This window comes from Meriones unguiculatus, chromosome 20 (genome assembly GCF_030254825.1).
Source record: "Meriones unguiculatus strain TT.TT164.6M chromosome 20, Bangor_MerUng_6.1, whole genome shotgun sequence".
NCBI lineage: Eukaryota > Metazoa > Chordata > Mammalia > Rodentia > Muridae > Meriones > Meriones unguiculatus.
Window position 1 is genome coordinate 25,036,038 of NC_083367.1, and position 144,179 is coordinate 25,180,216.

The 144,179-nt window shown below is 42.3% G+C and overlaps 1 protein-coding gene and 2 long non-coding RNA genes across 13 annotated transcripts; all 3 read right to left on the reverse strand.

Annotated features, from left to right (window-relative positions):
• Positions 1-24,230: 24,230 nt before the first annotated feature.
• Positions 24,231-32,174, reverse strand: LOC132649537 (uncharacterized). Of its 10 annotated transcripts, none has more exons than XR_009588032.1 (5): positions 32,059-32,156; positions 27,254-27,327; positions 26,836-26,972; positions 25,155-25,468; positions 24,231-24,499 (listed from the first exon to the last, which is right to left on the reverse strand). It is a non-coding gene; the product is annotated as an uncharacterized LOC132649537 (long non-coding RNA). The 10 variants fall into 10 exon arrangements; XR_009588028.1 differs by having other exon boundaries at positions 26,836-26,989; XR_009588030.1 differs by having other exon boundaries at positions 31,978-32,124.
• Positions 32,175-34,472: 2,298 nt separating this feature from the next.
• Enpp1 (ectonucleotide pyrophosphatase/phosphodiesterase 1) lies at positions 34,473-96,096 on the reverse strand. 2 transcript variants are annotated; one of them, XM_060373472.1, is made up of 25 exons: positions 95,896-96,096; positions 70,964-71,036; positions 69,574-69,690; positions 68,273-68,398; positions 67,018-67,078; positions 64,711-64,808; positions 61,468-61,547; positions 61,207-61,326; positions 60,496-60,605; positions 58,345-58,410; positions 57,977-58,049; positions 55,307-55,415; positions 53,876-54,007; positions 51,430-51,461; positions 50,817-50,944; positions 49,573-49,642; positions 48,807-48,894; positions 46,992-47,158; positions 46,139-46,190; positions 43,926-44,077; positions 42,291-42,420; positions 41,094-41,174; positions 40,196-40,328; positions 38,436-38,598; positions 34,473-35,789 (listed from the first exon to the last, which is right to left on the reverse strand). In XM_060373472.1, exons 1-25 carry the CDS (start codon positions 96,079-96,081, stop codon positions 35,619-35,621), a joined length of 2,718 nt encoding a protein of 905 aa, XP_060229455.1. In that variant the 5' UTR covers positions 96,082-96,096; the 3' UTR covers positions 34,473-35,618. The 2 variants fall into 2 exon arrangements, with proteins under 2 accessions (XP_060229455.1, XP_060229454.1); XM_060373471.1 differs by having other exon boundaries at positions 43,926-44,080.
• Positions 96,097-110,145: 14,049 nt separating this feature from the next.
• LOC132649480 (uncharacterized) lies at positions 110,146-136,095 on the reverse strand. Its single transcript, XR_009587934.1, has 2 exons — positions 135,974-136,095; positions 110,146-112,098 (listed from the first exon to the last, which is right to left on the reverse strand). It is a non-coding gene; the product is annotated as an uncharacterized LOC132649480 (long non-coding RNA).
• Positions 136,096-144,179: the final 8,084 nt, after the last annotated feature.

Here is a 144,179-nt window from a genome sequence, read left to right on the forward strand (position 1 = left end):
AGCTCCAAATCGACATATAGAGCTCAAGGCAAAAGACACACAGATCCTTCTTCTGCATTAGATGTTTAAAAAATAGCCAAAGAAAACCAATCATTCACTGAGGGTTACATCTCAAGAATGCAAACTTGAGGGCTAGAGAGATGGCTCGGTGGTTAAGAGACCTCATTGCATTTGCAAAAGACCCGGGTTCAGTTCCCAGCACCTATGAGGCAACTCACAGCCACCTGTAACCCCAGTGCCAGGGATCTGATGCCTGCTTCTGGCCTCTTTACGTACCAGGCACATACAGGAAGGAAACACTCATACATGTAACATAGTATAAATAAACCTTCCAAACTCACCAATCTGGTAGCAAATGTGATTTCAATAAATAAGTGCAAAAGTTATTAAGACCTTCATTAGTTAACAAATATTATCACATAAGTTTTATCATCAAAGTTAACATAAATAATTTATATAAATATAATAACTGGAAAATAGTTCAAATATTTAGTAAAAGCTAACCATATATCTATGACACTATGCAAGTTTATTCTTTAATATTTTTATCAGAGAAATGAAAAGACATTTATGAACATTTCAAAGAAATTTTATTCATCCACAAACTGAGGAATATATAAATGTCCCTTAACAAGAGAACAGGTAAAATAAAGGACATTGATTCTGTGGTTTGCTACACAATGACACAAAAAGAACTATGTTATTCCAGAAAAACAAAACAAAAAGGCTGACCACAAAATCATATGAACTGAACAACTCCATCTATATGAGACTAAAGAGGCAAAATTAATCAACAATGATGTAAGTTAGAATTGTAGCTACTTAGGAGACAGAACATAAAAGAGCTTGACCCAAATTGGAAGGGTATACATTCTATTTAAAAGCTTAACATTGATAAATTGATACATTTTATTAGCACTGATAAATGAATTAAAGAACGTTTAGCAATTTTTCTATAACAGTCAAACAAATTATCATTTTTTGTATTTGTATTTTGTATTTTCTGAGTTATCTAAAAAAAAAACCCTACTATTACATTTTAGCCAAAAAAGAAGCTATTTTTAATATTCCATCTGATTTCTTGAAAGATAACATCCAGTACACATACTAAGCTTTGTAGCATAATTAACTACCGTGTTATATGTATGGAAAATCAAACATATTATTTAACAAGGGTAAGACCTCACACTTTAAAAACATTCTTGAGAAAGTTCCCAAGATGCAATGCCCTAACAGATGAGTTACATCTGTTTAAATATCTGAGGGACTCAGGCCAACATTTATTTAAGTCTTACAGAACATGTCGACCTCTTCAGTATCTATTTTTGTTTTTGCTTATCAGCCAGCCTTATTCCTTAAAATGTTAATTCAAAGATGAAGTGATGGATGGAAGCTACACAATTATACATCTGGTTTATACTTAAAGGGACTTGAAGGACTTCATTTGATTATAGACTACAACAAGGTTCTAAGGTTTCTGGAGTCCCATGTGGAAAATAATGTCTTGTGTGTGGTCCATGTTAGAAATAGGAATTATCAACATATTCTGCATCTGTGAATGTATTCCATCAGAATCCTGGAAGGAAAATTGATAGAAGCTATCACTTTTATGAAAAACAAAACAAAAAAAAAAAAAAACGATTCTTATCTACTTTGCCTTTATCTAAGTTTTTAAAAGTATCGAAAACTAACAACAACAAAAGCTAGACCTATCCTTCAGGAGGAGTCAAACAAATTGGTGTTTTCAATTATCTGTACTCACATGTATATAAATAAAAATTATTTTAAAATATTCTGCATAAACGTACTTTTATACAAGAATACAGACTTGAATGACTCACAGAGCATCTAAGTCCTTCCTATACAAAGGTTTGGTGATAAAGGAACACTATAATGCTTCCATTTTTCATCCAAGAAGGTTATAAAGACAAAGTTAGGAAACTAAGGCTCCTGAAGAAAATTGGTTGAGGGCTAACTTCATTCTTTATCCTGTATTTTCAAGTAGGTTTAGATGTACCATCCTCTCTACGTAAGAAACCCACAAAGCGCTCCAATATAACTGCCATTGTGTTGGGCACTACACAAAGTAATTTGAACTTGGGAAACAAAGATAAATCTAATACAAACCATGTGTAACCCAAGAATCTAAAACACAGTTTGTATTGGGAAATTTTGATCCACATTTCAAACCTATAAATTTTTATCCTCTTTCAGCAATGTTGACTTGTGTTTATTTTTAAAATCAAATGCTTACTTACTTACTCTATGCTTGTGACTGAAGTCCTCTAAAACCAAAACATCCACCATAAAAGAAATTAAAGATAAACTTCTATTGTTTTCATATTTTAAAAAATATTCTTTTATGTCATTCCAGAGGGATTTTTTTTATGTGAACAGACAAAACTCCTTTTTTTTTTTTTTCACAATCTGAATTCCTTCTTAGCTAAATTCTTTCCAGTATGTGTCAGCTTTGCTCAGTGTTTGTTATACCCTCTGCAGAGAGGGCCATGGAACCCTGAAAATGACTCTCAATCCAAGATCTCAGGAAGAGCTCTCAACAAGCTTTTTATTTTACTCAATTGTATTTTGAAAGTGCTAAGTTTGATTTGATCATCATCATCATTATTGTGTGTACATTATGAGAATGTGTGTATGGATTTGTGAAGGCTGTGGCATGTGTGTGGAGGTCAAAGAATAGATTTTAAAAGTCAGTTCTCTCTTTCCACAGTGGGTTCCTGGGATTGAACTCAGGTCATTGGGTGCTTTTACCCTGTGAGCCATCTGACCAGCCCTTTGTTTGCGTTTTTTAAACTTAACCCATCATTTGGGCTGATGAATCTCGGTGCAGAAATTATTTCATGTCATTCATAATTTCTAAGCTAGGGTTATTGGGCAAGTTTACATGTTTATATTAAGGGGCTCCGGGAGGTCTGAGGCGTTTCCCAGAAGACTATTGACGTGGATGCCACTATGTCAGGATGTGGTGAGAGAGAGAGCCGTGCAGGGGACTTGGCCAACACCACAGTTCCCTAAACTGGGATATTTGGGGAAAAGAATGACCACCTTGCTCATGTGACCTTAGGAGCTTGGTGTGTGGCATTGGCTTTGACCTTGGTGTCTTAGACAGCAACTAGAAATGTGACCATGAATAATATCACATAGGTCTATTCATGATTCATGTACACAATTCTAAGTGACTTTCTAACTCTTTGTTTTCTGTTTATTGTAATATTTTTTCCTTTGCACTGTTCTAGACATGATTGTTTGGTGACCTCTCAGATACAAATTGCTCTGCTAGCCAAGTACATAGAGCAGCGGTGGTTCTCAACCTTCCTGTTAATACAGATTTTCATATTGTGGTGACCCCCCAACCACAAAATTATTTTTGTTACTACTTCAAAACTGTAATTTTGCTACTGTTGTAAACTGTGGTGTAAATACCTGTGTTTCCTGATGGTCTTAGGTGACCTCTGTGAAAGGGTCGTTAGACAGCCCGAAGAGGTTGAGAACAACTGACATAAAATACCTTTTCAGTCTTTCAAACAAAAAGCCTAGCATCTCAGGTAAGCAAGTTCTCTGCCCAAGTAATGGAGAGGATCCATAAGTCAAGCCTTTCAGAATCCACTGATATTCCAAGGGCACAGGGGTCAGGAGCACATGATGACCTTTCAGAGAAGCATCCTTGTTGAGAGCTGCTGGAAGGTGCTTTTGGGAAAGATGTAGGCCAAAAGGAGTGGCCCCTGGAAGCTACTGCTATGGCAACACACGGTTACCACTGATGGAAAGAAACTCCTGGAAGCTGCAATTGCCAGACGCTACAGCCAAAAGGTTCTACTGGGAACCCATTGACTGGAAGGGCCATTGGGTGTATCTAGCAAGAAAACTAGGTCTGTGGACCAGCTATGGGAAGAGTGATTTGGGGGTGGAGGGTGTTTTTCTTTTAGTCTAGGTGACTCACCCTTGATTTGAGAGAAAAACGAGAGAAAACTGTTAGTCTCACTACCACTGACACTAACCATCATAATTTCCTTCAAAACCAGGGTGCCCATGTGACCCTGTCTGTCTATTAATAACAGTATTAATCTACTTGCTGCCCAGGTGGAAACTCTCCATTATTCTCAATGCTTCTGCTTCCCTCTCACCCACACACAGATATTTTTAACTTTGCTTTGGAAACTCATCTACATAAACAGTGGTCCCAGAGCCAGGAATCCCCTGACCTTCCTGAGCCACCTTAGGGAGTTTTACCCACAGGAGCTCTACCATTTCTTCACAGTGAAACTAGAAATAAAAAATTACCCCTCGGTCCAGGAAGAGAGCAATGGAAAGCAGTCATGTTAAAATAAACAGCACAGTGCTGTGTTTTTCTTAACAAAGCTGTGTGCAGAAGAAAACACTTTATCTAACAGGGCTTCATCTGTTAAGGCACCTCGTTCCTCCTATTTCTCTGTTGTCTTGTTGCCATCATTCATTTTGCTCACATATAAACATTCTTTAAGGTAGTTTATCAACTCAAAAATGTGGTCCTTAGGCTGACGAGAGAAACAGCCAAATACCTCTGGATGGAAATGTACTTAACCCACTCACCCCAGGCTTGTGACCATAGCCCACCTTCTCCTATGGCTAGTCCGCAGGGCTGAAGAGGCAGCAGAAACTCTCACATTATACCTTTGGCCCTGTGCCAGTATGAAGGGTGATTGATCCTTTTGCTTTCCCTCTGGTCACCTGGCTGCTGTTGGTGGCTGCAGCTAAAACTATGTCTAAATGGTGACCTTGGTTTCGTTAGATGACCTCCAGCCTTAGTGTCCTCTTCCATCATTGAGCTACTCTTCATAGTGGGACAGCTGTGCTTCTTTTCCCTGCCGTTTGCCATCTACACTTCTTCCGTGTGGTTTCCCAGAGTTCTAAGCAGCCTCTGGATCTCTCTCTCACTTCCATGTGCCTACATCCTCTCACGTGCCTCAGAGAGCAAAGAAAGCAAAAGGGTTTCCCTCCCATTTATTCAGATGGCTCCAGAAGACTGAGCTTGGATTTATGGCTTGCCCAAATGACCCCCAGGTGCCTAAGTCTTTTCTCCCTCTAGTGGTGGAAGATGCTGTAGCAAACCATCCTGTGTGCAGACATTTCCAGAGAAGAAGCAAGTTCACATTCACACATGCACATGCCTTTAAATCAAAATCCCTTCTCAACCAGCTTAGTGTTCCTATAATGTATGCCTCATCATGTTTTTTTATGTTTTGTCTTTGTTTTTGTTTGTTTTGGTTTTGGTTTTCCAAGACAGGGTTTCTTTGCGTAGCCTTGGCTGTCCTGCACTCACTTTGTAGACCAGGCTGGCCTCTAACTCACAGAGATGTGCCTGCCTTTGCCTCCCTGAGTGCCAGGATTGCAGGTGTACACCACCATGCCCAGCATTTCATCATGTTGTACTGCAATGTTTGAATAATTCTACTAATTACCTTTCCTATTCTACTCCAACAAATGTTGTGGTCACCGAGTACTAGCAGTACTCTGCTCTTCAGCGTGGTATTCAAGGCAGCCCCAAAGGATTCACACTGTTACCTCACACTGCTCTTATGCATACATTTTACGGAAAAAGAAAAAAAAAAACCCTTACAAAGTTCCCACATTTTACTTTTACTCACTGTAGTCCTTTTGTCTGGAAACATTCTCTAATGCTCCCACTATTTGTGTGTGTGTGTGTGTGTGTGTGTGTGTGTGTGTGTGTGTGTAGACACACACACACCATCCTAATCCATCCTTTGTACTCCTACCAGATGTGTCTCTTCTGGATCTTCTGTCACACCAGCAATTCTCTTCCTTTTAAAATTCTCTAACAAATACCTTCTTCTCTCACGTATCCTATTTGTATCACTTTGGCCAGCTTTACTCATGTGCTAGTGGTTTTGTAACCATACTGGCCAACAAGCAAATATGGGCAGTAAAAGGTCAATGAATTTAAAAGGCACTCAGTGTAAAATTGAGCTTCTCTGTCACATGCAGCTAGTGGTTCAGGACAGGCTAGCACAGGAAGAGAACATTTTTACCACCACAGAATGTCACCCTTGAAAGCCCTGTTCTGATGCTCCATGAATTTGTCTTCTTCCTTCCTATCAGCTCAAAAGTTCTAAAGCACAGAAACTCAGTTCACCTGTGGAAGGTTTTCATAAACACCTGTTAAAACAAATGGCTGATTCAAGTGTACTTATATCACATGAATACAGAGGTGGTCTTTTTTTTTAATTATCTCATAGAGCTAATGTTATCAGTAAATCACCTAAAGAATTAAAATCTCTTAAATAACTGATTTACTGGACTTAAATTCCAAAGTCACGTATGTAAGAAATCTGATGAGGCACAGAGCAGTATGTACCTTATGAAGTGAACTGAAATTGGTAATACAGAGAGCAAGGATACCATTTATTTCCCACTCATATCCAACTCCAAAGACATTAAGCATGTTTGGTAGATACTCAAATTCCATTTCTTGAAACATCTGGGGCACAGCCCATGGCTTTCCAGTTAGTTTTGGTCAATACACTATTTTCATTTCAGATGTTTTTAAAAACAACCTAATCTAAGTCAAAATTTGGTCTTACACACACAAGGTATTTTTCTCTGCTTTCACATCACGGACATGAAAAAGACAGTGGTGAAGACATGAAAAAGAGGAAGTCTTTCCTTTCACCCTCTTTGCCCAGCTAGTCCTTTTGGCTAGTCTTCAGTCAGCTTCAAAGTGGCCCTTCTGGAGACACAGTCCTTTGCTGACCGTCGCTTTAATAGTTACTGTGGTGCGTTGATGCCCTGTGCTAGAGACCGGAAACAATGCAAGGGCGAGTTGAGTCTCTGCTCTTAGAGGCTCGCGATGTGCAAGGCAAAAGTACATGTCTCTAACCAGCGTGCTATCAGGTAGAATGTGTTAAACATCTTGATTGCTGTAGAGGAAAAAAAGTCCAGTAGGAAGATGAGTGAGACCTTAAGAAAAGGAACCACTTGAGGCTGGGATGTATCAAAAGGCATTTATTTCCTTCCTTCATTTCTACATTAAATAATTTAACGTCGTGTATATAAACATGTGGTTCCTCTTAAAAATGATAGCAAGTTGATCTAACTGGCCCAAACAAGAAGATATTAATGCAGGGAAAGTTATTTAATGGGGAAGTCATGGAGGCTGTCTTCAACAGAGAATAGAGAAGAGAGAAAAGCTTAAAACATCCCGAATTTCTTTCTGCGCCTCTGTAGACTTGTGGTAACTTCAGTCTAGAAGCTAAGTGAGGTTTTTCATCCTAAGAAGACATTCACCATGACCATCAAGGCATTAGTCTAAACTTGGAACATGCATGAAAATCTAGGATTTTATCCCAGAATTTCAAACAAAATTCCTGAGTTTTCATGGATGATGCAAGTTTGGATGCATAAGTACCCTGAACTAATAAATCCCAGTTGAGGGGCTAGAGAAGAATTTCTCACAAGTGAACTTTGATGCTCTCGCATGGAGTCAGCTTTGAAAGTTGGAGTGTGTTGCTTCCAGTAGAGCGAGGATTGGCACTCTTTTCATAAATAGGCCCCGTAGTGCATACATTAGTCATTTGGAGATATGACCTTCCTCTTTGACCCTGCCATTGGAGCTTAGACGCTGCCATGGGTAATGTATCAATAAAAAGGCATGGCTATATGTCAGGAAATTTCTTCTACAAAATCTAGAGGAAGGTCAGATTTAGCCAGCAGGCCATATCTTGCTTACTCCTACACTAGAGAGAAATCGGTGCATTTGCTAGGATGAGCATCAAGCAACAAAAATGTGAATAATATGTGTTCACTATGTACACTGTACATGCAGATATGCCTGCTCCTGTGTGTCTTTATCTTTCTACTTTTTACAATGATTATCATAGCAGAAGTCATTTGGGGTCGTCTTTTTCTTTCTAAAGTTTAGTTGGCCTCCAGCTGAAATGGCCTACAGGGTTCATATGGCTATGGCAGATGTACACAGCCCAAGAGAAAAGGTGATAGCTTTCACTGCAGCAAGCCTGTGGCTGGTGGCAGCCTCAGCTACAAATATTTGCCTCTAGAATATTTCCACATGCTAAGGCATGTAATCTCCCTCCTCATGCCCAAAGTAATCTACTTCTTTACTAGCCCTCACCGTGCCAGCCAACAGCATGTGGAAAACACACAGTTTTTCCAGCGATTCAAGCCAAATGGTGAGGTGACAGCCCGGTTATTCTTGGGGCTCTCAGCCAACAACCAGCCTGGCATCAAGTCCTATGTCCCAGGTGCATCCTGAATGTCACTATTTCTCCTTCGTACAATGCAGCCCAGGTCATCCTGTCCCTTTCCAGGACCCTCCCCCCCTAGATCGTTCTTCTCCTCCTTGCTCCTCTCCTTTCCCTTCCCCCACAACTGGGATTACTGTTCTAAAACATAAATCCTTTCTAAGTTTCATATTATGTTTAGAGAAAACTCTACATTTCTGAGCGTATTGATGGTTGAATAAGAATGCCCCCCATAGGCTCATATATTTGAATGCTTAGTTACCAGGGAGTAACTAATGAGAAAGAATGAGCAGATGTGGCTGTGTAAGAGCAGTGTAGCCTTGATGGAGGAGGTATGTCACTGTGGCTGGGCTTTGAGGTTTCAAAAGCACATACCAGGCCCAGGCTGTCTGTCTATCATCTGTCTGTCTACCTGCCTGCCCCTGTCTCTCTTTCTCTCTCTCTGCCTCTCTCTGTCTCCCTCTGCCTATCTGTCTCTGTCTGTCTGTCTCTCTCTGCCTCTCTCTATATGTCTGTCTCTCTGTTTGTCTCTATCTCTGTCTGTCTGTCTGTCTCTTGGGCTGTGTACATCTGCCATAGCCACATGTAGATTACTATGTAGCTCACAGCTACTGCTCCTGTGCAATCTTTACTGCCATGCTCCCGTTATGATGATAACAGACTGCCCCTCTGAAGCTGTACACAAGTCCCCAGGTCAATGCTTCCTTTTTAAGAGCTGCCTTGATCATGGTGTCTCTTCACAGCACTGGAACACTGGCTAAGATGGTACAGCCACAGGTACTTGATCTATACTCCATTCCCTGGGCCATAGCTCCCAACACTCTGTTTTGGATTCAACCTTTGTTCTAAGCTCAGTCTTGCCTCACAGCCTTAGGGCTTCCCAGTCACACTTCCCAGTCAGATGCTTTCCTACAAATTTGTAAGAACGTTAAATCCTGGAGAACAAGATATGCTTTTTCTTATTCTCCCTTATATACGAATGGCAAAAATGCATGGCAAATAATAAAAAAAAAATAAAAAAATACAATGGCAAAAATACATCTTTGCTCAATGAAATGAAAGATATAGGGTGAGACAAATTAGGGAACAAATGCATATAATGTGGCAATGCAGACATACTCATGATCAGTATGTTTTTCTGAGTCAATGTGCGTTCTTTATTAATAGTTCAGAGAAGAGCGGCATCACACCATGTAGGAATAAATATCACCCTAAACTAGGCCACTGGGAAATGAGCTGATTTATTTAACACTGATTTTCTATAAAGTGCAGATAGTATCTTGTAAAGAATCCCTAACTCTAGCAAAATTGGCACAAAGGAAAATGTCACATTTGTAATTGAAAGTGTAAAACGCCTACATCAGTAAATTCCAGAAGGTGTCATTAGGGACCAATAAGTAACTTTATTGGCCTCTCAATAAAGTGAGGCCTCCATGACCTCACTCCCAGCATCCTGACGTGAGACCCGTGGCACTGTGACACATAATAATTGTCCTTTTGTTAAAACTCGAATTTTGTTCAAGCAGTGCTTTGTAATATGAAGCTTACAGGACATTATTCTGGAAAGAGCTGGCATGCTGGTTGTCTCAGTTGCCGCTTGATATGAAACTGTTTTTCAAATTACATCAGTAAAAAACTATGAGAATGGTCTCAGCGAGGTGAGTTTTCCTCATGGAAATCAGTATTACTCAGCTTTCCTTTGGCTACGCCTACATTTCAGTGACTTGAAAAACATTTATTTTTCACACATTTGCTTATTAGTTGGGGTTCCATTACCACTGCTTTGTTCCACGTATCTTCTCATTCCAGAAACCAGTGTAAGTACCATTTGAGAGACAACATTCTTCTGAGGCAGCGAAATGATACCAAGAATACCATTGTCCACCTCACTAATACTTGGATATGGGCGTCATTGCATTCCCATTGGCAGAAACAAGTCACATGGCCAAGCAGGCATGGAGCAGGAAGCAGAGTTTGCAGAAACAGACCTCTGCAAGTCACATGGTAATGCGTGGTAGTGTATGATGCTCTCATAGAGAAGGGTATGAAGTGTTGGGAGTAGTAATTTAATCTACCAACTAGTGAAACACATCTAGCATCATCCAAAGGTCAAAGACTGTGTGAGATAGCTGGGTGAAAGCAAACAAACTGTATTGGCTGGTATTTGTGTCAACTTAACACAAGTTAAGAGTCATCAGAGAGGAAGGAGCCTTAGCTGAGGAAATGCCTCCATGAGATCCAGGTCTAATGCATTTTCTCAATTAGTGATCCATGAGCGAGGGCCCAGCCCATGGTGGGTGGTGCCATTCCTGGGCTGGTGGTCCTGGGTTCTACAAGAAAGCAGGTTGGGCAAGTCATGTGAAACAGGTCAGTAAGCAGCACCCCTCCATAGCCTCTGCATGAGTTCCTGTCTCCAGGTTCCTGCCAGGCTTGAGTTCCTGTCCTGACTTCTTTCAGTGATGAACAGCAATGTGGAAGTGTAAATCAAATAAACCCTTTCCTCCCCGATTTGCTTTTTGTTCCTGGTGTTTTGTCACAGGAATAGAAGCCCTGACTAAGACGGAACTCTAGTGTTAACTGAGGAATAAGAAGAGGGAATGGTGTGTGTGGGAAGGTTAGCTTGTGAGGTGGATGTTGTGAGGGGACTGGTCAAAAGCGCCCTGGTGAGGCCTCCTGGAGGGGGGAAGGCGCTGTTGAAGAACAGGTTTATTTCTTGATGCTATAGGACCCAACTCCTGCACTACCACCTCAACTCACTCTCTTATATTCTCCAAAATGCCTCTGTTGGGGTTTGGTCTGGTGCCATCTATTCTTTGTTAATCACTCTCCTCCCCTCCCCCACACTGAGGCCTGCTTGATACATTGGGGTTGGGAGGACAGAGAGGATCTTGGGGGAGAGAGAGGAAGAGAGAAAAAAGGAGGAAGCCAAGATGGGTTAGGGGAAAAGGGACCACATGGGTTGAGAGGGAGAACTCTGAAAATGGTATGGCAAGGAACGATCTAGATAAAGGGTAAGCGAGTATTTTTGGATTATGGATGCGGGGTAGCCCAATTAGGAATGATTAAAGCAGATGGGATGGGATGGGGGCTGGGAGATAGAAGATAGTGTAGGTGATATTATCTGCCCAGCCCAAGGTGATACAAGGCAAATGTAAAATCTACCAGGTGTCTGCATCTTATTGACTATGATAGCAGTTTAGAAAGCACCGCCGTAATAATTGTAGGCTAGTAATAAACATTATTAGACCTTACCACTAAATTTACCACAACAGGCCTCTGTGGTTCCCATTCCAGCTCTTTGCTCAAGCCTCTCTTCAGGGAGTGGCCCCAAGGTTTCCGCCTCAGACATCTGACCAAATTCCTAGTATTAATTATTTTAAAACACATAAAAATATCAGTAAGTTCATGCTGACTATACGTTGTTATAATAATAGTGAAGTGAATTAAATAGAATCTATCACTAACATGGTTATAGCACTAACATATTAAAAAACATTGTTAGTGGTAGACTTTATATTTAAATATGAACAAAAACAATTATAAATATATTTAAGTTCATATATAAAATAACACAACAGTAAATCATTGTGATTAATTTTACCTGTTTCTTTTAATGATATTACTAAAAGTTTTAACTTTTACATAAGACTCATATTTCAGTTGGCCAACACTACTTTGTTTCATGTTGGTATGTATATCTACATAGATTGTTTAGTGTGTTATTTATAACGTTTAGATGGTGTGTAGAATATTTGATAACCTTTTTTTTTTCACTTCCCACTACCTCAAGAACACCTTGCTGCATCTGAGGATATCTACTGGAGTCCTCATAAGTAGTGGAAAATGGGAGTCCTTATTTGCAAGGGCACCTCAGTAAATAGAACGTTTTTAGATCATCCTAATTAGCTTTTATCCTTGGATCCTGAATAGGACATGGATAAAGGATCATGGCTAGAACTTGGATGAAAGGACTGTTTAGGGACTCCCTGGTCCTAATGTGTTCACCCAAGATGAGGTAACAATAACAGATGATCAAATGCCAATAGTATCCGTGGGTTAATCTGTCATGTGGGCTTACGATCAAGCAATAAATAGTATTTTTAGTAGGCGTCTGTATAGTTGAGAAGTCATGCCCTGCCCATAGACTGCTCCCAAACAATGGGGCCAAACAGATTGGTAGGGCTCACTGCACTTGAAGTCTTACAAGAGAACAGGGATTAATAAAATCCCAAAATAGACTTTCTTATATGAAAACTTTCCCCATAAATGTCAGCTTCTGAAGTTTAGCTCAAATACAGCAAATCTGGGCTTCTCATATCCCAGGTATACTTGTATCGAGTGTGCCTGCCCGGGCTGGCAGGGAGGCTGACTCCTTGCACACATTTCCAGACCTTCAAAGCGTAGCCATGGGCACCGATATGCTTCGTACGGGGAAAGCTGCCCCAAGACAACCGTCGCATCAGTGCTGCTTCTCAGAGAGGCAGTGGAGCACTATGGGAAAAGTCCCTAGTTCCTAGTTGGCAATGACTTGTGTTTAAATGGTGGCTCCACAGTATGTGAGAATAGAAACATTGCTTGCTCACCTTCAGTTTACCCCTAAAGTTTATAGATAGATAGCTTATCTGGAGAGAAAAACAGCAATAAACATCTTAGGGATCAACATGTCAAATTCAGTATTATATGCGCCGCTTTAAGCATTTTATTATGTGCAAGGCACAAAGATAGGAGCTAACACAGCACTTGGTTAATGCTCTCTCTCTCTCTCTCATGGCTGCTGTTACTTTCCACTTTATGTTCCTGAAACATTTAAGCCTGCTATTATATTAGCAAACATGTAGGGAGGGGAACAGGAACAAGAAAATAGGGGGCTGGAAAGGTGGCTCAGTGGTGAAGAGCACTTGTTTCTCTTGCATAGGACCTAGGTTTGATATGAGTACCTACATCATGGGTCACAGTTATCTGTCACACCGGTTACATATCTGGCACTGTCTTTTGACTCCTGTGGGCATTTGGTACACACACACATGCAGGCACAACACTAGATACACATTAGATAGATAGATAGATAGATAGATAGATAGATAGATAGATAGATAGATAAAAAAGAAAGAAAGAAAGATATGTTAAATAAAGAAATAGAAATAAAACACAGCCCTGTCATAAAAGACAGATAGATTCACGGATCATTTGGGAGGTGCTTCTCTCATTTTATGTAGAGTCTTAGTTATAAAGGCTTCTCACCAGAAGTCCGATGCAATGACATCATTCCCTCTTTCCTTCAGATTTCACTGGCAGCTAACGGTCATCCGAAGGTGGCCCTGGTATGTCCTGCGTTGTGGTCCCCACATTTCAAGCCTGCCTCTGCAGAGTTGCCCCTCAGAGAAGATGAAGAGCTGTGTACCAAGAGCCAAGTGCAAACTTACTTTCAAAGGCTTTACTTCAGGCAATTACCTGCAGGCAATTTCAAGGATGTAAATTATTTGAATAACCGACATATTGTTTTGTGCTCCACGTAAAAAGACAACAGTGTTGATTCTACTGACCATTTTTATTTCTTACAGAATTAACTATATTTCTCAAGTTGCAAAAAAAATTCTATAGACCTCAAAAACAATCTAATATCCATGAGTACCGTATGTAGGGAAGATCATAGATAAGAGGCTGTACGTATTGGAAGGGCTTATCAGACTTAAATGTCCTTCTGACCCCCTTGTTAAAAGAACAGTGAGTGTCCACCACATCCTCACAGAGGTCCACGGGTCTGTGGTAGGAGCTGAGCTTCTGTATTCCTTGCTGATGTGGTCAGTACTTTGGTGGGGTCTAGAGAGCACACTAGGAAACCACTGGTGTGTTGGCTACTGCTGACGCCCTCAAGGCCAACAGTGATCAGTTCAGAGCTGCAGAGCGTCTGTGGAAAACCACACTTGAACGGGCTGACACACAGGAGAAATTGGGATTTTTAGACCCACCTGCTCACTGTGTGGCAGGGCCTGGCAGGCATGGTGGTAAGCCAACCAGCCAAGCGTCCTTTATCAGCTTGTAGAATTCTTTGGGGGCTGTCATTTTCCTTCTGGGCTCCATTGATGCCCATGTGGGCAGCCACTGCAGACTGGCAATGTACTGTATTCATGAACGTTTAAAATTAAGGTTAAGAAAGAAGCCGGAAGGATGGGTAGACTCCATAGTCACAGAAAGACTTGAAATCTGAACTCTTGGTTGGATGAGGCCGAAAGGCAGCTGATCCCAGATTCAATTGCTGGAAATCTGGATTGAACTAAGGAAGAGTAATCTTGCTACCTGATGGAGGCTACTTCTAAAGGATGAAAGGGAGCGGACTGCCAAAAGCTTTCTGTTGAACCCGGCAGGACCTCTGTGAAACAGTGACACCAAGTGGCAGAGACTGGCATAGCTGCCCTGAAGGAATTTCAGGCTGGGCCTGGGAGAGGGATTGATGCCCTCTGTAAGGGACAATTTGGCCATATTCTTGAATGATTTGCAGGAGAGAGCAAGGCCTCCAATAGGAGGTGCTGGAGTAGCTTAAAACATGCAAGCAGACTAAAGTGATTATACAGAAAAGCAAGCAAAGTGACTGTATTTGCACAATAAAAACTTGGGATACGGGGCCTGCCTAAAAGAGATTATTTGCTTCCGACACTCAGAAACTCAGGCGGGACTCCACTTCGTGTGTCTGAATTTCTGAAAGGTCCGACAACTAGAGAAGAGCAGACGTCCCCACTCTGTCGCTGGGTGGCTAGAATTAAGGACCACTTTAGCATTATAAGCCTCTGGCTGGACGCCCTTCTCAGTGATTTAGATGACTTGAATAGGGCTCATGCTTCCAGCCTAGATATTCCAGGTAAAATATAATAAATATTCTTTTAAAAAATGCATTGTTGAGCTCTCAAGAATAACGGGCATTTCTACGGCACCTTCAAATAATGAAAAATGAAAACCTACAGCGGCGGAGTGTCAAGTAACACTAGGGCTTCCGTGGGAGGGCAGGAGTCTGGGGTCTGAGTATCCCTGTGAGCAGAGCATAGGAAACTTAAAGCCTAACAGGTAAAGGTGAAACTCTGGCCGCCACAGCATGGTCATTCTTCCAGTAAAGCCAGGACTCCTGGTTTACCACAACCTCACAGGAAGAATGAGCTAGCATATCTACTCCGCAAGAACAAGGAGGAATATCACTCAGTCTGGATCAGGGGCAAGGGGAGACTGTAATCACAGTGTTTCCACAAAGCAGTTTGGAGTTCGAAATAGTATTCTCTGTGTAGGCTGAGCAGCCCGAGGCAAGGGATTAAGAGAAAAGTTATTCTTAAAATGCCATCATCTCCAGGCCTCTTGGCTTAAAGCAACACTGGAAGGTGGTTTTTTGTTTGTTTGATTTATTGTCTTTGTTTTGTTTTTGGTTTGGGTTTTTGGTTTGTTTGTTGTTTGTTTGTTTGTTTGTTTGTTTGTTTTGGAGAAGTATATCTCCAAGGCAGGCTGAGGAGAATTCCGGTGGACAAGGCCTAAGATGTGTTCACAACTTGAAATTACAAAACATGTCATAAGACTGTAGAGAGATGGCTTGGCAGGTGAAAGCACTTGTTTCTGACCAGAGGTGCCCAGGTAGATTCCCAGCACCCACACAGCATCCCACATCCGTCCCTCCAGTCCTGTGGAACTCCGTGCCCTCTACGGGCCTCTCTGAACACTACATGCATGTACATCCAGGCAAAACATTCATACCCATAAAATAAAAATAAATAAATCCATTTCAAAAACACATATTAAACAATCCTGGATGAGACACTCTGAAAGGGACAGAAGGAGGACTACAGTACCCAGCAAGATTAACAGAAGGAGGAACAGGACACCTGTGTGAGATGAGCATGGATGAGAAACAGGTCTGTGTTCTACACAAATGCCAAACAAATGGCCGTGGCCCCCCTGAACAATATGCTTAGTGTTCTGAAGTCATGTGGAGGCTCAGTGGCTCAGTGCCTCAGTGACCATGGCTTTATAGTGCTCCTTTCCTGCTGGAGAAGAATTCGCTCACTCGCCTTAAATCTGTCTGAATTCTCAAGCAAACGAAACTTATCCGTATAACGCAAAATAACAACAACATCAAGTCAGAGCATGTATGCTTATCTCTAAATTCACCCCCACACTGCGTCTCAAATCTGCCACTTTCCCTGGTCCATAAGAGGAGTTCAACGGATTTATGAAGTGATTGTGAGGTCAGCTTCCCCAAAACAAAACTCCCTCGCTCCTCCTGGGATTTGTATGCTAAGAGTAACAGCAGCTGGAGAGAACCACCGAAGACCGAAGACCGAAGACCGCAGCCCAGCCTCGGAGGACCAACCCAGCAGGACACCTGCAGGCAGCTAACGGAAGGGTTTGCAGCCAGGCACCTCAGATGCCATGCCAAGACCCACTGTTTTTACTCACAAGACATGCCCCTCCAAGATTCACTGCCCTCCCCAACTTGACTTATCTCACTTCCAATTAAGCTTCACGCCTCCTCTCTTCCAGTTTTGAACCAAAATTCCCCTGTAAGAGATATGTTTCCAGACATTGTTTTATAAGGGAAGCTAACAAACCGGACTGTAGATGTCAAAGGTACCTTTGATAGGGACCAGAGCACAAACAGTCCACTAGGCTCCAGGGAGCGCGGCCAAAGAGACAACCACTTTAAATAGAAAGAACCAGGCCTCCACAAACTTGCCTGGCCTTCGTCAGCATGTCCTACATCCGAACTCTCTATCCATCAATCATGATCCTGTTTGGTTTGAACAGCAAGGAACTTTGGCAAGACTTGGAATATTCCACAAGAAGCCCAGCTTTCCTCTTTGTGGTCTTGGGGGCCACTGTGGACTAGTTCACTTTTGCCCTTTTTTAATGGAACCATAGAAGCTGATTGTCAAAGTTAAAGGCTCATAATGTGGCAAAAGCAGGTTACTAGAGTGGCAGCATTGGAAAGCTACAGAGAAAATAGTTCTATAGAGAAAGAAAATGTGACTGCAGCCAGATCTTGAAGAAAATGGAAGACTGCAAGGGAGCAAGGGTGGAAAAGATGTGAAGAAGACAAAGAGCACACACACCAAGTTCACGGCGTACAGTAAAATGCATCAGTTATAACAAGATGGTTGTAAATGAACAATAATATTAATAAGTTGGTTGGATTCAGATGGTAGGATACACCAGAACTGGGAAGTTATTCTGCAGCAATAAACCAAAGCCACAGGCATTTAATGAGCATCTGATAAATGCTAAGGTCTACAATGGCCTCTAAAGTCACACACTGTCCCAGACATGGGGCTCACAGCCCTCCAAGAACACACAGCACTGTCTACAGTCACTCAGCCTTTGAGAAATACACACTATGAAATAAGAGTGTTTAGCCTCATGCTATATAAGAAAAAGACTTGGGAAGCCAGAGGTAAGGAAAGAAGCAGTGGTTGTGGCAAAGTGATAGAATTCAGCATCACTGGAGTGAGGCAGGTGGATTTGCACTGGACTTTGTAGAATGAGTTAATGGGAGGTTTGCACAATTGTGGGAAGGGGGCATTCTTAAGGGAGAGCGGAAGCATGTCTGCATAAACGGAGGATTGCTAAGTATTTCGTTGCCATTCTCAGTGATAAAATGTATCCATTGCAAGTGCTCCCACTGCAGGCAGTTTCAAACCAGAGCTGAAGTCAGTCAAAGCTTGCAACATCTGGAGGTTTATCTGTTGGCTCAGTTTACCACACTGACCCTACCACAACCCTCTGTGGGTTGGATGTGTTAATCTGTGGTAAGTTCCACGGATCTAAGTGGAGGTAAATAGCAAGAACTGTAGACTCGTTCCTCCAATAAGACGATAATCCAAAACAGAGACTGTATTCAACGTGCCCAAATGTGACTATGCCGGGGGGGGGGGGAGGGGGAGCGGGGAGGTGATTAGGAAGTCTGGCTCCAGTCAGCAAGGCCAGATTCATCTCTAGTATACATTTGTTTATGCCTAAATAGAGTGTGAGGCCTCACTAACTTAGTATGCCATTCAGGAGAGCACTTAGCTCGCTCTACAAACCAAAATCTCTATCCAGATGCCCAGAGAATTCAACACACTCTGGGAATTGTTAGCTTCAGGAAACACCCCTCTTAAACTCCAGGCATGCTGTTATGCTGTTACTGTATTTCTCATGATCACATACCGCCACCTGCTGGGTGCAAACTTGTAGCAGAGAAGGACTGCGGAAGTTTCCAGAAAATCAACGGAACCCTAAGCAGCTAAAGCCTCCAGTCCTTTGTCCTCTCTTGGGTCACTATTAATACAAGGTCTGACATATTAGCAAATGTCTCTGGCTGCTGAATCCATTGAAGGTCCTACCAAAAGCTTTCCCCGACATGTAGGCAAGTCTGGACAAACCCAGACATTATTGACCCTCGAGATACAGAGAAAGCCAATTTTACCAAAAAAAAAAAAAAAAAAAGAATCATTTTAATTCTCTATGAACACTTTGAAACAAGCATTTAAAACACAAGTCTTCTTACAATCACTAAAAGAAAAAAAATTACTTAGATATGTATTAAAGATAAGTATGCCAAAAACTACAGAACACTCATGAAAGAAAGACTGCCTCAAAAGTAATCACAGCCTGACCGGCGGAGTAAAGATTTCATCTCTCCCTAAGCTTACACAGGAGTTCCCTGCAGCAGTAGAATCTTTTAACCTGAAATCTATAACTCTTCCTGCGTCTCTAGAGCAGCGGTTCTCAACCTTCCTAATGCTGCAAACCTTTAACACAGTTCCCATGTTGGGCTGGACCCCAAACATAAAGTTATTTTGTTGCTGTTTCGTAGCAATCTGCTACTGTTAAGAATTGTAAAATACCAGTTTACATTCCCACCAACAGTGGAGGAGGGTTCCCCTTTCTCCACAACCTCTCCAGCATGTGTTGTCACTTGAGTTTTTCATCTTGGCCATTCTGTTGGGTGTAAAGTGGTATCTCAGGGTTGTTTTGATTTGCATTTCCCTGATGGCTAATGAGGTTGAGCATTTCTTTAAGTGTTTCTCTGCCATTCGATATTCCTCTGTCGAGAATTCTCTGTTTAGCTCTGTTCCCCATTTTTTAATTGGATTACTTGGTTTGCTGCTTTTCAGCTTCTTTAGTTCTTTGTATATACTGGATATTAGTCCTCTGTCAGATAAAGGGTTAGTGAAGATTCTTTCCCAATCTGTAGGCAGTCGTTTTGTTTTGATGACGGTGTCCTTTGCTTTACAGAAGCTTTTCAGTTTCATGAGGTCCCATTTATTGATTGTTGCTCTTAGAGCCTGTGCTGTTGGTGTTCTGTTCAGGAAGTTGTCTCCTGTGCCAATGAGTTATCTATCTGGCACTTTCTAAGACAATTAGGAATAGTGCTTCCTCAAGACCCAGCTATACCACTCCTAGGTATATACCCAAAGTTTGTTCAAGTACACAAAAGGGATACTTGCTTAACCATGTTTATAGCAGCTTTATTTGTAATAGCCAGAACCTGGAAACAACCCAGATGTCCACCAATGGAGGAATGGGTACAGAAATTGTGGTATTTTTACACAATGGAATACTACTCAGCAATCAAAAAGGAGGAAATCATGAAATTTGCAGGCAAATGGTGGGATCTAGAAAAGATCATTCTGAGTGAAATATCTCAGAAGGAGAAAGAAATACACGGTATATACTCACTTATATAGACCTAAAAGATATGATAAACATAATAAAATCTATACACCTAAAAAGGATAATCAATTGAGCGGACATGGGGTAAGATGATCAATCCTCGTTTAGAAAGACAGATGGGATGTGCATTGAACGTATGACAGGAGTCTACTGAGCGCATCTGAAAGACTCTAACTAGCAGTGTTTTCAAAGCAAAGATTCATGACCAAACCTTTGGCAGAGTACAGGGAATCATAAGAAAGAAGGGGAGTTAGTCTGATGGGGAAAGGATAGGAGCTCCACAAGGACCAAATATATCTGGGCACAGGGTCTTTTCTGAGACTGACATTCAACCAAGGACCATGTATGGATATAACCTAGAACCTCCGCTCAGATGTAGCCTGTGGTAGCTCAGTAACCAATTGGTTTCCCAAAGTGAGGGGAACAAGGACTATTTCTAACAGGAACTCAATGACTGGCTCTTTGGCCTCCCCACTCCTCAAGGGAGGAGCAGTCCTGTTAGGCCACAGAGGAGGGCTTTGCAGCCAGTCCTGATGATACCTGATAAAACAGGATCAGATGAATGGGGAGGAGGTCCCCCCCATCAGTGGACTTGGAAAGGGGCACGGTGGAGATGAGGGAGGGAAAGAGGGACTGGGAGGGAATGAGGGATGGGGACACCGCTGGGATACAGAGTTAATAAAATGTAACTAATAAGAAAAAATAAAATTAAAAAAAAAGGATGACCATTTTAAGAAACCCTGACAAGAAAAAAAAAAAAAAGAATTGTAAGATAAATGTGTGATATGCCACCCTCCTGTAGAAAGTTGCAACCCACAGGCTGAGAACTGCTTCTCTACCGGCTTGTTTTTTGTTTGCTTGTAGGTTCTCTGGGGTCTGTGCACACAAACAATTGTTACATCTATAAACCTAGTCTCATTTCTCATTTCCTGATCTACATGTCTTGTGTGTCCTCATCGCTTGTTGCACCGGCTGGGACACAGAGCACCAGGTTTAAACCCCTGCTGCTCATCAGTTCGGAAGCTGTTGCACCTGATTTGAGAAACCTCAAAAGACCACTAGGAGTCGAGTCCGTTATAAATTACTTGAGGATCTTTATTCAAGCTTAATCTTGGGCTGCCAATCTTCCCTGACATAGCAGGCTAAAAAGGGAGGCCCCCAGTCTCAGAGAGGCAGAGTATTTAAAGGGAAAAATGGCAAGGGGGAAATTCCAAGCTGTGGAGTTACAGAGAAGGTAAGTTTTCGGTGGGGGAGGGGGGTTCAGCAATTGAGATGACCTTTAAGCTAATTGTTTCAAGCCACCTGGCCAAACCGATAGATATCAAAGATATCTGTACAATAGCCTGCTGGGTGGAGTGGATGACTTACTAACACATTCTGTGGCATTTATAACAACCTGTGGGGTGGAGGCCTGATTATAGTTATCTGTTTACACATTCTGTAGTATCCACAACAGGGCGGAGGGCCATGGGGCCCTTCTTGGAACCCAAAGGTGGGGGTCAAGTCACTCCAAGGTCAGTCAAGATAGAGTCAGCGTCTGAGAAACAAAATGGAACCACCGCTGCCATCCTCAGTTCCTTCAACGCCAATGAGCAGACCAGATCAGGCATCCCTCAGAGGCCTGGCAACGTGGCTCAGAAGCGTGACTTCCTCCAGCCATCTCCCAGCAGCGTGTCTGGTCAGAAACTAGAACAAAGCTTAGTCTTGCCCCTCTGGTCAGGTGGTTCGCCTCGTCTTTGGGAGTCGACAGGCCGGTGTGCTTCTCCTTACTTCCTCTTACACTCTCCTCTTGGCACCGTCCCTCCCTGCGCAGGGAGTTTTACACACGTCAGGCTGGCCCCTGAATCTTGATTCCTCCCACCGGTTCTCCAGGTGACCTTCAGGTTAAAGAGTAACTCCAGGCTGGTCAGTTAATAACGTTCACTAGCTGGACGGCTTCACTAGCTGGACGGCTTCACTAGCTGGGCAACTTCCAATGTCCACCTAGATCCCTTCACACTGTGGGAAGTACAAATGCGCTCTCATGCCTCAGAGAACCGAGAGCCCACATTCCTTCCAACAGCATGAAGTTCAAGTGTGCGCCTAGAGCATAAAGTGGCCCTGTCTGCCCCGGCCCCTGTCACTGTCAAGTCTCAGCATGATGTGTGTGTCGGTAAAGACATGAGCATCTTGGAGCTCGTGGAGCTCAACAAAATAACTAAAGCACTCAGAGCAAATATAATAAATATTATATATATATATATATATATATATATACATAAGAGAGAGGATTCACCCTACTTGATTTTCAGGGGACGGTATTCATAGCAGGAGAGACACACAGGCTGACGGAGCAGAAGAGGCAACCCAAAATGAGCACACAGAAACGCACCCAACTAAGCCTTGACAGGGGCCTGCAAGCAAGCCACTGGAAGGAGAAAGCCTTTTCAACAGGTAGTGGTAGAATTATTAAATACTCACAGCAAGAAGTCTGAACCTCAATCTAAACTTTACATGCGGTTGAAAAATTGACCCCAAACTGTAAATGTTTTAGAAATAAAATGATAGAGAAAAATCTTCAGGATCTAGAACTTGGTGAAAAATTGTTTGACTGACTTAATACTATAATTCATAAGAGAAAAAATATAAAAAAAAGTTAGAATTAACCAAAATTTAAAATACTTGTGCCGAAAAAGATCCTAGTATAAGAGTTTGAAAGAAAAGACAGCACATATGCGAATATGTTTGCAGGTTGAGGCGGTACCTATATCTAGAATTTGGAAAAAAAAATTGAGGGTGTAACAGAAAAAAAATTAAGCCACTCTCAGAAACCATGCAAAAGATATTATTTTTAAAAGAAGAATATACAGATAGTAAGTAAGGTCATGAAAATATAGCCAAACATCCTTAGCAAATTGTGCAAATTTTGTCTGCTACGAGATATCACTAAATACAAAATATAAATATATAAATACATAAAAATATATAAAATATAAAAAACAAAAAAATAAATGAATATCGAATGGTGTGACCATGTACAACGTTAGGCTGCCGTGGAGAGCGGTTGGCTTCTAAAACAAAGACCTGACCGTATGCTTACTGTGTAACAAAGCAGTTTTCCTGGTGGTCATTAAACACACGGGAATAAAAACAGTATGATCACACACGTTACGTTCTCTATGTCTCAGCTTGCAAACCAGAACCCACACGATGTCTGTCAGAGGCGACTGAGGGATCTGTGTGGTACACCCACACCAAGGACACTATTTGGTAATAAAAAGCGACACAACTGGACTGATCACAGGAAGCCGAGTAGGGAAACAACTTCGAAAGGTCACGCCGCGTGTGTTTATGTAACGGTCTTGACATCGTAACTAAACTCTCGGCGCTGGCGTGAAGTTTTCACATCTGTCTCTTCCTCAGAGGTCGTTTGCGGGTGGAGCATCATCTCCTAACAGACTGGTTGTTACCTACCATGTTTCCTCTGAGATCAAACCTTCCCACCTTGGAGGGAGGCACAGTTAAGATGCGGGATGTTGGAAAGCTGAGGCAACGGGGAAGAGGAAATGTCCCATCTTTCAAGGATGCTCACTAACTTAGTAAAAACTCAGAGGCCTGAACTGACCAGATGCATCAGGCCCCTTCTTTCTTAAACGCTCATGAGCAGCAAGGCTAGCCGAGAGACACCGAGACGGAGCAGCTGAGCCTCCCGGAAGAAGCAGAGACCATCAGAACTGCGTAGAAGAGATTTGGACCACCCAGCCGCCCCGAAGAGCCAGCCTCCAGCCTCTTTCCCAAGCGCTTCAGATCCCCAGCCTTCGTGAGCTGTCGCCCACGCGGGGGTGGGCTTTGGAGACCCCGCCGTTGCTGAGTCATTTCTGCTCCTGCAAGTAGCCCCAGTGAAACTCATGGGTTCGCCAAGTTGGACTTTGCAGGTACCCGTACTTAGTCTCTTGCCGGTTCTCTTTCTGGAGTGAGTAGATATTTGGTCACATGTCCCCAGAAATGTGCCACATAATACTGACGGTTTGGAGGATTTAGGAATGGTGGGAGAAGGAGGTGGGCTTGAATAGGGGATAGCCTATTCAGAAGCCCCAGAAGACATGGGGGGGGATGGGCTAATTCTCCATCCTGACTCTACTAGTGTTTATCAGACCTACACATATAACAGAAACATAAGTGCTTTTTTTTATTTAAAATCATTTATTTTTATATTAATCACAGGTTATTTACTTTGTATCACAGCCGTAGCCCCTTCCCTCATTCCCTCCCAATCCCACCCTCCCTCCCTCATCTCCTCCCTGCCCCTTTCCAAGTCCACTAATAGGGGAGGACCTCATCCCCTTCCATCTGACCCTAGCTTATCAAGTCTCTTCAGGACTGGCTGCAATGTCTTCTTCTGTGGCCTAGCAAGGCTGCTCCTCCCTCGGGGAGGTGGGGGTCGAAAGGCTTGCCGTTGAGTTCATATCATCCACCATGACCAAGTAGGCTTCATCCCAGGCATGTAAGGGTGGTTCAATATACGGAAATCCATCAATGTCATCCACCATATAAACAAACTGAAGTAGAAAATACACATGGTCATCTCCTTAGATGCTGAAAAAGCATTTAACACCCATTCATGTTTAAAGTCTTGGAGAGATCAGGGATACAAGGCACCTACCTAAACATAGTAAAGGCAATATACAGCAAGTCTATAGCCAACATCAAACTCAATGGAGAGAAATTTAAATCAATCCCACTGAAATCAGGGACAAGGCAAGGCTGCCCACTCTCTCCATATCTCTTCAACATAGTACTTGAAGTCCTAGCTAAAGCAATAAGACAACTAAAGGAGATCAAAGGGATACAGATCGGAAAGAAGTCATAAGTGCTTTTTAAATAAATTCTAAAGGAAACCTATGAATCCTCTTTCCTCCTTCCTTCACGCAATTCCTATCCTCTAGGATAGAGGTGGCTTCTATCACACTTACAATTTCACAACATTTGATCTCGTGACTCCTGTGTCTGCAAACCTCTCTTAGGCGGTAAGTTGAAGGTCACAGTACCGTCATCTCCAAAACCACCACACATAGCACGTGCGAGTTGAAAAAAGGCTGGTGAACGTGTTCATTTTAATAGACACAGGCATGAATAAGTGAGTAATTTTATGTGACTGGCTGGAGGACTTTGATATTTCTACACAGAACATTTTGGGGAATGAAAAATATTTACCTTTTAGTAACAGGAACCACCAGGTTTATGTCTTCAAGCAGAACAATTCCAAGACTGGCCAGCAAGGGGCGAACAACTCCTTAGTACAGACTGTTCACTTGTTGTTTTTTTTGTTGTTGTTGTTGTTGTTTTCCTGAGGCTAACATTCACGCAGCTCCGATGTGATAACATAGGGATGATTTTTTTTTTTTACTGGTCTTGTAATTTTTCTTTTTGTTTCATATTAGTAACAGTCTTTCATGTTTCCCATCTGTTCCCAGGATTTACCATCCATCACGTCAATCTCCAACTCCCATTACGTTCTTTTTTAAGTGCTAGTTTGTAAAACAAAACATGAAATTCTGATTTTAACTAATTTGAAGCAAAGCACATTTCAGTAGCCTTAAGTATATTTCTATTGTTTGGCAAAAGATAGAAAGCTTTCATCTTAGGTGGGCCAAGATAGTACACACCTTTAACCCCAGCAGAGGCAGGTGGATCTCTATGAATTCGAGGCCAACCTGGTCTATAGAGCAAATTCCAGGACACAGAGAAACCCTGTCTCAAAAAACCAAACCAAAACAAAACTTTCACAACCGTTCGTCCCCCTGCCTTTCCCTAACTGCAGATAACGGCCGTGCTACTGTCTGTGTCTAGGAATGTGTCTTATTCATATCTCTCTGGGTGGGAACACCCAAGTTGTTTCCTCCCTTGGCTGTGGTTCGTCCTGCTGCTGTCCACACAGGAATGTGGAACCAGCTCGGGTGCAGAAATGGCTTGTGTCTCTTTAAGGAACAACCATCTACATGTAAAGAGTCAGAAGTAGGTCTCTTCGTTGTCATATCTATGGCAAGCGCTTCTGCAAACACTGCCACTACCCTGGGAAATGCTCGGTATCCACCTGAAAGATGTGTCTGGCAGAATCTGGATGTGATGGGCAAGACTCTGCCTGCCGATGCTGCCTGCTGAATTTTGAGGGCACAAATGTCCTAGAGCTAAGGTCCTCATCCCTGAGGAGACTATAGCTCCATTCACACAATTCAAGGGGTAGAGGCCAGAATAAGTTTAAATGGTTTTATAAGGAAAAGGCCCACACAAGAATGACTTAAACCCTCCCACCCCCATCTCACTGGAGAAACAGCACCAAGAGATGCTGATATACAGGAAAGATTCTGAGTGAGAGGCAGCCAGATGCTGTTCCTGTCCGCACCCCTCAGAATTCAGACTTTTCCTACCAAGCTTCTGACATAAGAAGAAGAGTATTCAAAGAGCATGAAGGGCAGTAGGTGCATCATGTGGGGAGGGGTAGAGGGAGGAATGAGAAGAGAGAAAATGATGTGATTATATTATCATTTTAAAAAATAAAAAATAAATTTAAAAAGGAAACAGGCTGTGTATTGTCACTTTTCTCCCTCTGTCTTCTGACAGGTTTGGGATACAAATTGTTTGTCTTATCTCGTTAAGGCTGCACAACCAACAGCAACGCATTTGGCTTTCACATGACAACTTCCAATCCCCAGAATCCCGAGGACAGTCTGCTCAGCCAGGTAACTCTTCTGTACTCTTCCCTGGAGTCGCTCCCTCAGCGAGGGGCATCGAGCATCTCCACAAGAATCACATAGTCTGAAGTGGTCTTTCCCCTGTGACAGGTGTTGGTGACAGCTGTCAGTGTGGCCCCTCTCTTCACACCATCTTTCCTTACCTGACAACCTAGACTGCACTTTCTCGTGTGACCACAGTGGAGATGGAGGGGGGCCATGTCTCACACTGTTCCTTACACACATTCATCATGCAGCAGGATTAACTCCTCAGGATGAGCTTGCGGAACAGGAACAGTGCCTATAAAGGTACTCAACCTGTGGGTCAAACGACCCGCCCAGGGGGTCGCATACCAGATATTTACATTAAGATTCATAACAGTAGCAAAATCGCAGTTATGAAGTAGCAACAAAAATAATTTTATGGTTGGGGGGGTCACCACAACACGAGGTATTAAAGGGCTGTAACAGTAGGAAGGTTGAGTAGGAAGAGAGGGAAACTGAGGAGGAGTGAGAGGGACAGAGAGGAACAGAAGAGCCCAGAGGCAAAGAGAAGGTGGGGGGAGTATTCTGTTTTCTCACTCGCCAAAATAGAAGTGTCACCACCGCCATGTAGAAAGCTTCCATCTTCCATTTCTATGCTGGGCAACTTTCCACTGCATAAGCGGAGACAAGTGGCAGATTGTCAGAGGTTGTCCCATTGTATGAGCACTCTGGACTTCCTCTAATGGGCCAGTGTTTAGAGTACGCTGTATCACTGTATTTTTCTAAAATTGTACAATGCTTTCCTCAAAAACGAAGAACTGAAATTTGTGTTATAATATATGAACTCTTCTTTGGTTTGTGATCAAACAAATGATCAGTTCACCCTCATGTACACTACAGCAGTTTGGACAATCCCCAGGATACGACAAAGAGCCCCCACCTTCACTGGGATGGCTGAAACTTTGCATCTAGTCTCATGTGCAAAGCACAGAAAAACATTGTTTCGTGTGTGAGTTCACAAAGAGTGAAAATATTTTTCTGTTTGTTAAATTCTGCGTCTGTTTCCTATCGATGTTATAGTGCACAGCATCGCTAACTTTCAGTTGAGAGTTAAAACCTTTCTTGGTTCATGGTGCACTAATGATTTTCTGCTCTTGGGACACTGAGAATACATTCATTTTAAGGTATCTTCTCTGGGATCTGAGGAGATGACTCAGTGGGTAAACGCACTTGCTCACAAAAACGTGAGGTCCTGAGTTCAAATCCCTAATACCTAGGTAAGCCAGGCACTTTCTTTTAATCCACACACTGGGAAAGAAAGATGGGAGGTTCCCAAAACATGGTGGCTGTCAGCCTAGCTCCAAGTCCTGCGAGAGAGTCTTTCTTAAAGGACTGACTGGAACAGCTTACTCCTCTGTCCTCCACGTATGCATTCTGCCACACAATTTTTACAAACATACCACACACACACACACACACACACACACACACCACAAACTAAAGTAAAATAAAACAAAATAAATCTACTTAAAAAGCACTCTTCTGGTTTGGTCAGAGACCTTGATGCGTGAACTTGAACATGATAAATGTGATTTTTAAACAGACTTCATGACATCCTGTTTACATGTATGAACTGGCCATAACATAGGCTGAAGTTTTTCACAGGGGTTAGAATTAGTGTTCCGATTACAGACTTACACGGGAGCCATTTAGCACAAAAGTTTGAAACAAAAGAGGCAGCGAGCAGGGGGTGATGAGAATTATCATGAGCATCATGGAGACTCATTTTCAGGGATGCCTTTGGGACCTCAGGATTAGTGAAGCGCTGTGTGTGTGGCCATTAATGTCCCATTTGCACTGTCAGCCTTTCATGGGACACCGGAATGGTAGGATGATTGTGGGGCACATGCCACTATTTAGTCCTCTGAATCTGAGCCTAGCTTCACCCCACTGCCTCGGACCCCACGGACAGGGAGTGGTAGGAAACTAACCCCCTCCCTGGGAAGATGCCTGGGAGCTGACGGGAAGCAGCTTGCCCCAGATGCTGTCTGGTTGCTGCCAGTCCTTTGCCTCTTTCCAGAAGGTCTGGTGTGAATTGGTGGTGTGATAACCCAGGCACTTGCACGCTTTCACACATGGCCACCTTTGCCTAGCGAGCGCTTCTATGGAAGGACACTGCTGGCTCCTTAGAGTGCTTTGTGCCTTTGTGCTTTAGACAGCAAGGCCCAGCAAAAGCTTTCATTCATAGGGCAACAGACTTTCTACAGGGTGGGCTCAGGGGAACGCTGGCAAAAGACCGTTGAAAGGCAAGTTTACTTTTACTAAAAAACAGCAACAACAATAACAACGCCAAAAAGAAAACTGTCTTATGCACGGTACAATATCTTTAAGTAAACTTCTTTTGAAAGTAACCCATTAAAGCTGGCATGGCGGAGCCTTCTTGTAATCTCAGCACCTGAGAGGTACAAGGAGAAGCATGAGTTCCTACAGAGGTAGTGACAGGCAACTGGGCTACATGAGACCTTGTCTCGGAAAAAAAAAAAATCTAGAACTAAATAAATATAAAAACTAAAAGTCCCATTGAAAACACCGTGTATTTTTTGGGCAATTGTCCCCTAGCCCTCCTGCCCTGCCTTTGCTCTCATGTAGGTGTGTGGTAGGACTGGCCGACTGCTTTTTGCTCACCCAGGTATGTTTTGAAGGCACGCAGATGTGTGTCTGTACTAGAAATGGATATAAAGCTTATTTCTGCTCTCAATAACACATGACTTTGGCAACATGACAATAAGCATCTGAAAAATAATCTATATCAATATGAATATATGCTAATAACACAGGGGAGAACTATCTTGCACTACCAAATTGCAGTCCCTGTAAAACAGCACACTTGCAGAACATGAATCTTAGCAGCTACAGTTCTGGGAACCAGTTCAAAGGCTACAGTCTCAAAAAGCTCAGTAAGGACCCAGGTTGGAAAATGTCTGGCACATTTCTTGGGCCATCCGTGTTGTCTCATGAAGTTTGCCATCATGGTGTTCTCTTTAGGAAAAGATCATGCCAGGTCCCTGTAGCCCCTGTAGGAGGTAACGACCCTTTGCACAGGCTCATGCTTGAACACGTGGCCTCAACTGGTGCTGCTGTTTGCAAAGGTCATAGAACCTACAGGAGATGGCTCTTCAGTTGGAGAAAACACGGTAGCAGAGAGGGGAAGCCGGGAGGGGCGGTGGGGAGGGGAAGCGGGGAGCAGGCTTTGAGGTTCTGTAGCCTGACCTCAGTTCCTGCATTCTCTCTGCTTCTTACTGAAGGTGGAAGGCAGGTATTCTGGCCCTGCTGCCAAGGGCTGCTCACCATAATGAACTGTATTCCCTTGTAACCGAAAGCCACAATGAATCCACTCCGCCTTAAGTTGCTTGATGAGCTATTTTATTGCTACAGAGTATAGAGTAGTAACTGAGCAATACTGAAACCACTGTATTTCCCCGGGGGGTTGTAGACACTGCCTTCAGCAAGCACGTGCTTGGTGTTGTGTATAGGGTCTGGGTGCAACTTCTTGGTGCAGAGTGCCGTCTGTCTACACTGTGCACAGGCTACGGGGCTGAACTGCCTTATACGCCTGCAGCTAGCTATCAAGTACCAGTAGCCTTGGAGTGTGCGTTGATGCTATTTCACACCTTGAGGGGTCAGACAGACTTTGTACTGCAACAGCAGTTCTCAGCCTTCCCAACACTGCGGCCCTCCAATTCACTTTGCGGTGACCCCCAGCCATAACATTACTTCTATTGCTAGTTCATAGCTGTGATGTTTCTACTATTATGATGGTAAAGTAATCATGTGAGGTTCAGGATATCTGATATGCAACTCGCAAAGGGGTTGTGACCCACAGTTTGAGATTTGGTGAAAGGTTAATGTTCACAAGTGAGGGACAGGAATTCCATCTGTCCTTCCCTCTACCCCAACTTACCCTGAATGCCTCTCACTCTGGTATGAGATATGAATAGCTTTAGAACTCACTGCTAGCCCTGTTCTGGTTAAACATTAGCAGATCCCTGTGTTAAAGTGGGCTGTTGAAGGGCTGGAGCCCATGATGGCTCAGAGGTTAAGAGCACACGGTAAACCTCGTGATGGTTCACAACCATCTATAATGAAATCTGGTGCCCTCTTCTGGAGTGCAGGTGTACATACAACCACAACATTGTATACATAATATATACATACATAGTATATACTTAAAAAAATAAAAACAGCAGGCTGTTGAAAACAGTAGCCAAGCCTTAGGCTGACCTGCAGGGAGCTTCTGGTATTGGCAGCACTGTTTCTGTTTGAAACTTAATCTGCCTGTCTTCAAACCAATGACAATGTCCAGGTACAGAGCAGCAATAAGGACCCAAGAGTAGAAGGACCACCCAAAAAATTTTAAAACTGAAAACTTGGCCAATGAAAAACATTCATTAGAAGAAATTTTGCCTCATTTAAAAACTTTCCATTTTCCCATGTTGAACTTCCAGTTCTGAGGCCCTTTTGCCATGCACAACATACTGTCACATTTCTTTTTCCCCATCTCAGATAGCATTTTTATACATAGCCCAGGCTGAGCCCTCTGCTTCAGCCCACCCAGTGCTGAGAACATAAGAGTGTGCCTCCATGCCCAGTTCCATCAATATTTTTATAGTGAAAAATATCTCGTCATTCTAAGATAAAATTCTTGAGCTATCATTAACAATCCTTTCTTCTTGTACAATACTGTTCGGTATCTTCACTATGAAGCCTGAAGTGAATTCTGCCTCTGAATTCTGCCTGTTTATTTTACGTGTCTGAGTGTTTTTGCTTGCATACAAACATGCGCGTGGTGCCTGCAGAGAGCAGAAGAGGATTCGGGATCCCCAGCAACTGGAGTCAGACATCTGTGAGCCTCAGTGTGGGTGCTGGGAAGTGAACCCAGGTTCTCTGGAAGAACAGTCAGTGCTCTTAACTGCTGAGCCACCTCTCCAGAGGCTGAATTCTGAACTTTTGATAGATAACAGAATTGGAATTTTAAGTCAAAGCATGGATTCTTATTATAAACTTGAAATCATCCCCTGAACTGATAATTTTTGCATAAGCACAAAGGAAAATTAAAACAGCATTGAGGAGGAGCAGTGAAGTGGGCATCAGCTGCATCTTAAACCTGTGGGATAAGAAGTCTCCTCACAAGACAGGAAGGAGCAGAGGCTACTACACAAAGCAACAGAAGCAAAGCTAAGCCTTGTTTTTATGTCCCCTTCTGTGGTATTCACATTGATTCTTCCATTTCTAGCAAATGTAAACAGGCTTCATGAACTTACGGTTTCCTCTAATAGATACAGTGTCCATTAGTGAACATCCTTTCTCCCTTCAAGCATTACTTAGAGTGGATAAATGCAAACCTTTCACACTGAAGATGTCTACAGCTGCTCCAGTGGATGACTTTTCCTCCAGTTTCAGACTATCCTACACACTAGGATGACAGAGAGGACCCAGGTGACAGGCTGGCAGTGTTTACGAACCTGAGGTGAACTTTACTTCTTTTTCTCCTCCAACAAGGCAGCTGAAGTCTAATGTCAACAACATTTGGACTCAGTATCATTTTCTGTGAGGAGCTCCACCCCTCCTCCACCCCACCCTCCACACACAGCGACACAGGAAAGCCGCCAAGGCTCAGCATATTAAAGTTTTATTAAAAAATCCACTTTCGTGGTGTAGGCACACCTATATCCTGTAGAAGAAAAAAAATTTTTTTTTGCTTTTACAATATTTAGACTGAACAAAAACAGTCCCAAAGGTCCCTTCTTTGTTGCCATGATAAAATTTAATTTAGTGCTCACAGATGCATTTACCATCACCCCTTCCTGTTACAAGCTTCTACATGAAGGGTAGCCAGTTTGATTGTTTCAAAGTTCAAATGCCAATTCCTCTGGTAGATAAGCACATACCAACAGGACAAAAGTTACTGTGGCTAATAACAGAAAAGAAGTCAAGGGGGACAAAACTTCTCTGGGAGAGGCAGTCATCTGTCCTGTCTCATCAAATCCCCACGCCTTCCTCCACCGTGTCCAGTCAACCAGCCCCTGCAGGCCTCTGACCCACTTACTCTACGGACTCTGAGCCTTCATCTTCTATGCTCCCATCTGCTTCTCTGGTTCTTGAAAACATGGAGAAATTCTGCCCAGTTCTTTCTCAGCAATGAAGGAACTGACTACACAGGGCGTTTTCTTTGGAATTTACTTTTACTTAAGAAGTACTGACCCAAGACACAGAAGTCAAATTCAGGATTTAAAAGAGAGTTCATTTTGTACAATAGCCTTTACCAGAAAAAATGTAGTATGGATATATATATATATATATATCCATACTACATTTTTATATATAGTGTGTGTGTGTGTGTGTGTGTGTGTGTGTGTATGTGTGTGTTTGTAAAACCAAGAAAAGAAGCATCCAGCATCTCTTTCACGGTTTCACTGAGAGTTCCTCAGTTCCTACTCCTTAGGGACCACCCACACTTTTGTTGCTGTCTGTCTCCTCAAGACTTTATAGGAATTGTTACCTGTTCCTCTTTGCAACTTTGGTGTCTAGCTCAGAGAGTGGCTACCAATCCACTTAAGAAAGCCCCACTAGGAAGATTCAGGCCAAGTAGGGGCTGCGTAACTATAAGTGTCTTAAAAATATAAGAAATCTACGAGAGGCTTCTACTAAAGTAGACAAAGCCTTTAGATTGTGAATAAAACAAACCCAGGAGAACTGAATGGAGAGGCATACCTCAGCACTCAAGAATAAGGTTGGACTGTGTTCCAAGTTTCCCCTTGAGCTCACCTATCTCAGACTTGATGATGAGGAAGCAACATGGACACGCCAGAATACGGGAGGGGAGAAGAAAATGGCCTGATCTCCCCATCCATCCAAAGGACCAAAAAAGGGCAAAATGGGACACAAACAAAATCTATTCTGCTCTAATGAAACACCAGCAAAGGCGTGGGGAACCAAGACTTTTACCTTGGGCAAGCTGTAAAGCAGTGCCCAGCTCCCCAGCTCCTCTGCCATAGCAGAGAAAGCTATGTGGAAATTGAGAACTCCATCCCCATCCAGTGGTAATGAAATTTTCTCCAGGATGCCAGCATTACTGGAGATCAGACAGGAGTAGCAAGCGGTGCTCTTCACATCCTGCATTGGAGGCATCAACAAGGAACTACAAGCTCAAGGCCCACCCTGCTGACCCACTCTCATCCCAGTGTCAATGAAGGTGGAGGGGGGTACATCACCTCCGAGACACAGCCTGTAATAGGGAGGCAGAGCCCCCAATATTCCTACCGGGATGACCCCAGAGAAGATTTACACAAGATGCAGACTCTTAAAACCCAATGCCTAAAGTATCTAGGTTTTAACTAAAAACCATTCACCAGAAGCAGAAAAATATGTTAAGGAAAAAAAAAAAAAAACACTATCTTTAGATGCAAACACTGACATGAGGGATCCTGGGATTATCCAGTGAGGACTGTACAACTAAGAATGCTTCAATGAGCAATTGCAAACGCACATGAAGCAAACAAGAAAGTTGATACTCAAGGGAAGTAATAAAAATTCTCAGCAAATAGAGGATATAAAGAAAAAAGAAATGACATTTTAGAAGTAAAACAATAGCTTACGCATAAAACCAATGGGAAGGCTCAACAGCAGAATAGATAGATAAAATGCAAAATAAAAACAAACAGAACATTAGAATGATGGATAATACTAAACCCGAACATGGAAAGAACAGACTGAAAAATACACACACTGGAGACTATAGGCTAAAATAAAACAACACTTTCTAAGTTATTAAGTAAATTTTTCTTGCAAGTTTTATTATCCGAACATCTGTATGGATAACACAGAAAATGATTATCCCATGAAGGATGTATGAAAATCTTTGGTAGACTAATAGTATATCAAAAATGGACCCAGGAAACTTGAATTTTAACATGGCCTTTGGAGGTTCACAGGTTGGAACAAGGGCACACTCAATGCAGAAGAGAAGCTGCCATCATTCAGTCATTCGTCATGTGCACAGCGAAGATGTTCAATGATGGCTGACAACGCATTCTCTTCCGATCTACACAGCTTCAAACTGAAGAGCTAAGCCCGGCAAAGCCCTTCTCCCACTGGCAGGTTCCATTTGCAGAGAAAACGCTCTTCTCAATGAAAAAAAAGAAAAGTCATTTTGCAAGTGCCAATGAGTTCTCTGGGGTTTCACCCAAATAAAGCCCAATTTTAATGACCCGAGAGAACCATTTTCAGGACTGTTTTTCAGTCTTAGTTTATTTGTAGTGAGGAGCGTAATGGTAAGGGTGTGTGTATGAGTGTGTGTGTGTGTATGTGTGTAAAACTGTAGAGAACAAGTTTTATGATAGCTAGCTGTATTCACATTAAAAATTTTCCATCAAAGTCCAACTTGTGAGCCACTAAATCTGAAGAGATCCAATCTCAATATATTTCAAATGCACAAGACTGATGATTTGACTTTTGGAGGAGGAGACAGAAAAGAAATAGAAATGGGACCTCATGAGAAAATTTAATGAAAATTGAAACTCCAAGTAAAAATTAGTCCAGAACCACTTTCTGTTTTCTACCATCCTTTACTTAGTTTTCTACCATCCTTCACTTAGTTTTACCGCCCACCATTCAACATTAGGTCTGCAGACCATGTTCACTGCCTCTTCTCCCTTAAGAAAGACCCACGAGCTCTTCTGGGTGTGAAGTGTTCTAATAACGCATCTAATTCTTACACAGGACAGGAGGGCCTGCCAATGCGCTGAGTCGCCCCGCAGCCCAGAGACGTTGGCATCACACAGGATTCCCAGTTTTAACTCCATTTGAAAGTTCCCGAACAATGCAAAAGTGTAGAAGACTGTATAAAATATAAGATTCTCTCAAAAAGATTTATGGTGCGTTTTTTTTCTTTAATAAAAAAAAATCAGTCTTCTTGGCTATAGATTGGCAAATATGTTTTCAATCTTAGCAGGTCTGACACTGACTCCTGTCGCTCCTGGTAGAAGCTGAGGCCAGTGATGAGCTCGACGTCTGTGACCCTCGCTCTGTGCAACGCCAGCAACTCTTCAATCCATGAAGATTCCCTCTTCCCGTGCTGGGAGGATGGAAGAGGAAGAAAAGTCAGGAGAGTCAGTCCGCTCTCTTGTAAGGTCCCCCTCCTCCTAGTTTATTTACTTAGGACATTGCAGGGTGTGAAGTGACAGGACCCATTTCAGGCACAGGCCACACTTTTAAGTAGCATATTTTCCCAATACATACAACAAGCATGTCTGCTGAATTAGATGTCTCAAATTTGAGGGAAAGAAAGCAAACTGAGGACAGGTGGTTACACATTGCACAGGTGCAAAAATAATTGTTTTTGGAAGGTTAAAAACTACCAGAAAATGGGAATTGTATAGTATGATAGAAAAGAAATGGGAAAAAAAATGGATTCAAGTTCTGACTGTATGAATGTCCTATTGGAAAACCACTTAAAACATGTATTTGCACTCCTTTATCATACTGTTCTAGGAGGGTTATCTCTCTCTCTCTCTCTCTCTCTCTATCTATCTATCTATCTATTTTAATTGAGATTAATTTTTAAATTTTATAAGAATGGGTATTTTGCATGCATGTACCAGGACAGACAAGGTGTCAGATCTCCTGGAACTGGACTTACATATGATTGCCAGCAGCCATGTAGGTGCTAAGAATCCAGCTCAGGAGCCCTAGGAAAACAGCCAGTGCTCTTAACCACTGAGCCATCTCTCCTGCCCCTGTGCTGGGGTGACTTTAAAGATCAAGTGTAAAGATGTGAGCAACTCTATTACATAAACTATAGTTACCGTAAGAATGTGTTATCTTTATGGCCACATGGAAATGGGGCTGGAGAATACATAAAAGGTGATCTCATTTCTGAAGAGAGGAAAGACTTAGATAGTATGAGATCAGAAAAGAGCCAAAGGCAGATGTTCTGTACAGTGGAAATAAAAATCAGAGTTAAATCAGATAACATGGATAGAAGTGATACATCCATATGCCACGAGCATTTCTGAAAATGGTCATGGGAAAGGCCATATATCAGAAAGGCCTATGGGGCCAGTAGCTGGCTCAGTAGGTAAAGTCCCTTGCTGCCAAACCTGGCTGCATGAGTTTAATCCCCAGAGCAAACTTTGGGAAAGGAAAGAACCAATTCCTGAAAGTTGTTCTCTGAGACCCATGTGGCATTTACACACACACATTATTAAAAAAAAAAATGTAATTGTTTTAAAAGCCCCATTCTTGGGACCTTGTTAGTTGAAAATGATATCAGACTTTTCCCACACAGAGCAGAGCAGCCACCTCCCATTTCCCACCAAGCTTCTATTTCGTACAGCCTGATGCTCCCTTCATGCCTGGCCACAACCCTTACTCTGGCCTTGCGGGGAGCAGCTGAATCGACAAACTCCTCATCAGAAGGGAGTTTCCATTTGTTTTAACATTCATGGGACTGAGTAAAAAAAAGTGCACGGAGACCATGTTTCTTCTACTGCAACTAATCTTTGGTCACTCCTTCAGAGGCAAAGCAGAGGATCAATAACTATGTGTGGGTTTCCTTAAACAGCCCTCTTTCTGGCTCATTCCAATATTTAGCATCTTCTAAGCATGCTGCCGTTAAAGAACTGAATACAACGTTTCCATCAACGAAGGAGGGCATTCCTTTAGGAACGGCAGAGTAGAAGAGGGGTGCCATCATTTTGATAAAGAATAAGTTTAGGGCTGCCTTTTTTTATTTTGGCAGGTTGGTGCAGAATTCCAACGTGAAATCTCAAAAGTAGGAACCATTTTTAGTTCACGTGGGCCAAAGCCATGTGCTAATAAGCATGGCAGGCATGAGAGAGGAACGGGCCTGGTCCCTTATGGCGCCACTGACTCACAGCACAGTGTCCAACCACTGAACCTCCTTACTTACTGCGGTCACTGTGCTGACTGCTTCAGCTGTCTGCTCCAGAATGTATTTAATAGTCTTTATTACATCATTCCTGTGGGCTTTTAAGACATACTGGGCAACCGATGTATCTAATCACAGTGTAATATCTCAGGGAAAAAAAGTGATGAAGAACATAAACAATTGTTCAAAAAAAATGACCCACTAGAATGACAAATACTATATAAGAAAGATTTTCATAATAAAGTTACATGTAGAAACTTATTTAAAATGCTGCCTTACAACTTTAACACTAATCTATTAAAGTGGAGTAAGAAGTCTACTGTTGGCATCCAAAAAAAATTCCTAAGAAAAATCAATCTGGACTTTAGCAACTAATCCATCTATACAAGAAGTTTCCGACCTGGTTTTCAATGTTTTTAAAGACAAGGTGGTCTTCTACAAAGGTGTGTCATTTTCAACGATCAACTTAAGGGCCACAGAGATGGACCCTGAGTGGGCAAAGGCATTTTTCAGCAAGCCTGGCAGCCTAAGTTCAATCCCTGAATCCCACATGGTGGAAAAATAGAATCAGCTCCTCACACACATCCTGGGCCTCCAGCTGCTTGATGACCCAAGGCATGTGTGCCCACAGATTCCCTCTCTCCCTTTCCTGATAACTAATATAACTAATACAATAATGTTACAGTGAAATACAAGGACTACAGGTGACACCATCATGTGATTCTAAAGCCTACGCACACGTAGGAGTCCTGTTTCTTCCAGAGTGTGAGGAAAGGGAAGGCGCACACGCTTTACAGGTGAGCATGTGAGGGAGGTGAGGAAGCCACTCACCGGACAGCTCTCGAGGTTGTCAGGCCTGTGAGGCAGTATGAAGGCTGAAGACTCTAATTCTGTGCAATCTAGGGGAATCTGAGATGGGCTTTTGCAGCTAGTGAGTACAATGAAGAAGTGGGTCGGAATCAGGATCTCCTGACTGCGGATGACTCTTCTGTTTCTGTAAAAAATAGGCGATAGGCACACTTTCATTAAGAAATATCTGTCTTTTAATAAGCACTTCAGTAGGACCTGGCTTTTAATGAAAATATATCTAAAATTCAAATTCAGTTAGGTAAGCATGTTATAAAACATTGAGCGGCCACAATGCCTCAATATTCCCACAGATTGATGCTAATAATTAGAATATTCAGTTAACTCTTTTATATTGAGATTTTATTTTTTCCATTTCTACCTAAAGGATATTCAAACTACATATAAACATAGATATTGTCTGAATATTTATATGTAGTATATGAATCATATATATATGTATATTTGAATACTTACAATCAATATAATAATTCTATATTAGTATTGATGGTCCTTTGCCTGCCAAACATAGAGAACGGACCAAGGTCTCTGCTTCCAGGCCCTTTAGAGAGGACATAGCATGAACACTTGGACTCTGCCTGAATTTCCATTTTTGTCCCTAAACTTTTACTGGAAAACAAAACCCACAAACTAACCACGGCCTATCGTTAAGGCTACGTCCTCTGTTTTTAAACCTGTGCTTATTTGTCAGACGGCTTTCAAAATTTAAGGTAGTGGCATCACTATTTTCCAAATATGACCCTGGGTAGAGTGGTAACATACAAAATGGACTGAGAACAAGTTCTGGCTAAGGCTGTGAGTGGGAAGCCTGGAAGGTTCCTGCTACACTCTCTACAACATGGCTCACAGCCCAGCTATTAAAAAAAAAAAATAGACATAGCCAAACTATCTGGGTGTGCTGGCACTCAGCTTTAATCCTAGCACTAGGGTGAGTCTCTGTAACTTCAAGGCCAGCCTGGTCTTCATGGTGAGTTCCAGGACATCTAGGACTACATAGAGAAGCCCCATCTCAAACAAACAATCAAACAAAAACCCAAAATAGTAGACACGGCTAATAACTATATATTTCACAAACTGACAAGCTCTCAGATGTTGTCAGAGAGTTATCTGTGAGGGTCAAAATCTCAGTAGAGTCTTCGTACCTGTCTTGTGGTTGCAGGAGAAAATTTTCTTTAGAAAATGCTGTTAAAACATTAAGGCTTTAATACAGATCAACCTGGGTGAGGTACCATAGCCCAGTGGTGGATGCTGGGCTCCCTTGTGTAAGACCCTGGGTTTGAACCCTGCCCCTCACCTCCTTCCCACAGAAAAATGGAAACCATCGACCAGTTTCTAAAACATCTCCCGTTTCACCTTATAAAACCAGATCTATTGCTGGCTTCCTCAAGATGGTGGGTCCTTCCCATCCATCAGCGCTGTGATGTTAACTCAAGGCCATCAGACTTAAGGCACCGCACTTTCATGTCCCTTCTCATTCCTCCCCTCTGGACTTCTGTCCCCGTACCCTAGCCTTTTAGGTCTCATCAAGACTGCCTGCATCCTCTTCCTCTGTGGCCTAGCAAGGGGGCCCCAGGGGGAGGTGATCAAAGAGCTGGCAACCGAGTTCATGTCAGAGACAGCCCCTGCCCCCCTTACTCAGGTACCCACATGGAGAGTGAGCTGTCTATGGGCCACATCTGAGCAGGGGGTCTAGCTACTTTTAAGAGTATAAAATATGTTCTTACTGTTTCACAGTCTCTAAGGAATCGTAACGACCATCAAAATCAAAGTCAAACACAGGACCACTGACAACATTGATGCCATTCCTTTCTTTGGCATACTTCTGCAATAGGGTATCATGAAAGTACTCCCATATAACTGAAAGAAAAGATGTTGCAGTATTAAAAGAGTATCATGTGAGATCAGCTAATGAACAAAGCAAAGTTAGTCCTTGTAATAGCTAAAGGCTAGGTCAAGTTGGCTTTAGTCTTAGGCCCAAGCCCCAGACCCATGATTCACTTTTGGCTTCCAGGTGGACTAAAGGGCAAACACTGGAGTCAACTCTGTCTCTGTATTCGGAAATGTGCACCTTATTTACTCTAGAGTAATGATCGTGTGTCACCATGAAGTACCAAAGCAACAGCACAAACAATGATTCAGACTCACTATTCATACCTGAATTTGTCCTCTGAAAATAGGCTTGTATCATAGACAGCAAATCAAAGAAAATGTCATTATATGTAGTATATTTTGATATTCTGTATTATAAGTTTACATAGGAATGCCCATTTATTCTTATAGGAATCAGACACTGAAATGGCTAAGGATGCCATGAGCTCTACTCATTTTAAAAATAATTATCCAAACTTACTTATATAAGCAACCAAGTGAAAGTTGATATATTAGTTTACTGGATTCACTAGGTAGCTTTAGAGGAAATACCATATACTTTCTTTGCCAAAGATATTCATAACATTTAAATTTAAAGACAAGAGATACTAGAATACATCTTTCAGTGTTTATATAATTTTTTGAGTTCCAATACTGGAAGAATGTACTTGATAAGTACACATTTAACCAAAACCATAAACTCTATTACCAACTAAATCTACATATATTGAAGCCATCATTAAAGGTTTTTACCTTGGAAGCTCTGATACATTGGCACTATATTAGATGTAAGCAATGCTTCAGAATATATTTTAGTTGAAATTTTATTTAGTCCTGTAATGGAAAAAAAAAAAAAAAGAGGATTGTTTCATACACCAAAAGTAACAATTAGCTGAGTGTCACCTGAAGCCTGTAAAACTTGCCCAGGTTCTAGGAAAAGGAAAACAATATATTTGCCCAAGTTCCTTAGAAAAATAAAAATTTAAACTCATTTCTTTGTGCTGATCATTTAGCAAAGAAGCACCAATTTTAATAAGAAAGCCCTGAAGTGTACATTTTCAAACTTTTACCTATTTTGTTTTATTTCAGCTGAAAGAGTGCTCTGTTTATGACCTTCTTAAACTTTTTTTTTTTTAACAGTTAAAGGAAGAAAGTTCAGAAGTTCTGGCTTCACCATGGCAGCTACCACCCAGAGAAAACAAACCAGCAGCCTGTTCCGGCATGCCAGCCACACAAGGCTTCTTTGTGTAAAGTGAGCTAGCTTTTACACTCCAATGGCCAAGGTTTGTCTGCAGACAGTTGCTGGGGGCCAGACTGGAGGCTGAGGGCTGGGGCACCCCGGGCCTCCTGATTTTTGCCTTGTAAGGCTGGCCTTTAAAAGGCTTCTCATTGGCATACGGACCTGGCACCTTAGAAATGAAGCCACCCCTTCAAAAGGCTGTTCTGGAAGATCTGCGGCAACGCACAAGCAAGCCTTCACCTACATCCCTCATCAGTCACCTTCATGGTAACCGAGCTGCTTCCTAAGAACTGGATTCAGTCTTTCACTCCCACCGAGTTTTCAGGGAAAGGCCGGAAAAAGGCAGTCTCCTACCTAAAGTATTTGCACCAGGTCAATAACTCCCCAAACACACAACACACAATGAGTCACACACTCAAGCCTTACACCAATGTGACGTCTCCCCAATTACGTAAGATTTTCACTAATAAATGAAACAGGCTCTACACAATGTCACGGAATTCACCAAAGATATCCCTCACTAATTTATTTTATTACTTTCATTACTGCTCTTAATAATTTGATGCTGACACTTGGCCCAGGGACTCCCACAAGGCTAGGTAAGTTCTCTAGCAGGGAGTTACACCCACAGACCCATGAGAGACTCACATGTGTGCAAAGAGAGACTGAGGAATGGGCAAGCTGTGGGGCAGAGGTGGGAAGCTACTTACTGGGTGGAGCGAGGAACCCAAAGCTTAGCTTAGAACTGCTTTTATGAAAGGAACATTTGTGGAAGAGGCTAAGAGGAATCCGCAGGTCCTGGTATAAACAGTTGGAGAAGTCCTCTTTGGAGAAATGGTCCTGAAGAACAGATGGTGACAAGTCAGCAGGTGGCCCACAGGGAGCAGAGAAGGAAGCTAAGGAATTAAAGCTGCACGGTGGCCCAAGTGTGGAATCGCAACCCTCTTAGCTTCCCATTCCCCTGCAGATGTTTGCCAACTAAAGCACAAATGCTCTCTACGATGGGAATACTGTTGATCTCTTCGTGTGCAATTATCTTCTGCTGTGATGGCTTTATGTTTTGTTCAGATGGTTTTAAATACTGTGTGAGCTAAAACGTCAGTTTCTAGAAAGTCTACTGTGCCTTCCATAGCAAAAGACACAGGCAAAAGTTGCTGAGAGAGAGAGAGAGAGAGAGAGAGAGAAAGAGGAAAGCCACCAAAAAACCCTCAGAGGTGAGACCCTCAGGGGTTGCGACAAAAGTGACCACACAGAGCTTTGCTTGGATAAGAAAACCAAAATCAAACAGAGTCAATGACCATCCAAAATTACAGTAGTAGGCAGCAATAAATGAATAAATGATAGTGTGCTCCAAACACAGCGAATACGACACACTACAAAGGGCAGAAACTGACTGAAAACTACCTTCAAATTTTTTTTTAAATGCTCAAAGAATTTTTGCATAGATGTGAAGATCTATAAAACAACAACAAAACAAAACAAACAAATAAACAAACAAACAAACAAAAAACGATCGCATCCCTATCTTTTTATTTAGGAGCCACAGAGAGGATTGGCACTAGGTTTCCTAAGTTTAGGTGCTTTTCTCAGTGGAGCCCTCTTCAGTCCCTTACTGTCTTTATATCCACTCTCCTTCCTTCCATCTAAGCACCCCGGGGCTGGAGCTGGAGTGAGGGAGGGTGGAAATGTGCTGCAATTTGCATGCATGCTCTCTTCAAGGCCCTGCTGCACTGTTGTTGGTAGGAGCAGAGAAGAAGCAAACGCCTGGACCTTCTAGGCTGGGGTCCTCAGGCAGACGGGAGGCAGTGATGGGACTGGCCTCTAATGGTCTCCTTAAATTTGGCCAGTTGGGGACAAGCCATGCGCTCAGATGGCCATTTATTTAGAGAAGATTAATTGTGACTGACTGCCAACCTGATTTCCTAAGATTACAAATCAGAGTCACATGTTATTAAAAATAGGGTTGTGCCCTGGTGTGATGGCACATGCCCTTAAGCCTAGGACTTGGGTGGCAGAGGTAGGCAGATCTCCGAGTTCGAGAACAGCCTGGTCTACAGAGTGAATTACAGAACAGTCAGGGCTACATAAAGAAACCCTGTCTTGAAAAACCAAAAACCAAACAAAACATAGAAAGAAGCATGGGGGTTGGGAGATTCAAAGAAAAAAAAAAAGGGCAATCAGTTACTGAGTTTATTCTGAGTCACCCAGCTACACAGATAAATAGTGGCAGACCTAAACCTGCACCCTAAATCCTGAACTCCACTCCCTTCTTCCTTCAGGAAGAGGTAACAGATGAACGCCCATAAACGGCTTTCCACATAGTTGAAGAGGTGACAGATACTTGCATTACAGAGGAAGGTGTAAGACGTCCAGAGAGGCATGAGGAGGTCCTGGCTGTATCCATTCACAAACTGTTGCTGGTAAAGAAGGCAGATGCTGTGCTTCTTCTGCAGAATCCGGGGCCTTCCATAGGGTATACTACTGAAGACAATATCTCCTACTTGGGTTGTAAAGGGGGAAGGAAACCATGCTTTACATTATTTGGTGCTACACAATGGAAAACCCATCTAACCCTCTCCTGTTTTAAGCATTGTTGTCATGATGTTGTTGTGGACTGTGTACAGTTCACCCTTGTTCATTCACATGCTGATTTTTCTACCCCACTATCTGGTTTTAATCCAGACATTGCATTGTGATGCTTATCCTAAGCATCTCCTGTCTCAAGTGTGTGAAAACATGCCCACCATTTGTTGTCTGTTTCACCAATAAAGCACCAACCAGCCAATGCTGAACAATACAGAGCATACAGTGAGATGTCCAGGTCCAGTGAAGGGAGGAGAAAGAGAGAGGAAGAAGGAAATGGAGCCATGAGGAGAGGACCAAGAAGTATCAGGAGGAATGGACCAGAGCTGGGAGATGATTACAAAGACTAGGAAGTCTTAATGGGAGAAGTGAGGCTAGCTTGGAAGTTTAGGATGGAGTAACTATTGCTCAGGATTGTGCTCTAGGTTAATTAAGAAATCGTAGTCTCCATGTGTCACTTGGTTAAATAGCTGGTTAAAGAGTAACTGCCGTATTATTAATAACATGAAATACAAAGCGTATGTAGAAATTAGCTCTTTACCATAAATACATCTGTACCATAGAGTACAGAACCACACACAAATGTGAAACCCTGAAACTTTGCCTTTTTTTTTTTACTGGGATATCAATGTTCTATAAAAGCATCACAAGAGGATACTAGCTTGAATTACTAAGGATTCTTGTTATCGAGGACTTACACTACAAAAATAAATAAATAAATAAATAAATAAATAAATAAATAAATAAATAGATCTTTTTGCAACAAAGTCTTATGTAGCCCAGGTTGGTCTCAAAGTCAGTGTGTAGTTAAGGTTGACCTTGAGCGTCTGATCCCCCTTCTGATTCCTGAGTCCTGGCATTACAGGGACATGGCACCATACCTAATTCTTAGTGGTGCTGGCTGACTGAGCCCAGGACTTCACGCATGCTGGCAAGCAATCGACCCATTGAACTACATCACAAGACCCCTGAAGTTCTTTCACATTATTTTAATTGCCCTTAATTAAGTGATTAGTAAGTGAAGAAAACATATGTGGATATTTAGAAGAAAAAAACCAAGAAGAACTAACTGAAATGAAACGGTAGACAGTAGCCTAATGGCCTTTTTCTAAGGGTCGGGTGCCTTGCAGAACTGTTTTCATTCTGTTGCCTACGTCTCCTTAAGAGTAAGGACATACACCTGTTTCACAGATGGGGAATCAGAAGTTTGCAGGGAATAAATGCTTTCCCCATCCTGTTGCTCCAGAGCCCATGAACTCAGCTCCAGCATGATCTTAAGGTGTCAGCCTTTAACACATATTGGACCACCTTGGGAATGAAAGAATTCCCCAATTCCAACAGTTTACAAGAGCTATCCCACACAGACCACCTCAAGAAGGATTAATGCAGCATTCACCACTTTGCCCCAGCCAGGAGAAAGTATCAATGAAATCATTTGAAGATAAGAGATTGCAGCAAAGTGACTCTGACCGCCCAGGTCACAGTTAGGAAATGCTGCATCTGTCGCCTACAAAGTCATCACCTTCACTAAAAAGTTGTGGGGTATGAGAGAAGAATAAATTTTAAAAATTAATTAACTTAAAAGTTATGAGGAAGTAACATTAGGTAGATAAATCAACCTATTACTCCTTACAATTAATTAATAACTTAACTAAGGAGACCGAAATTTACTAGGTATCTCAAGTGGAAATCTAAGATGTCTTAAAAAAACCTATAAAACGTTTGAAAATTTTGAGACACTTTTAACATGGTTTTCACAAAACAGGGTGTACACCTTTTCACTGTAAAATGACATTTCCTGTCTTATGACTAACAGGCTAGAATATCTGGCAGAGAAGATTCTATGCCCCATCAAATGGCTCCCTGTTTCCTTATTTTATTAGTTCTTTGGAAAGAACTCCCTGAACAATTCTCCAAATCTTAAATAAAGCAGAACCTGTTTCTACATTTCGGATCTGAGTAGAACGAGCCTTACCACTTTCCACGGTCTGATTAAAATATTCCTCGAAGTTCGCGATTGGCTCAATCTACAAGAAGTTTATAAAATAAATTTTAAGGATTAAGAAGACATGCTTTAATTACATACTGTATCCTTTCTGTAACTTAACTAATCCAAGAAGAAACAAAAAAGAAAATTTAGCAAGTATTGTGCAAGTGAGAGGTTTCCCTCCTTCAACAAGGAGGGGTAAAAGAGGAGTAGCAACAGGTGCAGGATGACAAAATCACTGCCCACAACTGAAACTGTAAATCTGTTTTACAACTCTGATCACCATGCCAAGTCTAAATCAAAAGAGAAAGCATAAAATAAACTCTAACTACCGACTTTATAAACATTGCGCGTTTGGTTCATAGATTGGTGGGTACTTTTACAACTAAGACATGATAGCCACACTGTGATTAGGAGACTTACGGCTAATGAAAATGAACCTGAGTGTTAAATCTATTTGAATGAAGAATATCCCCCCCCCAAGTCTGCAGTAGGCTGTGGTTTATATTAAAGAAGGAACAGTCAGTAAGATGGGTTTACTCCGTTCAAGGAATTCTTTAGAATTCACCCTACCTACCCCCAAGGGGTCACAACATCCAGAGATAAAAACAGCTCAAAATGCAGAAGCTAGATTGGGGAAATGGCTAATAAATGGTCTTCATGTGTTCTCAAGAGTTAAAAGCAAATGTACAGATGCTTAATAAACATATTACATCCAACTTGAACATTTCAATTTTGTCTTAACTGTTTCCGTAGCACATTCTGTATACACACGCACAAAGAGAGAGACGTGTATTTACACACGCAATGTTAAGCTGTTAAGATTTGCAGCCGTACCTACCCAGGGGTCACACGTGCAGCTGAGGTTATCGGCTACTGATTTGATTGGACAGTGGGACACAGAGCTCTCTTCTTTGGGATGACTTGGGATATAAACGGGTTTCTTTAGAAGGTGATTGAGACTGCCATGACTTCCATTATTAGGAGCTGGGATCAAACCCAACAAATCTGCATAGTTCCAAGAACAGTAAAGAGTTAGTCGGAAGTTTCGAGACCAAACAAATCAATTTGTACCATGAGTTTCATTTTACAGTTTTAAATCCGATGTATTTGATTCTTATTCTGTTTAACTAGAATGAAGATAGAACATACTTGGCTTTGAAGCGTAGCTATCGGTGGTTCTTTGACCCATATACAATTTTCTAAATTATTCTTTAAAAATTGTGTGTGTGCATGTACATGTGTGTAAAGGTGCCTGTAGAGGCCTGAAGAGGGTGATGGACCTCTGCAGCTCCAGTTAGATACTGTTTGTAAGCTGTTCCATACAGCGAGTTCCAGGACAGCCAGGACTATATAACAAAATCTTGCCCAACAGACAAACAAAAAAACTATTTTAATCATATATATGTGTGGCTCTTTGTAAGTATGCGCACATGAGTGCTGTGACAACAAATGACAAAGGTGTCTTATCCCACAAGAGCTAGAGTTAGAGGTGGCTGTAAGCCACCCAACATGGATGCTGAGAACCAAATTCAGGTCTTCCGTATGAGTAGTTATGAATAGCCTCTGATCCATCTCTCTGGCCAGAATTTGTTGTTCTTAACACAAAGAGGAACATATATGCTGCACTTTCCCACAAAACCTTCTTAACTTTGAGTGTTTAATAAATACAGTTAGCCTGTGTTGAAAGAAGAGCCGCACAAATAGCTGTGTTGATATTCTTTAATTTAATTTAGTTCTCAGAATAACTGAGTAAATTATCACCAATATTTGGTAGGTAAGTGCTCAACGTGTTTTACCTAAGTTACCACATGGTGGGTTTAGAATTCAAATACAGCTGTGTTTGAATCTAAGACTCATAATAACAAATATTTGCATCATAAAGCACTTACTTTATGTAAGATATTGCTCTAAATGAGTGATTAAACTCAAGTTTATGAGCTCTCACGAGAAGAAACACACCACATAGCTAAGGTTTTGAAGATGACCATCAAGAAAAAAAATTCTGGGCCTGGAGAGATGGCCTAGCTGTTAAGAGCACTTTACAGTTTCTCCAGAGAACCCAAGCTCAGTCTCCAGTACCCAAATCAGGTGACCCACAACCACCGGTTCTGTGAGATGGGATGTCTTTTGGTGGCCTCCGTGGGCACACGCACACACACACACACACACACACACACACACACACACACACACGGCATACATTCACACATGCACATATACAGAAACACAAACAAAAAAATAAGCAATAAATCCCTTATTCAGAAAAGAAATAACACTTAAAATGCAAAATTCCACCGTAAGTCAACACTCATTACGAGTCCTCCTTCATTTCTCTTGGCATTGCCATCCATTCGGCTCGCGTTGCTATCAGAGCCACCGGTGTTATCCACGCCGTGCATCACTGCCCCAAACTCTTCCCAGAGGTCCCCATCACTGCTGAGTCACATGTCATAACACTGAGCCCGAGTCTCTGAGTGTCGGACTGTGATCATGTACCGTATAAATTACAGCCTCCCCGTGGCCTCCGCCAGGAGAAAGAACACGGAAAGCTAGGCTCTGCCTTGCTGCACTAGCATGTCTGTGGCAGGCTGACTGTGCGCCCTCCTGCGCCCGTCTTCAGTGGACAGGATATGTGGGCGCTGCTCACACTTACCACACATTAAGTTGTAGACTTCAATGTTCTCAAAGGAGTCAACTTCAGTGCTGTGCTTGAAGGCAGGTCCATAGCCAATAAAGAGAGCCTGAATTTGCCAGACAGGTAGAAGATTACCCGTTTAATTCAGTTACGCATGTAGCTGGTCAAAATGCTGTAATCTCTGCATTGCACACATCTTATGTTCATACACGTATGTTTATAGTTGCCACGTAAGATAAAAGGGAGACACCACGCTCAGGGGCTGGCTAGGGTACTGTTTTAATTTTCACTGTCTATACAACTCAAGATATCTAGACTATTCTTTTACTATCATTGTTGGCTTGATGATCCGAACAGAGTGATGAAATGGGACAAACCCTTTACACTGCTCACCTCACAAAGTGCTGTGGAGAGAAAATTCAGTCATTTCCGCAACTGTGTTCAGAAAAAGAATTAAAAGTGCCAAGCAAATGCCAGGTGCCACCTCCTTTCAGGCCAGAAACATAATAACCTCGCTTCAATCAAATCACTGACTTGCACCGTGAGCCAAACGGTTCAGAGAACACAGATACATTCAAAATGACCATTAACTTAGGAAGGCGGCCAATAAATCACATATCCACAGAAACACAAATACAAACTACTCGCAAACTCTTTAATTCTTCCCAAAGAACAACACTCAATAACTCTCGTTCACATCCAGTTCATTTTTTAAGACTCAGATTTTACTCATCTGGCTTTCTTCAGATTAATCCTATCAAGAAAGTACCAAAGGTTTACTCACTTGCATATTTGAAAACAGGTTGTCAGAGCCATGAAATCCACTTCCACAATATTTCCTTTCTGATGGATTCCTAAATTTTGACATATGTAAATCAGTAATATAATTCTAGTCACTGGACAAAACTTCAGCCACACCATTTCCTTCCTAAAGAACAAGTGGCTACTGTTAAATTAACATAAACTAAATAAAACCACCTCACTCTGAAACTCCTGATTATTATCCTTTATACTCTTTTGCTTGGAACTCATGTGTTCATAAAACAAAAGGCAGAGGTGACCAAGCCTTAGCATGATGACAGAGGGTCTTGAACCGCTGGCTGTGCTGTGACAACGCAGCTATGACTGCAAAGAATTCACTGTCGTTCCACTCGGCTTCAACATTTCTTGCATTTGTAAAACCCCAAGAACAATGCAGCTTTTAATGATGCTCAATTGCAGTATTTTACTCTTGTTGAAGGTACTGGGGATTGAACCCAGGGCCTTGGATGTGCTAGGCAAGTGATTGACCACTGAGCTATATGCTCAGCCCTCATAAATAGTATTTAGATAGTCACCAAACCTCGCACTAAAAATCTTCTGGACTAAATGCCCAGCTCTCCGATAGAGAGGGAATGGTGTGACTGTATTGATTGACCTGTGTCAATTTTTTGACAGAGACATTTGTCACAATCAATGGTTTTGTGGGTGACTACGAAAATATTTAATGGTCAATCTTTGAGAAAAGGGCATTATTAACCATGCAAATATTTTGGTGAGTACCCCAACAAGCTGACATTTCCTGATGGGTTGGTATAAGAAAATGGAGATGAGTAGCCATGTATCATAAAGATGCTTGCTGTAAAGTGCTTTCACAAATGGCGATCTTGGAAGGAGAGAGAAGAGATGCAGTGGGGTGGTAGCAAACACACTAATATAGATTATTAGAGACAATTGACACAGATGTGTGAGGGCCAGAGCCATGATTCTTAGTCAGAGCTGACCCCTTCTCCCTGGGAGATTTTCACTAGTGTCTGGAAGCATTACAGTGTCATAAGTGGAGAAAGAATGTTAAAACCAAGTACAGGGTCCTGTCAAATTCCCAAAAATTTGCTGTGCAGCTCACAGCGACAAGAATTATCCAGTTCAGAGTTTACAGCAAAGTTACAGCGAAGAACATCCTACATGCAATGTTAGACAGGGGCCAGTCTTCCCCTTGAGTGGAGATGACATCAGGCTGAGGGTGCCCAGGATGGGTTCATAACTTACAATGCAAGTTGCCACTGAGGGTCCAAATAGAACGTCAGTGGCTCGATCCTGTTGCTTTTAGCGAAGTGTAAGCGCTTGGGTAAGAAGTGTTTCAGGTAAGGCCTGAAGTGCTGGTTTGGTTCCCGGCACTGATGGGGAAAAAGACAACAAAACAAAACAAAACCGTTACTCTCATTATCACCTGGAGCATAAATAGTTCTTGAAAATCCCTTAAACTCAGATCGACTTTACTCACAGACATTTTACCAGCCTGTTGGGAAGACAGAGGTGCAGGTTCTTGCTAGTCACAGAATGTGAATGGTAGCTGCAATTTTTGCTGGGTATTATAATGACTACTGAACAAAAGTCTTAGGACTCTTAGCGTGTCACTAGGTCACAGTGGGGTTACAACTGATGTACTTATTTCACTTGCCTCATTAAATGCAACTATACAAAATTCTTCAATTCTCTAAAGTGTATCACATATGAAATATAATATATGTAAAACTCAGCATTAGGACAAAGATTGTATTTTTAAAATAATAAATAATAATTAGTATAAACCAAAAATAACCTGTCATGTTTATTAGCAAAAACAGCAACAATTAAATAAATGAAATATTAAGATACTCACGGAAAGATTTTTTGCCATGCTTTCATAATTAACTAAAGGAACAAACAAAAGAGTTAATAGCTAATGATAGGCTACAATGAAACATATAAATAAGATAAGGTATAAAGTCTTACATTCTTACACTCACTCACCAATAAAATACCAAAGCATTTTTTTTTTAAGCAAACATGATCTCATGTCGACAGGTCAGCCTCAAACTCACTATGTAGCTGAGGATGTCTGTGAACTTCTAATCCTCCTGCCTGCAACTCTGGGACTACAGGCAACATTCCACCATGCCCAATTTGTGTGGTATTCGCAATCAAACCCAGGGTTGCATGCAAACTCAGCAAGCTCTCTCCCAGTGGAGCTGTGTCACCAGCCCCAAAGCTGATTTCAAACAGCTTGCTCGTCACATCACTGCATGGACATTGACAAGAACAGACAGGTCCTTAGCTTCCGTTCTGTCATGATGGTCGAGAAACAGTGTCACACTGTTGCATTAACTGTCTACCCCTCTATCTGTGGTCCATACGCTTGGCCATTCATCCATCTGACTCTTCATCTGCTTGTCCATCCATCCAAACACTGATCTATCCAAACTGATCTATCCATCTGTGTATCAGCCCACACAGGCCTAGCATAACTTTACTGTGTAATAATAAAAACATGCTTTGACACATTACAGAAAGTACTCAGGAAGTAACAAGCTGTCTCTAAAGAGAAGAAATGAATTATGATGAAGAAAAGGAAATGGCTTCTTTTCTTTGCTTATGTCACAATTAAGTTAAAAGTCTAGAACTGTCAAATGAAACAGACAGAAATGAGAAGACAGTAGATTAGTGTAGAAGCTGGATTTATACTCTAAATTCACTAGACTTGCCTGGTGTTCTTCGTGATGCCTATCTGTAGGTGTCTAGTTTTCTAAAATTCCCCTTGATTCTGTATTTAGTCGAATAATTTGAGAAAACTACCCACGCAAAAGAATCCGTATTTCATAAACATAGACAAATTGATACGCAACTTCTGCTTTAATTTGGGAAATCTGAAGCACTAACAGGAATGAAGTTGAAGCTACAGCTCAGCCATATGCCAAACACCACTCAGGAATATCAGTCTATATGTTAATCTCAGCCAGCCAAATGCCAAATGTCACCCAGGAATGTCAGTCTACGTGTCTTCCAAGAGGTTACTAACCAGGCACAGTCATGTCCCAGCATCCATGAGAAATGTTTCTAGGGCCTTCCCAGAGACACTGGAATCCTCAGATGTCCAAGTCTTTGCACATAACTTATATAATCTTTCTGTACACTTCAACTCATCTCTGCATTACTATAATGTAAAAGAAATCTCTTGTGTAGTATAGATACAACACCTGTCAGTTAAAAAAAAACCTACGGCCTGTGTCTGAGGCAGGAAATAGGTGGTATATTCGGCAGGCAGAAAAGATTCTGGGATAGAGCCAGGTACGTGAGATTCCAACTGGAAAAATGTGAGGAAGAAGGATGCATGGTAACTGAGCTCAGGTAATCAGACATGTGGCAAAATGTAAATTATTATAATTTACATTATAATAATTATTATATTTTATTTTAAGTAATTTTAAGTAATGAGCTAGTCAGAGAAGAGCCCAGCCTATGATGTAGGTATTAATTCAGTCTCCAGAAGCTTGAGGAAGAGAGAAAAGACCTCCTTGTACACTATAATGCCTAACACAATGCGAGTTGTCTGCATCTAATTATTATATTGTATCATTTAGAGACTAGTGACAAGAAAATGTCCAACCATCTCTACTGATTTCACTGCAGAATCCAAACCTAACACAATTTTGACGTGCACATTTATATTTCCATTGCAAAACTAATTACATAAAACAGATAACTAAAACCAAAGATGGAAATCAAAAGGGGGCAGTTATGAAGTGAGCTTGATCTGCAGAATAATAAATATTTTTAATTACGTCTTGGTGGTTTGCTGTTCCAATGTGGTCAGGAGAGAAGATAAAATTACTTGTCTTTTTCTATGTAAAAGATGTGTGCTATTGCTTTGGAAATCGTTTAAGGAATTCGTTTCTTAGTCAAGAAATTGACTGTGTACAGAATGAATAATTTCTGCTGAGTTGCTCTCCATAATATAGTATTATTCTAAAATGTGAGTTATATTAATGAGATGTCATTAATTATTTAACCTTTAAAAATTTACTCAAATTTTTCTCACTAACAGTGTATGAACCTTAATAAGCAAACCATAAATTGTAATATGAAATACCATTAAGATCACCAAGTTTTGTTTAGTCCAGAAAAGGACACTGGGAAGTTGTTAAACTATTGTCACTCCGGTGAAACTCAATTAAGCACAGAATGTCTGCATGGAGATTCAGTCATGCTTTCCTATGGCTGACACAGATCGATGCAGAGGAATGCATTTTTTCTAGTGATAGCTGCAGTTAGCAAACAGCCTCACTCACATGAATAGTACTTCTCTGGAACGTCGGAAGGTCTCAGTCGAGCAGCAGGTCCATAGACAACTTTGACATTGTTCACATCCCCCAAATACTTATTCAGGTACACATACTTCTTACAACTGCCCTGTTCCATGCCTGGAAGGAGTAAATCGCAGAACATGACTAAAGAAAGTAAAACACAAAGCTTGATTTCTTCCACTTCCAGATCAGTTCTTGCTCCTTTCTTATTCTTTTGTTGAGACTGGGTGTCTGGAGTTAGCCTTGGAACTCACTGTGTAGACCAGGCTAGCCTCAATCTCATGGAGATCTATCTGCCTCAGGCAATTAACACTTCCAGAATTTTAATGATTATCTACACACATAGAATTTAGGACTCATAATAGTTGAACTCATAATAGTTGACATTTTGTGTCTTAGTAGGTGCAGACCTTCACATTTTCACTGTTTTTCTCTTTTTAAAATTGTGTGTATGTGTGTGTGCCAACAGGATTGTGTGTGTGTGTGTGTGTGTGTGTGTGTGTGTGTGTGTGTGGACTTCATGCACAAATTTGGCATTTAATTGTGTGTTCCTTCTTACTGATATGTTATATCACCATGTGATTAAAACAGGATGTGTTTCCACAGTTGAAGAGGTGGTTTACCCCAAATCAGGTCACACTGAACTGGAATGTAAGCAGCAGATCCCTTAAGTATGATCTAAGACAGCTCTCTCCAACTATTTCTGAAGCAAAAACAAGTGATATTAACAAAAGGAAACTGAAAGAGCCCATTTTCTACCTTCTTGTATGGATGGTACTTTGTAGTCCCAAGGCTGTATATAATCATGTATCACAAACTGCATTTGGGGGCCCGTGAGAGAGCTCAGTTGGAAAAGGCACTTCTACAAATCTAACAGCCTTAACTCTCTCCCCAGAACCCATGGCAGAAGGACTGACTGATTCCCACATTTGTCCTCTGATCTCCACAAGTGTACCGTGGTGCAAGTGTGTGCACACAAGTGATTAACTAAATTAAAACTGTTAATGAACTGTATTGTGAGAAACCAAAATAAAAGCAATCTGTACCACCTCAAAAGTCAGATTGATGTTGCTAAAACAAACAGAAGAGATGTATAAGAATGTGTCCCAATTAAAGCTAAATTGTATTTACCCAAATTTAACACTGGAGATTATTTTTAGCACTTTAAATTCTGGTGTAGAATTTTTCAATTCAGAAATTAGGTTATGACTGGTATGTTCGTAAGTTTAATCTTATGCTTTACTTATATTTTATATTTAATATATTTCCCTAAAAACTGTCCATAATTAAACCACATTTTAAAAAATTTTTTCCTTTAGTATTCAGTAAAAATAATGAAACAAGAATTGATCAAGCCAACTTATTAAAAGAAAAAAACACGTTAATCTACAGAGTAAATGGATGAGCTCAGATTACCATGATCTGAAATGAGGATGAGGTTCAGGCACTTGTCCAAGCTCAGGTCCTTCAGGCCATCCATCAGCATGCCAAGCATTCGGTCCACCTTCTGTAGGGCCTTGATGACCTAGACATGGAAGCAGGCCTTGTGTGATGCGCTCCACACCAATGTTATTTCTACCCTGTGTGATGCAGTCTACACTAACACCATTTCCAAATAACCACAGTTTACTAAAAAGAATGGAGGGAAGGAAAAAGGGAGGGAAGGAGAGAGGAACTATTGAGGCATTGATAAACTATGATAAATACAAATTACACTAATACAGGTCAAGATCATAAAATATCTGCCAATCCTTAAGAATCAGATGATCCAGATTCTATGTCTACTAAACCATAGAGTCTGGGGTACCATTAGCTAGTCCCTCCCTGAGATGCAAATATCCAGATCAGACTAGACTCAATTAAACCAAAATAATGCTCTCTCAAGTCCGAGGTGTCTCGGCAGAAACCAATGCATTCTTAACTAGCATTTTTCTTTTCACTATGAATTTCTTCTTGAACTTTGAATCATTTAAATGGTCACTGTATGAGAGCGATGTTTCCTGATTTTCAAAGGGGTTAAAGTTAATCCTTAAATGCTTCATATAGTTACATGTACTTAAAAACAACTTACAAGTCTCAGGAATTGAACCTTTATTTCCTTACTAAATGAATATATTTTATACATTGATAGTCCAAGGCTACAGAAGGGCTAAAAGTTTGGATAAACTACTTTCTGGCATTTTCTTTTCCCCTTGCCTTATAAAGCCACCCAAAGAAAGTCTTGCCTGTATTTTCTGTACTATATCTTCCCTTAATAGCTTGTAACACCTCACTTTGATATGAGACATGCTCCTTCAATATGGTCCTCCACTCACTGGAAGATAGCCAAACAACATGGATTTTAAATTTTAAATATTAAAGTGGTTTTGAGGTGCCAGCAATACTAAGAGAGTTTGATAGTTTCTAAGTTGACGAGTATAGTCTGAAAAGTAGTGAGCACCATCGAGAACAAGGACACATCAGAGAAACAGGAAAATTAGCAAAGCATAAAGCATTGCGTAATCTTAGTTATATGACTAACAAAAAGACTTTTGGCCATTCTGACCTTGTCATGGGCCTTCCATACCAGGGAAATAATACAAATTTATAACTAAAATAATGAAAAACACACCATGTGCCTGGGTCAGTTGTTCAAACCCTAGCAATAAGCCTGAGAAGGGCTCCTCTGGACCTACTGTGAGAGGGCCAAGCTCTGGTCACACTTCTTTATTACCCCTCCCCTAGCAAGAAACATGTCTGCTTTATGTCAACAGGGTCAAAGCAGGGTACAACGAGGCTGCTAACTGCCATGGAGCTGCTGGATGGAAAGACTACAAAGGACAGACCCAAACCTGGCTGAGGACCAGTTCCCCTCTCTTTTGCCTGATATGAAAGCAACACAAAATGATATATGGGTTCTTTCCAAGAATTCAAGTCCATGCCAGACACAGGGACAGAAAAACAAGGGCAGATAGTCTACTCAGAGGACTAAATTCAAGTGTGTTGGGGAATGATGACTATTCCCTATTGTTACATTTAGCAGTCCTCTTGCATTTAGACCAAGGAGCATAGACAGGGGTACCCAAAAGCGAATTTACAGTAGATGTGACAGACCAGGCCTCTATCTGAATGAGTGATAAAGAATCCTAAAGACTCACAAACTACCCAACCTAGGTCAGCTGGGCAGGGGGCCAGCATGAATGTGGGGTGAGGGTTTATCTACTAAGGAAGAGTGTGAGTTTGTAGTCTGCCTTTTAGAATCACAGGAGGAGAAAGATGATTTGACCCGACGATACCTCTTCTTCCTCTCATTATGTCCAACAGGATTCCCAAGTCCTTAGTTTCTATTTCTAGTCACATCATAAGTCATAGAAAAGAATTCGCCATCAGAAGAAACCAGACCATGGGCGGGCAGAGGAAGGAGGTCTGGTCACCTTGAGTGCTTTCCATGAAAATGGCACAGTGCTGTCACCTCTGGAAAGCTCTGAGTGCCGGTCTAAACTACAGTGAATGTGGCCAGGCTCCGGCTGTTTCTAAAACATGGCTGGCCAAACAAGATACATTATATATGATCTTTACTCCCCAGGTTACTGGTTCTCGTCTCTGTTGTCACAGTGACTAACATAAATAATTATCATTTGCCCCATTCTTCACTTTTGATAGTGTCTTCCATCCTTTCAAGTCCCAGCTCTGTTACAAGCATGGCTCTCAGGCAGGAGAGTGTCTCCTAAAGAGAGGCTGTTTCTGCTCTGCAGCTCACTACCTGACACTTCCATAAAATTTTGGAGTATTAGAGGCTTAAAGACTTCTCATAAAGCAGTCAGGTTTGAAGGCAAAGAGAGAGAATAATGAGGATATAGAGAGAAAATAAAAGATTTAGTTGAAGATACACAACATAACTTAATAGTTCAATTTACCCCTGTGAAAATATAAGCAAAACCAGGCCTCCCAGCTCTTGTTTTGTTTAAATTGCTCTCTCTGTTCTAGTAGAATTTTGTGTAATACTCACTCTTTCCAAAAATCATAGCATTTTACAGAATGTTCTAGAAGAGCCTACTTCAAGAATACTAAGTTTAATGATGAGATCATAGGTTGGAATTAACTTACCTCACTGCTGACTGGTCCATGTGAATGCCCTGAAGAGTCTGGTTCTTCTAAATACAGAGTGTAAAAGTGTGGTCTAAATCAAACAGTATCAAAATGTAATATTTTACGAACACATTGAAAAACAGAATAGAAAGAATAATTCAACAGTTGATCCTGACTAAAAACTCTACAGCATTGGGGTAACCTCACTAGAATGCTAAGGAACTTTTTACAGGCTTGGGATTCTTCAAAATGAAGCTGTAATTGTTCACCAGTTCCATGGGATATAAGACAGCAGAGCAAACAACAGTTTTGTTATAGTCTGTTTGTGAGAGGCACATGACGGCTATAAGACAAAGCAGCCTTTGTACCAGAAACTGTCTACATACCTTTCAAAGCTAGGAAGCCGTAGCCACTCAAGAACTGCTAAAATCCTTTCTTCAAATGGCACTGACCTACAATTAAAAGATAAGCAAATCAAAACAAATCTATGTCAACTGTAAATATATTTTTTTTCTTGCTGGAAATAATATTAAGTGAACCAAAGCAAGCAGAGGCATCTACTGCATGTGAAATTATCTGAGATTTTTTTTTTTTTTTTTTTTTTTTTTTTTTTTTTTTTTTTTGGCCATGTTGTAATTTCCAGCACTTAGGAAACAGAACAGAAGTACTGCAGTGCAAGGTCAGGGTGGACCACATAAAAAGACCCTGGCCCGCACATACCCCCGAAGAAGTTGAATTTTCAAACTTAAATTTGCTTTTATAATGAAGCCCAGAATTTAATTTTGTACAAATGAATGATGTTATTGTGCTTTAAAAAAAAAAAAAAAGTTTCTCTACAAGGAGAGCAACAGAACCAAAATATCTGGGCACAGGGGTCTTTTCTGAGACTCATACTCCAACCAAGGATCATTCATAGATATAACCTAGAACCCCTGCACAGATGTAGCCCTTGGCAGCTCAGTATCCAAGTGGGTGCCCTAGTAATGGGAACAGGGACTGTCTCTGACATGAACTCAGTGGCTGGCTCTTTGATCACCTCCCTCTGTGGAGTGGGCAGCCCTGTCAGGCCACAGAGGAAGACAATGCAGCCAGTCCTGATAAGATCTGACAGGCTATGGTCAAATGGAAGGGGAGAAGGACCTCATCTATCAGTGGACTAGAGAAGAGGCATGGGAGGAGAAAAGGGGGGTGGGCAGGAACAAAAGGGAATGAGGGAGGGGAATACAGCTGGGATACAAAGTGAATAAATTGTAATAAATAAAAAGATTTTAAAACATGCAAAAAAATGTTTCTTGTCTTCTTTTGAGGTATTATATGTTTGGCTAAGAACAGCCACCATCATGTGAAGAGCTGATGTCTCAGAAGGACTCACTCACTGGTAAGAAAAGACTCCAGTCCTCCAGGCAACTTCCTTGTAATGAAATTACTTGTGCCTCCTCTGGTCACTGGGTTTGTTGACACAGTCTGTCTGAAGCCTGGCTCGCCCTCACACAGCAACAGCTCTACCCTTTTCCATCTAGGAAATCTAGCCTGTTGCTCCTAATCTGTGGGTTCACCCAGGCTAGTGGGAGGCTCAGAAGATCTCACTGACCATGTCAATCTATGAGATGTCAACCACGGCGAGCAAAAGCAACAGGAACAGACAGTATACCCTGCCTGAACACACGGTAGCACGAGGTGACCAAAGAAATGCCATTCTTGCTAGCCTGGGCTTTGTGAAGAGTTTTAACGAGGTATAGTGTATTGCTGTCTCATCATAAATTTCAAAAGTATAAAGAAACTACTTGGAAAGTTTTGCCAAAAAAAAAAAAAATCAACCAAAGAAAGTCTGCCCTAAAACGTTTGTATGATTTTGAAAGTCAGAGAAGCCATCCCAATAGACAATAAATATATTAGTTATTTAGAAATGGAAATACAGAGATACAACAATCGTCTTTTAAATGATGTTCCAGACCCCACCTACGTATTTTTTATGCAGAGGTCACCTATGCGGTAGCTCCTACCTACATATTACTCAATGTATCCACCCTTCCTTCTCTTGATCATTTCCTTCCTAGAGGTACTCTATGCTCAGAACTATTTCCACTGTGATCTCTCAGTCAATCCCCCCCCCTCTCTCATTTGATTTATTTGAAACAGAGTCTGATTATGAAACTCAGGATGGCCCTGAATTCCCATAGCTGCCCTGATCCCACTCTGTCATCTAAGCGCACCTGAACCTCACAGCTGTGTGGCCTCAGTGCCCTGCTACGTGAAGCACAGTCTTGAACCGACATGCCCAGTATTGCCTCATTTATTTAATCACCGCCTAAAGTGCTGAACACACTTTGTCAGCGTCTCTATAAGATGCTTGTCTGATTTTACTTTCTATTTACCATCCGTCTAAAACTTGGTTTAAAAAGAGTTCTTATTCTAAAAATCTTTACTTCACAGTGGCATTCAGAGGTTGGAACTCAGGACTCAGTAAAAAGAAGAGTACAGGAGAAATACAAGTTGTTTTATGTTATAAAACCTAGGAACAGTTCATCTACACCTACCCATTATACACTTTGTAGATATCTGGTAGAATTCCGTCAATTTTCACATCTGATCCCGGCCAGAAGTATGTGCCAGACTTGACCTGCTGATACTTAGCTGTTACCCAAATCTGGGGAAGAGAATAAAGGAAAGTTAGATAATGTAACTGTTAACCTCTAAGGAGACAGAGAGTAACACCAATGCAATCTTCTTCAATGATGCAATGTTTTCAAGGGCCAGCAGTTAGACCACAAATAATTATGTATGTGAAGTATATTACAAAGCCATGGTACTTAACATCTCTACCTTCTTATCACTGTTTCATATTATTAAAAACATTAATGTTTAAGAAGCTAAAAATACGAACTACACTTGTTTGGTCATTATACGGTGTGTACACATATTGAATTATCACAGTATGCACCATAAACATATAAAGGTAAATAATAATTCATAACAAACTATCATGCCGAACAAGTAAAGCTAAGAAAGAGACTACTCAAGCTAGAAAAAAAAAAAACAGCTTAGTATAACACAAATTTATCTCTAAAATAAACCGCTCCTAAACCATGCAGTCCATATGTGACGTCAGCGTTCGCCTGCACTGCAGCAGCTCAGCCAGAGGCACAGGGAGATCAAACAGGTTGCTAAAATTCCTAGGGAACGAGTTTCCTTTTCTCTTATTAAAATAAGTAAGAGTAATGACTCAGTAGGCACAGCAAACGGCTTACCGGCTGCCCTTTGTACCACAGAGGGTTGAATTTCTCTTTACTCTTGAGCGAGAAAGAAGCATTCATTTCGGGATCATACATCTTGTTGTCAATTATGCCATGGGATTCTGGATAGAGTCCCTAAGAAAAGATCAATCGCAGATTAGAGCTCACACTGCAAAATGAATTATTTCATTCTGCTCTGAGTTTGAATCATTCTTTTAAACAATGCTTCTCCTACAACCTCCCGTATGAACACAAAAAGCCGAAATGCCTACTCACCGTGACGATGCTATAATGATTGGGAAACGTTTTTGTAGGGTACACAGGCCTCATGTTTTTAGTGTAGGTCCCACAGTTTTCTAGACAGAAAAAAAAAAAAAAACAAAACATACAGACACTGCTATTAGACATACTACATAAAGTAACTATCCCAGGATGCAGAGCAGTGAGACAGAATCAAAATCCAGGGCAAGTCAAAAGTAACACAATTACTATAAATTTAGTACTGTCAGTGAAAAATAAAAGGGATGTAACCCAGGCTGGCATTGAGTTTGGTGTATAGCAAAGGAGACATTGAACTCTGCTCTCCCTGCCCTGGCTTGTTAGGGCTAGGATTACAGCTGTCCATCTACGTGCCCAGTTCACGCAGCACTGGAGATGGAATCCAGGGCTTCACGCAGGCAGGGCAAGCACTCCGCCTCCTGGGCCACATCTCCAGACGTTATCTGTCTCAAAACAGTTTACGAAGTGATTAGGCCAACTAGGCACCTAGCCTACGTTTAGCAACAGCGTTAAATTCTAGATGGACAATTTGGCGCTAACCCGATGATTGCAAGATCTTGGTACTCAGCGATCAAACAGCTAAATGATAATAAGTGAGAGGGGAAGCGGGTGCACTATCAGCTAAGTCTGCAAATGAAGACTAAGAAGGGGCAGCAGTAGAGGTGATGTTGTTCCTGGCTGTAAAGCACAATCCAGGAATCCATGATTGAGTTTATTTGCTACTTTAATTTTTTATATTAATTACAATTTATTTACTTTGTATCCCAGTTGTAACCCCCTCCTTCATTCCCTCCCTATCTCACCTCCCTCCCTCATCTCCTCCCATGCCCTTCCCCAAGTCCACTGATAGGGGAGGAGTCTCTCTGACCCCAGCCTTTCAGGTCTCATCCGCATTGTCTTCCTCTGTGGTCTGGTAAGGCTGCTCCCCCCTCAGGAGGAGGTGATCAAAGAGCCAGCCACTGAGTTCATGTCAGTGACAGTCCTTGTTCCCATTACTAGGGACCCACTTGGACACTGAGCTGCCATGGGCTACATCTGTGCAGGGGTTCTAGGTTATCTCCATGAATGGTCCTTGGTTGGAGTATCAGTCTCAGAAAAGACCCCTGGGACCAGATTTCTTGGTGCTGTTACTCTCCTTGTAGAGCTCCTGTCCCCTCAAGGTCTTTCTATCTCCCCTTTTAATAAGATTCCCTGTACTCAGCCCAAAGTTTGGCTGAATGTCAGCATCTGTTTTGATACCCTGCTGGATAGAGTCTTTCAGAGGCCCTCTGTGGTAGGCTCCTGTCCTGTTCCCTGTTTTCTCCCTCTTCTGATGTCCATCCCATTTGCCTTTCTGAGTAAGGACTGATCATCTTACCCAGGGTCTTCCTTCTTGCTTAGCTTCTTTAGGTATACAGATTTTAATATGGTTATCCTATATTATATGTCTAATATCCACTTATAAGTGAGTATATTTGTATCTTTCTGCTTCTAGGATACCTCACTCAGGATGAACTTTTCTAGTTCCCACCATTTGCCTGCAAATTTCATGATTTCCTTGTTTTTAATTGTAGTATTCCATTGTGTAAATGTACCACAATTTCTGTATCCATTCCTCCACTGAGGGACATCTGGGCTGTTTCCAGCTTCTGGCTATTACAAATAAGGCTGTTATGCACATGGTTGAGCAAATGTCCCTGTTGTGTACTTGAGCATCTTTTGGATATATGTCTAGGAGTGGTATAGCTGGATCTTGAGGAAACACTATTCCTAATTTTCTAAGAAAGTGCCAGACTGATTTCCAAAGTGGTTGTACAAGTTTATATTCCTACCAGCAGTGGAGGAGGGTTCATTTGCTACTTTCAAAGCAAAAGGCATGTCAGGAAGAGCAGAGGACTCAGCTGCCACCCTCCTGGCTTACCCCCGCATCTCACTCCTCTGCCCTGTCTACTCTGGGGAAGGAACATACAGTTGATGGTTCCAGGACCTCAAATTCATTACCTGAAAACGCTCCCCAGATCAGCATGTGCCTGCATGTGAACAACTTTCGTGAGAGCTCCAAGTCAGCAGACACAACCCCCAACACTCCGGGTCACCCAGTGATGCAGTTTAGGCTAGCTTTGATTCGGTTTAAATATCATGGTTGCTCAAAGTTCCTTAACTTTGAGTTCAGGGGCCATGTCAGGTACCATGGAGACATATCTCCCCAGGCAGGGACAAGGGGCTGGCTAAAACCTTCCAAGTCCACTGGCCCGATTTATGTCCAGTGATTATTTGCAAAGATGATCTTCCAGGCAGACATTAAAAACTTAAAAAAAAAATTAGATGAACAGCATAATGATATGCATTTCCTGAGAGTAATTTTAACTTCCTGAGAGTAACTGTTTCAGACAACACAATATGTTTGTCTAGGAGATGTTGCAGAATTCCAGTGTAACACTACAATAACTGCTCATGTCTACTTATATGTGGGGCCTGTAGAACACTACAGCCACTGCTAAGCCCTAACAGCTAGCGAAGTCTGATGGTTGTCACAACCGTACCTGCTCGCCCCCCTCTCAACAATGACGTAACTAACTAACAATCAGACTTAAAGCTCTGTCTTCAACACTAAGAAAAGGCTCTCCCGTTCAATCAGTAACCTGGAAAATAGTCATTCAGTGGAAGCCCCGATTAAGGTAAAGAAGTTGAGGGTGCCATGGCTGTGGGTGCCTAGAACCTTGGAACTTGGAATTGAGGGCAGGGAGATCAAGAATTCAAGGCTATCTTTAGCCACCCAGCAAGTCTCAAGCTAGCCTAGGTTATGTGAGACCTTGCCTCAAAAATTAAAAAAAGGACAAAATTTAACGGACATTCAGTTTGACCCAAATGACGACAGAGGATAACTGACCGCTTTAGCAGTCCACTCTAGTAGTATATTAGTTTCCAAAATTTTCACCTTTTGGAATTCTATTTCAACAGGAATATTCAGGAAGTAAATAAATATTTTTCCAAAGAACCCAAAATTCTCACAAAAGAATAAATATGAACAGCCACGGTCAAGGGTTCCGATGCTAGGAAAGCTGATTAAGTTGGGAGTTTTTCAGGGCAGTTCCAAGGATCTACAATGTCAACACTAGCACTCCCGCAACTTCACCACCGCGCAGTGGAGAAGTTGGGTAAAAACAGCAAGAGGCTTCACAGTACTTTTCCAAAAAATCCCACCTCCCTCATCCATCTCCAAAGTCATGACCCTCTGGTGCTCAGCTCTGAGGTACTCACTCAGCTTGCTAATAACAGGAAGAAGTCCTCCCCAGGTGTGTAAATATTCGGCTCTGAATCCATCCAAAGAAAATAAGAGAGTCGGAGGAGTGTCAAACCTGGTAAAGGGAAAAAGAAATCTGTGTGAAGAGGCAAAGGAAGGCAGACCCAATAGACGCCCTCTCCCTGGCTCCACCCTCCTGAAGGCTCCTCACTGAAGTCAGTGTGCAATTGAGGCAGGCTGAGAAGTCAGCCAAAACACTCAAGAAAATGTCTTCTGTGCATTTACATTTGTATACATATTTTACCAAGTAATTCACATGCATATATCATCAATAATACTTGAAAAGGACACATACTGTTTAGAGCTACAACACAGAAACTTCAATCACGGTTCCTGCCATTCTAAAACTTTGGTCAAATGCTACTGTCACATAATAGGATTTTCATACTTTCTAAGAAACTAAACTGGATAAATAGCCTTGGGCAAATCACATCTTTGCCATTAATTCTTTCTGAGCAAACCTCTGTCTCTCCTTCAGTAGATGGTGCCTCCCTGATTAGGTATAACCATAACATGCTATGGTTAGGTTTTGTTGCTCTCTGTTTAAATGAAACCAGATCTTCACTAATGCTAGGCACATGCTCTTCCCTTCAGCTGCATCCCTGACCTTATTTAAGTTTTAAGGTCAACATATTTTAAAGAGACAAGTATGTGGTACAGAATCTTGAGAGACACTGTGTTCATATATTTAAACAATGAGATGACTAGGAATGTCCAAACAGGAGTTTACAGAGAGACACGGAAGGTGTGTGCCACAGAAAGCCAAAGAGAGCATAAAATACGACATGTATCAGGCAAAAACGAACAGCTATAGATTCCAAAAAAACCAAAGCCATGGCATTTGAATCGTGTTGCTCCAGCTTTGTCTGTGGATGGCTAAGCTGCTAGAAAACTGTGAACACATTTCCCACAGACAAAATGTCGTTATTGGAAAATCTGAGGACAAGTATTTTCTTTATCTTTTCTTCTCAACCCTCCCATTTTAACCTCACACCCAGACTTGAAAGCACCCACAGGAAAGAAGGATCTTTGCTATACAATTCTCCATAATACAATTTTCAGACACTTGATAACACAGCTCTCCTGGGAGTTGGTAGTTAGCTGTGTATAGTTTCAGTAACTGCACAAAATTATATCAACAAAATCTATAAAATATGTGTTAGTGGACCAGCAGGTAAATTCACCGACATAAAAATACCCAGAATAATATGCTCTGAATTATGGCAGGGGTTGTATTCTCCACTAAAGATTTTTTTTTCAAGACAGGGTTTCTCTGTGTAGCCTTGGCTATCCTAGATTCACTTTGTAGACCAGGCTGGTCTTGAACTCACAGAGCTCCACCTACCTCTGCCTCCCAAGAGCTGGGATTAAAAGTATGTGCCACCACACCCAGCCATTCCACTAAAGATCTTAATTTCACTTTAAAACAATGATCAACATTGAGAAAGAAAAATTCAATGAGCTTAAATTTTTAGTGTATTTAAAAAACAGCTTAGAGGGCAGGGTCTCCTAAAACCCAAACCTCTTCTGACGAAATTATGCAGTTTAGGCTTAGCTTTTGTTGTCATTGCTACTGTTTTTTTTTTTTAAGTTGTATGACAAAATAAATCATATACATGAACAAAATAAGATAAAACACAGGTTTACAGTGTTTTAAGGTCTGAAAGGCATTACTTTAAACTGGCAAAAATGTATTTCTGCCAGGTGGTAGTGACATGAGCCTTAGTCCCAGCAATAGGGAGGCAGAGGCAAGTGGATCTCTGAAGCCTGTTCTATAGAATGAGCTCCAGGACAGCCAGGACTACACAGAGAAACCCTGTAACCACAACCAAAATAAGTAAGTAATACGTTAATATGAATAGTTCAAAAAAGAACACAGATGAATTACAAACCCATGTCACTTCCTCTCACAGATGTTCTGTTTATTCCACAAATGTATATAATTGAGAAAAATTAAAAGAACCGTAACGTGCTACAAGTTCAACAGCAAAAACTCCAAAAGAGAGCCAAGGTGCTTTCTCCCAAAGAAGGCTACAAACACCCACACAACCCACAGTCACAGAAAACAGACACAGTTACTTGTGGTGTCTCTTTCCACTAGCTTCCTGAGCTGGGTTCATGCCACAGTCCTCCGCAGAACCAGTAGCAACTAATGTTTAATAAACCAATGACTTATTATTATTTTGATTCTTAATTTAGAAAGAAGGGGGGGAAGGCCCTTCTAAAAAAGGGAGAAACATGTAGATCTCAGAACATGGCCTTACTCGTCAGGACACTCTGGCTCACTGATGACTTCACATGCTTCTTCTACCCAGCTTTTCGTATCTGGAATGTTTTTAAGAAAACAAAGTTAGCACACTTGATAACGGCAGGAATGTCATGTTTTCCAGATGCAGCAACACAGATCCCCCAAGCAGAACAAACAGACATCATGACACAGTGACACTAGAGAAATACCAGAATATACACAGTTATTCTGCTTCAAAGTAACAGCTCACTCTAGGGAGAGAACAAAATACACAACTGCCAGGTTAAAATAAATATACTATTCATTTCCCTGTCTCCAAATACTCTGTATCCATGGATCCAAACAACTATCGATTGAAAATGTCCTTTTGGACTGCATCTGTATTGAACATTACTTTATTTCCTAAGTAATGCCATGTACACTGCTTATTTGCACAGCACTCGCATCTTGCGGGCATTGTGAGTAATTGCAGAGCATTTAAAGTATGTGTGAAGAGGTGCCCAGGTTACATGCAAACACAACGCCATCTTATGCAAGGGACCTAGTGCCAGTGGACTGGAACAGCCTCACAGTCTGTCAGCTTGCCTTCGTCAGATACAGGAACAACTATGCTGCCTTCTTGCAAACTGAGATCTTTCTTTTCTAAGTCCTACTATTTTGGACCAGAAATAAAACCTGCCCCAGCCACTCTACACAATTGGTGTTTTTGGTGTCTTAGTTCCCTCACATTTGGAGTCTGGTTCCGACGTGAGATTTCAAGAAACCTTGTGATTCCCGAACAAACCATGATAGTCCTGTCAGCAGCCTTGAAAGTAATTTCCCATCTCCAGCCTTTCCACCCTGAATGCACCTGACCTCATCGAAGTCATTTCACACGCTGACCCTGCTCCTTTACGACAAGGAGACCCTGGTCATGACTGGAAAAGGTTGCTTACATGAGTATAGTGTTAAATATGGAGGCGCCATCTAAATGACATGGGGAAGGTGGTCAGGGGGAAAAAGAATAGAAGAATGGCTGCAGGTAAAATGAGAGCCACCATGTACTGATGACAACATCATTAAGCTGGATGAGAGATCACACACCCTTACTTCATGTATACATTTGAGCCAGTCTAAAATAAAAAGTTTTACAAGTCTTTTTCAGCAAATACAACTGCTACTATACTGACAACAAATACAGCTGTTCCTAGAAAAGACAAAGCTTATGCAAAAACCCCATAAGACACTGGAAGATGCCAAAATCCTGGAGGGCCCAGGTAGGGGAGCCTGACCTTGGCACACAGAGCTGTAGTTGATGCAGCAGTCATTGTGGGCCTTACAATCGTCTGAACAGGAGCACACGAACCTGGACAGCCTCTTCTCCCCACACCTGAATTTGTTGCAAGTCCATATATGTGCTGCAAATCAAAGGGAAAAAACACTTATGGTTCAAGTTCAACACATCTGTAGAATCATTCAACACCATCGTGGACACGAGGCTGAGAGACGGCGGCTTAGGTCATAACTGAGTCCTGAGATTCTGCCTCTCCTCAGGCACTCTGAGCTGACAAGTGCCAAACACGCAGGCACCCATCACTATCGCTTCACTGGAAACCCAGTATTTCGTTATCTTTAAACTGGAGCGCATCATCATTATTGTACAAACACAAGAAAACGTTGGCCAAAGAAGCCATTTTCATGGTTCTCGAAGCTTAATCTAAAACCACGCATTGCAGTAAACAACTGTACTGAAAAAGCAGAAGCAGGAGAATTCCAGTTTGGAGGCCAGTCAGGGCTATAGAACTCAAGACCCTGGTGGCAAAAAAAAGAAAAAATTAAAAATCCAAATTTGATCCCTTACCTCAAATTTTCCTGTTTCAGTAGTTTTATTTTAATATGTTCAGTGAATAGCTGAGAATTCTTTCTTTAATAGGTCCATAATGAAAATATACACATTTTAAAAATTATTCTTTAGGACTTAGTTTTTAAAAATTAAGCCACAAAAGTTTTGGCATATATTAAACACAGACACAATTTTGTTATCCAAAACGCATTTGACAAAAATGAATTATGTGAAGATTTTTCTCTAAGAAGTGTTAAGATGAAAAGGCTACATACAGTAGAAAATGAGCACATTCTAAATTAGAAAAGGGAAAAAAAAAAAAAAACTAAACAGAGCACAGGGGAGCCATGCCTTTGAGCACTGCACTCAAGAGGAAAAAGCAGATAGATCTCCGTGAGCTCAAGTACAGCCTGGTCTCTATAGCAAGTGCCAGGCCAGTTAAGGCTACATAGTGAGACCTTGTCTCAAGCAGATAGATGATAGATAGATAGATAGATAGATAGATAGATAGATAGATAGATAGATAGATAGATACATACATACATACATACATACATGACAGATTAGATAGATACATACATACATACATAGAAGATAGAAGATAGAAGATAGATAGATAGATAGATAGATAGATAGATAGATAGATAGATAGATAGATAGATAGTAATCACAGACTCAGAAGATGCAAGGCTTCCCTGTGATCTTTCCCTGATGCCCACGATCCTGCCCCTCCCCCCCCACCATACTTACTTGGTTCCACACAGGTCTCTTGAAAATCCAGACAGCAGTTCCCAAGGCTCACGCAGGCAGCGTCACAGCGACAGTTGCTGAAAGTCCTCTCATAGCAGCGGCCTTTGCAACTTTTTACTGAAAATTGTAAGTTAAGTTAGGTGCTGCCAACCACAAACTTGCAATGCACGCACCAGCTGGGCACACCTGAGTCAAGATGTGCTGCTGTGGAGTGTGACTCACGTCTGCTGCTTAGAAACCAGGCAATTTCACAGACAACAATGTCTCGAGTGAGGAGAACCAACTTTCCTAGAACTGCCTGAGGAAGAGAGGATGGTGTCACAGGAACAGCTGCTATTTTACACGCAGCTGACATCTGTTAAAACAGAGCGCGCTAGCCCCAGCTCAGATTAAAATTGCTGTTTTGTAAAATTTCTTTGATGTGAGGTGAAATCACTCCATTTGGTGAACATCTGCATGGCTAACACGACAGCCCAAGGTTTCACTTGTTTTATGCTTGAGTATATTTGCTCTAGGGCTTCCTAACCATACAGGTAAAACTGGCATATTTCAAACAATCACTGAACATTTTGGACATGTAATACTATGGTAGCAGGATAATTCAACAGGACAAAAAATGTACTCCACTTTGAAAACTAAATCACCAACAGTAACCCGCCACATGGGGTATCGAGGGGGACACTACAGAATCCAAAGAATGACCAGTAAAATTGTCTATGGTTCCCTTTCTTTATCTATCTGGTAATTTTCCAGTGCTGTGCAGATCATGTTCTGCATAGCAGGAAAACACAGTGAAAAGTGTGATGATTTCATTACCACTTTGAAACTAGCAATAGCAGAACAGTCTAAAACCCCCTGAGATCCCAGGAACGTAGGGATGCTAATTGGTCTCCTGGTGACCTCCAGAGTTGCTTTAGCAACCAACTCCTTGGGGCTTGGAGCACAGCACTCCAGCCAGTCCTTGGAAAGCTAGAGAGAGGGTCACGGGGCAGCACACAGGAACCTCTGGCCATGTCTTCATGGGTTTTGAGGGGAGGAGGGCGAGTACTGGTTTTGGTCACAGACCCTACTCCACATTTTAATACTAAATTTTGCAAGCAAAAAAAAAACTTATCTTATTTGGCAAAAATAAGATAAGACTTCAGGAAAAATGTTTAAACTAGCATCAAATTTATCAAATTCCTAATCTCTGGGGAGTACAGACAGGACTTGGAAATTACAGTTATCTCAAGCATGATGTAATGCTGAATACACACACACACACACACACATATACACACATATGTAAGCATAAACATATGCACACATAGAGATACATAGAAGCACACAAGCACACATACCCACTTATACTTACAGCATACAGACACACCATGGCCACAGTATTAATTACCTTCTTTGGCACAGCTTGGCTTCAGCCCAAATATACAGCCAAGAATCGTTGTGAGCACACATACTGACAAAACCTGTAAGGAGAGAAAAAGACTGTTACCTTCTTCTAAAGTCCTCCTATGTCCCCATAACATCACCCCCTTCAGCGCTTCCGACTTTACTGGTGCAGATGTTTCCAGATGTAGCAGCTCATCACAGGGATGGGTTCACTTCTTGAACATTTCAAATCATACGCTTGTGATTTAGGTCCTGAGAATGTGATAAAGGTCGACGGTAACCTTATTTAAATGTCAGAAAATTTCTAGATCATCCAAAGTTAACATAATAAGGAAAACACTTGGCTAACACAAGGATTTAGCCAGAAAAAAAAGTCATAATCCATAAGAAAGGGAAATCTACTACTAAGAGACTCACCTTCCTACTGCCGTCTAGGAACATTCTAGGCCCCTTGAGCCTTGAACTCGCAAACCTAAACCTAACACAGCACCCCCAGATGCACCAGGCAGTCATGGGGATGGCCACTGAAGAGAAGGGGACTACATCGTGGGGCCTTGATGCTGCCGTGATCTGGCAGTCTGAGCAGAGGGGTGGCTGGTGATGCTGAGCATCTGTTTATTCATCTATAAAACTAGAGGGCTGGATGACAGCAATCTCTCAGAGTCCTGCCGCTGCTCCTACTTTCCCACTGTCTCCCTCTGCATGATTCTTGCCCTTAACATTTCAAAGTAAGTATGCAGAGCTTGGAACCACGATGGCCAATACAACTTTTCAGAGTCGGAAGACAAAGGAGGAAAATAATCCACAAAACAATCCGCCCCCCGCCCCCAACTTTCGCAGGTTGGCATTTCTTTCAAAGCATCCTGGAATGTCAGCTTAACGGGCACATCTGCATTCACTGAGAAAGGACCATTCGCAAAAGTGCTATGTACCAAAGGGAAGAATAAGAGACACCTCCAGGAGTGTGGGAGGGTGGGTGAGAAGAAAAGACAAATATGCCTAGGTATAAACTCGGTAGTCTCCCTTTATCTGTGCCTCCACTTCCCAATTTAATTATCTACACTCAACTATCATCAGAAAGTATTAAAAGGAAAATCGCAGAAGTAACAATTCATAATTTTTCAATTGTACGCTGTTCTGAGTAGCCACGGAATGTGTCATTGTGCTGTCCCACCCTAGACATCCATCATCTTTGTATGTGTGTATGCTGTATATCCTGCCAGTATTTTATGAGTATGCATGGGCGTTCAGATCCCCTGACACAATGCCATAGTGCTTGCACTCAGGAACCCTTGGTAGCAGCCTGACATTTCCCAGCACTCCCACTGTTCACTTCAGTGCATCTCGTCATTGAAAAATGGTGAGAGGAGTATGGCACAGTTAGATATATTGAGAAAGAGCACATTCCCCTAATTTTATGACATCACATTGTCATGACTGTTTTAGTATTGTTTTGATATTATTTTATCAGTTTTAATATAAATGTGTGTCTACTTTTAAGGTTACACTTTATCAGCTGGATGGATAGAGAGAAAAATATATTAGATAGATAGATAGATAGATAGATAGATAGATAGATAGATAGATAGATAGATAGATAGATCAATGATACATAGATATAAATAAAAATACAGCGATAGACAATATAAAGAGCCCAGTACTGCCCTCAGTTTCAAGTATCCACTGAGAATCTTGTATACGCTTTGTATATATAGAAGCTATTAGCATTTCCATAAAAATGGGACTTGTCAGATGAAGATTTGAATGGTAAGGACTTAAGGACAAATGAACAGAATAAAGTATCAGAAAGGGGAACTAATGGAATTCTTGGAACTGCTGATGATGACAGACACACATGATGCTACAGAAAAGCAACCAGCATGTGTCTGCTCAAAACATTGAAATCTCTCTTACTGTGAACTACCCATGTAGGGTAGAGAAGCTAGTCAAATTAATCCGTGTCTCGCACACTGTAATTTCAAACACTAAGACAACAGAGAACTAACGTTTGTTTGGTAGACTCTATCTAGGTCAGTCCACACTGCACCTGTGCCCTTATTTCCCTCTCGTCTACCACACAATTTCCGACATGAAAGACCGATCTTTCCTGTGCTTTGTAGAGTCCTTTTCCTTTCTCAGTTCAGGTGTCCGTCCTCCTTAATGAGCTTATTGTGACTTCCCCTGGGGCTGCCCCTTCTTATTGCCACAGCCGTCCTCCGTACACATGGCCATGAGAAGCCTTCACTCGTGCATCCGGCTTCCTGTCCTCGTCCACTACACTGTGGTAATCTCAACAGTCCCACAGTACGCCACGTCTTCCAAAACTCCGTTTAGAGTTTGCTCGAGTTTCAATTCCAGCAGTATCTCTTTTCTGTTCATTTCTGCGCTCCATTCCCTTATCGGTCAACTGCCTTTTCAACTATCCACTGTTATAAAATGTCACAAAGGCAGACCCTGGTTGGTGAGGTAGCAGTACCTGTCTCTGTCTGTGCAGGAACTGACTGATGGGTGCCTAGTGACCAATCAATGGTGGACTCTGAAATACAGGACAGAACTGGCTACTGATGATGCGCCTGTTATTTACACAGTAATCTGTCCACTGCTGGGCTAGCAACAAAGTTTGTATCTCATGCAATTACTCCCAGTTAATATACCTAAAACTGGAACCATGTTGTTGGGAAGCCAGTGTTACTTCATTCAACAGTGGCAAGTGAAATTGCACATAGCGGAAAACCAGGAAAAGAGCAGTGTTACTACACGGTTACAAGCAAGCAACAATGATCTAAGCATGGGTACTTCAAATTTGTTTGTACTCAACAAACAAAACGACAACAGAACAAAGAAACTAGTTCAAGTTTTCTATATTGTTGTTTGTTTGTTTGTTTTTACCTACTATAGAAGGATCTCCAGGAGTTAGCCTTGGAAATGGACGTGGCAGAACACTGAGAAAATAAACAAAGGCAAAACACCCACACATGCTCAAGAGCCTGGGTGATAAGAAGACAAAAACTGTTCAATTCTTGGTCAAGTGCAGAGTACCATTGGGAATGAGGAGTTCATAACAGGGTTCTGGTGGAAAGAAAGGGACACAGCCAGTCTTGATAAGATCTGATAGGCTAGGGTCAGACAGATGGGGAGGAGGACCTCCCTTATTACTGGACTAGGGGAGGGCATGGGGGAGAAGAAGAAGGGGGGTGGGACTGGGAGGAGAAGAGGGAGGGGGCTGCAGCCGGGATACAAAGTGAATAAACTGTAATAAATAATAAATTTTTTAAAGACTAAAAAATAAAAGAAAGAGATACAAACTACACCATGAGAAAGGGTGGCCGTGAACGAATCGGGGACAAACAAGAAAAGACCCTCCCACTCTGGCAGCCTAGTTTGACCTGTCCAGATTACAATGAACCTAAATGCCATGAAAGTCTAGGACTGGGGTGGGAAACGCGTTGAAAACTTGGCACATCCTGGGAACTGCAAAGGGAAAATGAACAAAGCAGAAACACAGGCTTCGGAGTCAAAGTGTGGGTGGAGTGGCTGAATAGGATCAAGCACACTCGGGTATTGGTGTGGGAGAAATGGAAGGAAACAAACAGGGTGGAAAGAGTTGACTGTAAGCAAACTTTTGAACTGTGCCATTGGTTTAAGCATGTACACGCGGCTCCTTGTCCTCTAGTCAACTAGCAGAAGGCACACACTTCCGTTTTCATAGTTAGCTCTTCACTGTCACAAAGTTCCTTGTATTTAGATTTTATCATATAATGTGTAACACAATATTAAAACATACTCACACATAACAAAATAAACATTCTTCATGTATACTTATATGACAGTATCTGTTGCTGTTATAAATCATCTAGCTGAGTTCATTTTAGTGGGAAATTTCCCAGGAACATTTCCAGAACTGTGAAGTCTGAGTCAGTTTTTCTTCTCAAAGTAGCTTAATCCGATGTCCAAATCCACCAGGCATTTATTTCCATGTGTTTCTTATGTGTATGAATGCATCACCTGCATGTATGCATATGTACCACATGCATGCCCGATGCCCACAGAGACCAGATGACACCAGATCCCTGGAGTTAAAAATGGTTGTAAGGCACCACGTGGGTCGTGAGAACTGAAGCCAGGTCCACCGCTTCAGCCCCTCATGAAAGCCATATTATTTACTTGTGAAACAATTCAAACTATTTTATGTTGTTGAAAACAAAATGATGTTTGGCTATATGTTGTTTATTATTAGCCCTATGATTATTACAGTGGTATTATTTAACCTACTATCACAATTAATAAGACATAAATAAAACCTGTTAAATTTTAGAATTTTCTTATTTACCTTGAGCCAAGCAGATATTTCACCTACACTGTCTCAACAACCTCACCATCCACCTCCCAGCCCCCATCCAGTGCCATCCTCCTTAACCATCTTCATCTGGGCTACCTTCCATCTATAATCTTATAAATGCTTGCTTATATTCTTTATCTGGGCCTTTCTGCACCATTATTGGAGTCCTTTCTCCCAGCCCACATGGTTTCTTCTCCATGCTAACCCATCATGGCATCCTCCTTTCTCCTCTCTCCTGTCCTTCCAGTCTTTCCCATGATTCTCCTGAAGCCAAAGCATGGGAGCCTTAGCCACATCTGCCCCATTTTTCCCTGCCCAGGTTTTAGGCCTTTTAGTCAACCAATCATGAACAATGTCTTAGGCAGGTTTACACAAGGACAGGTGTATCCAGGCAGTAACTAGATCTTTTGGGCCAGTAATTAGCATCAGAATACAAGCATCAGACGCACTCTCTACAGTTTTACATTTTGACATTTTCTTAATGTTAAAGGATATTCATTATTTAGTTTCCTGCCTCTTCAGTCTGGGCTCTTCACTGAATCGTTAGGTTTTTCTTTGACATTAAGTGAGACAAGAAACAGACATTTTCACAAGCCTCATTTTTCTCACAGATTCCTTCAAACACGCTAGCATTAATTTTACATTTTATTTGTCTGTGTGTGTGTGTGTGTGTGTGTGTGTACATGCACACACATGAGGGTGGGTTCTCAACTTCCAGAAATAGGTCCTGAGGATCAAACTGAGGCCATCAAGCTAGGTAGCGAGTGCCTGTACCCACTGAGCCATCTCGCCGGCCCCACTGGGTATTACTTTAATTTGCATTACTCCTTCTTTACCAAGTATTCACTGAAATGTGAATGCCTACATGCATGCATTCCCTGCACCAATAGCCTGTGAAGACATACAATGCAGGGCAGTAGATAGTAAGTCAAACTAATGCAACAGGATTCAACAAGAGCTGCAGTAGAAAAATGCAGAAGATGCACTGTGGAGAACCAAAAATGAGAGGTAACAAAACGGCTACACAAAGATATTTGGAGGAAAAAAAAAAAAAGTAATTTCTTTCTCAATGAATAAACAAATGTTTACCTGTCTGCAATGTGATGAAATCAGGTTCAAGGGAGAAGAACAAAAACGAAAGAAACTGAGACACTGTACTGAAATCCCCAACTGTGGAGCAACGGTCTAGCGAGAGCAACTCTAGAAACCCACGGAATATGAAGAAGCAGCCTCACAGCTAACCAATGTAATCACAATACATGCTACACCCTTTCCTGAAGCTCCATGCAAGTACAGAAGAGAATCCGGAATCTGAGAAAGTAACAATAATAACTGTCCCTTCTACAGCATGTCCTACATTTTCTAGACTTTCATATTGTCACTTAATCCCCACAACAGCATCCTCAAAGTAACTAGGATGACTCTCCCAGTTTAAGGAAGTTAAACTACTGAGAGATAAATAATTTGCCAAGGATACTGGAGCTGAATACAAAAATGACAAGACTGAACACTCAGTAAGGAGTGGGGCACGAGGGTTAATTGAGGGGACCGGGAAGTGGGAGAGATTTTGAGGCCTTTAAATGCGCGAGTCACACAGATAGATTGTTCCAGAAACTTCTAGACAAGGCTTTTGGCAGGACTACAGTCTCCTCCCTTACATTACAGCAATCCAGACCAGACATGAGATTGTTTATTTGCCTGTCTCTGACTGACTGTGCGCTCCAGGCAGCTAGAGACATATTTATTTACCTCTGTCCTTTCCACATCTAACAAGGCGCCTTGCACATATTAGACCTTCAACAAATAAACCTTGAGCTGAAAACTGGCAAGCAGTGACTGAATGGAAATATAATTTGGGAAAAGAAGTAGAAATCCCCCACTCTTCCCTCGTTTGACTTGACCCAGTTGGTCCATTTGTTAAGGGTCTTTATGCCTGAATCATATAAAGGATACTAACATAAAATCTCAGAAGACAGTCGACTGCTATATTTGCAATTCAAATGTGATAGGTGAGGAAAATGCTGATGTTTTATGAAAATGGATTAAGGGACCGCATTGCCTATCATAGCTCTAACCTTTGGCCAAGCTGCAAGAGAAATTAAAAGACAAAACAAAACCCAACCCTGTGAGAACTCAGACCTCAGCAGTGTGTTAGTCTCCTGGGGACTTCCTCCACTGTGAACCTCAACTAGACCGAAGTAAATCCAGCTTCCATAGGACATACAAAGGCTGGCACTGCATTGGAGAGCCTCTAAGTGTTGTGAAGTTCAAAGCATACATTATAATCCTCTTCTGAAGCCCCTAAGTCTACCCAGCAGGGCCTGATGTCCCTCATCTATCACCCACATATGGGCATCTCTCCTCAGCTGTATTTGACTTACAGGAGGATCCTCCCCAGCGATAGAAGCATGCCATGTGTTACTGGATACAAGCCTAAACAGCACACAACATGGGCAAACCTCATCTTCGGCGTCCCCATCAAACACCAACACTGAAAAAGCACACACCTGCCTGGCGAAAGGGACTTGCAGCTTCAAACAAGGAGGGTTCAAGGCGGATTTGCTTAATCAGCACTAAGCAAAACATTGCCACTATTCGGCACTACAGAGAGACCAGGGAACAAAACCAAGCCAGTTCCTCACGGGGCTTACATGATGGCGACTTCTAGAAAACTGCCAGTTGCAAGGCCTGGGAAAGTCTCACTTGGAGTTCTGGCTTCTGTTTGGTTTCCTTTTTCTACCAATGAAAGAGCCAAGCCCTGAACATAACACAGAAGAAATTCTAAGACAGACAGATGCCTGGGGCCAGAGGTAAATCAAGAGTTCACCCAGAGATTCTTCCAAGTGAACCATCTACCATCCCATCATGAACACTTACCAAAGTGGAGTTGGTTGATACCCTTTCCAGTTCCTGTATCAAAAATAAATTAATTAATTTTAAAAAGCCACACATACCTTTTCAAAAGGACCAAATGAGATGAGAAAGAAGATGGGGACAAAAAGATTTTGTGATTAAGGCACAAAACAAACTCTTAAATTATTTAGCAGAAGCACTTTAAATAGTTCTTATATGTTGCTGCTGACTGGGTCTTGAACCTTTCCCTAAGAGGAAGGAAAGATAATACTAGATATCTTCAACTTTCTCAGGATGGCGCCTGGTGAGTGAAGATGGCGGCGACCAAGTCTGAGCTACTGGAAACCTGACAACAGAAAAGCAGGTGCAAAGCACTTCTGACTAAACACAGCATGGAGTTGGCCGGACTGATCTGGCAGACAGGTCTCTATCAGATTACTCCATAAACTACAATTAGGCAGTTAAAAAAAGGTTTTAGCACCTTGGATACTTAAGCCAACACCTACTTCATCATGTCTCTGCTTTTTGATGAACTCCTCTGGCAAATGGGCACTTGAAGAAAGGGCTCAAAGCCCTCCATTCAGAAACCAGGGGTGCTGCAAATTATGATTTTAAAAATGTTTGAGAAGGATGGGTTAAAGGGAACCATCAAAGACTGGCTTAAAATAATAATAATAATAAAGAAACAATACAAATTAAACTGTAATAATATTCTTCAAATTACATCCAGCCTAGGTTAACACAGCCCAGGAGCATGAGCAAATCACAAAGGCCACTGCAAACCTCAAAGCCAAATTAAGATATGAACTGCCTTACAATGTGATGCGCCCTCTACCACCACTCTCCTGGCACAGGGCTGCCTACGAATCTACTTCTCCCTGACAACTTAATCTCTTCGCTCGTGAAAGGGAGAGGACTCTTGGCAGAACACGGAGCACTGGAATAAACATGAGGCCTGGAGCATCAGCCCTGGCACAGGAGAGGGAGGTCATGGGCAGCTCACCTTTGCCATGTCCTTCAGATGAGAGATCTGTCTGGGAAATCTGCAGAGAATGGACTCGCCTAGGTTAGCGCGCTCCTCTTATGTTCATTCATGTGTGTTTAATAAGTGCCAAGTATCTTCAAAGAGGGGGAATAAATAGAGAGCACAGCCTCCGGCTCAGTGAGCACGGACCTCCTCCAGAATCTCGCCCTGTGCTCCCAACAGACCATTTCTCTATGAAGTTAAAGGCCAAAGAAGAAAATGTCCATCTGATAGTGCGCGTGATGGCTCTGCTGCACTTTGATGTCAACCTCCCTTCCGTGACTTGTTCGCCGAAGCCGCTCTGTCAGTGGCAGGAAACCCCACACAGGCAGAGCAGGATCAATCTTCAAAGGGCTAGAAGGCACCTCTCAGACGCAGCCTCCCACAGGAGAACTTCCGTCTACACCCACAACCGTGGATGCCCTAGAGTGACCGCGCAATTAACAAATATCACCAGGGGATTCTGGCTCTGGTAGCTTAACTGTCTTCTGTCTTCAGTAGAACTTTCTGTATGATAAAATATTTTTGTGGCCTTTCTTTACATACTGTTTTCTTCTGCTTCTGAAAAATAGTCACCGACTAAAAAGAGATAAGGGCTGGCAAGATAGCCTAGCAGGTAAAGGCACTTGTCGCAAAACTTGGTGACCCAAGTTCAATCCTCAGGACCCACATAGTAGATGGCGAAAACTGAATCCCTCAAGTTGTGCTCTGACTTCCATGGACAAGCCGTAGCTGTTAGTGTTGCCTGCACACAGATAAAGAAAGACAGAGAGAGAGAGAGAGAGAGAGAGAGAGAGAGAGAGAGAGAGAAGGAAGGAAGGAAGGAAGGAAGGAAGGAAGGAAGGAAGGAAGGAAGGAAGGAAGGAAGGAAGGAAGGACGGAGGAAGGAAGGAAGGAAGGAAGGAAGGAAGGAAGGAAAGAAAGAAAGAAAGAAAGAAAGAAAGAAAGAAAGAAAGAAAGAAAGAAAGAAAGTTTTAGCAGAACGATCTTGAAAAACAAAGTGTCCAGTGGAAGGGATGCATTATAAAAAATAAAATGGTATATGGAGAAAATATTTAAAGATGTAAAATGAGAGTCTAAAGAAATGGCTCGGTGGCTGAGAGTGCTTACCCAGGACCTAAGTTCATAAAGAAATCATGTGATTTCTTGCCTGAGAGTGGACAACAAGACACTCCCTCATTCCTCCTTCATCAATCCCACTCTTCCTTTGAAGGGAGGCGAGGGGTGTCATAGCATGCCAGCCTTGCTGGGTGCTCACATACAGGGCCTTAGCTGCCTGTCACTTCCACTCCAGAAGACCCACCACCTTCTTCTGGCCTCCACAGGAACCCCACACACATGTTACCATGCATGCACAGAGAAGTGAAAAACTATAAATCAACGATGTTAACTAAAGGCTGACAGATCTGCACTCAGCATAGAGGAGCAACAGGCATTTTCATACCGTCTTCACAAATGCTCAAATCCCTTTGCAGATCACTTAACTACATCAAAACTCAAAATGGGACATCCTTTAACCCTGTCATTTCCATTCTTTTAATTTACCTGATTTGAAACACTCACATGAACACACAAGGATACTCATATAGGGACATTTAGTGTGATGTCAGCAAAAACCTGCCAACAATGGGATGCATGTGATAGGAAATGAATTTATATTCACACTTATTTCAGCCTTTGTCCATTATTCCTGTCTTACAAGTCCTGGGCAACTAGAGTTTCTCTTCCGAGAGCAAGTCACTGAAACACTAATCTTTCTTTCTGGTAATTGGCCATAGAGAAATCATGGGACCTGCCCTTGCCTGACAGTAGGCAACAAGACACGCCTTCATTCCTACCTGGAGTCAGGAAATCTCCTATTTTGAAGGGAGGGAATGCTATGGAAAGAGGCCAGGAGGGTTGCAGCGCACAGGCCTTGCTGGAGGTTCACATTCAGAGTAGTATCAGTAGATACTCCCCTTTTAGTCAGAGTTCAACTGACTAAATGGATGGATGCCCATGCCTCAATCGTGTATGAAGTGAAGTTTCATAGAAATCCAGAAGGACAGCCTCCAGACAGCCTCCAAGACAAGGAGACCGGAGAGCCCTTGCTTACGGCCAGCCAGTCAGAGGCACGGGGTAAAAACAACTCGAGGCTCACCACACACAGGTAAAGTGGAAGGGGGTGCAACTGTGAAGCCTAAGCTGTCAAGCTTTGAGTCTCCAAGCAGGCAAGAGCCAGAACCAAGCCGAATTAGAGGGCGCTCTGCTGGGTGTCTGCGCCTACAGAGCTGCTGGCTTGCCAGAGCAGAGAGGCGCTCACACCTTTGGAGTCACAGGGATCTGTGTTAACTGTTGCGGTGAGAGACTAGAAGGGAAAGCCACTTGGCTTTTTTCTTTTCCCCCAACATCAGTGGAAATGAAGATATCATGTTAAACTCACATGATGTGAAGAACCAACCAACCATTCTGAATTAGTTCTATTCATCCCTGGAATACATGCCCTTAAAGCTTCCAACCCCCATGTAAATGCTTCCACCGAATAAAGCAGTTCTCTTGCCGCGCAGTGAGAAAGCTCAGCCTAGCTTACACAGAGACTCCAACGTTATACAGAGAGAGGACATGTCCAGTCAACACCTAGGTCACCTATGCCTGGACACCAAAACATTGGTCATATCCGACTGATGCATGAGAGATAAGAAATGCATCTGCCTAGCCAACCCTTTCCCAGATTCCCCACCCACCAAACACCGCAGGGGAGTTTGGAGTACACAGAGCTGTTTACCAGATACTGAGAAGAGATAAATGTACAGTGCTGGCTAACTTTACATCAGCTTGACACAAGTCTTCTGAGAGGAGGGAACCTCAATTGAGAGAATGCCTCCCTACAATCAGGCTGTGGGCAAGCATGCAGGGCATTTTCTTAATTAGTTATTAATGAGGGAGGATCCAGCCCATTGTGGATGGTACCCCCTGGGCAGGCAGCCATGCATTCTGGAAGAAAGCAAGCCATGAGGAGCAAACCAGTAAGCATCACCCCTCCGTGGCCTCTGCCACTAGGTTCCTGCCCTGCTTGAGTTCCAGCCTTGGCTTCCCTCAGTGGACTGTGATTAAAAAAGACATGTAAGACAAATAAACCCTTTTTTTCTCAGAGTTTCTTTTGTATATTATTCTTTTGTGTGTTATCACAGTAATAGCACCCTAACTAAGACACACATCCACACACATACAAGAGAAAGGGGGAGAGTGAGAGAGGGAGAACAGAAGACTCCCAAATAACTCATAAAAACATCCTATCATCAAGATGAACTCTAGCCAGGTATGGTGGTTTAAACATGTTTTCCCTGCAGTTGGGAAGCAGAAGGTAACTCCAAGGGAATAATATGGGGGACAGAGAGAGACTTTTAAGAAGGACTTCAGCCCGGTAAGAAAGGTTAGTATCATCAAGGCTCGGCCACATTAATAACATGTACACGCTTACATAACATACAGAACAACACCTTACCCCTCCAGTCTGCCTCCCAAAACGTCACCATCTAAGCCTAATCATGTGGAAAATAAAATGTTTAGGTTAAACCCTAAAGGAGAAACATGACACAAAATGTGAGAGTCCTCTCCAAACTGTCAAAGTCATCAAAAGGGTGAGAAGTCCGAGGCATGTAGCCGAGAGTTGCTGGGCAGGGATATTCAGTGTCACGCATCCTTGCTGGATGAGGTCCTAGAAGAATAAAGGAAGAGAGAGGATCCTGGTGACACTGGTACTTTATTTAATACACCCTTGTCTTGTCAGCCACAGGGAAGGGTGTGGGCTCTCTCTGTACTAGCTTTACAGCTTTTCTCTACGTCTAAAACTGTCGCAAAATAGAGTATTTATTAAGAAACAGAGAACTCAGCAAAATTCATATTACTCTACTACAAAACTTCCATTTTGCTTAAAACTTTTGGCCTATTTTCATTTTTTAAAAATATATTAGTATTCTACTACAGCTATAGGCACCTAACTAAGAAATTACTCTACATGAAGTTTTGATTCATCTTTTTTTGAATGTAGCATGATTTTATAATCATCTTGATTATTAACACCTATTTTTAAATATCTGTATATTTTAATTTCATGGGGATCTACAGATTGGAGCATGGAAATAAATAAAGTCTGTGGTTTTGTTAGGTGGAAAAAAACAAGTTGAATGTTTGAATGCTTTTGTATTTCAGCAATGTGTGATCAGTGTGTGGACATTATTTTCACATCTGTTCCCTAAGTGTCCTGGGCACTCCGGCCAGCACTTGGACTCTGTGACTGAACTCTCCAGGGATGAGGGAATCCTGCCTCAGCTGTTGGGAGTGGTCTCCTACAGGGATTGTCTTGGCTGAAGAAAGTCATATGGTCATACATTTTTCCTCAGATAGCCAATCCTTCTTGGACAAACTCAAAGAGTTACCTTAATTTAGGGATGCACATGGCATAGCAATGACTCCACTGAGCATGGCTCCTGCTGGCCATCCACGGAGCTTCATAGCTCACCCTCACCCTCTGCACAGTTCTATGTGCTTACTTTCCCTTCAGGGTTGACCCCAAGAGCAAACCCTGATGAAACCCAAGCACAGTGGTCTAGGTCTCAAAATCTGTCTCCAGTCCTGTTTACCAAGGACACCAAAGCTGTGACATTGCTTCCTCCTGACCTGGGGTCTCAGAGAAAGAATCTTGCTGGTTCCATTATGCAGGCTCCCTGGAGAATAAGCCAATGGAAAATAATGTCAGAAGACTAGAGGAAAGTGAGAAGAGAGGGGGAAAAATGCATATATGGGATTGGAAGATGTGGCATCAGTGAACTGGGGCACATGACCCTACCCCTCTCCGATGCTATTTACTGACTACCAACAGAATCACAGAGAGCAGTCTTCATTGTCATCATGTGTCCACCAGGTTCCAATGAATAGTTCCAAAGCCCTGGTCACACAGACCCTCTGGTTTAAACTCAGTAGTCACAACACAAGACAGGAAGCCATGAATGTGAGAAAAGGATTTGTAGGGAGGAGTGTGGGGTAGTTGGGGGTGGGAAGAGGGCAGTAAGAGGATGGAGGAGAGAGAACAACCGGAAAACATTATACACATATATAAAATGGCCAAAGGGCAAATTTAATATGAAAGAAGGCTCCATAAAAACAAAAGGAGAAATTCAAATAATTTCTGTTATATTTTTCTCTTTCTACTGGAAACAGTTATAAAGGAAGATCAAGCAGCCTTTAACCTTCAAAAAAGGTCCAGGAGTTGCCCCAACACCACTACACTGAAAGACAGAATTTAGAAGCGGGCAATGAATATGTGGGTTTGTAATTTGGGAGGGGAGGTAGTTCTCTAACCATAACAACTTTTAACATGTTTATTATGACTCAAGTCAATTTAATTATACACTTTCATGTGGGTAAAGAATCGCAAAATTATATTTATAAAAACATTTAGGCTTAACCCTTTCAATTTGTTTGGCTCTCTTAATAAATGTGTCTTTAACAAGTGCTATGTGCTTCCCTTATTATTATGAGTGGAAGAACTACACAGGATAAAGAAGAAGAACTTCAGGACTATAACTCAGTGGCAGGGTGTTTGCCTAGGAATGTGCAAGGCCCAGGAGTCTGGTCTCCACAGTACACAAACAAAACAAAACCTCCACGACATCACAATGTATGGTTGCTGTCCAACAGAAAAATTTAAGACGACAGACGTGTTCTATATATCTGTAAATAGTAGTAAACATACATCAGTGTTGCACACTGAAAATACGCAGGTAATGATTTTTTTACTGTATTTAATATTAATTCATTAGAATGTTAATATATAGCCACATGCACCCACCCTGTGGGAGAGAAAGTTACAAAGTGGCCAAAAAAAAAAAAAAAATGGAAATAAGGCAGTGTGTCTGTCTATACCCACTCTTCAATTTGTTCTTACCACTGATGCTGAAATGATCTTTTAAAAATCTAAATCACACATTTATCTTGTTGCTAAGAACAAAAACGAAAACCAAACCAAACAACCATGAGAAAAAGACTACAGTACTTTCCAGTCACTCTGAGAAACCCAGACTCTAGACAAACTGCAAGGCCCTGCCAGGAACCAGCCTGGACGTTTCCAGCTTTGGGTCTGAACACACACACACACACACACACACACACACACACACACAGCCTCTGTCCAGGCTGTATCCTTCCCCCTCCTCTCAGATCCTTTTCTCCAGGCCTCCTCAAACCAAGACCTCAATTCTTCTTCTTCTTTTTTTTTTTTTTTTTTAAGATCTCAATTCTGTGTACAGCTCCCAAGCAGCATTTTCCCACAGCTGCTGTTGATAACACCCTTTCTGTGATACTTGGACAGCTGTCTTGGCCCCTGGGTGTAGACCATGAAAACAAAGAGAGTAGACTCCAGGTGCCGATAGAGCACCAGTCCAGACTGTTACACAGCACTGCTCACCCAGGGAGCTCCAAGTTCTCGGTGAAGAAATCCCAAGCCATCACAAGAACAATAAACACTAACTCAGCATCCAGAGCTTCTCAGGCATAAAGGTGGCAACTGTTACCCCTAATCATGAGACATGGGAAAGCTGGGATCTTGCCCAGAACACACAGCAGCTATTGGCAGAGGTAAGATCAACACCCCAGCCTTCTGGTTCCAAAATCTGTCCCCTAACCACTAAGTGCTGTGGCCTCCACCTGACTGAAGAGCAATGACGTGCTTTAAGGGGATGGGAGCTAGGCCAGAGAACAGCCAAGGGAGGTTTCACATGAGAGGTAGACCCTGAGGTAGATCCTGGGGAGAAGGGTGTAGACTGAGGAGTGATGGGAAGACCACTCCTGGGAGACAGTGTATGACCAGCTTGTGTGAAGCGCCACGCAAGCAAGAGGTACTAAGCTCAGTCACCAGCAACCATGTGAAAAACTGGACATGGTGCTGCATGTGTGTAGTCCAGGGGCTGAAGGGGTGCAGACAAGCAGAGACTCTTGGGTTCCAGGAAAGACCCGCAGCTGCAAGCAAGACGGCTCCAGTAGGTACAGGCGTTCACTGTCCAGGCTGATGACCCACATGGTGGAAGGAGAGAACAGGCTGCAGGAAGTTGTCCTCTGACCCCCAGCACATGTGCAGTGGCACACACACACACCAAATGCAAAAACACAGAAGGAAAAGAAGGTAAAACAAGTAAATCTAATTAAACCGTTTTTAGGAAGGTGACTAGCTCCCAAAGAATGGTATTTAAGATTGACCTCTCGCCTGTATACGCATGTGCAACACACACAGATAGACAGACAGTTAGATAAATACACGGATGATAGACAAGAGATAGATAGATAGATAGATAGATAGATAGATAGATAGATAGATAGATAGATAGATAGATGAGAGAAATCTAGCTGAGAGTCATGCAAGGTTGTGTGAACAGGGCTGAAACATTTGGAAAAGATATCTTGACTCTCTAACTGACAAAGGTTCCAAAGAGAAAAGACTATCCAGAAACACCCACTGAGTCTGGAATGGGAGAGCAGACCCTGTCAGCCAAAAGGTTTGCTCCAGCGTACTTCACAGTTTTGTGTCAGCTGAGGAACTAGAAAGGATGTGACAACTAGTGAAGCCGACAACAGTGAATATGCACTTAGCAAATACACAGCCCTACTGTGCGCAGGGTCTGCTGAGCGTTTGTCAGATATTAACCCATAAATAGCTCCTCAAGAATGTCACGGCTATGGAGACTGAGGCTAAAGAAGGGTTCACCACAAGCCCTTGGGTAATAAAACTTATGGACACTCAGGTAATAAGAAATGGGGTAACAAGGAGGTCTAGGGAGCACAAAAATTCTAAGCAAAGAAGCCCACTCCACACAGGTCCTGAAACTGAAAGTCTCCTAGTCAAAGGCCACACAGCAAACAACTCATAGTTTATACTCCCCATGATCCCTTCACTTTTGCTTGAAGCATTCCAGAAAAATCAATAATGTGTTTTCTTTCTGTTTCCAAAGGATGACAAACGGATACACACTTGTGTCTGCTGGAGTTCTTCGCATAACCTTCCTTTAAAATGACTGGGGGAGATATTTAAATAAATAGCATACAAATGGTTTTGTATTCATTTATCTGGGTAACCCCCAAATAGCTAAGATTGAGAGTTTATCCACAGTGTCCCACACCCTCCCACACCTGACCAGATTTCATTTGCATTTCCTAGAATCCCAGAAATTCAAATCTCTATGATGCTGGGTGGCACTTCATCAAAAGCCAATGTTCTTGGACGATGTGGTAGCATGGAATCAACTCGGTGCCGAGAATATTTTATGTGATTCGACATCACCCAAAGAGCACTGCTCAGAGAGCCCTTCACTTGGCTTTGCTTCCAGTATCTGTCCTGCTATACAGAGGGTGTTGCAGTGGAAGTTGAACTGGAGACCTGGGCTGAACGTGCTCTGTAAGAGAAATCAGTGTGGTGCTTGGATGGCTAAATGGCAGACACAGAAAAAAAAACATCTGCTATCTCATGATGGCCACAGCAAAAACTTGGCTGTGCTTGGAGCAATAAACAGCAATTAAGGGACAAGCCAGTGCAGGGTGAGGAAGGCAATTAAAGTAAGACCACAGGCAAGGGCATGGATAGTTTGTTCACTGAAAGATGGAAACTGTGCCTTTAAGGCACAGTCTATTGTCACAGTGTCCCACAGCTGTCCAGGGAAGCAGGGGCCAATGGCGGCCAGCAGCACCAATGCTACCCCAGGTCATCACAGTGAGGCTACAGTGGAACATTGGGCTTTTTGTCTTAGTCATTGTATTTTAATGCATGATATCAGTGATTGGATTTCCCAGGTACTGAAATCCCAGTTGTTGGGCCTCATAGCCCTGTGCTATGCTGGGACATTCCAAATTTTAACTTGCAAATGATGTCCCAGAGGGTCTGAAGTGGGGCCTGTGACCACTTCATCTCTTAAAAACTCCAAGGGGATGACACTCATATGTTACAAGGTTACACTACTAACAAGAAAAAGGAATACTTACTCAGTGAACACAAGGTGACACCTAGCATATATGATCTCACTCTCTTAATGCTACTCTGAGGTAGTTTGATCTCCACAACAGTGAAAGCTGACGTCCAGGAAACACGCTTTTCCTACTCAATCAGCTAATCACAATATTTGTTTAAACTTAATTCTATCTGACTCTAAAACTATTCACCAGAAACCACAGAGGTGAGATTCCCAGATCTTAGATAATCTCTCAACATTTTCTGGGATTTGACTTTTCCATCTCCAAGAAGGGGTAAAAGCAGACTGCACCAAATTTTTTGGTTCAGGTTTTGACATCTGTAAAGGCTGTTGAGAAAGCTCAGTGAGTGCTGTGCCTGCAGTACAAGTCCCGAATTCGATGCCTGAAACCCACACGAAAAGAGTCAGGTAGAGTGGTACATGCTTGTAACCCCTACCCACCAACCCAAGAAGTGGAAGCTGCTCAGTTTCAAGTTAGCTGCAGCCCTCTCCAGGAAACAACTGCACCTCCATCTCCTGCTGCTGTGTTATAGGCGCACTTTCAGTTCTATCATACAGACAAATTAATGATGACTAAGCTTGAGATTTAGTAAGATCAGGGTAATAAGGGATGTGCATACTCTTCTGTCTAGGTCGTTCTTTATGTTGAGATATTTCTGGGTAGGATTGCTATTGTTGACGTTTAAATAGATGTACATCAATACTTGGCTAATTGATCCCATTGCCTTGACCTCCTTCCTCCAAGTCATCAACAGATTTATTCACTCCACTGCACTAAGACACTATCACCTAGAACCAACATGGCAAATGGACAAGAAGTGTCTTCCTATTGTGTTAAGATAAAACTGATTTGTGCTAGGTATCAGTGCACACTTTTAATCCCAGGCACTCAGGCAGCACAGACAGGGGAATTTCTATGAGTTTGAGGACAGCCTGGTCTACATAGGTAATTCCAAACCAACCAGGAGGGCATAGTGAAACCTTGTTGGTGGTGGTGATAGTGATGATGATGATGATGATGATGATGATGATGATGATGATGATGATTATAAGTTTCCCCTGCAAGGTCCTCAGGGAACCCCCCGTTGACCTCATTTTGAGAACTACTGCCTAAATATTCTGGCTGAAACTTTGCTCCAGCTGTGTTGCCGTTGAATTATAAACATATTTATCTAAAATCACATGAAGATGGTCTAGATTAATGTGAGATTCTACTTGAGAAATACAAACATCACCTTAAAAACTACTGAGCCTCTGTTTTGTTCTCTCCATAAGAAACCACAGGCCTCAGATGGCCCATCATAAGTCTACATGTGCTAATACCAAAAAATTTTCCAGTGGCAAGAAACCAGCTTGAGAAACAAAGATTTTTTTTTCTCAAAAATGCCTTGCTAAGAAACAAGCTAGAATACTCTTTGTGGTTCCCAAATCAGAGCTGAAGAGGATATCTGACAGCTACATAATGGCAAAGTCCTATCGTTCAATGAGAAAATTACAGTGACATGTTTATAAAAAAATAATTCTCAGTTTTGTACATTAGAAACACACAAAAAAAAATTGCTGATATAAATGGTAACTATAAGCGCACTGGCTGTGGGTTCCACCAGGAGAACTTAGCCAGCAACTTTTCAAGAGAAACATGCCTTGCTGTATAAGCAATGTATTTATCATCACACTTAAGATCTATTGGTTTTCGATCATTCATTATGAAGAACATGAAGGAAAAAGGGGAAAGACTGTGGGAGCCCAGAAGTGATAACTGCACACTTAACATTTGACATCTACAGAGAAGGCAAACAAATGAGATGGGATTAGGGCTAGTAAGGTCTTCCTACCCTAATGCTATGGCTCTTGCTGAGAAATAAACATTTCTAGAAGAGCAGCAAAGGAACAGCCTGAGCTGGAATACCTTCATTATCCATGAATGGCACAGCCTGGGCTGGAAAGGCAGCTCAGTCAGTGAGAGCTCCAAGTGCCAGTGCAAGGACCTGCTTCAGTCCCCAGAAAACCATGAAGGAAGGAAGGAACAAACGAAGGAGGGAGGGAAAGCAGGAAGGTAGGAAAAGAAAAGAAAGGAAAAGGAAAGGAAAGAAAAGAAAAGAAGAGAAAAGAAAAAAAGAAAAGAAAAGAAAAGAAAAGAAAAAAGAAAAGAAAAGAAAAGAAAAGAAAAGAAAAGAAAAGAAAAGAAAAGAAAAGAAAAGAAAAGAAAAGAAAAGAAAAGAAAAGAAAGCCAGGCATAATGGCCTGTGCTTGTGATCCCAATGGAGGGATGGTGGGACAGGCTGACCCCTGGGCCTCTGGAAAGAACAGTCTACTGAAGGAATCTGTCTTAAACCACAAGAGGAATAACAGAATAAGCTGACCTCTGTCTGTCCCATCTGCTCCCCTTCTCTCTCTCTCTCTCTCTCTCTCTCTCTCTCTCTCTCTCTCTCTCTCTTGCACACACACACACACACACACACACACACACACACACAAAGGCAGACTCCATGGATGCATTCCACAACTTCCAGATCTTCCAAATCAGCACTTGAGACCTCAGGAGTCTATGCCTTTAAGGCAAGCCTCAGATGGCCTCTAGGGACACAAACATTGTAGAATCCCAAACGAATTCCTCCGCACCTATTTCCTTAACTGCAAGATAAAACTAGCTATTACTACATTTTCCTAATACAGAATCGATGTACCAAAGGTCAATAAAAACATATATGGGAAAATTATTTTTAAAACTTCCTTACACTACATGAACATTTATAACCATCAAGACTTTACCACCCACATTTCCATCAACCCTTCTAAAAACCAAAGGAGAAAACATTAACCATTACAGATGATATTCAACTGTTGTCCTGAAGCCTTGGCTAACTAAAATACTGTGGTCATGTGCTCCAGTTAATATTTAACACAGCATTCTTGTCACTGTTTTGAAATACCTTTTTTCTCTTCTTAGTAAATGCATAACTTATATTTAGACACCAAGGGATTTTTTTCATGTTGAATCAACATTTTGATTATCTAGTCTTCCACGCAGACTTATCCTTACATAAATAATCTAGCACTGTCTTGACCTCAAAGGCCCAAATTTTCATGTTTACAATTTTGGCGGGGGGGGGGGTGTGGAGAGTAGAGGGAAACATATTTCATGATCAATGGAAGCAAGTTTAGTTTATCCAAAGACAGAGCTCTAGCTATAAGTTATCCCCCGAAGGCTTATATGTTTATATTTTTGTTGGAACTTGAAATGTTATCCTTTCCAGAAAAAAAAAAAAAATAGTAAGTTACGGATCATGTCCAGGTTCTCTGGCTTATCCCCAAGGCCTGTAATATAGATGAAATATATCTGCTATTCTCCAAATACACATTTTTCAACAGTACTTATCAAGGCCCGAAATAATTCTGTCTGCAAAACTATTTTAATTTTAAATATTGTTATCTGGAAAAAGAAAAAGTAGTTGGAAGAAAATGAGGAGTTGGGAAACCAAAACTTCTGTACATATTCTAGTATGGTGAGTGGCCTCCAGTTCTCTGCTCTCTGTGGTGTTTAGCATGCTCAGCACAGCCACTACAGCTACCTCTAAGTCATGACTAAGATGTTATGGTGACAGTGGGATGGCAAAAGTGGAATGGAAGAGAAATGAAAAGGGCGTTACAAAAGGCGGTTGTGTTCCCGAGAAAGAAACTACGTGCTACAAACAGCTGGGCGGTAAAAAGTGTGACAGGAAAGCAGAACATACCTCACAGCAGAAGAGAAAAAGCAATAGGAAACAAGAACGAAGAACACATCTGCAGGAGTCCCCCTGGCCGAATTCAGGGCAAGACGTCAAAGTTAGCAAAGCACAGGAACTCCCGACATAAATGACGGAGGTTTGTTTTGGCTCCTTTATATATCTTAGCCTGGCCACACCTGAGTTGTGTGTGCCAAAGGGCAAGAAAGCTCAGGGTTGCATTCATGATTCTGAACCCAAATTACAACAGGCTTAGCATGGTCTCTGCTTAGGCATGCTGGCTTTCATTCATCCTGCTCATTCACGGCCTCCTCTATCACCGTCATCCAAACAAAACACCACCCCAGTTTTTATCTCACCCCTGAAGCTAGACCCAAGTACTAGGCACATCTGGATTCCTCACATTCTGAGTTTATACCTGAGTGTTCTGCCTTCCCATCTTGCTCTTTCCCAACTCAAAGTATGGCTCTAGCTAGAAACAGAGTGTAGGGTGTTCATTCAACCAGCCAAATGCTAATGAGCATCAGCTCCTCTCAAAGACCCACTAGAAACACAATGTACCTGAATTCTTCAAACCTCGCTGCATATCAGAGCATATGAAGCAAATACCTTTAGAGACAAATTTTAGACTGTTCTAGCTTTGACGATAGCCTGCTCTATTATTTTGAAATAAACACTAAAACTATAAGTAGGCAGATTATTAAATTCAAAAAATCAATGAGAAATGTCAATCCAAACCTGATTAAGATAGCTATTCCGAACACTCTTCAAGTTGTAGTCTAACGGTAGGGTAATGGGAAGGGGAGGGAAGCTAAGAGAATTAACCTTTCACACCCAAGCCTCACTTGACCAAGGTCAACTTCTATTTCTGAGAAAGAACTCTTATGGAAAGAGTTACCACTCTCAATAGCAAAGCCTGTGTCATATAGCAAATCTCTACCTTCCTAATTATGGGAGAAAGTCACAAACTCACAAAAACAATGCTCAAGAAGGCCTGACTGGGACACGCAGCTCAACATGCTTGAAAGCTGCCAGTCCTTTTAAAACTACAACAGGGAGCTGGGACTTTTCTGATGAATAACTAAGCCCAACTTTAGAAGTGAGTATTTTAGTTCAAAGTTGATCCAGAACCAAGAAAAGCCATTTCATACCTAACACGGCTATATTTTGCATTGTAAATATCTACTTAAAGCTTCAAGTGCTAAAATTCTTGGGCCCAAGGGGCGGTGCTATTAAGAGCTGGTAGATTTGAGGATCTACAGATTTGGAAGTCATGCATGGCCTTCACTCAAGGGAGGCTACGCCATCCTGAGCTCTATCTGTGCTTGCCTTATCCATGCCCATTCTCTGCTACAGCCTTCCCCTGTTCTCAGCAGAGGCTCAAAGCAATGGAACCTCCAGTACCATGATCTGCTCAGCCTTTTCTCTTGGCAACTTCATTGCCAACGGAGTTCATCAGAGCCAGAGAAAGCTAACACACATCATAAAGGACACTGAAAGTACGGGCTTGTTTTTCTCTCTTGTTTCCTTGGTCCTGCTACTGAGTCCCTAGGCAGAATCATCACCAAGGCCAAGGTCCTGGAGTCATGCATCACCCAGGCAAGCAAGGTTGGGACAAGATTACCCCCCTCTCCCCTCAGCCCTTTCCTCATTTACTCTTCTGCAACTATAGTCTTTTCATTAATAAGAGGAAAACTGAGAAAAGCGCAAAGTTATATCACCACCGTTTCGTCCTCCCTCTGCACGGTAACCCTATGATTATCCTGTTGTATTTGAATTCTGTGGCTGGAAGAGTGGGGGCCTCTCCTGATCCTAACCCTGGGATGCAATTAGTCCAACCTGATTCCTCAGCTTCGGACAAAATGTGCTGATGTTTAATCTGAAAAAAAGAAACAAGATAAATCCAGCAGTTATAGGTGTCTCTGGAAGACACAACCCAGAGGTCTTTTGATAACAGTTGTAAATTCCTTTGAGAGCCTCAGATGGACGATTATTATAGTAGGGGAGGAAAAGAGAGAGAGAAAAAAAAAACAGGTTTCACTTCTGGCTCAGTCCTGAACTAAGAGCTTCAGCAAAAAAAAAAAAATCAAAGAGCTTGCATTTTCTGTCTCTCCATAGCCCACCAGGAGATATGAGACTGGCGCCGGAGAGATGATGCAGCGGGTAAGCACACTTGTTGCTCCCACAGAGGACCCACGTTCAGTTCCCAGCACCCTGTGGCGGCTCATAACCATCTGTAAACTGCAGCTCCTCTTCTGGCCTCTGTGGGCACCAGGCAGACACATGCTGTACACACACACACACACACACACACACACACACACACACACACATAGGCTAACACTCAAAGACATAAATTAAAAATCTTTTAAAAAATGCTCTCAGACAAGGATTCTTTCTAACTCAGTACATGTTACATAAAATACCCCATATTCAAACACACCAAATATTCGTAGTTGATCTACATGAGGAAATTCTGGGGCACATTTAGACAGTTTCTCAGGGGGTCACCATCAGAGACACTTCTAATGATGGAATGCCATCCAGCCAACTGACTGCAGGGGTCAAAGAGTGGAAACTGTTCTACAGGCCGACTTTCGCTGACTTCTCTCCAGGGCCTATAACCGAATGAGCAAAACTGAACTCAGCAACGGGAAACCCGTTGAAGACTTCTAGGGAGTATATACGCATGTTTTCTATTAGAACTTCATAAATATTCAGTGTGTCTTTATTGAGAATCTCATCGTATCGCTAAGCACCCAAGGGTACCGACAGTAATGTAAGTAGTCAGGTAACACTTAAGGTCTTCCATTAAAAGACAAAAACAAAAAGACTCACCAGACTCCAACTAAATAAACGCCCATCAATACCGTATGAGTGACATACGATACGAAATTATACCCTGGGACGCAACAGCCTGTGGTTTGGGAGACTTCTCCTTTGAACCTCAGACTTATTTTTAAAAACTAAGGATATGACACCATGTCTTAAGTCTAGGAATTCTGGTTCTCAAAAGTGCTATGGTGTCTGCAGAGGACCTTAAATACTAATTACAGCGGAAACAGAAATTATTACGGAAAGAGACTTCAAAACACCAGAAAGGAGATTTTTCAACAGAGCACTGCTCAAGCGGTAACGTGTGACAACCTGTTCTAGGGTGCGCTAGCCACAGAAACCTGTGGTTTGCACATGTTTTAAAACAATTACATCTTCCTTTGGTTCTGAATCTTCTTGCCCTCATCCACCGCTTCATAGGAAGGCTGGTGAAACTACGCTATGTGCGAGAGAGTTGGTGCTCCCATTTTCGGTACAACAAAACTGAGCTCAGGAGGAATAGCGGAAGTTCCTCCGAAACTCAGGAAACACCAAGAGACTCAACCTTTCTGACCCAGGAAAGACCCCGAGCGAAAAACCAGTGTCCTGTTTCCAAAAGTTGGCTCCGGATCCTCCAACTGTCCTAACAAACCGGCAGAGGAATACAGCAGGCAGCCGTGCCAGCGACACAAACGGCGCTGCCTGGGGTTAAAAGACCGGGCAGTAAATCCCAGGCTTCCCAGTCACAGAACGTGAATATCCCCGGGGTCTCTCGGCAGAGCCGAACCAAGGTGTTCTCCAAAGCTCCTGATACTTTAAAACGCTGTGGTGAATGTTTTTAACTGGAGCGAGCTCATCTAAAGCCACGAGCACCTGCACCCTGAGCCAGGCCACCCAGAAGGTTACAAACGTCGCTGCGCTTTCCTGACACTCACTGGTTTGTTGTTGTTGTTTTGTTTTGTTTTCTCTCCGCCTCTAACTAATCCTGTACCCTCTGCAGGAAGAGGAGGGTATTTCAAGGTGATTGCTACAGCAGCCCGCTCTTGCTCGCCTACGGGCAGGGACCCGGCAGGTCGCCGCGCGCCGGCGCAGGAGGAGCCCACGCTCCCCGGTGGCGGGCGCTGACGGTGCTCTCTGCTCTCCCTCGCTCCCTCCCCGGGCGCCGGGTCGCGGCGAGCGCCGACCTACCAGCGACAGCACTTTGTAGGTGTTGGGGTCCTTGGCCGTGCGCGCGCGCTCCGCCTTCTCCAGCGGCTCCTCCCCTAGGTCCATGGGCGCCAGCAGCGAGGCTGCGGCTGGAGGCTCGGGCTCGCGGCCGTTCCCCGCCGGACCGTGCCGGGGCCCGCGCCCAGCCTGGTCGCCGTCGCGCTCCATCGCCCCGCTCTGCCCCCGCGGGCCGAGCTTTAATAGGCTCGCAGCCCCGCCCCACGCCGCCCCCGCCGGACCCTTGGCTCCCGGCCCTCGGCCCGCGCTGCGGCCCCGAGCCGCTCAACGCCCCGGATTATTTGGCTTCCTGTCTGATTTCGGGCCCTGGGTGCGTGGGCTATTTTGGGTCCCTGACTCGGGCGTGTCTTTAACTTCCACCCCAAACCCTCTCCCCGCCCGCGATCGCGGCAGCCTAGGAAGCCTTGCAGGAATCGCCCCGCGTGGCTTCGCCGCGAGGGCTGGACTGGAACTGCTGTGTGGTCTGCAGAGGGCATGAGATCATGGAGACCCAAAATAGAGCCCTGAAGAGGATGCAGCGAGCCCCCGAGGTCTCAACAGCGGGAGACCAGACCTGCGCGGTTCACCGGGGAAATGCAAATGAGCCTGGGGAGAGGGGACTTTCTTTTTCTCCTACGAGCGCAAACAATTCTCTGCCTCCATCTGCTGAACGTGGGACAGAGAGTTTACACAACACGGATGGCTTTGCACAAACGCACATATGGAGCATGTGGCTCCTGGGGTTGCTATCTTAATGTATTTACTTACTAGTTATTTTAGACTTCCGGAGGTTTCCAGGCATCTGTGTCATGCTCCCCTGAAGTCAGCACTTTAGTTGGTGAGGAAGTATCAAAAATTCTAACTCTATTTGATCCGCTGTTTTCTTTCTTTCTTTCTTTCTTTCTTTCTTTCTTTCTTTCTTTCTTTCTTTCTTTTAAGCAGAACAGAGGTAGTAGGCTATAATTCTTGATGGGTTCTGCTTCACCTTTGATTCATCAAAACCATACCTCACAGGGCCCGGAAGCCGAAGCAGTGTGACCAAACACAAAGACTTAAGAAAAAAACGTACATCCACAGATCATCTTTCTGTTTGCCTTATTCACGTACACATATACATTTACATACGAAAATAGACGTTTGACGGGTGTAAATTGGGCTTGTTTCCTTTAAAACTGTCAACACTTGACAGGAGAGATCAACCAGTAGATAAAGTGCTGGGCGAGCAAGCATGAGGATGTGGGTACAAATCCCAGACTCCAAGTAAAAACCCTGTAGCCTAAGTTTGCAATCCCAAAGCTGGGAGCAGAGACAGATGAATCCCTGGGGATGGACAGCCAGCCTTGCCTACTTGCTAAATTCTAGACTAGTGAGAACCTGTCTCAAAAAAAACGTGAGCCACCCTCAAAAGGGAGGAGGAGTAGGAGGAAGAGGAGAACAAGAAAAAGGAGGAAGAGGGGAAGGAGGAGAAAGAGAAGGGGAAGCTGGAGGAAGAAGAGGAGAAGGAAGAGGAGGAGAAGAAGGAAGGAGGAGAGGAGGAAGTAAATTAAAAACAATGTGGAGACTTTCCATTTGTACTGACTTCATTCATTCAAACATTCAATAATTAATCTTTCAATATTTGAATGCCGTATATATATGAAAAAGTAATAAAAATGTCTCTCTCTCAAAGGGTGTCAGTCAAGCAAGAGGATTACATAGGATCAACAAATAGAGAAGGATCTACATATAGGTACTCAAGTCACCTATATATAATAGAGACACACAGAGAATATGAGAGATTTAGTAGAACAAATGTGTGACAGCAGAAGAAAAAGCCACCCCCAAAAGCAATCTTTATTTTTTATTATTGTCACCACTGAGTCAGCTTACAAACCACCCACGAGAAACGGGTTTTTCACTATTTCATAGTCAAACATGCTTTTTTGCCCCAAACTTGGTTTCAATTTTTAATCTGACTGTTTCCAGAAGCCGGATTGAAGGGCAAAGTTTTGCTCCACTGAAACTGGCCAAATACACGTCAAAATCTCTAAAAGAGCTCAACAGACACTTTACAAAGTGGCCTTGAATCTGAAACAAAGAATGGAACAAGTGTATTGTCTGCAACCCAAAGCAACCAATGACATTTATGCTGTCCTCACTGGGAAAGCCAATGCCATCTGTAAGGTCACAATGTCTCAAGCATCAGAGGACCACCAGGAACAATAAATGAGTTAGGCAGCCCCTGTTGGTAACAGTTGCCATGGTTATACAAGGATTAAATGCCTAAGGTGGAGACTCAGATTTTTTTTTTTTAATAAAAAGGAAATTTAAAGAAGGAGAGGAGGACCTCCCCTATCAGTGGACTTGGGGAGGGGCATGCGTGAAGAAGGGGGAGGGAGGGACGGAGGGACCGAGAGCAGAGGAGAGAGGGACTTATGGGGGTGATACAAAGTGAATAAAGTATAATTAATAAAATAAAATAAAATTTTTTAAAAAAGAGGAAATTTAACTGTTTTTTGTGAGTTTTCTAGATGGAAAAATATTGCATACACACACACACACACACACACACACACATACGACAGTCTTTCAACACTTTAAAAGCCAAACACAATAACACTTCTGCAGAGGGGACTTGGGAGACAGGCCACCAGGATGTGGCTTCCGTCCTGTGGTGATGCCTCGCTTGCACCAGTTGGCTTTTTATGGGTAGTTATGATAACACAATTAAAATTCTAAAATCAGAGGAATACAATCATGTCCCACATTCCACTCACATTGTGTAGCCACAGACACTGCGCTGCCTTTGATGAAGTCTTGCCTCAGCCATGTTTATTCTTAGTGGTCAGGGCCACAGCATCTCATTCCAAAGTACAATCAGATCTCGGCACATAAAACAAGCAACACAGCTTCTTCTGGTACACCAAAGGTGGAAAATTAAGTGTTCCATCTCTAGGCCGAAATCGTCTGCTGCCAGGACTGAGGCCGCACTTAGCACAATAGCAAAGATGATACTTTGAGAGTGAAAAAATATTTTCTTATTTTATCGTAATATGTAAATGTTTAAACTTGCCCATCTTGGTACCTGAAATGGTAGATGTTGCTAAAGCCAAAACACCAAACCAGCTCAACCCACTTGCAGCAGAACTCTGTCGTCTCAAGGTTGAGAAACTTTGAAATGTGCTGATGAGTTTAGCAGCCGCTGCTGCATTCTCCAGTTCCCTCACTTGGCTGGTAAAACACTGAAAACATCAAGTCAGGTCTAAAAGGAGAAAGCCACAGAAGATTTTCATCTGTATGAGGCCCAGAAAAATAAATAATATCATGGGTTTTGTTTCTTTTTAAAACTTTGTATGACATCCTCATCTTTCTTTCTTTTTGATATTTTTAAATATAACCCTCTGCAGCAAAGACTGGGCGACACTGAGCATATTCCCACTTTCTAACCCTTAGTTCCTTCACTTGTAAACTGATAGGACATTCCGTTGTTGCCTGTAAGAGTCAAGGAGTTGTTCTCCATTTCCCACAACTTCATCTGAACATTCCCATCTGTTCTTTCCATAGTTAAATCTCCCGGTCACCCCACCTAGGAAAGTACACAGCTATTTCATAGATTATGTGTATTGTATACATAATCAAGGAAGAGAGCTGCTTTGGGGCATTCAACAAGGGGTCAGGAAGGCAATTGTTCACATTAGAGTCATCTATAATCTTTGCTACCACCAACACTCCATCCCCCTCCTCCCTCACAGCTATTTCGAACAGACCCTGGCATTGCTAGATAATTGAAATTTATTGACTTTGTAAAATGTACTAGTATAGATTAATAACATTATTGACAAGTAAGTTATTGGTAACGATTTTACTAATGTGCCTATTTTAACATTCATCCATATAGTTGAGGAGCTAGTAACATATCCAGTTTAGAAATCTGCTCATCAAAAAAGAGAAAGAGAGAAAGAAAGAAAAACCTGCTCATCATCTGAAGAGGTTTCCTCCTCCACGTTTGTAGTCCAGGCCTGCTTATGAACTGGAGAGATGGCTCAGTAGTTAGGAGCACATACTGATCTTCCAGAGTTCAGTTTCCAAATTACATCTGTCTATAACTGCATCTCCAGGGAGACCAAATGCTTCTGGCCTCCAAGGGTACTGACACTCATATGTACACACACACACATACATGCACATTTTAAAATAATAAAAATGGGAGAAGAGACAGTCTCTGATATGAACTCGGTTGCTTGCTCTTTGATCACCTCCACCTGGTGAGGTGGCCCAAGTAGGCCACAGAGAAAGAGGATCCAGGCAGCCCTGATGAGACCTGATAATCTAGGGTCAGATAGTAGGTGAGATAGAGTACCTCCCCTATCAGTGGACTGGGGAAGAGGGATGTGGGAGGAAGGGTGGGACTGGGAGGAGGAGATGAGTGAGGGAGCTACAACTGGAATTGTAAATAAAATAAAAATAATAATATGCCTCTAAAAATAATAATAATAAAAATGAGTCCAAAAATACTGCTTCTACTTCAGGCCCAATTTAAAAAAATGTTATATTTTCCATCTATGGATTTGTCTTTTCTATGAAATTCATGTAAATAGTATGCTACAGTAAGATCGTTTGTGTCTGGCTTCATTCCCTTGGCAGAACATTCAGTAGTCCCGGGCAAGCACATGTTTCGGTGGTTCTTTACTGAGAGGAAGAGCATGGAAAGGATGTACCACAGTCTATCTCTCACCGGCCGCCGATCTGCGTATCATTCCCAGTTTGAGCTATTGTGACCAAGGCTGCTGTGGACGCCCACAGCGCGTCCGTGAGAATCTGCACGTTCATTACTGCTGCGTAAGTGGCTGGGAATAGAAATGGGGTGGCTGAGCCACGTGTCAAATGTGTTTTCAGCTTGTGAAAGACTCAGTGTGTCAGCCACTCTTCTTACTGCTCTGAGAAAACGCCCAACGAAAGCCGCTAAAGGATGGGTTTATTTCAACTCAGAGTTTGAATGGCCTGGATGGCATGGCGGGGGTAGCCACACTGCCACTTACACTGTATCAGTAACCGGCCAGCAAAGGGATGAATGAACGATGGGACTTGCTTTCTACTACTTATCCAGCTCAGGAGGATATCCGTCATTGAGCAGGTGCTTCCCGTTTTCAAAATAGATCTTCCCCCCTTAGTTAAAACTCTATGGAAAAAAAAAAAAAAAAGGCCAACACACATGCCAGAGGCATGCCTAGGTGATTCTATGTCCTATCAAGTTGACAGTCAAGATTATCCCAAACCCTGGAAACTGTTTACCAAAGCGACAGCGGCTTTATCTGTGCACAATCCCACAAAAGAAGTCAACTTCTATTTTTAAGAAGTCGCCTGTTTTGATGGGATTATACTTAACCTATAAGTCATGCTGAAGAGAGCATCCTCTTATTGCTGTCTCAGCTGATCTGTGAATGTGCAAACGCCTCTGTTTATTTATGTGATCTTCAGTTTTTCTCAGCCGTCACTGTTCAGCTGCCTACATCCAGGTCTTAATTACTTTTGTCTAATTATCTTTCCTAAGTATTTCACATTCTTATAACTGGGTTTATTTTCAGTTGCGTATTTAGTGAGCTAGAATGGCTGAAGAGTTCACTGCATGTACAAGGGAGTTTTGTGTATTTACTTAGTAACCCATGACTTGCTGGTTCTAATTGCTTTATTTGGTTTGGTTTAATAGATGTCTTCGAATTGCACAAATGTACATACCTGTAGCTATTAATTGCTGCTAACATAGACTTTATACTGTACCCATATACATTATATTACGTTACATAGGTCATGAGACATATATGTATGTTTGTGGTGTGACATACATAATACAAACTAGAAAGAAAATAGTTGTACTGAGTGTAGTGTCCATTTTTATATTGGATTTGGGTGAGAGAATTTGATGAGCCCTTCATAGCTGTGTAGCTAGAAATCCACAACAGAGATTTGCATATTGGAAATCAGATGTTTTCTATATTTGTTTCAATTTTAAATAGTCAAAACTGAGACAACACTTTAAAAAATATCATGGAGGCCCACAAAGAGTCCTATGACAGTGACGGATCCAGATTCACAATTTGCAGACTCTCTCCTCGGGATGTACCAGATGGACCCGGCATGAACACAGTGCCCTTGGTCTTCTAGGCTAGCAACTCTCTGCCTATACCAGTCTCTGCTCTGTGAAGGCAGAACCACCTCATCACAATCACTTTCTGTCCCTTTAGGGTGATTCAGATGGAAATTAAAAAGCCAAATGTGTGGAAGCGAGTTAGGGTTGAAGATGACTGGGGAGGAATTAGATTTCCACTCTATAATTGATGTGTTGTTCTGGAACAATGAGAGTTTCATGCTAGATAACAAAGATAACAAGTGTCAACTATAATCTCTTTGGCTTCTTATTCAGTGTTGGAATTCTCCAAGTATAATTCAGTCTCCATGGGCAGCTTTACCTGGGACAAGAAATTGCTGGTAAAGAGCCATTCTTTCCACGTGTGATGGGCATTGTGCCCGGTCCCTGGAAATCCTTTGAAGTTTTCAGGAGTCTGTGTACAACAGAGTGATTTCTTTTAAATCCTCCCAAATAACCAGAGATTGAGACCAGGATTAAGAGTTGTATCATTCCTCAGATCTGTTGGTATCCTTAGAGTAACTCACTCAGGGAGGTTCTTGCCCTTCCTGTTTGCTTTCATGCCTCTACAATACCCGAGACTGTGTTGAGATGTTTCCTAGCAAAGACTGGACAGGGCTCTAACACATGTATTAGATGGTCTTTTCCTCGATTTCCTTTACATATTTCTCTACATCTCTCCTCAGATCCTCACTGTCTACATGGTCAGGACCTGGTGTGGTGTGGCCCATGACTAATATCCACTGTATCTTCTGAGATGCTTCTGGTAAAGGCTGACTTGTTTTCTCGGCTCCACCAAGGCTCTGAAATATTTTATAGCTCACTTCACTCCTCTCAGTTTATGGTAAGAGCTGCAGGCACTTCTGAGGAAAGCCACAACCTCCATCCCACCCTACTCTGAGGTCATGTTTGACCCTCAGTGCAAGAGTCAGTGCCTAGAACACTGAGACGTTGTCATTCTACAAGCTCTTAAGAGCTTTCCAAGCCTCCCCCCCCCATGCATGTGGGAGCTTCTAGATTCTTCTCTTTCTGTAGAGCAGCCAATGTGTGCATCTCAGTGCTGCCTCACAAACTGCCAGACCACACTGCACCCTGTTCCTCACTGGGAAGCACCCACTCAGAGTGAATGACGGCAACACTGGCCCCGCCAGAAGGGACATGCAGAATGAGAGGACAAAGCGCATCACCCCCGGCTTTCTGTTCAACTTGCTTAATGACCTCAAATCTACAATCCATCTTGCTTAAAGACTCCACAACATGGGACTGAGGGCTTCCCTTCATTCTTTCCCTTGTCTCATTTTCAGCCTACACAGAGTAAAGACTCAACTTTCTCTCGTTCCAAGAGAGAACAGGAACTCATTCTGCATCATTCCTTAATTCTTGGAAAAACAAACAAACAAACAAACAAAAAATTATTAAAACAAAATGTAAAAAAAGATGGCTTTTTTTACACTTTTAGTCTCCCACCTCATAACAAAGTTAACTTTTGAAAGATGAAAATGTAAACGTACACACAAGAAGATGTAAATGTGTGTAAAGAAAGTGTGGGTGGTTATTAAAAATCCCTTGACAGGTCCTGTTCCATTCAAACAAATGTCTTTACAAAATGAGTGACAAAGTATTGTCTTTACTTTCTGAATTTATAAGAATTTTGTCACATATATAAAAACTATCCATTTTAGTGGATGCTACACTGTATAAGTTTAGATACTGTTTGTTTAAATTAGTTGTTATTGTAGCATTAGATATTGTATCATATTTGAATCAGTCAAAATGTCCATTCCTGCTAAAAACTTGTAAACCCTCCTACCATTTAAAAATAAATCATTGATTCCTGATGTCTGCACCCACCCTCCTTGGTAGTGGCCCATGAGAACTGCTCGTTCCTAACTGTAACATGCTATCCACTCATCTATCCCTCCCTCTCTCCCTTCCCCTCCCCCTCCCCTCCTCAGCTTGTGATAACCACCCTTCTACACTCCATCTTTTTAATGTGGCATGAATGAAGTCCTACAGCACTTGTCTTTCTATTTCTGGTTTATTTCATTTAATATAATGGTCTCCAGTTCTGACCACACTCTCACAATAACAAGATTTCATTTTCCTCTTATACTTGAAAAGCAATCTATTGTGTATCCATGCCACGCTTCCTTTATCCATCCCTCAGTTACTAGATGTGTAAGGCATTTCCATATAATATTCCTTGTGAAAAACGGATACAGACAGGTGTGAGGATGTCTCTTCAACACAGTCCTTGTATTTTTCTTGGATACGTATCAACGAGTGTGAGATTGCTGGGTCATAAGGAAGTTTCCCTTTTATAGTGTTTGCTTGAGACAGTATCTCACTGTATAACCCTGGCTGACCTTGAACTCACAGAGATCCACCTACCTCTGCCTTGAAAGTGCTGGGATCAAATGCATATGCCACCACACTTAGCTTTCCCTTTAATATTTTGAGCAACTGTTTTCTATAATGGATGTACTCATCTACATCATCACCAACCAAGTAAAGGGGCTCCCTCTGGCCACACTCTTCTCAGCTTTGGTGTGCCAGGATATTGGTATGAGCTTCGGTCTTCGTTTCCTTCTTGATTAGCAACTTTTAACGTGGTTAAATACTTTTGTTTCTTTGGATGTTATATTTTGAGAAGTGTCTGTGGGGGTGGTTATTGTTGCTGCTGAAGTCTAGTTCCTTTTACACTCCAGATTCTAACCCTTAGATGCACAGTTGCATTCATTTTCCTCATTTCCTAGCTGGTCTCTTCACTCCATTGATCGAATCCTTAGGATGTACAGAATATTACTTTTACTAATCCCATCTCCCTGTTTTTGCCTTGGTTCCCTGTGCTTTTGTATTCTCAGCCAAGAAAACCTTCCTCCATTCCAATGGTCTGAAGCACTTCCCCTGTTTTCTTTTCTTAGTTTTAGGTCTTGCATTATTACAATTAACCCATTCTGAGGTGATGTTTACAATTAGTAAAAAGTAAGAGCGTAGCTTTATTCTTCTGCTTTGTGGGCATTCTGTATATGAGGTGTCCTTGCATTTATTCACTTGTGTGTCCAGCTGTTCTTACAGCCTGAGATGCAGGCCACGTGATCATGATGAGTAATTGATTAAACACACTGCCTACAGTGTTTGGTGTGGGAGCATTTTGTCGGGAATTCTTGCACCTATGCTCATCAAGAATCTTGGCCGTGGCATTTAGCTAGCTAACTTTCTCTTTCTTCTGTGTGCACACATCTGGTTTGGGTGTCGATGTGATGATGAACCTGTAGAACACATTCGGGAAAACTCCTTCATCATTTTCAATTTCAGCTACTTTAAGCTAAAGTTTGAGTAACTAAGACAGAAGTACAAAAAGTCAAGATGCATCCATATTTATAAGCAGAACAGCCCGAAGCCAGTATTTTGTTAGGGGGTGTTCCGAATAAGAAAGCTGTCATCAGAAAACTGATGACCCATTTTGTGGTGAATGTATCACAGAACAAAACAACCTAGGCTCCAAAATAGAGAGGCAATAAATTATTATATTAATATGCCTAATTAATTGCTCTATAATTATCAAAATAATATGAATCATGGTGTAAATGTCAGTACACCAACCTTGCAATACACATTTATTCACTGCATACCAAGGACTACGAGGAGATGACGGGGATTTAAGAAGTAAAAGAACATCTTCCCTTTACAGAAGTTTCTAGTCTGGCCTGCTAGTAAAGTTTACTGCAGTGTCTTAAGAGCCGCACACACAGTAGAAAAGCGTTGCTGGGAAACCACAGGAAAGCTACCAATCCCAAAGTGAAGGCCACAGATGTCATGGCCATCATTGCTTATACAACCTGTGTTATGCGTTAGAAAACTATTTCCCAACTGGTCACTCACAGGAGGCATCCTGTGCACCCTGGACCATGGCTCCGTGCCTGCTTCCGCGACTGGCATGAGCAATGAATGCCTCACAGATCTGGACAATCTACTGACTTAGCTGTGACTAAGTTTGTCGTTGTTGTTATTTGTCTTGAGCTATGCAGTTTGCTGTCACTGCTATTCTTGATGGCCCAAATGTAAAAAAAAAAAAAAAGGTAAATGGAAACTAACTGTATTGGGCTGAGTCGGCAAAAGAGTCTCACAACAGAAAGCTCAGATGGACCGTTGGTGCAAAGTAGTGCAGGAAGAGCCGTGGTTTTCACCACTCAAGCCTGGGTCCTGCAGGATTCTGCTCTAACTTGCTCCCTGTTTCTTTGTTCCTAAAGCCCTTCTATTATGCCATGGCCTAATTGTATTGGATTTCTGTCCTTCCATACTAAAATCTTAACTACAGAGGAGGTCATGGATGAGTTCCTGAAGGCAGTGTTGTCTGGGTAAATTTGAAAAGCCGATGAGAGCTAGTAAAAGAATGGAAGAAAGAAACCATGACCATGAAGACTCATAGGAGAGAGGCAGCATGGCTCCCCCAGAAACTGCACAGCCAGCACGCAGAGAGACCAGAACAAGAAGCTGGCACCTAGGAAGAGAATGAATAAAGGAGATTGGATGAGACCACCCGCATCTTCACACGTCTCCTCCTATAAATCAAAAACTAAAGTACAAGCCCTGAAAAGTCTGATAAACTAATGAAAAGACCAGTTGTGATAATCTGACTCTGTGGAAAAGACTGGTATTAGCGTTGCTGTGAGTAAACATCCCATCTTGAAAATTATCTCCATGAGGAAAAATAAGCTTTCAAATTATCATTATTAAATGTAACGTAAATGGAAGGGTGATAGTTCACAGGTTGCAATTTTTCTATGGAGATCTAAAATCAAGTGATGCTGACTACTGGGCACCAAAATCTTGAAGTTCATCAAGATCAAGATTGTACTGGAAGAAGAAAATTAAGACAATGTTTCCAACAGACTGGCCTGTGGGTAAATCTATAGGGCGTTTTCTTGATTGATGACTGGTATGGGAGGACCCAGATTACTGTGGGTGGTACCACCTCTGGTCCTGTACTGTATAAGAAAGCAGGCCATGCAAGCCACAAAGAGAAGCTACTAAGCAGCACTGCCCCTCGGGCTCTAACTCAGTTCCTGTTTCCAGGTTCCTTCCTTGAGTACTTGCCCTGATTTCTTTCCAGGTTCCTCCCTTGAGTTCTTGCCCTGACTTCTTTCCATGATGCACTGTGTTGTAGAAATATAATATAAATAAACCCTTTCCTCCACAAGTTGCTTTTGGCCATGACTGTTTGGTTTTGGCTTTGGTTTTCATGACAGGGTTTCTCTGTGTAGCCTTGGCTGTCCTGGACTCACTTTGTTGACCATGCTGGCCCCGAACTCTCAGAGATCTGCCTGCCTCTGCCTCCCCTAGTGCTAGGAGAGATACATAGATAGTAGATAGATAGATAGATAGATAGATAGATAGATAGATAGATAGATAGATAGATAGATAAATGTAACACACACACACATATATGTCTCTCTGTCCTGATCTCTCCCTCTACCTCTCTTTTTCTAAGGGTTTCACTATATAGTCCTGGCTGTTCTGGAACTCTTTAAGTAGACCAAGCTGGCCACAAACTCAAGAACCACCTGCTTCTGCCTATTGAGTATGGAAAGTAAAAAGTGTGCTTACCAAGATTTATAAAAGAAGACCTGGAAGTCACTAAAGTGCTCACTGCAAGGACCTGAGTTCAGGTCCTCAAGAACCCACATGGACGTGACAGTGTCTGTAACCCCAGCTCTGGAAAAGTCAAGACAAAAAGTACTTGGAACTTATTAGCCAAGTGGCACAGAGGAAGCCATCAGCTTCAGGTTCAGTGAGAGATCCTGCCTAAAAGTGAGGTGAAAATGAATACAGGAAAACATCCAGTGTTGACCTCTGTTCTTACACAACACACAAACAAGTTCACACCCGTCAGCACACATGTATACCCACACAATGTATACATATACCACACACATAAAAGCAACATTTATAGTAAAACTTTAACTGTATTAGTAACATTAAATAAACTCACACAAATGTGTATTTTAATGAAGATGTTACTTGAGAATATTTATGAAAACTATTTCACATATTTTTCTACCTAATGCTTCAACTTTATTCTCTAAAAATACATACTGTTTTGGTTTGACACTAGATTATCCCCCAAAGTCTTGCATTTTGAATAGTTATTCCCAAGTTGATTGCTAGTTTAAATGACTGTGCAAATTTCTGAAAGTATGCCTCGGTTAGGGGGGAGTAGGACAGGGTTAAGAATTCGAAGGGATGGAAATAGATGGTCCTATTTCCAGCTAGCTCTTCTTCCTGGTTGGCTGCCTTGTGAGAAGGTTCCACCAAAATATCTGGCTACCACACTCGCTGCTGCCACAGACAGAACTTCTTCTATGCTATAATGGGGCAACATCTCTTTGACAGTGTGAGCCAAAAATAAAAGCTTCCCTCTTTTGCTTCAGGTGTTTGCTCACAGTGATGCAAATAAAACTAAAACACCTAGTCACACATACTCATAAACACATGCACCATCTTTCTTTCTCCAACTATCTTTCACACAACACAAAGAAAAGCTGAACTGCAAGAAATCATGTGGCAATGTGAATACTTGAGGGAGTATATAATTTCAGTTTCTGAAATCACAACCATATGTTCAACAAACTTGAATCCTCAGCCAGATGTGGTTTGCACACACCTGTAATCACAGAAGTCGGGGAGGTAGAGGCAGGCATATCTCTGTGAGTTCAAGACTAGCCTGGTCAATGTAACCCAGGATTTCATGGAAGTCACTATGTAGACCAAGCAGGCCTCAAACATACAAAGATACACCTGCCTGTGCCTACCAAGAGCTGCGATTAAAGGTGTGTACACACACACACTGTGTTAATGGGTGTTGGCCCATTTTCTGAAAGATTTTCTCCTGTCCTTTGGGTTGTCTGTTTACTCTGATGATTTTTTTTTTTCCTTTGCTGTACCTTTTGTTTTCTTGTAGTCCATCGATTGGCACTTGGGCTAGTTCCTGTGCTATAGGTGTTTCATTCAAAACATTCGTGCCTACTCCAGTTTCTTGAAGGGTATTTCCTGTGTTTTTATCTAGAATAAAACTTTTGCATGCTTTTCAGAACATAGAATGAGGAGAATTTAGGTCACAATATTAGGCCACTTTCTGTCCACACAGTAACAGTTGCCTCCCAGTTCAGAGACAGGGAGAGGACTGGCAGGCAGTTCTTCAGCAGTCGCCTCTTGGAAATACAGTGATGTAAGCTGTGATGCACCAAAGACAGAAAAGACCCTAAGGATTCACTCAAGCATGCTGTCTGGCAGTGAGCCGTGACTGAGGCTGACTGGAAAGCAGCCACCAGTGGGACGCCTGTCTGGCCAGCAGCTGTGAGGTATGGAGTTGTTTTGGAGCAAAGTCATTAAGCAAGGACGACTTCAACAGGCACGGATGCAAACAACCATGATTGTCCCCAAGAGCCTTGTGTGGAATAATGATAAATAATGATACCAGCTGCCACTTCCTCAGGCACCTGCAATGCACGAGGGCTGAGCCAGAGGGTGAGACCCTGCTTACGAATACTCAGTGTTTTCCTCAGTGACAACAGCCTTATCAGCCTCATGCACAAAGCACAGGTCGGCATCTCATACAGAGACTAAAATGGCCTCAGTGGGGTCACAGTGATCCACTGTACCAATGCAGCGTGGACGCTGGGTTGTTTCTGATCTTAGGAGTACAGTGTTGGAATACTCCCCCTCTGCACACTGTATTTCCTACGTGTGTGACTGCATTAGTCGAATCCACATTTACAAGCAGGCTTGTTTCTCTTTAATTTTTAAAGAAAAGAGTTCTCTCTACATAATGAATGAATTTACATTTTCCAACTAATACGTGAGGGTTTCTGGGGCATCCCCCAGCCTTTCAATATGGCAAATGACAACACTGGTACTTTCCAAAGTAATTATTTTCATAGCAATTATTCTAAATGGCCTATATCCATTAAATCACTTTATTCTCTCTCTCTCTCCCTCTCTCTCTCTCTCTCTCTCCCTCTCTCTCTCTCTCTCTCTCTCACACACACACACACACATACACACACACACACACACACACACAATCCAAGGAATAGGTACAACATGAATTTGTTATCATCATCCCTTTATAGATGAGGGAACTGAGGCAAACAAATATTAACAAAATTGTCTCTGGTGCCAGAGAGATAGCTGAGCAGATAGAAGCATGTGCTGCAAACCTAATGAGCTAAGCTGGGTTTTCTAAGCCTACACAAGGGTGGAAGGCGAGAGCCAAGCACACAGAGTTGCCCTCTGGCCTCTACATGTATACCATGGAACATATGTGCACACATAATGATAATCACAGTATAACTGTAGAAAACAAATTTACCCAGGATGATGCAATGAGTTGGTCTAGCAGGCTTCATACTGCAGGTTGGGCGCTTTGAAATCTATTCAAGTATTTTCATTGCCTAACTAGTAGGTGAAGAGAATTTCCCATACACTGTCCCTTCATGTCCACTAAATGAAGACTAACCTTCATGTGACAGTTTATGCGTCTCTTTCTGTGAAACGGGCTTAGTCATCTGTTGTTGTTGTTGTTGTTGTTGTTGTTTTCTACTAAGTGGCTAGTCTGTTTGAAATGACTCTTCAGACTGGTCTTATGAATTCTGGTCACACATGTTTTTGCTTTTTTTTTCACTATTATTATCATTGCATGGTCATTATTTTTAATCTTGAGTTTTATGGCCTTGGGTTTTTATATCACCTTTATCAAAAGTAATCTTCCCTCTGAGTTATATTTTTAGTGCTCCAATGTTCTGCTAGTTACTTTTTAAAGTTCCTCGATTTTACTCTTTAGAATATCTGTCACTGTTAAGTCATGATAGATCTTTTCATTGATCTTTTCAAAGTCCATTCTTAAATACCCCTGTCCTCTCACAGTCTTTCTCAACCCCCCTTTAAGACACTAAAAGAAGCCAGCACTAGCTACCCATCCAATCTAAGCAGTAAATGCAGTTGAGACTACTTTGTACCAGGATTTATCTAGTTTATATCGGACCATGTATTTCATGTACCAGTGAAATACAAAAGACCACTACCCAGATATGCTATCCTTTGGCTCTCTTAGGGTGATCCCTAGTTTCTGCCATTTTTCCTGGGGGCTACAATGTTTTGATGCACCATATTGGTGTACACATGGAGACTTAGGAGTTGCCGCTTGTCTTTGCAACTGTGTGATGGTTCTTCTCTGCATAAATTGAGCTCACATAAACATCATGAGATAACCACATCTGTTCTTTAATGGTAAACCTTAAGATACTTGGAAATGTATACTCCGTTGATTCACTGGCCCCATAAGCCAAATTTGGCCAAGACTCTGCTTTTTGTTTGGCATCATGAGCACTAGTCATTGGCAAAGCCTTGATGTGACTGAATGGGAGGTGGATCCTGGGATAGAAGTGTCAAGGAAGACTTATATCTGGCTGTTCTTGGAGTGCCCGGGTGTTTCTATTTCCCTGGAGTAAGTGGCTGTAGATCCATTAAGAAGACAACTATGCAAAATCATTAACGTATACCTGCTGTGATGGTATACCAGGGTCTCGTCTCACCAGTTTGGAGAAACCCAGTCTGTGACATAGTTTAGTTGCTAAGGTGCTTCCCTTGCAAGCAACAGGAGCCAAGTTTTCCCAGAACCCATATTTTGTTTTAAACTGGACATGGTTATGCCTGCTATAAAACTACTGTTGAAGAGAGTGAGGCAGAGAGATCCCGGGGGCTTTCTGGTCAGCTAGCCTAGTCCACATGGTTCTAAACTAGTGTAAGACACTGTCTCAAAAATTATGTACACACCTAGAAGCAGAGACAGACACTGACTCTATTGCTGAATACACAGTAAACTTGGGTCACAGAACAGAATCAAGCTGGTGCCAATAGGAAAGCTTCTTTTCTTCTAGAAGTTGCTATACAGGCTGCTGAGGAAGAAGGTCATTGACAGTCTTATCCAGTTGTGAACTCTTTAAGCTGCAGTCATGTCCAACTTGTTTTCAGTCCTCAGAGAAGCTTCTTTTGTGCAGTACCTGGTGATGAATACAGAGAGTCACAGCCAATCACAAAGTGGGGAACAGGAAACTGCTGAGTGCCAACGCTAAGCGGAACCTGTAAATCACACATCCTCCCAACTCAGGAAACATTGTGGAAGAGGGCAGGAAGATTTTAAGAACCAGAAATTGGGGAGGACTCCATGAAAACAGTGTTGTGTAGACACTGACAGCCCATTGCACTCATGAACTCACTATGGCCGTGACTGCCTGCTCCAGATAAAGCCAGTCAAAGCCCAACGTGGCCGGGAGAGGTGCTTCAGCGACTGAAGGCGTATGGAGTAGGCAGGTTCAATTTTCCTCAGAGAAATGGCCCCCGGTAGGTTGATCCAATAGTTGACTTTATATTCACGTGAATATGGACAGCCCTGACTGGAATCAGTGTGTCATGAACAGAGAACACAGAGGGACATGCACTAGGGTGGTCTAGAAGGAATTGAGAGGGAGTACAGGCTCAATACGATCAAGATCCATTGTGTACATGTGCATGTATGAAACTGTCTAAGAAACATTTTAAAAGGATGATCAAGCCTAGCAGTCAGTCAGTGAATTGTGTTTCTGAAAATTAAGTTGGATCTGGAAACTGCAGCAGACGTGACATGTCTCGGGTGTGCACTTCTCTTTGTGATCGCTCATCCTTGATCTCTTCTGTGGTTTAGACTTAGACTGCTTTTGTTCTTTCACTAGTTCCAGGAACACCACGCTCCACTCACCACCTTCTGAGATCTTTGGCCGTTGTTCCTACAGGCTGCTCATTATGACAATTTCATTGCAGATCTTTATTTTGTATGTGTGTGTGTGTGTGTGTGTGTGTGTGTGTGTGTGTGTGTGTGTACATGTGAGGGCACATGAGTGGAAGTCATAGGTCAACCTGTGGCATGATGAACTTGGGTCAGGTCAAAGAGCTCCCCTACACAAAGCCATCTCACTGGCCTGGTTACATGTATTTCATGAAGGGCTTCTGTCTGAGAAGTGGGAGGAAAGGAGAGGTAGGTTCAGGAAGGGAGGGAAGTGTTGTTAGGTTGCACCCAGAGTTTCTGGGTTCCAGTAGACATGCTGTGTTATTTTGGAGGTTTTCCTGATAATTTTGTAAGTTAAAGGAAGTTCCAATGGTGAGGTAAGAGCTACAATCAGAATGGGGTCAAGTCCCTCCCTACCCTGAAACAGTTTGCAAGACCATAACCAAGATGTCGGACTTCATTTTTCACTTGGTTTCCACATTGTTAAACTGAGAATAATTAAGATTCTGGGGCAGTTCAGTAGTAAAGCATTTACCTAGTTACATTAGCTTCTCTTAGATTCCCAGCAGTACAAGAAAATAAACGTCTGGGTATAGAAAAGTACTTTGTAAATTGGTGGGGGGGGGGGCATATGGAGGTCAACGGTCAACTGCAGATCTCATTCCTCAAGAACCATCACCTTGTTTCTTGAGACAGATCTCTTCCTGAAACCTGAGGCTCACCATGCCCAGCTCTTTCATAAATCATCAAGTCAGCACAGCAAGTACTTTACTGAGCCAGCCCCTTACCTGGCGAAGACTCAGTTCGACTACCCATGGATTTCTTCTTGAACTTACTATTGAGAGGCTAAGCTGAAGGCAAAGAATTCCTAAAGACAGCAATGGGTACTCTGGAGCGGCATTAGCTTCCTTTAGAATTCCTTGGATTTTTTTTTTGTCATGTTTCAAACTAAATAAATGTGGGGAAATAGATTATGTAAGCGTTATGTCATCTAAATCAATACTCTTTTTTTTTTTCTTGCTATGAAAGCTTTAAAAAATGCAGTCATAGCTGAGCATAATTTTCAATTCCCGATCTGTCTCCACCCTCTAAGCACAAGGATTAAGGCTGAGCTGCCACACCTGGTTATTCGCTCTACACAGTGTAACTACAGAGGAGGCAAACTGGTTTTTCTAAACTGCCCCAAACTGCAGTTCTACCCTAAAGGTGACAGTTGTGTAAATTTGGTATTTCTGGGGACCTAAAGTAAATTTATAATCATACAGAATGTGGGGCAAGAAAATGATCCTTCGTTTCAATGTAAAGTTTGAATTTTTTTTAAATGTGCTTTCTTCTGAGATCTGTGCTGCAATAAAGAGCTGCCTCCCTCCCCCTCCCCCCTCCCCCTCCCCCACAAACACACACTATAATTATCTTCACTCCTAAAGAAAGCACATAAGGCTGACTTGGGTGCTTGCCTGTCTGGCTGTGTCCCCAACCTGGCCCAGTCTCGCTGGTCTGTTATTCCAAGGTGTCCTGGAGCGTTGTCTTGTCTTGTTTGTTTGTTTGTTGTCTTGCCTTTATCTTCCTGTGTTGTTTTTTTGTTCTGGTCAGGTTTTCTGCTTGTCTCTGAGACAGAGGTTTGTTAGTTGCTCTGCCTGCTCACTGGTTTTCAATCCCGCTGCCTTAGCCTTTAGCCTGGTATTACAAACATGTACTACCATGTCTACAACATGTAGAACTTTCAGATAATAAGTGACACTCAGTTGTCCTTTCACAAGGAAAATGCTTATTCCTTGCTTCTCTTTACCTTTTGTTTCTTTCCAAAAATTATCTTGTCATGTAACGTGTATGTTACGCATAATAACAGAGATTTATTATTGCAATTATTACTTCAAATAGCTAAAGATTTTGATAATTTTAAACAGTTCTTTGGCTTTGAGTAGAAAGAAGTCCTTGAAAGTTATCATCTTGCAAAAAAAAAAAAAGGCACTTTGAAATGATATAAGCAGGAGTGCTTATACCGTAAGCTAAAAAATGAGGACAGAGAGATGGCTTCCTGGGTAAGAACCCTTGGTACAAGAGCATGGGGACATGAGTTCAAATCTCCAGCCCTAATGTGCTGGTTGCCAGCCTAGCTCCAGGTTCAGAGAGAGACCCCTGCAAAAAGCTGCAGAAGACATCCTCTTCTGGCCTCCCACAACACATGTGTACATTCAACACACAGGCATGCACATGCGTACTTAGACAGAGGCTATATAGTTTAAAAAGAAGCTTACAATGGAAAATAATTGAGCGTAAGAGCAGTCTCTGTTTGCATTGCATCCTCTTCCTTTAATTTTCCACATTGTTAGAAACAATCTATTTATGTGCTTTAGACTTGGGGATCATCGGCTTTATTTAGCCAAACAACAGGCATATGGGAATGGAAGAAAGGAAATGTGTGTATCAAACTGAATTATTCCAGTTGGTTGTTCTCCTTAATCCAATCATTGGTGAGACTGCCAAATCCATCTTCTTGGCTGGCATCCCACACATTCATAATAGAGCCCAAATGCCAAGAGTTAATAAAGGTGGATCGAATGCAGAGCAGCAAACTGGCAAGCTAAGTACCGCACTGAGATCCTGTGTATTTAAACTGACAGTCTCAAGTTCAGTTTGTATATTAGACTTATGTGTGTAGGTCCATATGTTTGTAAAAAAATAATAATTCAGCATAATACAGTTTTACCTTTGAGAAACTAAATAAAAATGTTTATTTTGAAATTCCAAATTATTTACTGCTGACTTGCGCTTCAAGAAAAACAGATTTTGGAACACTAAAATACCATTTTGCATTTTGTCCTCCTTTCACTTCCTTGTGGGAACTACTTTTTATCCCAGAGCCCAGGTCTACACTGACAACATGTGCCTTACATTTCCCCCACCCTACTCTTCAGTAGGTGCAGCACCCAAGGGTCACACAGGGAGGCAGGGCAATGTACCTGTCAAGTGAACTGAATAAATCTCCAGATGCTAGGAGACGACCATCAAAGTACATGGCAGTCTCCCAGGAGAAGGAAGAAAGGGAGGGAAGAAAGGAAGAGAAGGCGGGGAACTTGGCGCACATCAACCAGCTCACAGTCCTTTTGCTAAGTAACTGTAAAGAAATACATCAAAACCAGATTTCGTTACTGCACTCAGATGCTTTTGTGCAGGATTAATCACTCTCTAGTCACTCTTTACTCTCTACACCCGGAAAGCAAGCCCTATGAGTAAGAATGAACTAATGTCTCAGAAAACCGTAGGGAAGTTGAAACCACAACTGCTGGGGAACTTAGGGATGACTGGGACATGCATTCTCTGTTCTGCTCTCTATATTCTATATATTTATGGTCTGATCATTCATTGCAGAGGAATCAAGATGGACATCTTCACCATCTGCCAGAATTATCCTTTAGAATTGGCAAAAGGGATGATTAGAGGCGATACTACAATTTCTATGTTCTGTAATTAGAAACTCTCTTTCTACTGCATAGAGACCCCCCAACCTCAAAAGGACAAATCTAGCTTTCCTAATGAAGGTTGACCTCATCTCCTCTGTGTACATGCTAGCCAAGATCTAAATGCCTAATGGGCTTTTAGTATCCCAGTATCAGACTCCAGTGTCCCATTAGTAAACCCAAAATACTGGAGCATGAAAATGTTGTTATTACAAAACTACATCCCAGTCATTCAGTTTTTACCAATGAAAACTCAGGAGCCAGATGTTGGGGTGAAAGCCTGCTAGCTCACAGAGGCAGAGAAAGCACCCAGCTGTCCCTCCTACTCAGCTCATGTCACAGAAGGAAAAATATTTCTCTTTCTCTTCCATATTGCCTTAAATGCCCTCAACTCAATATCCCTTTTTGTTGTGTTTACTCCATCAGTTGGTTGCTCGCTCTGCCTCTTGGCCTATGGTTGACTTCATTTAGCTCTTAGAATAAAGGTGTGTGCTAGGGCTGAGCCACACCGCAGGTACTCGTTTCCAGTAAACAAAAGGCTCTAGGAGCAAAGGCTGAACTACCTCACAATTACAAACAGAATTTTTTCCAGTCCACAGTGTTGGTGTTCACAATGTGATGAAACATCCTGCAACAATGCCTCTTTGAAAATAAAAATAGTAATCGAGAGAAACGAGATCCAGAGCAAATAAGCAAGATAACCCAGGCTTCCTGTGACCCAGTGAAGCCCTGGTTTCAGCTGCATCCCGTGTTTTCTCTCCCCTATCTACCACCCAAAGACTGTACCACCTTCATCCTAATGACCTGTAGCCCTGTCCCCTAACAGCTTGTGCTCCCAGACTGCTTCTCTACCTCAGGGAACTTTTAAAACCATTTTAGCATCAGTGACACGGAGGTGCGGTGAGCTCTCTAGTGTGTGACCTACCCTCAGTTTAGAGTGAATCTGTTTCCACTTTAGAACTAGCAGCTTGGAAATGGATTTAACCTCGTCTAGCCCATCAGCTAGCCTAAGGCTTTCAGTCCTCCTACATTTTGGCCTCTCTCACCAACATGGTCTTTGTGCATGTATCCAACCATACAGATAAATAATAGAATAGAATAAGTAATAGAAGCCTACCATTGACTGGCATTAGGAATGCTGCAGTGACAATAGAATAGAATCAAGTCCCTGCTGTCTGGCGGGGGGAAGCACAGATGTGGGCAATAAGAATGCTAATACGTAATATCACATAACAAGTGGTAAATTCTATGAACTAAAGTAGAAGGGAGAGAAGGATGTTGCTGGAGATGGTTGCAGTTTTAGTCATGACAGTCAGAGGAGCCTGAGAAGGTGACACTGAAGAAGGAAGTGAGAGAGGCTTGGTAAGACTTACAGGAAGCAGCACCCGGCAGGCACCCAGCTCTGAGGCTGGAGACAGCCTGGTCTTTCCAAGGACCCCCCAGATGATCAATACAGCCAGGTAGCTAACAAGGACTGTGGGTTGGGATGACAGACAGCAAATAGAGAAGATGAAAGAGATAACGAGCTGCCCTCGGAAGACATTCTGAGTGACAAGAATAACAACCTGACAGCCCCCTCCCTCCTCCTAAATCTTGAAAACTCCCAATACTTCTTCAGGACTCTCCCCGGAGAAGCCTCTAGAACTTCCTGCCCTTTATTTCGAGAGCAGACAGAGGATCCAGATGCCCGCTAACTGGACCCTCTTCCCATTTAAGGTAACATTTCTCGGTTCCCTCAATAGCAGTGACGTTGCGTTTTTACAACTTTTATTGTTTGCCCTCAGCTGCTACAGAGGTATACGCTTGAATTGGAGGTCAGAAGAAGGGCATGGGAGAATTTACAACTAGAGATGAGCACATTTCTATCATGGCATTAAGAATACCAACATGAGATAACAGTCTTAAGGAAGAGGAGAGATGCAAGCTGTGAATTCACTAGACGACTGCACTAAATCTGTGGCAGGGTGTCCCTGACATTCACAGCCAGTATGCTTGTCACCGGGCTGAATAGATGAGCGTGTCACAGCCAACAGTAATCTTCAGTAGTTAAGACTTTGATCAATGTGGAGGGCGCGCTTGTCAAATCTGAGGTTAAGGCAGAAAGATCACTTGAGCCTTGGAGTTTGGGGACAGTAGGGGGAAACATGACCAGATCTTGTCTCATAAAAAAAAAAAAAAAGATGGCTTGTTATCTAATAAACCACTTGGATCTGTTTTAAGTAGTATTTCATTGTACCTAGAGAACATTGCAGTATCCGAGTGTGTCCAACCTTTTGACATCACAAAACAATGCTGTCATCTACAAAGTTCATGCTCAGGAACCACACAACCAAGTTGCTACTCACTCACAACAAAAGCTCACAATGTTTTAACTCCATTGGTGATTTTTGTCCTGGGCCACATTCGTAGCTATCCTCAGCTGTAGGCTGCACAGGCTCTAGAAAAGAATCTTAGAATGCTGTAGGTGACACATTGAATTTAGAAGACAGACAGTAATGATTTATGGGCTCTGAATTACAAGCCTACCTTACTATCCTTATAACCACAAATATTTCATAGAATTTGTCCTCACAAAGGGCTAGTGTGTAGAACGCTTTCTTCTGTTACGCTGTGTGAAGCGTGCATTAACTCTTCATACGCACTAACTTATTTAAGCAGCCTCTGAGGTCGCAGTACGACACTTTACAGAAGAAAACAGTGCTGGCTGCATTTAAGAAATGTCCCCAGGGCTCCTAAGCACTGTACCAGGTCTCTGCATACAGTTAAAGGCACACATTTCCACCTGTTTTGCAGAAGGAGGCTTGGAGAACACTAAGTGAGCACAGGCAAACACTAAGCTGCAGCAGGCAGAGAGGTGTCATTAGAACTACCGTTAGATCCTGATGGCATTCTCTGCTGGGTGTGGGGCACGTTCTCCTTGGAGAGCTGGCGGTGGCTGCAAAGCTGTAGGGAATCTTGGTTTGTTTGGAGCTTTGTAGGCTGCCACTTGGCCTGAGAGCCTTGTAAAGTTAGACACAGACACGTTATTTCAGTTTTTCCATTCCTGAGTCCAGCATCCACCAAAAAGCTCAGAATTTTGTGCCTAGGAAGGAAAAATCATGGAAATGAGCTCAACGGACTGAGAGGCTGCCGGATTGCACAACTGGAGCATGTGGTGAGACTCCTCCGCGATCCCACTTTCTCTAGTACTCATGACGAGAATGGTTCTTCCTCACCCACGGTAGACTCGGGAGAAGGGTGGTGAGACTCCGGAAGCCCTCCCTAGGGGAGACACGGATCAGCTCCAAGACACATACTTCGCTAGCCTTGTGGCCTGGATTCTCAGCGGTACACAGAGGTGTCAGGCTGGGCTGCTCCCATAGACTGCTCTGTATGCAGCCTCTCCATCTACAGTCTCAACCAACCGTGGATTGAAAGTACCCAGAAAACTGCTGAGCAAGTGTTGACACTTGGCCTTGCCTTCTTCCCTAAACAAGGCTTTGCAGTGTGTTAGGAATTACAGGTCACCTATAGATGGTTTTGCTCCTAGAGAAAGCCCTTGGTTGGTTTGCAAGTGTCAAACCATCTTCTATAAAGGACTTGAGCATCTCAGAGTCCAAACTCCTAGATTTTTTGCCACAAGGTCATCCATCCACTCTCTTTCTCTGAAAATTGCCTTGCTCTTTCGTTTGTAAAATTCTATTTAAATTCACCACATTTTACAGAAAACTAAATCTTCCATATATGACTTTGTGGCATTCTTTGTGGCAAGTTGTTTTACTTATTGGTGAGTTTTATAAATTGAATGAATGTTTTCCTTGTTGGTATATGGTGTTATTTCAGAAATCCAGTCAATATGGCAGACACTTTACATAATTCATATTTGTATATATGTGTACGTATGTAGTACAAAGAAAAAGGTTTTAAATTTTTTCTTTCAATTTTTTGATATTTCATGTTTATTTTAATGTCCTTTCCTTTTTAAAAAAGTATGTTTTTAATTGAAATAGAATTACATCACACACACACCCTCCATTTCCCCCCTTTCAATTCTTCCCTTGGTACCCTCTCTCCAGCCTCCACCACTCCCTACCACATTTCTTTACAAGTGCTTAATCACTCCAGAACTCTATTTAAATGGTTAATCATCACCTAAACTTAAAAGTCAAGACTGAACTCCTATGATTTCTCTGCCTTTAGCTGGTGCCCACTTTATTATGTCAGTTGTCTGAGACAAAACCCCTGTGTTCTCCTGACTTCATCTGCTTCTTTATCCTTCCATCTAGTTCCTCTGTGGAGCCAAAGTACTCTCTTGGTGAGACGTGCAGAATGTACCCCCTTCTCCTTTTTTTCTGTGGAGGCCGCTGAGGCCTGGTGTTAGATCTTGGTAGTTTTGTGCCTTGTGTCACCTGCCTTTAACTGCTCCTGTGAGGGTGGTCTATTGTCAGCACAGTTGACAGACTGAACCTGCAGTAAGCTAAATCAGAGCACGCCTCTCTTCTGTCAAAGCCTCTCTTCTGTCAAAGGTTCCAAATCTGGTCCCTCATTATATCTGAAAAACAGTGGCCTGCACTGCAAGGTGAGGGCCTCGCTTCTCCCCTGAATGTACCTCCTACGTCCCCTCTACACTGCTTACCCCGGGAACTGCCAGGCACACATGCCTTCAGTCTTTGCCCTTGCCATCTCATCTACAACATCCAAAGGCTGGCTTCACTCTTCCTTTACTCAGTTCTCCAAGTCTTCCCTCAAGTGACACCTTTCCATTAGGGCTCACCCTCCTTCTAATGTGGCCATCTGCTTCTACACTGCCCTGGGCCTGAGTCCTTTCATGTTCACAGCTGCCTCCTTGGGACTTGGTTCCCACCATCATTTATATAATCTTAAATAAAATAATGTTCTGTGCTGTGGTGGTAGCTCAGCTGGCAGAATGCACAAATCTGTGAGTTCTGTTCCCAGCACCACATAAAATGTGCACAGGGTAGTGAGGGCCTGTAAACTCAGTACTTGGGGTAGGAATGGCAGGAGGATCAGAAGCTCAAGGTCAGCACTGGCTACATAGAACAATGCAAGGTGTAGATCATGCAACCAAATAAATATTTTTCAAAAAGAATATAACCTCTTTAGTCAGAATAGTATAGCAGAAAAGTAAAAACTTTGAGTTATCAGATTTGAGTCCAAATATTGCCTCTACACGTACCAATTTGATGAGCTGGGTTCATTGCTACATATTCTGAATTAATTTCCCCAGTGTGGAGTTTTGCTGGATTGGGTTAAATTCTGACATCTCCAGATAGACATTTATTTGCACTTGGTCTATTATGGTGGACCCCCTCTTCTCAGTGTTGTTCTAAAAGTCACACACATACACACACACACACACACACACACACACACACATACAATCTGGATACCCCAGAGCTTGTAAAGAGCAACACGTAGCTCTGAGGGAAGATTATAGGCCAGAACCTTTCCAGATAAGAAAAACAGTTCAGCAAGCATCTGAGAAACCCTAGAAACGCCCAACCCTGCTAAAGATCTTAGCTTTCAGCATCGATCTTCAACTGTACTTAGAGATTCCTCTGCTTATAGGATAATTAAGTACTGTGTTCTCCTTCTTGTGATGGGACCATGCTACTTCGTGGAAAATGAGGTGCTGTACATGTAAACCAAGTGTCCGTGATCCCATTGAATCAAACACATTCATCCTCAAAACTCCTCCCACTGCCCAAAGGTTTATAAATCCCTGATTTCAAACAAACAAGCTGACTATGTGATACCAGCAGCCTTTCACCATGACCGCCTGAGATTCACCATTTATCTGCCACTGGGCCTCATTTCTCTGGCTGTGTCTCACCAGGCCTGCCCTACAGACCACTGGGCCTGGGCCTTTCCAGGACTGTGTCTCAGCTGCAAGCTGACCATGCATGGGTTTTTCCTGCACCTCTGCCCTGCTTAGCACGGAAGCTTGACCAAGACTTGTAACACTTTGATATCAACATAGGCTTTGGAACACTCTAGATTCCATTGCCATGGCAATCTCAGGATAAAAGAGCTACACTATAACACTGCTGTGGAGAATCCCTTTCCACATCCCAGACTAGCATGTGAGTCTCATCCAAAAGCACTCTAACCTCTCCTGAGCAAAACAAAACCCCCGCTCTCCACCCAAAAGCTCCCACTGAAACCCAGGCCCATGCTGATTGGAGAATAACACCCTCGTTGTAAAACCAACAACATTGCTGTTGTGAGAGCTATTTGTGAAGCTTCCAGTGTGGGCACACTGCGTGGCTACAGACATCAGCCCTGTAATGCATGTTTTTCGAAGCAGAGTCTCACTATGTATCCTAGGCTGGGCTAAAACAATTGCAATCCCCCTTCATCAGACCCCCATTGCTGAGGTTACAGGTGTGATACATTGTGTCTACTTGTAATAAAATTTTCATGTGTGAAATGTTGTTTAGAACGTGTAGTGCTACACCTTTTTCCCAAACTAGTTTCTACAAGTTAATGCAGTGTGAGTACTCAAAGTGGCTCTCACTTTGGCACACAAGCTGCTGTTCAGATCAGCAAAACTCTGTGACTACACAGACTTTTCCAGATTCTTCTAGATTCCCCCAGAGAGCCTGGGCAGCTCAAGGCAACACTAGAGATTGAGGGCAGCAGAAAGACACAACTATCTAATAATAGTTACTCAAGTCACAATCATCTGAAGCAACAAACTGGTGACCTTAACCGTACTGGAAGCTTGAGAAACAGGGGGAACAGGGCCATTTCTTGGAAGCAAATTGTGCAACGTTGACAGATAACAGAGAAAGCAGGAAAAAAAGCGTGTTCAACTCTGCTTTCAGCTTCATTTGAGAAGAATAGACTTCAGGCCAAGATGAGCAGGACAAACTTTAGGCATAGCTAGGGAAGAGTCAGGTATGCGGTGTTGCAAGAGATAAAAGCGGAGAGCACCCAGGGACTTGCTCTTTAGATTTCTGATCCTTCCCTTACTATTTTATATATTTTTTATTTTATTTCTTTTTATTTTATATGTATAAACATTTTCCTATATGTATGCATGTATGCCAACTATACATATTGACCAGTGAGGACAGAAGAGGATGTCAGACCCCCCCCAAAAAAATGTAGTTATAGACAGTGCTATCTGAGTGCTAGGAAGCACCAAGTGCTCTTAGCCACTGAGCCATCTTTCTGGCCCCAGTTGATTCTTATTCTTAAACTGCACTAGGATGTATTGGGTAAGAAGTAGAAGATGACGGCAGAGCTGCTAAAGCTATGCTAGCAGAGTCCTAAGTTCCAAGTCAAGAGAGCGTAGCTTTAAATCACATGTTGACGTAATCAGAGGGTATAATAGAAGCCCATGGAATTGGTGAAGTACGTTTACTAAAAATCACTTATGTTGGCTTCTAAATATTTATGTTTACACCCATAGGTTAGTGTTTCCCTCAACCTTGGTCAGACAAGCTTCTTTTTGCAATGTACAGATACTAACACAATAACCTATAATTAGCCAAAGTGCTAAGAATAAGTGACTGTTCTCAGCCATTAACAGGGTATCTATGTTGACCCCTTCCAAAAGGCTTACAGAGCATCACAGAAGATGGAGCTCAGATAATGTAAGCACCAGACGAAGGAATGGGAGTAAGTATGGTCAAACATATTATATACATTTATTATGTATAAAATTGTCAAAAACAAAATTTTAAATATATTAAACCACATGAACAAAGAAGTCTACTTACTTTCATCCAGTGAGCTAATCATTTCTTGGTCTTGTTTTACATCTTTCCTCCTACCCTATCAATAAACAGCTCCACAAATTTTCTGGCAGCCACTATATAAAGGCCAGTCTGCCTGTCAAGCTGGGTCTACAGAAAAAAAAAATTGATACAGATTTTTTTGAGCCTCTAAAAGAGCTGGTATCTTCTCCCCTGGCCCATGAGATAACAGACAGCTGGCCCATGCCTGGTGAAGCATGGAGGAGGATTGGCTGACTTCCTGTAGATCAGGAGTTCTGAGAATGCAGCAGGAAGGTGGCTCAGGTCTGTGTGTGAGAAGCAGTGTTCAGAGAAGGTTCAAAGGCCACCTCAGCAGCTCTAACTGGAGAACTGAGATCAGTTCAAAGGATGACTGAAACGAAAGTGAGACGGTCAAACAGATGTAGAGAGCAAAGATGCCTGCCTAGCACAGAAAATCTGACCTAGGAAGAGCAGCTGAAAAGAAAAGCCAGGTGTTTGCCCAGTGAGAAAAAAAAAGAGAGAGAGAGAGAGAGAGATTCAGGAGCTTTATGTCTCCAGGACAAAAAAAAAAAAAGCAGTGCTTCATGGTGGCATGGGGAAAGCTGAATGTTTACTGAGATCTGAGTCAGGAAGGAACTCCCCAGATGCTTGATCCTCTTTTATCCTCACATCAGCTTTTAAGTTCACAAACTGCACAAAACACATTGCTTGTTCTGTGCAAACACAGAAACAATCGCTCCTTAAAGCTCCCCTGTTCTTTTTCTATCTATTTATTTATTACAGTTTATTCACTTTGTATCCCAGCTGTAGCCCCCTCCCTTGTCCCCTCCCAATTCCACCCCCCCACACTTTTCTCCTATGCTCCTTCCCTAGCCCACTGATAGGGGAGGTCCTCCTCCCCTTCCCTCTGACCCTAGTCTATCAGGTCCCATCAGAACTGTCTGCATTGTCTTTCTCTGAGAGCTGGCAAGGCTGCACCCCACCCCATCCCCTGCAGAGGGAGGTGATCAGAGAGCCTGCCACTGAGTTCATGTCAGAGACAGCCCCTGCTCCCCTTACTAGGGAACCCACTTGTGCCGGGAGCCAAAGCTATTTACTGAAGCCAAAGCCAAATAGTGAGCCAAAGCTATTTACTGAAACCAAAGCCAAATATTGAGCAAAGGTCATTTAGTGGAGACATAAAGCTGTTTAATGAAAGAGTTATCTAGGACCCTAAGTCATGGGTGATAGATTTGTGAGGACATCCATCTGTTAGTTTTAGAGCATCCATGAAATATGTTAAGAAAACATCCTTATGGTATCTTGCAGGTGCAATCAATATTCAAGCCATGAAAGCACTCTTGCTATCTCCTGCAGCCATAATTAAGCCTTCCCCCTTTACTGCCTTCTCCCTATATAAGTTGGGTAAAAATTTCTAATAAACGAGGCTTTGATCAGACAAACAGACTTGGCCTCCTTCTTCGCGTCTCTCTGTCCCACCATTGTTTTCACCCCCCTTTAGGACCCCGTTGAACTCCTGTGGGTCGGGACACACTTGGAGATGGATCTGCCCATGGGCTACATCTGAGCCTGGGTTTTAGGTCCTCTCCATGCCTAGTCCTTGGTTCAAGTACTGTCTCTGAAGAACCCCCTGGGCCCAGGTGTTTTGGCTCTGTTGGTCTTCTTCTGGAACTCCTGTTCCCTCCAGGTCTTTCTGACTCCCCCTTCTTTCATAAGATTCTCTGCACTCTGCTCAAAGTTTGGCTATGAGTCTCATCATCTGCCTTAATACCCTGCTGGACCTGATAAGCTAGGACCAGTTGGAAGGAGAGGAGGACACCCCCTCTCAGTGGCCTCGGAAGGGGACAGGAGGAGATTAGGGAGGGGAGGATTGGGAGGGAAAGAGAGATAGGGCTACAGCTGGGATGCAAGTGAATATATAAAATTATTTAAAAATAAAATTTTTTTTTAAAAAAATACCCTGCTGGGTAGTCTTTCAGAGGCCCTCTGTGCTAGGTTCCTGTCCTGTTCCATGTCTTCTCCAGCTTCTGATGTCTATACTGTTTGCCCTTCTAAATGATGATTAAGCCTTTTCCCTAAGGTCCTCCTTATTGTTTAGCTTCTTTAGGACTATAGATTTTAGTATGTTTATCCTATTTTACATGGCTATAAGTGAATATATACCATGTGTGTGTTTCTGCTTCTGGGATACCTCACTCAGGATGACCTTTTTAGTTCCCACTATTTTCCTGCAAATTTCATGATTTCCTTGCTTTTAACAGCTGAGTAGTATTCCTTTGTGTAAATGTACCACAATTTCTGTATCCGTTCCTCTGTTGAGGACATCTAGGTTGTTTCCAGATTCTGGCTGTTATGAATAAAGCTGCTACAAACATAGTTGAGCAAATGTCCTTGTTGTGTACTTGAGCATGTTTTGAATATTTGCCTAGGAGTGTTATAGCTGGATCTTGAGATAGCACTATTCCTAATTTTCTGAGAAAGCACCAGATTGATTTTCAAAGTGGTTGTACAAGTTTACATTCCCACCAGCAGTAGAACAGGGTTCTCCTTTCTCTACATCCGCTCCAGCATGTGTTGTCACTTGAGTTTTTGAACTTAGCCATTCTATGGGTGTAAGGTGAAATTTCAGGGTCGTTTTGATTGCATTTCCCTGATGAGTAAGGGCACTGAACATTTCTTTAAGTGTTTCTCTGCCATTCGATGTTCCTCTCTTGATAATTCTCTGTTTAGCTCTGTTTCCAATTTTTAAATCACATTACTTGGTTTGTTGGTGTTTAACTTCTTGAGTTCTTTATATATACTGGATATTAGCCCTCTGTCAGATGTAGAGTTGGTGAAGATCTTTCCCAGTCTGTAGGCAGTCATTTTGTTCTGAGGACAGTGTCCTTTGCTTTACAGAAGCTTTTCAGTTTCATGAGGTCCCATTTATTGATTGTTGATCTTAGAGCCTGAGCTGTTGGTGTTCTGTTCAGGAAGTTGTCTCCTGTGCCAACGAGTTCAAGGCTCTCTATTATGTATCTAGACCACCTCCCCAAGCTGTGTACACCTGCTTGGCTCTGAGTGAATTCTTACTGTAAGTGGAAGTTTAGAGCACTTAAGAATCCTGGGTTTGGACTGGGGCTGAGGTTCTGTGGGTAGAGCGCCTGCCTAGCCTTCATGAAGCTTTGGGCTGAACTCCTAGCGCAGGATAAAACAGGCATGGTTGCGCACACCTTTCATTCTGACACTAGGGAGGTGGAGGAAGAAAGATTGGGAGTTCAAAGTTAGCCTTCGTCACATTTAAAGTTTGAGCCAGTCTATGATACATCTCTCAGTAAAGAGAAGAGAAACTGTCCCCAGAGGAAACTTATTTACCCAGAGGGCAGAGGTGCAGAACTCACTTCCTGTGATCACAGGTGACTGTAAACTGAAGGGACATCAAGGTTGGGAGTGCAGCTGAGTGGTAGAGCAAGGACAGAAAACGGGCAGTAAGGGGAGAAGGAACTGGGTGTAAATCCCAAAATTAACCTGTGAGCTCCGCCTGCTCAGAAACCAGATAACTTCCTGGAATCCTGGGAACTGTAGTTCCTGGAAAATAACAATGCGTCCTGGGAAAGTTTGGTGGCCTATACGTTTGTCCTGACTGAAAGCCATTCTCAGTTGGGAAATTTCCTGGGAATGGCCGTGACCAGAGTCTGTCTCTTGGTCGATATTTAATATTTAACAAATCTTGCTTTAAATTTGGCCCAAAATAGTGGAACTGGTATATCTCCAGGATTAACAGGGGAAAGGTGGGACAAAGAGGAAGAGGAAAAGGAAAAAGAAAAGACATAGAAAGTGAAGCCTGTAACTGTCACTTGTGGACCTGTGGTAGGCCAGTCTCCTGAAAATAGACAACAGCACAGCACAGACTGCTCACACAATGTGGGAGCTGGTTTTGTAAAAAGGATACCAGAACTTTCCAATGCCTGTTCCTCTTTGGAAACGAGAAACCTGCTGAGCCTGGATAAGAAAGTCAGTTCAATTACTCCAGTTAAATGAACATTTTTTAATTGGGATTTCTGTGCCTTTAAAAAGCATGCTTACCTTTGAATTAGTTTTGGTTTATGGATGGCTCCTCAGAAGGAGTGCTTTGGAAGAAAGGAACCCTTTCAGAAAGACCTCGGGAAATATATGAAAAGATTCTTTGAAAGCCATGGCGCTGAAAACTGCCTTCCAATGAGCTGCTGCTGGCCGCAGTGATCAGTTTGAATGAATTGGATGGCTTAGCTTTATTTTTAGTTTTTAATAGTTCACTTTTTCCTACTATTATCAAATAAACCAAATACCCTGATCTTTCTGGAAATGAACAACATAAGAAGCAGCATTCTTTTCCTCTGGTAACTTTGCCAGCAGATTCTGCCTGTCAGAGAGGCTACGGCTAAAGAGAGCCCATGGGCACACATTTAAGAAAATAAATGTCCAAACTGTCATTTTTGTTAAATGGCAGTGCTGTTAAAACGCTGTGCTTTGGGGATTCGGATTAGGAAGGTCTTATGTTTACTGAAGACGTGTCTGCCTAGATGACCGAGTTTAGATAGAGGTGGAGGAAGGCAATCACAGTTTCCAACTGTATGTGTGCATTTGGCAGCAGAAGTACTCACAGAGGCAGAGGAAAGAAACTACTGACATGACCACTTTGAGGTGTGGCTAAGGAGAAGGCTTATACTGTAGGTAAAAGAGAAAAAAAAATCCTGAGGCATCTGGAGGAGAGCAGGGCAGAGGAAAAAAAAGAAAAGCTGATTGGATATGGCCAGGACTATCTGTGAGAGAAGAGAAAATAGCAGAGGCAAGAGTGAGAGCCTTGCCCTCCAAGAAGAGCATGGAGCAATCTGGGAGGAGGGAAGCATGGGGATGTGAGAAGGGCCAGGGGGCTGGAGTGGGGTCTTTGAAATGTATCAACAGGGACTCAGAGAACAGAATGCTAGCATGAGGTTTGAAATGCAAGTACAGGCACATGCCAATACATGTCAATACCCTTTCTGGCCAGGGGTAAAGGAAATGACACATTTTGGCATATGAAAGCTGATTTCACAAGCTGGCTTTTATCTAACTTCCAGACCTCCTCCTGTAGTCCAAGTTGAGCTCCTTTCTGGACATTTGCACTTCCTGAGACCTAATACCAACATGGTAGAATCTGGCCATAGATCATCCAACCCCATCCTTCTGCAAAGTGTCTAACCAGAATCCAGCCAGCCCCTCAACAGTCCAAAGTTATTCATTGCTGACGTTGACTTCTGAGGGATAAGTAAGTGGTATGATCAGCACGTTAAGTTCACAAGCAAATTCAGTGCTCACAGCAACCTCTTGAAGTAGGTACTATTTTCCACCCTCATTTCTACAAAGGCAGAGAATGAGACCAGGAGTTTTGCTCAGCCGTGGGTGATGCAAGCCGAGAGCCTTGCACTGTTACATCTATCCATGCCAACAAACAGCTCACTTCAAAGGGAAAGTTATCATTAACCTTGGAGCCAAATGTGAATGACTATGCCCAGCAGCACAGACTGGGACTATCCCAAATACCATGGTTCAACAGAGTAATAGTTTTACGGGACTTTTATACTAACAGAATAACAAAAGCCACAAATTAAGACATTTTAAAAAACACATTGGTGGAAATGTCAACGCGGTGGTTTGAGTAAGAATGGCCCCAATAGCTGTTAATTCTGGCCAAAGAAAAACCAGTTCCACCATTTTGAAGCAGGCTTTGTTAAATACTGACCAAGATGGACTTTGGTCAGGACCACTCCCTGGAACTTCCAACTGAGTGGCTTGAGACACATTTTGCAGACACTTAAAAGAACAAACCCATAGGCTACTGTACTTTCCCATGAGGCTTTGCTATTTTTTTAAGAACTACAACTCCCAGCATTCCAGGAAAGTTACCAGGCCATTGATCCTGTGGCGCTTACAGGTTAATTCCAGAAATCACATAGGCTTAAATGCTTTGTCCCATTTGTGTATCTGTGTAAAAAGGACTAGACGGTGTGACCTTGTTGCATGAGGTGTGTCACTGGGGGTGGGCTTTGAGGTTTTGAAGATTTGAGGTTTTCAGGGAGAACGGAGATGATGGCGCCAGGAGGATATAGTGTCTGAGGAACGAGACAGCAGTGTTGGCACAGTGACCAGGAGACTGAACCCAGGGACCTAAAACACCAGCGTTCGTGATTGCCAGGTGAGAAGAAAGCCTACGATGTGGAAATTAATTGGGACCGACCTCGGGTCACCCAGTCAATAACTGGTAAAGGTCCTGGGGACCGCTGGCGCACATGCTGCCGGAGATCAGCGCACACAGCCTCCTGCGGCGTCCCCAGCCCCCATCCAGGACCAGGACACACAGCCTCTGGCCCAGAGTGAGGCGCCAAGCCTCTGACCCAGGCCAGAGCCCATAGTTGCCAGCCCAGAGAGGCGTGCACAGCCTCTGGTCCAGAAGGGGACACACACTGCCAGCCCAGATCAGAGCGTAGAGCCTCTGGACCAAAGCGGCACCCTCAGCCGCCCTCCCAGACCCGGGTGCACAGCATCCGGACTAGAGCGGTGCCCGCAGCCACCATCCCAGACAGGGACACACAGCTTCTGACCCAGAGTGAGGCACCCAGCCTCCAGACCAGAGTGGCACACATTCTCCAGACCCAGAGCGGAGCACTCAGCCCCTGGCCCAGAGACTTTCTGGGTGCTCCTCTCACCTTCCTGAACTGAACTGTGTGCCCCAGGATACCAGACTGAGTTTCCCTGTTGGGAGAAAACCCCACAGCTAAGGAATCAGCAGGATCTTCAAGAAGGCTGTACCTGGAAAACAGTGTAACAACAACAACAACAGCTCACTAAATTCAGAACAAGAAACCCAGCAGTGGGGCAGCTGTCTTGAGAACTTCTACGGGTGAGAGGAGAGCCCCCCTGACTAACAAAGACCACAGCTACTACTCAGGTCTATACAACTGAGGTGAGCAGTGACAATTCCTGAGAAACACTGGCCATACAATAACCATACCCAAAAAGCAGAGGAGGCCTCCTTCAGGAAAAGTCATCTTCCAGCCAAGCGGATTCTCCCTACCTCAGGACTCCAGGAAGCACAGAAACTAACAGCCAACACCTAAAACAGCCCAATGGGTAGAGGTCAGCGTAAAAGCTCAACCAACAAAAGGCAGAGCAATATGGCATCTCCAGAACCCAGCCATCCAGGGGCGAGCAGCCCTGGACAACCCACCATAATAGAAAATCAAGAAGATGACCTTACATCTATGCTGATGAAGAGGATAATAGAGGAAACAAATAAAATACGTAAAGAATTAGAGGAAGATAAAACCAAACAGATCATGGCTATCCATAAAGAAATGGAGGAAGTTAAAGACAAGCAGATTATGGCCATCCGTGAAGAAATACGGGAAGACGCAGCCAAACAGTTTTCGGCCTTCAGAGAAGAAATAATTAAATCACTGAAAGAAATAAAAGAAACAGAGTTGAAGGAGCTAAAAGAAAAACAGGAAAATACAATCAGACAGGTGAAGGAAGTAAACAAAACAACTCAAGATCTGAAGATAGAACTAGAAAAATTAAAACACAAATGGAGGAAATAATGGAGAGGAAGAATTTAGGGAAGAAAACAGGAACTACAGAGGTAAGCATAACCAACAGACTACAAGAGATGGAAGAAAAAATCTCAGCTGTAGAAGATACAATGGAAGAAATTGATGTATCTGTCAAAGAAAATGTTAAATCCAAAAAATTCCTGACACAGACCATCCAAGAAATCCGAGACAATATGAAAAGACAAAACCTAAGAATAATAGGAATAGAGGAAAAAGAAGATTCCCTTCTCCAAGGCCCAGAAAATATTTTCAACAAAATCATTGAAGAAAATTTCCCCAAGTTAAAGGAGAGGCCAATAAGAATACAAGAGGCCTACAGAACACCCAGCAAATTTGCCCAGAAAAGAAAATCCTCCTGCCACATAATAATCAAAACAGTAAGTATACAGAACAAAGAAAAAATACTTAAAGCTGCAAGGGAAAAAGGCCAAGTAACATATAATGGCAAACCTATTAGAATCACACCTGACTTTTCAACAGAGACTATGAAAGCCAGAAGGGCCTGGATGGATATCATGCAGACCCTAAGAGAACACAGATGTCAGCCCAGGCTACTATACCCTGCAAAACTCTCAGTCCTCATAGACGGAGAAAACAAATTTCAACAATACCTACACAACAAATCCAGCATTACAGAAGACACTGGAAGGGAAAATACAACCCAAGAAAATTAGCTACTTTCAAGAAAACACAGGAAATAATTAACCTTACTACAGTAAAACAAAAAGCAACCAAGCACACAACATTATGACCACAGCCAACATCAAAATCAAAGGATCTAACAGCCACTGGTCACTAATCTCTCTCAACATCAATGGACTCAACTCTCCAATAAAAAGACACAGACTAACAGAAAGCCCATGTCATTCCCACATTCCCAGTATCTTCTCTCTGCCTCCGCTTTGCAGATCAAGACGGGAGCTCTCAGCTGCTCCTACCTCCATGATTTAGCTTCACCATCGTGGACTCTAACCCTCTGAAACAGTAAGCTTAATTAATACTTTCATTTATAAGTTTCATTAATCATGGTATTTTGTCATGGGATTAGAAAAGCAAGACACTCAGGTAGGTGGATTATAGCCAAGCAAAGCCAGGAAGTCTCTACTGCAGGTCTCAGATATCACTTCAATGGCATTCTTGCCCTTTGGGGGTGAGGGGGGGGAAGCTAAGGACTCATTTTCCACATGACATTGAAATATTTCTAATAGTCATAAGGATGTTAGATCACACATAGGTGGACAGCAATAACTTCATAAGGGCCTAAAAGTATCCTAAAAGAGAGTATCATGGAAGATGCAAAGAATGAAGGTAAGAGCTAGCAAATGGGAAGGAATGCTGTAAAATGTAGTCTTCTGGACACTACCTTTATTTTATGCATGCCCTCAGCATCAGTGGCTGTCCACATGGGATCGTCACAGAAATAGGCCCAACAATACTTCAGGATGGATGGTGGAAGAGCGCACATGGCCTGAGCCTTCTCTGAGGAGTCATAGGCAGTTACTGATTGGTAAAATCGTGGTAGTCATTAGTGTCCGTAGATGTGGTCCCTGGTAAATTGCCATTGCTCAAGTACATAATCTCCCACCCATGCCTGTGCAAACAACCCTTACATATAACGGCTGCAATGACAACAACCAAAAGACATCAAGATACAATGACAAAGAGGAAGGAGGTCAGTGGGGAAAGGGAAAATAATGCGGTATGCTCAAATACGTGTGTGAAATTGTTTTTTAAAAAAAATTTTAAGCTTAAGATAACTCTAAACCTGCAACAGCTCCCCAGAACCACTGTTATTATCAGACTTGTAGAATGTTGTTTGGTTGTTTGGTGGTTGGTAAACTTCAGCAACATACCCACATGCTTCTCTCACCTGGGGTTCCTCTTCCTAAGCTGGTCCAGTAGACTGAACTCAATCTGTGGAATTTTAGTGAAAGAGAAAATCGCAGGCGGGAAAGGTGTGATTAGAACTTGGATGTCTAGCCGAAGGAAATGAAGGGAAACCCATGTAGGGAATCATAATAAGCCGCAGATGTGACATCGAGCCTTCTTGATAATTCATCTGCTCCCACAGCTGGTACCTCAGGCTGTGTCAGTGTGCTGAGAGGAAGAGAGCATCTTTCCCATTCTTTCTCTCCAGGCTTTAGAAATCTGCCAGATGAGCCTGAGACCTGGCTGAGGAGGTGTATTGGCAGCATCCGTAGAAGTCCTTAGCCAAAAGCTCCAAGCCCTTATGGGAATCAACAGACACATCTGTTGGGCCTTACTCAAAGGTAGTCTTTCTGCCAAGATAATTGGTTTAGCACAAAGGAGCCGTTGTGGTTTGGAATGTACAATGGATTGTTGGGTTAAGATAAGTGTCGGTCCCTCCTCCTTTCCCTCTGGAGGCCTCAGATAGTCAAGTACCTTTGACCTTGTGCAACAGATATCGTCTTTCCTATTGAGAATGAGAGGGGAGGAAGGGGGGAGGATGTGAGCGTCCATTGTTCCACTTTCAGCATATGTTTTCACCCCTCACCTTTACACAAGTCACAGACACCTCCCCCTCACCTGAGAGTTGAGGACAATGCAACGATCAAAACGCCTCATGATAAGTGGAAACGCTATCCCTCTTGTCCCCAAACTAGCCAAACCAAAGGCATTCCTCTTCCCATTGTTTTCTCATCTCTGGTTCTAATGTATCTTTTCATAATTATTACAGAAGATGCAGAAAGTGCTATCATCATACCATCAAAAATAGAATATTTGAAATCAGAGGCAATTATACTTAGCAGTTGTGTATAACTCTAAAGCTTTTATTACTTTTTAACTTTATTACATGCATTTTAAATTTCACATATGTGTACTATATTACTCTTTTCTTTTTCCACCAAACATTCCCAAGCTCCTTCCCACCCCCTCTCAAATTCATAGCAGCTTTTCCTTTATATATATTTAAATACATATATTTCATATATGCACATACATATAGATATGAAAATACAACCTGCTGAGTCTGTTTACTGTTGCTCATATGCATATGTTTGCATGATGAAGACTTGGTACCAGGTACCCAGTCGGTACTGGCCAACCCACTATGGAGCTTATTCCTGGGGAAGTGTAATTCTCCTCTCAGCAGCTGCTCGGCACCTCTAGCTCTTCATCTACTCTTCAAACATAAACATTTATACATACATTATGTAGGGGAAATTGGACCAAATTCTATACGTGGCCTTTACTTAACAACAGCACATCATGAAGGAATGTCCACAGAAAATGTTGCACATTTTCTTCAGCTGCTGCCCTGTAGACTGGAGAATCTGGGTCATCCTGTATCACCAGGCTCCTTGTTACTTCCAGCGACATCTCAACAACTGTCATCCATGCCAGTTGTTTCCTCAAGATAAAATGCCAAAGCTCAAAATAAACACTAATTTAAGTCTTTGGAAATTCCTTTCCCCGAGAAAGATGCTATTCACTAATGGTTTCACTAGCAATGTTGAAAGTGCCATAAAGACCTTCCAAAATCCTAAGAGAGCAAACAAGATGGAGCTTCTCTGTCTCCCCATAACCTGACTCTCAATATGCAGACGCTGGGACTCTTAATAACTCACACCAGAAGATGTGAAGAATTATCCCGCTGTCATCTCCATCTCAAAGTTGTGAGGTGAGACAGCGGTAGAGATGGTTAACATCCCAGAACAGTGGCACGCCAGCTCAAGCTGATATGAACAACATCACTCCTGTGTCAGACAAAGCCAGCGTGTGGCGTAAAAGCATCTGAGGTACAGAATTGCATATGAATCTAATACTCACAATTTCTCTCTTAAATGTCAGCCCTTCTACAAGCGCTTTATAAATCTCAAAATGTATCATTTCCACAGTAATCCCATAATAAGGAAGACGTTGTTTTGATCCTGTTTTTTTTTTCTCCTCCAGAAAAATCTAAGTACTTTGTTAGAGTCCCTATGTCTAACCACAAGCTACTTTGCCCACTAGATGTCCCCGATCACACTAAAATTATTCCCAACAATGCCCACACCCGGAGATACTGACTACTCCATTCTCCAGTAAGCAGGAAGCACACTATCCCAGTGGGAGAGCCACAGAAAACATGAAGAAAACAGAACGTTGCCCACAAAAAGCCACTTCATACCCAAAATAACTAAAATAACTTTAGATAACAATGTACTCCCTGTATCCAATTTACTCTTGGTTTCATTTGCTATTCATCAACTTCAGCTATTCCATTTCCTGCAAAGATGTGTTTTTCTTTTTCCTTCAATAAATAGAATTGGGCAGTTCAAGATCTTACAACTTCCAAGACACTTCGACATATGTCATACCTTTAAGTCTGCAAAACAGCAAGTTTGAAGGTGTTGTGGCTCAGTAACCGGGATCCAGGAGCAGAGCCCACTCACATGACTCCTTTCTACTTTCATCTCCATCCATAGTCACTTGCCTTTGTCAGTTTCCAGCTGACAAGAAAAGCATGCAGAAACGTACAGGCGATAAACAGATATGTTCAGAGACATGGGTATGTAGGGAGATTGATTAGACAGATCTGTAGATAATAGGCTCTCATATACTATTACATGCCTTTGAAACTCAACCATATGATAAAATTTTTTTCCACAATTTGAGACCCTGCATTTTTCCGTAACTTTAGTCAGCCCCTTATCGCATGAGCAATAGAATTTGTTCTTAAATATCACCATAACCCAAGCCATCTGGCCTCCTGTCTCTCTGCAATGGATAGAGACATTGAACCCATTGTTGCCTTACTTATTTATATACTCACTCACGTAAGGAAACCTGTGCAGGCTTCTTCTACTATGGTTACCAAAACAGCCCAAGGCTCCCTCAGCCTAAACACACACACACGTGCACACAAACACACACACACACACACGCCCGTGAACTTACATACATATTACCATCTTTAATCCTACATTCCTCTGAACTCAGCCGACAAGCCCTCACCAGGCCGCTTATTCTTTAGACTCATCATGTGATTATATTCCTCAGGACCTGAATGTTGAACCCTCCAGAATTCAGATGTTGATATCCTAACCTCCAAGGTGATACTTGAAGGTGGGGGCTTTAACCTGTCGTTAGGTCAGGAGGTGGAGGCCTCTTAACTGGGGGAATCAGTCCTTTTTATAAGACAAGCTGGGACCACCTGTAGCTCCTTCCGCCCTGTGAGGGTGTGAGAAGGCTGTCTGTAAGGGTGTGGCCCTCACAGACTTAGAAATCGACACCTTGATTGTGGGCTTTTCATCCCCCAGAGCTGTAAGGAACCTGTTTCTGTGTCTGCTTCCCAGTCTCTGGTACTTTGTTATAAATACCATTCAGAGTAGTCTTTAGGCATACCCCAGAAACTCATCTACTAACCCAGCTTCCGTAAACCTTCACATTCACCTCTTCATCAAGGTAATAAGCTATTATAAACTTTCATATGCCACCTCTTGACTGCTTTTCTTTCTCTTCCCCCACCAGAAATGTTGCTTATATCACACATGACTTAATTGCACATGTATTAATTAATGCTATTTAATCTTCCATACTCTTAAACATCTTGTTCAGTAGCACCATTGTTAAAGCTTTCAACCTGCCTTCTGGTATTTATTTTTATGAGACGTGTAAATTAATATGGCCACTCTTCAGTCGGATGTCACCGCATGTTCATGTCACAGTTTGTACATTCCGTTGCTGTGACTATTTCTCGACTATTTAATCTCTATCTTCATTCCTTTCTAGATTTTCCTCACCCCCAGCCTGAACCATCACAGAAACCTGTTGCATCTGCTATTGTACCAACTGTAACAAATAAATGTAATTTTAGTTATTTATGAGTTCCAAATAAATAAATAACCAATAACTCATTAGTGTTTCCCAGACATTGCATGACCAACCCATAATTTATTTCTGGCAGTTTTTTCACTTTCTTTTCTTTTCTTTTCTTTTCTTTCCTTTCCTTTCCTTTCCTTTTTTCCTTTCCTTTTTTTTTCCTTTCCTTTTCCTTCCTTCCTTTTTTCCTTCTTTCTTTCATTCTTTCTTTTTAAACAGAGTCTCACTACATAGCTCTGGCTGTCCCTGAACTCACTGTGTAGACCAGGCTGGCCTTGACCTAACTCACAAGATCTTCCTGCCTCTGCCTCCCAAGTGCTGAGATTAAAGATGTGTGTCATGATGCCTGGCCTAGAAATGCATCTTTGGTATTATCATCAAAGTGAGCAAACAGACCTTACCATATTACTGCCCTTCTCTGTATGTTAGAAGTTTCCCATTGGCCATAAGGTCAAATTTAAGTTCTTTGAGATGGCTGGCGTGTGGAGCACTGTGAGTGTGGCTAGTCTTACCTTTGCAGTGTTCTACCATTTGCTGGACTCTTAACTATACAACTGCCTTTGTTTCCAGAGTGCTTGGAGCTTGTTGTGCCTCGGACCGCCTCGGACCTTGCAGGTCCCAGCTAGTTTGATCACTCTCCCAGACCCACGTATCACTGGCTCCCTAGCTCTTTAGGGTTAACTGACTGTCTTTCTCCCATTGACCCACTCTGTGAGTTCTCTCTATAAGACTCCAGAATCTTCACCTTGTCCCTACTTCCATTCTTCATGATACCTTCACAATCTTTATAAAACTTGTTTATTTGCATACCAGTTTATTATCTAACTTTCCAGTAAAATGCTCATTGGATGAGAGCAAGTTCTGTTTATCCACTGCCTTGCCGTATTTAACAGTTTCTGACCATGATTGGTTGTTTTGTAAATATTAGAATGAGGAAAAGAAATGAGAAAAGGCTTCAGCAAACAAAGTGATGAGAGGTAAGGCCCTAAGTATGAGTTCCTTTGGAGCCTTTGTTATGTCCTTTCTTAACTTGGCTAATACCACAAAACAATATAGACTGGTTAGCTTAAGCAGCAGAAATGTATTAGCCCCAAGTTCTGGAGATTTAAACTCCTATTTCAAGGTGCCAGCATGATCAGTTTCTGTTGAGGCTTCTCTACATGGCTTACTAATGGCCACATCATCTCTTTCTTCTCAATGCCAGAAAGGTCTTGATTTGTGTAAAGCCATTGAAAGCCCTCCCAAAGACCCTACTCTCACAACTCCATTTAATTCTCTCTATAAATACCATCAACTGAGCATTAGGGCTTTGACATGTAAATCAGAGAAGTACATTTCAGTTCTCTTTCTTCCCTCATGGGCTCAAGAACTACCATCTCTGTAAGTGGTTTTCAATAAAGTTCTCACATCTTCCTTTGGTCCTTGTTGCTATCCTGTATACTTGTAATACTTTGCAGCAACTATTTTCCTATATGGCTGCCTTCACAATCAACATTGAAAAGTTTGTGAGGGCTGTGCCATCTCTTTATTGTGTTGTGTATGGTACAATGACTAGGAAGTCGAAAGGATCCCATAACTATATATTGATTAAGTAAAAGTTCTTGAATGAATTCCTGAGAAGGCACTAAATATGACTCAGATAACTAATATTCATATTTTAAAGCAGGGACTATTCAGAGGAGATTCATTCTGGAACTGTTACACAGTCTTTCTTCTTACGGTTCACTAAGTTGTTCACATTAAGTCGTCGTGTGACTTCTGAGACAGCCTCTACTGGTTGTTTAAGGCTACAATATTAAGTCATTATAGACTGAGTCACCTACATAACAGAATCGTATTTTCTCACCGTTCTAGGGGGCACTGTGGGATAAGTGGCTGGCAGGGTTGGTGCCATTGGCCATCTACTGCCTTGTTATCTGTCACTTGCCACCCCCATAATCATCTATGTCCAACATCTCCCTATATGACAGTAGTTGTACTGGGTAGTCCATCACTCCCCACCCCAAAATCATCTAGGTCCAACTTTTCTCTGTAAGAAAGTAGTACTGGATTGGGACCACCACAATGAGCTCATGTCACTAATTATCCCTGTAGAGATCCTGTATCTAAAAATAGTCACAGGGTGCTGTCCTGTTGATTAAGACTTTTACATAGGAAATTACACATGGTATTCAGCCTATGTAGCACAATCTTTGCTGTGAAAATGAGAAAAGTAAGAGGCAAGGGCTATAAACAGACAAAAGCAAGGAGAAAAAAGACACCCCAAAAACCTGAAGACAAAGACAGGGCATACTTGCAGAGTGAAAAAAAAAGAGAGAGAGAGAGAGTATGTACAGGGGAGAAAAAAAAACAGCAAAGAAGAAGACTAAACAAAGGGCAGAATAAGCTCATGTTAATGAACAGGGTCTTTGGCAAAATGCTTGGGTATATTTAGAACAGCCAATTTAAAGGAGTAGAAAAGGCTGTAATACATTTTATAAAGCAGTCCTTAAATTGTGGCCACCTGGTTTTAAAGAGTGCCTCTTAGAAGGTGAACCTCTAGGCGCATGAAGAACTTAAGCTACTTAAAAAGTCTGGGCTTGATCTCTGAGGGAGGGGAGCAGGGGCTGCCTCTGTCATGAACTCAGTTGACTGCCCTCTGATCCCTTGCCTTGCCAGGCCATGGAGGAAGAGGATCCAGGCGATCCTGATGAGATTTAACAAGCTATGGACAGATGGCAATAGTGGAGAACTCCCCCTTTCAGCGGACCAGGGGAAAGGGATAGGGGAAGGGAGGGAGGGTGGGACAGGGGGAGTTGAGGGAGGGGGCTTCAATTGAGATATAAATATATAATGAATAAATTGTGGAGAAAAAATTAAAAAAAAATTGAAAGACTGGGCTTCCACTGGTTCTGATAGTTTCTGGTGGCTTGTGTTGCAAAGTGGCCCATCTCCTACCACAAAACAGAAGATGAAGACGATATACTGGAAATTTCAAAACAAGGCAAAAGAGCAGGCATTCTTCCTCATTGGGTCTTTGTTTTTCCTCCCGTGCTCCCCTCTCTGCCACCCATCTAGCCACTTGCCGCCCCAGGAAGAGTGAGTCATCTTGTGTAAGGAACTCCAGGGGAAGGGGATGGAGGTGGTGTCCGGGTAAAGCAAGAGAGGAAAGACTGGCCTAGAAGGTGACTCATACTTCATACATTGTTGCCATTAACAATTTTACTTGGCAAAAATTCCCCACACTTCCAGAATTTGCTTGATGTCTGGTAAGATTTAAACTAAGTTAATAGATTTTAAAGTGCTAAAGAAGCATATTCATAGCTCCTTAAAGTGGCAATATTTACATTAGGTGTTCTTTTTCATGCTTTTATGGTGATTTTTTTCATTGATTAATTAATTTATTTAGTTTACATCCCGATTGGAACTTCCACTCCCTCCTCTTCTCCCAGTCCCTCCCTCTCACCTCACCTCCTCACCCTGCTACTCCTCCTTCCTGGGAAGGACTGAAAGTGCTAGAGAGGTCTACACTGCAAAAAACCTACAAAATCAACTAACCTGGATGCACAGGGGCTCACAGAAACTGAACCACCAACCAGAGAGCATCCTTGGGATAGATCTAGGGCCCCCACATATGTGACAGATGTACAGTCTGGACCTCATGTGGGACCTCTAACAGCAAGAGCAGGGGCTGTCTCTGACTCTGTTGTTTGCCTTTGGAGCCCTTTCTCCTAACTGGACCATCTATCTGGTCTACCCTCAATAGAAGGTGATACGCCCAGTTCTACTTGATATGCCAAGGTGGGTGGATATACATTAGGTATTCATATAGTGACAGAGTGGCACCAGAAAGATGCACATGCTGCTCTTGGCAGTGACCTTCTGTGCTTTTGTGATAGCAAAAGTGCTTGTTTTGTTGTTGTTGTTGTTTTTGCCTACTTCTGATTAATAATAATAACTTAAAAACGTTAGCTTTGGGTTTTAAATTTTAAATTCAGTCTAGGTGTCTAAATTCATTTCTCTTTAACTCTAATTTTTCCCATTAGTTGGATTATTCACGACCACCACCACCATTTGCAATGTGTATCATTTCCTTACAAAAAATAAAATAAACATGAGTTTGAATTTCTGTTAATGGCACAGATAAAATAAAGGATGTGTGAAAAAGAACAACTAGGGAAGTAGTCACCTCCTAAAATATAGAGCTAAGGTGTGAATGGCAGATAGCCAGATAGATGTAAGAACATTTTTAATGAATGTGAATTATATCTAAGGAACTCAGATGTGCCGGGTAGTGTCTCTTTTCACCATCCTAAAGTCAAACTCAGCATTTTGCTACATTTCTAAGACAGCTCCAACATTCTGTGCATTTGTAAGTCAAAGCAAGAATCCCTGGAGAGGTCTATGAGGGATGAGGGTAAGGGTAAGGCAGATACCCAAGAGAATTTAGTAAGAGTTAAGCTTCCTGCTACCCCCAAACTCCTTTATCTCTTCTGCCCATCAAAAAAAAAAAAAAAAGGAAAATCTTCTCTGCTGTTACAGAATTCAAATCCTGTCTCTGACTTGAGTTCTTCAGCTACCAGAAAGAAAACAGGTACTCAACGGTATCTTTCACAAACAACTCCAGTCATAACTACAACAAAAATAAACAACAATAACTGATGATCTGTTTTGTCAACCACGTCTGACCTTGCTGTGTACATAACAATGAATAGGGAAGTCAACAAAATGAAAAAAAAAAAAACAGTTGCTATAAAAATACGTGTGAGTGTGTATGTGAGGGTGAGTACATATGTGTGGTTGTGTATGTGTGTGTTTGTGTGTGTGTGTGTGTGTGTGTGTGTGTGTGTGTATGTAATAGTGACGTTGGTGAAATCCTGGAGTTAAGAGAAAATTACTTTCACCAGGTAGATAAACATACAGACAGTTGTATACCTATAAACATACGTGGACAAACAACAAGGAGGAGACAGACAAGGACTCTGAGCTCTGACCTTAGCCTACCTTTGCCCTGAACTTTGAAGCTGACAACTGGAGCTCCAGAGGAGAAGACAGGGCTCTCTAACTTGAGCCATCTCTGTGTGGGAATCTTCTCCGAAAAGCCTCTCAAAACTCAGCAGTTTTATAAAGGAGAGAAAATTTTAGACATTCCTGTCATGCGAGATGCTGAACACAGTAGCTTTCCCGACTGCATAACTATTTTGCTGTGTATACACACATCGCTAGTAACTTAAAGATACACAATACGGCGCAGTGTTTTTAAAAGTACATTGCGGTAACGTTTCTTAGAACAAATTTTTAAAAAAAGAAACCCTAAAAAAATGATCCTATACTTCTATATAATTCATTTGGCTGATTCAGATAAGTTTTAGTTACAAATACTGAGACCGCCTCCTCTCATCTGTGGCCATCCTGGGCATAAGCACCATCTAAAGCCACGTAGAACAAAAGGGTAGAAAGATTTACATTGATGGCTGTCATGAATCCAGATTGGAGCTTTTTTCCAGCTATTTACGCCATCCCTGAGCAACTGTTTGGTAATTGCCCAGTTACTGTTTCCAAGCATGTGGGCTGTAGCTTGTAAAGTCAGGGTGGCCAAGGAGGAAAACCTAGCCTGCGAAGTTTCCATCAAATATGTCTGAGCTGCAGACAGGGCTTGAGTCATCCTTGGTTATTGAAGTTATATGGAAACTTCCTTCCATGCCTTGGCACTGCCGCCAGCTCCACCAACCTCTTCCAGTCTTCAGGTGCCCTATGCTGCCTCCCCTAGCTGGTCTTTGAAGCACATTGCTGTATTCTGCTACTTCTCCCTCCCTACTTTGGGGTTTCAAGTCATATGCTTACAAATTATCTCTGTAGCGCTTTAGAATAAAGACACACTTTAGATTTTGATACTTAATTTCTTTATTAGCTGTTGCTTTTCAAAACCAATTCAGCTATGCAGTGTGAGACGCCTGTTTGGCTGCTCCAGACATTCCTGATAAATACAACTATCCTAGCACGTTCCCTTAGTAAAAACCCTTTCTATTCCTCCCCCAAGTGGTAGCATCTCTCATCACAGACTCCTCCATGACTCTGGGGCAAATACCATCCACTCTGATCTGGGGTGTGAGGGTAAGAACTGGAGAAATTGATTTCTTAGGGATATATACATTTCCAAAAGGCCCCAAAGAACTAGAACTAATGTAGCAAATCTTATGTGGGAACAGTTAAGAGCCCTGAAGGAAAAGCTTTCAGGGCAACGGAATTAAGCTGCTTTTTGGGCATCCACACTCTCAGCAGAGGATGACACATACCGGGCCATGGTCCTCTGTTTTCCCAGCCTTGCTTAGTACTGCCCCTCAGGGTTGTGTAGGAAAACCAGACTGTAGGTGCTAGACACTAAAGTCTTATGAGTGCATGTCATACCGATGGTGTCTGCACAGGGTCCACGGAGGGCTGGCAGTGCTGCTCTTTCCAGGCTTGATACTTTCTGTAGGCACGTAGGAGGCGGACAGTGGGGAAGCTGGCCAGAGGACACCCTGGGCTCTTTGAACTGTTTTTTTTTAAACTTGTCAATCTACAATAATTTTAGTACTATGCTTTGACAATTCCAGAAGACATTTAGCAATCTTCTGTGAAGTGTACATCACACTAATGAAATAATACTAAAATTTAACTTGCCTCATTTCTAGTATATTTTTATGTCCCTAAGTACTATGCCTGTCATACTTTATCAAAAGT

What these genes read in the sequence shown, in the direction of transcription:
- Enpp1 (XM_060373471.1), bottom strand. Translation starts at nt 96,081, where the DNA reads ATGGAGCGCGACGGCGACCAGGCTGGGCGCGGGCCCCGGCACGGTCCG. An exon ending in GCATGGCAAAAAATCTTTCC is followed by an intron (nt 50,945 to 51,429) that starts GTGAGTATCTTA and finishes TTTCCCCATCAG; the next exon opens with TGCCGGGAACCAAACCAGCA. An exon ending in TGGGTTCCTCGCTCCACCCA is followed by an intron (nt 41,175 to 42,290) that starts GTAAGTAGCTTC and finishes TTTCCATTACAG; the next exon opens with GACTAAATAAAATTTCAACT.